The 132,960-nt window shown below is 48.1% G+C and overlaps 39 protein-coding genes across 39 annotated transcripts in view; 21 read left to right on the top strand and 18 right to left on the bottom strand.

Annotated features, from left to right (window-relative positions):
- Nucleotides 1–516, top strand: part of EDB91DRAFT_1254273 (uncharacterized protein) — a gene marked incomplete at both ends in the record, with an annotated part of 2,493 nt that extends 1,977 nt beyond the window's left edge. The window contains one exon of the mRNA XM_041323787.1: nt 1–516. This exon is cut by the window's left edge and continues 183 nt beyond it. Coding sequence (XP_041171453.1) covers nt 1–516 — 516 coding nt within the window.
- Nucleotides 517–4,463: 3,947 nt separating this feature from the next.
- On the bottom strand, nt 4,464–5,523 carry EDB91DRAFT_1086732 (uncharacterized protein; the record flags this gene model as incomplete). The annotated part of the gene is made up of 3 exons (XM_041316100.1): nt 4,464–5,114; nt 5,162–5,278; nt 5,329–5,523. 3 exons carry the CDS (start codon nt 5,521–5,523, stop codon nt 4,464–4,466), a joined length of 963 nt encoding a protein of 320 aa, XP_041171452.1.
- Nucleotides 5,524–5,949: 426 nt separating this feature from the next.
- EDB91DRAFT_1086731 (uncharacterized protein) lies at nt 5,950–6,941 on the bottom strand (the record flags this gene model as incomplete). Its single annotated transcript, XM_041316099.1, has 4 exons — nt 5,950–6,453; nt 6,506–6,618; nt 6,662–6,704; nt 6,789–6,941. The coding sequence occupies 4 exons, from the start codon at nt 6,939–6,941 to the stop codon at nt 5,950–5,952; spliced, it is 813 nt and encodes a 270-aa protein (XP_041171451.1).
- A 1,391-nt stretch (nt 6,942–8,332) lies between these two features.
- Nucleotides 8,333–8,843, top strand: EDB91DRAFT_1061530 (uncharacterized protein; the record flags this gene model as incomplete). Its single annotated transcript, XM_041314453.1, has 2 exons — nt 8,333–8,513; nt 8,569–8,843. 2 exons carry the CDS (start codon nt 8,333–8,335, stop codon nt 8,841–8,843), a joined length of 456 nt encoding a protein of 151 aa, XP_041171450.1.
- A 209-nt stretch (nt 8,844–9,052) lies between these two features.
- On the top strand, nt 9,053–9,871 carry EDB91DRAFT_1254268 (uncharacterized protein; the record flags this gene model as incomplete). The annotated part of the gene is made up of 3 exons (XM_041323786.1): nt 9,053–9,280; nt 9,327–9,623; nt 9,671–9,871. 3 exons carry the CDS (start codon nt 9,053–9,055, stop codon nt 9,869–9,871), a joined length of 726 nt encoding a protein of 241 aa, XP_041171449.1.
- Nucleotides 9,872–12,097: 2,226 nt separating this feature from the next.
- On the bottom strand, nt 12,098–12,693 carry EDB91DRAFT_1086728 (uncharacterized protein; the record flags this gene model as incomplete). Its single annotated transcript, XM_041316098.1, has 3 exons — nt 12,098–12,268; nt 12,321–12,491; nt 12,547–12,693. The coding sequence occupies 3 exons, from the start codon at nt 12,691–12,693 to the stop codon at nt 12,098–12,100; spliced, it is 489 nt and encodes a 162-aa protein (XP_041171448.1).
- Nucleotides 12,694–14,371: 1,678 nt separating this feature from the next.
- Nucleotides 14,372–15,206, top strand: EDB91DRAFT_1086727 (uncharacterized protein; the record flags this gene model as incomplete). Its single annotated transcript, XM_041316097.1, has 3 exons — nt 14,372–14,490; nt 14,541–14,751; nt 14,778–15,206. 3 exons carry the CDS (start codon nt 14,372–14,374, stop codon nt 15,204–15,206), a joined length of 759 nt encoding a protein of 252 aa, XP_041171447.1.
- A 6,196-nt stretch (nt 15,207–21,402) lies between these two features.
- Nucleotides 21,403–22,730, bottom strand: EDB91DRAFT_1086726 (uncharacterized protein; the record flags this gene model as incomplete). Its single annotated transcript, XM_041316096.1, has 7 exons — nt 21,403–21,472; nt 21,521–21,702; nt 21,750–21,810; nt 21,852–22,081; nt 22,496–22,510; nt 22,534–22,663; nt 22,693–22,730. 7 exons carry the CDS (start codon nt 22,728–22,730, stop codon nt 21,403–21,405), a joined length of 726 nt encoding a protein of 241 aa, XP_041171446.1.
- Nucleotides 22,731–29,772: 7,042 nt separating this feature from the next.
- On the top strand, nt 29,773–30,407 carry EDB91DRAFT_1166084 (uncharacterized protein). Its single transcript, XM_041319979.1, has 3 exons — nt 29,773–30,100; nt 30,153–30,207; nt 30,272–30,407. Exons 1-3 carry the CDS (start codon nt 29,946–29,948, stop codon nt 30,338–30,340), a joined length of 279 nt encoding a protein of 92 aa, XP_041171445.1. The 5' UTR covers nt 29,773–29,945; the 3' UTR covers nt 30,341–30,407.
- An 81-nt stretch (nt 30,408–30,488) lies between these two features.
- EDB91DRAFT_1263628 (uncharacterized protein) lies at nt 30,489–30,994 on the top strand (the record flags this gene model as incomplete). Its single annotated transcript, XM_041324460.1, has 3 exons — nt 30,489–30,612; nt 30,664–30,835; nt 30,883–30,994. Coding segments are annotated over 3 exons (408 nt in total), but the record flags the coding sequence as incomplete, so codon positions are not given.
- Nucleotides 30,995–31,213: 219 nt separating this feature from the next.
- Nucleotides 31,214–31,876, top strand: EDB91DRAFT_58680 (uncharacterized protein). The gene is made up of 4 exons (XM_041327793.1): nt 31,214–31,422; nt 31,472–31,517; nt 31,578–31,725; nt 31,784–31,876. The coding sequence occupies exons 1-3, from the start codon at nt 31,274–31,276 to the stop codon at nt 31,635–31,637; spliced, it is 255 nt and encodes an 84-aa protein (XP_041171443.1). The 5' UTR covers nt 31,214–31,273; the 3' UTR covers nt 31,638–31,725; nt 31,784–31,876.
- A 1,784-nt stretch (nt 31,877–33,660) lies between these two features.
- EDB91DRAFT_1166062 (uncharacterized protein) lies at nt 33,661–34,461 on the top strand. Its single transcript, XM_041319978.1, has 4 exons — nt 33,661–33,738; nt 33,790–34,102; nt 34,155–34,203; nt 34,264–34,461. The coding sequence occupies exons 2-4, from the start codon at nt 33,954–33,956 to the stop codon at nt 34,339–34,341; spliced, it is 276 nt and encodes a 91-aa protein (XP_041171442.1). The 5' UTR covers nt 33,661–33,738; nt 33,790–33,953; the 3' UTR covers nt 34,342–34,461.
- Nucleotides 34,462–35,044: 583 nt separating this feature from the next.
- On the bottom strand, nt 35,045–35,416 carry EDB91DRAFT_58568 (uncharacterized protein). The gene has a single exon (XM_041327788.1). The coding sequence runs from the start codon at nt 35,299–35,301 to the stop codon at nt 35,077–35,079; it is 225 nt and encodes a 74-aa protein (XP_041171441.1). The 5' UTR covers nt 35,302–35,416; the 3' UTR covers nt 35,045–35,076.
- A 2,753-nt stretch (nt 35,417–38,169) lies between these two features.
- On the bottom strand, nt 38,170–42,145 carry EDB91DRAFT_1239630 (uncharacterized protein; the record flags this gene model as incomplete). The annotated part of the gene is made up of 14 exons (XM_041321883.1): nt 38,170–38,336; nt 38,945–39,451; nt 39,508–39,681; nt 39,734–40,190; nt 40,246–40,342; nt 40,392–40,567; nt 40,593–40,752; nt 40,810–40,861; nt 40,893–41,047; nt 41,178–41,290; nt 41,344–41,489; nt 41,517–41,566; nt 41,592–41,873; nt 41,970–42,145. The coding sequence occupies 14 exons, from the start codon at nt 42,143–42,145 to the stop codon at nt 38,170–38,172; spliced, it is 2,712 nt and encodes a 903-aa protein (XP_041171440.1).
- A 1,216-nt stretch (nt 42,146–43,361) lies between these two features.
- On the top strand, nt 43,362–43,934 carry EDB91DRAFT_1254261 (uncharacterized protein; the record flags this gene model as incomplete). The annotated part of the gene is made up of 1 exon (XM_041323785.1): nt 43,362–43,934. The coding sequence occupies one exon, from the start codon at nt 43,362–43,364 to the stop codon at nt 43,932–43,934; it is 573 nt and encodes a 190-aa protein (XP_041171439.1).
- Nucleotides 43,935–59,130: 15,196 nt separating this feature from the next.
- Nucleotides 59,131–59,683, top strand: EDB91DRAFT_1086721 (uncharacterized protein; the record flags this gene model as incomplete). The annotated part of the gene is made up of 3 exons (XM_041316095.1): nt 59,131–59,412; nt 59,462–59,566; nt 59,594–59,683. 3 exons carry the CDS (start codon nt 59,131–59,133, stop codon nt 59,681–59,683), a joined length of 477 nt encoding a protein of 158 aa, XP_041171438.1.
- Nucleotides 59,684–61,065: 1,382 nt separating this feature from the next.
- EDB91DRAFT_1254255 (uncharacterized protein) lies at nt 61,066–62,132 on the top strand (the record flags this gene model as incomplete). The annotated part of the gene is made up of 3 exons (XM_041323784.1): nt 61,066–61,260; nt 61,318–61,434; nt 61,482–62,132. The coding sequence occupies 3 exons, from the start codon at nt 61,066–61,068 to the stop codon at nt 62,130–62,132; spliced, it is 963 nt and encodes a 320-aa protein (XP_041171437.1).
- A 3,185-nt stretch (nt 62,133–65,317) lies between these two features.
- Nucleotides 65,318–65,711, bottom strand: EDB91DRAFT_1254254 (uncharacterized protein; the record flags this gene model as incomplete). Its single annotated transcript, XM_041323783.1, has 2 exons — nt 65,318–65,507; nt 65,575–65,711. 2 exons carry the CDS (start codon nt 65,709–65,711, stop codon nt 65,318–65,320), a joined length of 327 nt encoding a protein of 108 aa, XP_041171436.1.
- A 697-nt stretch (nt 65,712–66,408) lies between these two features.
- On the bottom strand, nt 66,409–67,143 carry EDB91DRAFT_1086719 (uncharacterized protein; the record flags this gene model as incomplete). The annotated part of the gene is made up of 3 exons (XM_041316094.1): nt 66,409–66,618; nt 66,667–66,792; nt 66,829–67,143. The coding sequence occupies 3 exons, from the start codon at nt 67,141–67,143 to the stop codon at nt 66,409–66,411; spliced, it is 651 nt and encodes a 216-aa protein (XP_041171435.1).
- Nucleotides 67,144–67,992: 849 nt separating this feature from the next.
- Nucleotides 67,993–70,404, top strand: EDB91DRAFT_1166050 (uncharacterized protein; the record flags this gene model as incomplete). Its single annotated transcript, XM_041319977.1, has 3 exons — nt 67,993–68,258; nt 68,322–69,390; nt 69,441–70,404. Coding segments are annotated over exons 1-3 (1,850 nt in total), but the record flags the coding sequence as incomplete, so codon positions are not given.
- A 1,740-nt stretch (nt 70,405–72,144) lies between these two features.
- EDB91DRAFT_1350493 (uncharacterized protein) lies at nt 72,145–73,579 on the bottom strand. The gene is made up of 3 exons (XM_041326069.1): nt 73,014–73,579; nt 72,453–72,957; nt 72,145–72,398 (listed from the first exon to the last, which is right to left on the bottom strand). Exons 1-3 carry the CDS (start codon nt 73,206–73,208, stop codon nt 72,319–72,321), a joined length of 780 nt encoding a protein of 259 aa, XP_041171433.1. The 5' UTR covers nt 73,209–73,579; the 3' UTR covers nt 72,145–72,318.
- Nucleotides 73,580–73,869: 290 nt separating this feature from the next.
- Nucleotides 73,870–74,727, top strand: EDB91DRAFT_1263606 (uncharacterized protein; the record flags this gene model as incomplete). The annotated part of the gene is made up of 3 exons (XM_041324459.1): nt 73,870–73,956; nt 74,024–74,149; nt 74,206–74,727. 3 exons carry the CDS (start codon nt 73,870–73,872, stop codon nt 74,725–74,727), a joined length of 735 nt encoding a protein of 244 aa, XP_041171432.1.
- A 1,165-nt stretch (nt 74,728–75,892) lies between these two features.
- EDB91DRAFT_1254249 (uncharacterized protein) lies at nt 75,893–77,299 on the top strand (the record flags this gene model as incomplete). The annotated part of the gene is made up of 6 exons (XM_041323782.1): nt 75,893–76,135; nt 76,192–76,198; nt 76,230–76,388; nt 76,447–76,502; nt 76,554–77,002; nt 77,053–77,299. 6 exons carry the CDS (start codon nt 75,893–75,895, stop codon nt 77,297–77,299), a joined length of 1,161 nt encoding a protein of 386 aa, XP_041171431.1.
- Nucleotides 77,271–78,265, bottom strand: EDB91DRAFT_58173 (putative ubiquitin-like modifier). The gene is made up of 5 exons (XM_041327775.1): nt 77,978–78,265; nt 77,788–77,924; nt 77,678–77,740; nt 77,591–77,628; nt 77,271–77,536 (listed from the first exon to the last, which is right to left on the bottom strand). Exons 1-5 carry the CDS (start codon nt 78,105–78,107, stop codon nt 77,515–77,517), a joined length of 390 nt encoding a protein of 129 aa, XP_041171430.1. The 5' UTR covers nt 78,108–78,265; the 3' UTR covers nt 77,271–77,514.
- An 11,221-nt stretch (nt 78,266–89,486) lies between these two features.
- Nucleotides 89,487–90,498, bottom strand: EDB91DRAFT_1086713 (uncharacterized protein; the record flags this gene model as incomplete). Its single annotated transcript, XM_041316093.1, has 5 exons — nt 89,487–89,526; nt 89,597–89,854; nt 89,911–89,941; nt 89,990–90,031; nt 90,060–90,498. The coding sequence occupies 5 exons, from the start codon at nt 90,496–90,498 to the stop codon at nt 89,487–89,489; spliced, it is 810 nt and encodes a 269-aa protein (XP_041171429.1).
- A 938-nt stretch (nt 90,499–91,436) lies between these two features.
- EDB91DRAFT_1239627 (casein kinase 1 epsilon) lies at nt 91,437–92,682 on the bottom strand (the record flags this gene model as incomplete). The annotated part of the gene is made up of 6 exons (XM_041321882.1): nt 91,437–91,465; nt 91,699–91,895; nt 91,974–92,227; nt 92,279–92,312; nt 92,475–92,550; nt 92,613–92,682. The coding sequence occupies 6 exons, from the start codon at nt 92,680–92,682 to the stop codon at nt 91,437–91,439; spliced, it is 660 nt and encodes a 219-aa protein (XP_041171428.1).
- Nucleotides 92,683–98,788: 6,106 nt separating this feature from the next.
- EDB91DRAFT_57947 (uncharacterized protein) lies at nt 98,789–99,426 on the top strand. The gene has a single exon (XM_041327772.1). It carries the CDS (start codon nt 98,969–98,971, stop codon nt 99,320–99,322), a length of 354 nt encoding a protein of 117 aa, XP_041171427.1. The 5' UTR covers nt 98,789–98,968; the 3' UTR covers nt 99,323–99,426.
- A 319-nt stretch (nt 99,427–99,745) lies between these two features.
- Nucleotides 99,746–102,348, top strand: EDB91DRAFT_57941 (GLE1-like protein-domain-containing protein). The gene is made up of 7 exons (XM_041327771.1): nt 99,746–100,236; nt 100,288–100,449; nt 100,502–100,634; nt 100,687–101,211; nt 101,262–101,393; nt 101,443–101,962; nt 102,015–102,348. Exons 1-7 carry the CDS (start codon nt 100,190–100,192, stop codon nt 102,221–102,223), a joined length of 1,728 nt encoding a protein of 575 aa, XP_041171426.1. The 5' UTR covers nt 99,746–100,189; the 3' UTR covers nt 102,224–102,348.
- A 2,208-nt stretch (nt 102,349–104,556) lies between these two features.
- Nucleotides 104,557–106,026, top strand: EDB91DRAFT_1330927 (uncharacterized protein; the record flags this gene model as incomplete). The annotated part of the gene is made up of 6 exons (XM_041325373.1): nt 104,557–104,608; nt 104,711–105,096; nt 105,151–105,318; nt 105,426–105,496; nt 105,540–105,782; nt 105,804–106,026. 6 exons carry the CDS (start codon nt 104,557–104,559, stop codon nt 106,024–106,026), a joined length of 1,143 nt encoding a protein of 380 aa, XP_041171425.1.
- A 1,802-nt stretch (nt 106,027–107,828) lies between these two features.
- Nucleotides 107,829–108,501, bottom strand: EDB91DRAFT_1350486 (uncharacterized protein). Its single transcript, XM_041326068.1, has 4 exons — nt 108,368–108,501; nt 108,246–108,305; nt 108,129–108,196; nt 107,829–108,071 (listed from the first exon to the last, which is right to left on the bottom strand). The coding sequence occupies exons 1-4, from the start codon at nt 108,408–108,410 to the stop codon at nt 108,051–108,053; spliced, it is 192 nt and encodes a 63-aa protein (XP_041171424.1). The 5' UTR covers nt 108,411–108,501; the 3' UTR covers nt 107,829–108,050.
- Nucleotides 108,502–109,073: 572 nt separating this feature from the next.
- Nucleotides 109,074–110,033, top strand: EDB91DRAFT_1165933 (uncharacterized protein). The gene is made up of 5 exons (XM_041319976.1): nt 109,074–109,145; nt 109,262–109,430; nt 109,483–109,493; nt 109,549–109,740; nt 109,794–110,033. The coding sequence occupies exons 1-5, from the start codon at nt 109,143–109,145 to the stop codon at nt 109,818–109,820; spliced, it is 402 nt and encodes a 133-aa protein (XP_041171423.1). The 5' UTR covers nt 109,074–109,142; the 3' UTR covers nt 109,821–110,033.
- Nucleotides 110,034–110,047: 14 nt separating this feature from the next.
- Nucleotides 110,048–112,774, top strand: EDB91DRAFT_57778 (uncharacterized protein). Its single transcript, XM_041327769.1, has 9 exons — nt 110,048–110,306; nt 110,357–110,400; nt 110,458–110,861; nt 110,912–110,922; nt 110,981–111,121; nt 111,175–111,267; nt 111,318–111,937; nt 111,987–111,999; nt 112,049–112,774. The coding sequence occupies exons 1-9, from the start codon at nt 110,236–110,238 to the stop codon at nt 112,383–112,385; spliced, it is 1,734 nt and encodes a 577-aa protein (XP_041171422.1). The 5' UTR covers nt 110,048–110,235; the 3' UTR covers nt 112,386–112,774.
- Nucleotides 112,775–113,105: 331 nt separating this feature from the next.
- Nucleotides 113,106–113,989, bottom strand: EDB91DRAFT_57624 (uncharacterized protein). The gene is made up of 2 exons (XM_041327760.1): nt 113,725–113,989; nt 113,106–113,673 (listed from the first exon to the last, which is right to left on the bottom strand). Exons 1-2 carry the CDS (start codon nt 113,884–113,886, stop codon nt 113,122–113,124), a joined length of 714 nt encoding a protein of 237 aa, XP_041171421.1. The 5' UTR covers nt 113,887–113,989; the 3' UTR covers nt 113,106–113,121.
- A 1,360-nt stretch (nt 113,990–115,349) lies between these two features.
- On the top strand, nt 115,350–116,057 carry EDB91DRAFT_1165921 (uncharacterized protein). Its single transcript, XM_041319975.1, has one exon. The coding sequence runs from the start codon at nt 115,552–115,554 to the stop codon at nt 115,987–115,989; it is 438 nt and encodes a 145-aa protein (XP_041171420.1). The 5' UTR covers nt 115,350–115,551; the 3' UTR covers nt 115,990–116,057.
- Nucleotides 116,058–118,521: 2,464 nt separating this feature from the next.
- On the top strand, nt 118,522–118,816 carry EDB91DRAFT_1061537 (uncharacterized protein; the record flags this gene model as incomplete). Its single annotated transcript, XM_041314454.1, has 2 exons — nt 118,522–118,609; nt 118,662–118,816. 2 exons carry the CDS (start codon nt 118,522–118,524, stop codon nt 118,814–118,816), a joined length of 243 nt encoding a protein of 80 aa, XP_041171419.1.
- A 2,001-nt stretch (nt 118,817–120,817) lies between these two features.
- EDB91DRAFT_57473 (uncharacterized protein) lies at nt 120,818–122,171 on the bottom strand. The gene has a single exon (XM_041327751.1). It carries the CDS (start codon nt 121,913–121,915, stop codon nt 121,094–121,096), a length of 822 nt encoding a protein of 273 aa, XP_041171418.1. The 5' UTR covers nt 121,916–122,171; the 3' UTR covers nt 120,818–121,093.
- Nucleotides 122,172–122,331: 160 nt separating this feature from the next.
- EDB91DRAFT_1263598 (P-loop containing nucleoside triphosphate hydrolase protein) lies at nt 122,332–125,387 on the bottom strand (the record flags this gene model as incomplete). The annotated part of the gene is given in 9 exon segments (XM_041324458.1): nt 122,332–122,672; nt 122,724–123,283; nt 123,339–123,409; nt 123,429–123,611; nt 123,687–123,770; nt 123,814–123,948; nt 124,024–124,202; nt 124,255–124,809; nt 125,291–125,387. The coding sequence occupies 9 exon segments, from the start codon at nt 125,385–125,387 to the stop codon at nt 122,332–122,334; spliced, it is 2,205 nt and encodes a 734-aa protein (XP_041171417.1).
- Nucleotides 125,388–125,585: 198 nt separating this feature from the next.
- EDB91DRAFT_1165874 (uncharacterized protein) lies at nt 125,586–126,485 on the bottom strand (the record flags this gene model as incomplete). Its single annotated transcript, XM_041319974.1, has 1 exon — nt 125,586–126,485. A coding segment is annotated over exon 1 (241 nt), but the record flags the coding sequence as incomplete, so codon positions are not given.
- Nucleotides 126,486–127,107: 622 nt separating this feature from the next.
- Nucleotides 127,108–131,575, bottom strand: EDB91DRAFT_1239622 (uncharacterized protein; the record flags this gene model as incomplete). The annotated part of the gene is made up of 13 exons (XM_041321881.1): nt 127,108–127,338; nt 127,474–127,587; nt 127,610–127,937; nt 128,232–128,398; nt 128,440–128,562; nt 128,591–128,718; nt 128,818–128,858; nt 128,881–129,308; nt 129,363–129,515; nt 129,568–129,677; nt 129,733–129,865; nt 129,907–130,703; nt 130,783–131,575. 13 exons carry the CDS (start codon nt 131,573–131,575, stop codon nt 127,108–127,110), a joined length of 3,546 nt encoding a protein of 1,181 aa, XP_041171415.1.
- Between the last annotated feature and the right edge of the window lie 1,385 nt (nt 131,576–132,960).

Raw genomic sequence — 132,960 nt, 5'->3', positions numbered from 1 at the left:
GGCCTTGGACTCCTCATTCGTGAGTGTTGCCGCGCTCAGGAGTATGAAGCAGATGAGGCTGGAGATGATGTGCCTCAATATTTGGGCGACTCCATCCTTGGCTTCGAGGTGGGGGACAAGGTTGAAGAGGCCATTATCAGAATCCAGGTGAAGGTGGACACAATGCTGCCAGATGGTAATGAGAAGCAGATGACAGTGGGGGAAGAAGTTCACATAAGGCATCTGGAGAACAAAAGGCAGGTGAAAGAGAGGAGGGAGGCAGAGCAGGCAAAGGTGGCTGAGGAAAAGAGGGTGGCTGAGGAGAAGAGGGTTGCTGAGGCATCTCAGATGACTGATCAGAGGGCTGCCACATCAAAGAAGGCAAGCAGTACTAACACTGGAGGAAAAGGGAAGGGTAAATGCCCAGCAACAGATGTGGATGATTCAGTCATGAAAAAGGTGAAGACATCTGCTCCTCCTGATCCTCCTCGTTGCTCTACCAGAGACAGAGCAGCTTCAAAGAAGTTTAAGAACTGAGACATCATCATTAGCACAATACCTTAGAATCCCCTTCTTGCAGTTTGTTGTCAGATACACTTGAATTTTCATGTCTTTTTGAGTAACATTGATGTTAGCACTGACAATACTTTAGCAGGATGCATAGATGGAATGACCGACCCACTGATACCTTATTGGACTATTGGCCAGCCAGTCTGTGCAGCATGTAGGCCATGGCCGGCCGACCTACTGGTATTATATTGGCCTAGTGGGCCAGCTGCCCTATACGGGATGTAGAACAGGGGCGGCCGCCCCACTGAACACTTTTTGGGCCTTTGGGCCACCCAGTTTATGCAGTATGTAGGACATGGCCGGCCGGGCTACTGATAAAATATTGGCCCATTGGGCCAGTCAGTCCATGCAGTATGTGAAGCATGGGCGGCCGGCCTATCAATAACATATTGGCCCATTGGGCCAGTCAGTCTGTGCAGTATGTGAGGCATGGGCGGCCGGCCTATCAATAACATATTGGCCCATTGGGCCAGCCAGTCTGTGCAGTATGTAGGCCATGGGCGGCTGGCCTATCAATAACATATTGGCTCATTAAGCCAGCTTCCCTAGTCACCTGTAAGGAGTATATGTAGACTGTATTTTTATTTTTTATTCAGTCACCATTTATATTATCCCATATGAGATAAGGAGTGTAGGTAGACCTCAATATTTATGCAGGCTGTCCTAAATGCTCTAATATCAAATGAGATTCCATACAGGAGTAGGTCTAGCCAACCTCACTCATGTAACAAAAGATATATCTCATGGGATAGATGTAGGACCCCTGCAGGTTCATGCCTCATATAGAAAATGATATTTCTATGCTACTTATTTTAGTCACCATTTATACTATCCCATACGAGATAAGGAGTGTAAGTAGACTGTATTTTTGTTTTTTGTTCAGTCACCATTTATATTATCCCATATGAGATATATGTTTTATTACATGAGTGAGGTTGGCTAGACCTACTCCTGTATGGAATCTCATTTGATATTAGAGCATTTAGGACAGCCTGCATAAATATTGAGGGTGCAGGTTGGCCAGATCTACTTCAATATTCTGGTTTGACCTATATAAGTAGCATAGAAATATCATTCTCTATATGAGGCATGAACCTGCAGGGGTCCTACATCATCAGCAAAAGATATATTTTCTATATGGAGCATTGGCCTGTAAGGGTTCTGCATCACCAGCATATACAGGGAGTGTAGAGATATTATGATTTGGATGAGGCATCGGCCTGCAAGGGTCTGCATCACTGGCCTACACAGATACTGCAGAGATATCATGATCTGGCTGAGGCATCGGCCTGCAAGGGTCTGCATCACCAGCCTACACAGATACTGCAGAGATATCATGATCTGGCTGAGGCATCGGCCTGCAAGGGTCTGCATCACCAGCCTACACAGATACTGCAGAGATATCATTCTGTATGTAGGACACTGGCCTGCAAGGGTTCTGCATGACCGGCCTATACAGGCAGTGCAGAGATATCATTCTGTATATAGGACACCAGCCTGCACAGGTTCTGCATGGCCGGCCTATACAGGCAGTGCATTGGCCGGCCGGTGTCCTGTACACCTGGTTTTGCAGGTCAATGTACATGTCCTATCAACAGGTTATGCAGTACCATAAGACTGAAAGGTGTGCCTTCGGTACATAGACCCTTACTTCCGGATCACCTGTCATATCCCATACCTCCGGATCCAGAATTCCGGATCTACTCCATTAAAGTCTGGTTCTCCATCCTGCTATTCCGCCCAGCGCTCCGCCTTCATCTCTGCACTCACCCCTAACTCCTTTTAGATTAGCTATTGCTCCAGTCACCGGTTATGTCCTTTCCGCTATGCTTATTGATCTGTCCATTCCTACTTCATTTCCAACTTTACTGCTTTGATCTGTTACACTTACTAATAGACTTTCCACATGCTTTGTACATAGCCCTTACCTTTGCTGACTGATTTACTTACATGTTACCTACAGTATATAAACCCCTGTAATACTCTGGAACTCCTCAGTTCAAATATCATCTTAGTTCTGCTCATTCCTGCAATCTCCAGACTTGAGTCTCACCTCTTGTCCACCTCCAAGTCTTAGGGGTTAAACCTTAGGACTAATTCTCCGGCTCTACCTTAGGGTAGTCTAACCTCTGTTCAGTTTCTACTCTGGACTTCCATAGTAGCCTTACTCCGTCCCTGCATAAAACCTTCCAGAGTTCTGCCGAATTCCACCAACACTAAGTCCTCCAGAACTCCCCGGACTTCCGTCAGACTTCCCCTCTGTCCCCCGGAAATTAAAGGGCATGTACTCAGGTAAGGGGTGCAGTGCATGAGCTGAAGCCGAAGCCCTTTGAGTAACCTCTCCCTTGAGCACGACCTTAACAGTATATTCGAACTCACACCTTACCAAGTATACTAATGTCTGAGAATTACTTCTCCATCAGGTTTAAACTCCTGTCCCTCATAAACTACGATTTTTCCTCCGACCCTTCCATTATTGTTTAGGATCCTTCATCCTTACAAAATTTCCATTCCAATAAAACTCCGTATTCCTATGTCCAATCCTTCTGGCCTGATTTCCTGATCATAACTATCCTACTCCAGAACACTACATAATTATCTCTGGGTTCCTATTATATCTGATTTCTCCGCTGCTTCATACTGGCAAGTCACCTCCGGAATGTCTTGACATTCAATTCCCTTTGGATTCTCCTAGTACCACTCAGGAATACCACCTGCTCTCCTGCCACGATCCGTTGATTGATAGGGTATAGAGCAGACACCTTTTTCCGGGTTTTACCACTGGAAATGCCATTGACCTCCGACTGTCCGAAAGTCCTGCTTCACTGCGGAACCCCTGTCTCCTGGACTAGCCATGTCCTCCTCCACCGGTTTATGTCCTGGATTCACACTAGATAAACTAGTCCATGTACATGAGCAAGCCTCTCATATATGTGCACTGGTTTATCACCCATCCTCTTCCAACTCCCAAGTCAAGTTACCCCACTTCATCTATATACCTATACTCCTCCACTCCGATTACTCCTCCTCTGATTTCCGCCCCGCTTCGCCTCCTCCGCTCCTATTCCTCCTCTGCTCCGCCGCCTCCTGGAAAGTCTTCCATCAGGAGGGAACTCCATCTTGCTTCTCCATATACTCCTGGATCGTCCTCTGTTACTATGGACAGGGTTGGAACACCTCCTATGGAACAGCTGTATTATTGGACATTGAACGTCCCCTGTATGGACACCACGACTTCATGGGATGTCTGTAATCGTCTACACTCCTTGAACAGAACATCAAAAAAGTGGACCATGGACTGAGTGAAAAGAATGTACCAGACTCATCCTGGGACCCTGCCCTCCCCATGTTCAACATCTCAATGTCACCTTCACCGCTTCCAGGAGTAACCCACTCCAGGAAAACCAGTTGGAGGTATTCTAATGGTGCTTAAAGAACTACAAAGGCAGCAACACCAAGGACCATGCCAAGTCCAGTGTCAACTAGATCTTCTGAGAGTGTCATTAAAAGAAGATGAAGTCGCAATTTGCTGAAAAAAGTTCATTTGGTTGGTTTCAAAGCCACTGGTAGGATCACATGACCTCTCCTCTTTTCCCCATCTGTCCTTGCTCTCCATACAAATCCGACATCACTGATATCCGCTCTGCCCAAATTCTATCGCCCACTTCCTCCTACCTCCACTCTGCTTGTCTGTCATACTGAAACTCCACCCTCCGATACCAGTTACTCCGTCCTACCAAGGACTCTGGAATGGAGTTCCGAACCTTGCGTTCACCGGCAGAACCAGACTTCCATTCATTTCTCCACCGGTACCTCTGAAAACTCGATTTCAAAAGCAAGTGAAACAGCCTATTTCAACGTGTATACAACTATGTACATAAAGGTCTGGATAGGAGAACGGGAATTAGCTACACTTAGGCCTCCATCTCCACCTCTTCCTCCGGCTCTGTTCCCGGCTCCAGCTGAGCCCCTGTCTCTTCTCCATCCAGCCCCTTCTCTGCTTCACTCTCCGATTCTTCATCCGGCTTCTCTGCATCACTGCCAGAAGAGCTGGTAGTAAGCTCGGTCACCTCCACCGCTCCCGTCCCAATCTCTCCCCTTTTCCCAAGAACCTCCCGTTTCTTTCCCCGACCCAAAAAGCCCCTCTCCAGTGCGATTCTGGTCACGCGGAGGATCTCCCGGATTTCCGCTCGGACCTCGTTCCTCTCCTCCTTCTGCTCCACCCGTTGTAGTTCCAGCTGTTCGGCGAGATGGGTGATGGCTGTCGCAAGGGCCCCCAGCTTCGTGTTCGTCTCCGCCTGCACCAGGACCATGTTGTTAGCGGCCTTGACCCACTCCTGGTCATCGACCTCCATAATGGACTCCTCCTCCCCATACACCCTCCTCCTCCGGGAAGGCCTACCCACATCTTCCTCCATCCTTTCACTGGACTCCGCTGCCCGTTCCCATGTCCTTTTCCGACTCTTTGCCAGTACGGCCGGTTGCGAATCATCCCCGTCGACTTTACAAGAGGCCTTTAGGCCCGCGCACTGGTCACAGGCCTTTGCCTTGGCCCTGCCTCTGCTCTGTTCTGGTCAATCACTGGCGCAATGGAAATGACAAAAGTACTTACTTTGGATTTCGCCTGGGCCTCCTGCACCAGCGCCCATGTACATGCCTGGCTGGTGGCCTCACACTGCTGGCACATGACCACTGGAGGAGCAGCCTCCGAGACCCCCAATCTCCGCGCCTACCATAGACATCAGTATCACACAAGTACCAGATAGAAAGGAAACTCACCTCCGCCGCCTTGCGTGCTTCCTCCGCTAACCTTGCCCTCTCCACCGCCACAGCAATTCTTGCCTCCTCCGCCCTCTTGGCCTGCTCTGCTGCCTCTGCGGCCTTTCTCTCCTCCACTATCCTCACCGCGGCTATCAACTCCTTCAATTCCACCGTGGTCATACCGGCAAAGTCAAATTCGCGGGGAGCAGACATATTCAGTGAAGAAAAAAGTTAGAAAAAACCCTGCCCTTCCTACACTCTTATAGTAGTAATCCGTCACCATGGAAACTCCGCTCTGTACCCCGCAATCCACTCCAGTCCAAACTTCATTGTCTCCATCTGCCTCGCAGCACAATTTCCCCACCTCGCGCTGTGGACTTTGTTCCACATGCCTTGGTTCCACTGGCAACATCCGTCTACCATTTCCCCAACATCTGGGAATTTGTCTAGGACCTCAGGGGTTCGGTCCTAATGGGGGGATATTGTCACACCGTGCTCAACCAATCAACCTCATACCCTGACCTCCAGACTTCCGTATCTCCGAACACCTCCGACTACCGAACAAAATCAGCAACAAGTTACATTTTACAAAAAAATGAGCACATATGTACAACCGGATACGAAGGAGTACAGGACTATCTAGAGGTCATCAGTCTCCATATCTCCGCCAGAGACCCCAGCACCGCTCCCACCCTCCACCTCCACCTCCGTTTCCTCTGGTTCTTCCGCCGCCTCCACGTGAAAGCCGTTCCTCGCCGCCTCCAGGAATAAGGCTTGGAAAGCCCTCTGCTCCTCCATGAACCTATCCATGGCCGCTCTGCTCCCCTCCGCCACAGCGATACTCCGCTCCAGAAGTCCATTGGTCCGTGCCAATGCCGCCACTATGTTGTTGGCAGTGGCCACCCAGGCCTGGTCGTCGTACTCCGTCCATCTGCCCTCCTCCGCGATCACGGTCTGGGGATTGGAAATCACCTCCACGTCGTCGTCCATCTCCACCAGGCTCTGCTGACGCTTCTTCCCCTTTGCCCGGGGAGATGGGGTCCCCTCCGCTCGCTCCCGCTTCTTCCCCTTGTCGATACTAACTGGCGGAACGCCGCTGGAGCACTGCGCCTTCAGCTGAAGGCACACGTCGCAATTCTGGATCTACCAGACCACCTATTAGAGTACTCTGGAGAAAGAACCAAAGCATGCTTACCCTGTTGGACCTAGACGCCTGAGTCCAGGTACAGTCCCCTCTTATGCTCCACACAGGAGCTGCAAGATTTCTCCGGACCTTCGGAGTTGCTGGACTGACTAGTAACCTGATATCTGGATAAGTACCAACAAACATTCAACAAGCTATCTAACTTACCATCGACACCCCCATGCGCCCCAATGACGCCGACTCCAGTACCCTTCTCCGCGTCTCCTCAATGTCCCTCTGTTTCTGCTCCTCCTCGCGTTTCCGTTCCGCCGCTGCTCTCCGTTTTTTCCTCCACCTTGATCTTCTTCTCCTCCCTCTGTCTGCGCTCCTCCTCTTCCTCCAGATGAACGGCCTCCTGTAGGCGAGCGAACTCCGCCGCCATTTCCACCTGCCTTTCTTCCATGGCCTGTTTGGCGGACTTCTTGACGCCTTCAGGTTTGTTGGGCATGATAAACTGTATAAGAGAGTAGAAGGAGGGAAAAACAGTTTTTTTCTGTCTCCAAAGACCTCTGGCACATTTCTACCATCACTGCAGAAACTCCAATGCCTCATGCTCCTAACCGATGATCCAGACCCCCAGCCTTGTGGGCTCGGCCCTAAGGGGGGGATACTGTCATATCCCATACCTCTGGATCCGGAATTCCAGATCTACTCCATTAAAGTCCGGTTCTCCGTCCTGCTATTCCGCCCAGTGCTCTGCCTTCATCTCCGCACTCACCCCTAACTCCTTTTAGATTAGCTATTGCTCCGGTCACCAGTTATGTCCTTTCTGCTATGCTTATTGATCCGTCCATTCCTACTTCATTTCCGACTTTACTGCTTTGATCTGTTACACTTACTAATAGACTTTCCACATGCTTTGTACATAGCCCTTACCTTTGCTGACTGATTTACTTACATGATAACTACAGTATATAAACCCTGTAATACTCCGGAACTCCTCAGTTTGAATATCATCTTAGTTCTGCTCATTCCTGCAATCTCCGGACTTGAGTCTCACCTCTTGTCCACCTCCAAGTCTCAGGCGTTAAACCTTAGGACTACTTCTCCAGCTCTACCTTAGGGTAGTCTAACCTCTGTTCAGTTTCTACTCTGGACTTCCGTAGTACCTTTACTCCGTCCCCACATAAAACCTTCCAGAGTTCTGCCGAACTCCACCGACACTAAGTCCTCTGGAACTCCCTGGACTTCCGTCGGACTTCCCCTCTGTCCCCCGGAAATTAAAGGGCACATACTCGGGTAAGGGGCGCAGCGCACGAGCTGAAGCCGAAGCCCTTTGAGGTAACCTCTCCCTTGAGCACAACCTTAACATCACCGGTAAATCCTCTTACCACCCTATCACTGATCTGATGCGTACATATTGATATCCACTCCAACTTATGTCTTCGCCTGTGTAAAGTACTTACAAATTATATCCTTGGTACATAGCTTTACAGATTGACGATCCTGATGACTTGAACGTAGACATTCTCGATGATCTCAATGATGACTTGGCAGACTTCACCGAGACATCTGACACATGGGCGAACTCCACAGAGCTCACTGTCATCCCCATTGCCATCCAACCTCGGGTAGTGATGAGTCGATATGCAGGACGCTGCATGGGCACGAGGATCTCATTCCACTGGAGATTGTCTCTTCATGAAGGGCAGGCCGGATGACTCCCTTCACACCTCCGAATTTCACTTGTGGCACAAAGGTGCATTCTGTTCCGAACAACAGTTAGGCAAGCCAAATACCCCCACGGACCTGAAAACTCGAGCTTGGTCCCAGGTGACGTCCGTGCAGCAGGCAGTGTCCCTCCATGCCAGTATATATATGAAGATGAGGAAGCAAATGATGCAACTTGAGCCGGGGGAAGACCAGCTTCAGAAATACAAACCCCTGCTTCGGGAGCAGCTCAAAATCAGCACTGCCATTGGCGATCCAAATGCCCGAGGTCAGCGAAACGAGTCCCTCGCTTGGTTCTGGTCAGTCGAAGTCGACCTGGAGGGTCCTGATCACTTGTGGAATGAGGAATGTGAGTTCTGGCATGCTTGACATATCCTGTGCTCAGCTGACGGACCCTTCCGAAGTTTACCGAGTGCATTGGCTTTGGGCAAAGGCCCTACGGGATCGATGGAAGGAAGAAATGATGTTGGTCCAATTGGAGATGGATTGGACATGTAACCTTTTCTTGTGGAAAGCAACCCAATGGGGTGACAGGATGCGCGAATCATTGGTGAAAAACCTTCCAGGTCATGCATGCTACTCGGGAAGGCAATCCCAAATGTATTCATTGCTGGCACAGGATGCCCAGGCAGCATTTCAAGACCAGAAGAGCGGGTTTATAGAGGCTCGAGATGAATGAATTTTTTTTGCCGAAGATATGAAACAGCTACATCGACCCAAACATTTTAGTCCCGGGAATTGGCCGGGTCGACCGATGATGGAGTTTGCCCAGATCCAAAAATGTCGGAGTTTGAAAAATTTTATCCATCAACCTGTGGCTCATATCTTCACCTCCGAACCAACTGCCATTGTGATTGTCATTTCCAGCTTCATAATACTGCATTAACCATGTCTGTATCACATACTCCTCCTACATCCCCTTCTGATTATCAGAATTCCAGCGATGGGTTCCGACCCCTCACACTCACTCCGGCAGATCTTGCAGCTACAATGTCGATGGCTGTATCTCGCATCCAAGCATCCATCTCTCAATATCAGATGGAGGCTACCCACACCGAGGAGCCTTCTGCTGCTTGGATCATGCACTTTAAAGCCGGGCTGCAATGGGAGATAGCTGTAAGAGACTGATGACTGTGGTGGTCAATGCTGACATTTCCAACAGACTTTTGTGACTCCCCTCCTGCAGTACTCAGCTGCAAGGAACATCATTTTGGTTGTTCCGAGCCCGGTCACTCATATTCTTCGGTTGATTCCCGAGCTCACCTGGAACATGGTTCCGGACGACATCTTTTCATCCCACCTGTGCGAGTTCCATGATGTTGCAGATCTGGGGGATCCCTCCCGGATTGTATCAACCTATGGAACTCAATGGTGGACCGGACCAACTGCAATCCCGAAGGAATTATGGGCATGGGATCAGGTATTCGCCAATTGTGTCTGTCACTACCAGCATTGGCTAGTAAGACTTTTACCGAATTTCCTTGAATGGTTACTGATCCTTTCTAGTCTGGCGTTGAGGACGAACATCTTGTTGTTCCCGAGCAGGTGGCTGAAAGCTCGGTTGCATCACTGAAGGCACTGAGGTGGATGAGAGAACACCTCCTGACAGTGATTGAGTATCAACAAGATGGCATCCGTGAAAAGATGGCCGAGATTCAGATGTACACAGCCATCCTAACCAAATTGAAGCCAAGGGGACCAGAGTAGTTCTAGTCCTTCAGTTCAGAATGTTGAAGTCTAAATTCTGTACATGATGTAATAAGTACTGAAAATTAAACACTGACTTCCAAATATATGACCTATTGCTATATGCCGAGTCCCGCATACCCAATGTCGAGTATTGAGAGCCAGATATCTTGAGTCCCGAATGTTGAGTCCCGAACATCGAGTCCCAAATATCAAGACTGGAATATCGAGACCTGAAGCCCGAAGGCCAAGATTCAGATTCGAGACTCGAGACTCAAGACTCGACACAAATCTCAATACTCAATGCTCAAAACTTGACGCAAACATTTTTACGAGTTTTGAGTTTTGAGTCCCCACTATCGAGTATCGAGTGCCGACTACCGAGTCTTGAAACCCAAGTCCCGACTATCGAGTCCCGAAGCCCGAAACCCGATGCCCGATGCCCGTGTATGGAGTCCCAACCATTGAGTATCGAGTGCCAAACATCGAGTCCCGAACATCGAGTCCTGACCGGTACTCGGTACTTGGGTGTCGGGTGTTGGGTGTCAGTACTCAGATTTATGCGAGTTTTGGGTTTCGAGTTTCGAGATTCGAGTCGAGTACCAACACCCGACACCCAACACCCGACACCCGAGATTCGGGTACTCGGTACTCGGTACTCGGTACTCGGTGATTCGAGTCTCGGGATTCGAAACTCAGATTTATGCGAGTTTTGAGTTTCAAGATTTGAGTTTCTTGATTCGAGTTTCGAGTTTCGAATCGAGTACTGACACCCAACACCCACAACACCCGACACCCGAGTACTGACACCCGAGATTCGGTACTCGGTACTCGGTACTCGGGTGTTGGGTGTTGGGTGTCGGTACTCAGATTTATGCGAGTTTCAAGTTTCTTGATTCGAGTTTCGAGTTTCGAATCGAGTACCGGGACACCCAACACCCAACACCCGACACCCGACACCCAAGTACCGAGTACCGACACCTGAGATTTGGTACTCCGGTACTTGGTACTCAGTGATTCGTGTGTTCGAGTTTCGAGTTTCAAGTCGAGTACCAACACCTGACACCTGAGTACCGACACCCGACACCCGAGATTCGGTACTCAGTACTCGGTGATTCGTGTGTATCATCGGTACTCGGGTGTCGGGTGTCGGTACTCGATTCGAACTCGAAACTCGAATCAAGAAACTCGAAACTCGCATAAATCTGAGTACCGACACCCAACACCCGACACCCAAGTACCGAGTACCGAGTACCGAATCTCGGGTGTTGGTACTTGGGTGTCGGGTGTCGGTACTTAATGAAATACAATTTTGGGAGTTGTCTTCTTGAATCACCGAGTACCGGGTTTCGGGTTGCGGTACTCGGCACTCGGTACTCGGTGATTCAAGAAGACAACTCCCAAAATTGTATTTCATTAAATGTGTATTTTCTTGACTCAAAAATCGAAACTCGAAACTCGTTAAAATGCATGAGTGTCATTGTTTTGAGTCTCGAATGTCGTCCTTCGGGTTTTGGGTCTCGATATTCGGGACTCAATGGTCGGGATTCGGGCTTTGGGACTCGATGTTCGGGTTTTGTTATTTGGGACTCGATGGTTGGGCTTCAGGTCTCGGGTCTCGATATTTGGGACTTGATCGTCAGGCTTCGGGTCTTGATATTCAGGACTCGATCATCGGGACTCGTTGGTTGGGCCGAGTACCGCAACCCGAAACCCGGTACTCGGTAGTCGGTGAAATGTGTACAATAACACTTTCAAGTATCCTGCAATATCGAGTCCCGACTATCGAGACCTGAAACCCGAAACCCGAATTACAAGTATGGAGTGCCTGATATCTAATATCATGTATTTGAAGGTGGGTACTAACACGTGTAACTACCTTTTCTACTTCTTCCAATCCAACCTTGCCCATCCACACGACGGAATCCCGGCATAAATATGAACAGCATCCCTCATATACCATGCCCAGGCAATCCAATCCACTTCCACTGCATGAACCCCGTGTCTGACAATCCTTCCCGAAAAAGCAATCATACACCCCGGATCGTACCTGAACTCCAGCTGAAGGCTTGGCATACTCATCCGAGCATTAGAATAATTCCCCACGCTAGTGAGAATATCGAAGCATTTGGGAATTGATGAATGGTCTCGATGATTTGGGGTTTCCCGATTGCAAATCACGGAGAGGCTGTTAAACACAGTTGCCCAGTACTGGAGAGTCTCTGACATCTTCAGCAGTTGCTTGCTTCATGCTTTTTCTTCGAGGCTCGCAAAGGCTCGCAACCCTGCCCAGTACTGCTCAGGATGCATAACCCTGAGTGCCGCTGTTGCAATGGCTGCTGGCCTCGCAATGGCCTTCAGGATATCCTCCAAGGATGCTCCATTCAATGATGCAGAAACCGCCGGGTCTACCTGATTCTGGGGGATTCGTGAGCTTAACTACCTAGATCGCCATCTCATCAGATCCTACCTTGTGCCCCTGCTGAAACCACGCCGGAGATAAATTAATGCATCCGGGAGTTAGGACATCATTTTGCGACCTTGGTGTGAACCACTTTTGATTAGTACGCCAATTCCCATCGAGCTTTACGCTTTTTTCGAGTATCAGAGCGAGCAAATCCGAGGCCGCCCAAATTTCCTTCTGTAGGAACCATTTGATGTTCAATATCCATCCAGTAACAATATATATAACACACCTGGGTGGCATCGGTCAGGGCGTCATGGAGGTACCATGCGATGATGGCACTGGATGCATCAAGAATTGTCGCAGGTATGTCGATCAACTTTGTGCCCTCATGGCCTAGGAGGACACCTCTTGAGCAACCTCGCCTCTCTCTCTTCATTATGCCCTGTGTCCTTCGGGGAGATCAATTTGCTATATCTTGCAATATCGATCAGGCATCTGAACTGTGATGAAGCAATTTGACTGATCAAACTGAATTTTCCGAATCTGCAGGAAGACTCACTGGGATTTTTATATGCCTTTATGAGCCGATCAACCAATTGATCACAAGCCATCACCAGATCAGTGTCTAGGTTCGGAGAAGGTATAACTGGGTCTCCTCCTGTCTTCTCTGCATTGAATTTCTGTTCGGTATATTCACATGCCACATGAGTGACAGTCAGGGCCCAAGTGCGCAAGAGGGTTATTTCATCATCAGAAGTGGAAGAAACATCCATGATTGAATTGATCTTGTGAGATCAGAAGCTGAATCCTGGATGTCCGCACTTTGGTGTTAAAGGGGTGGAGATAGAGAGGATCAGATAAGAGAGCCTTGGATGATCTTAGCTTTCAAAGTTCTATTATCTATTATCAATTGCTCAATGAAATACCAGATGATTGGAAGTCTGTTAGATATCTGATATTCGTTTGTCGAGACCCGGGCATCGGATCTCGGTACACTTCACTCAATTTTCAATACCCGGGAGTCCATGGTCGGAACTCAAGTCTCGAATCTCGGGCTTCGGGTTTTGGGTCTCGATGGTCAGGGACTTGATGTTCAGGACTCGTGTTTTGGGACTCCATAGTCGGGACTCCATAGTTGGGACTTGATGTTCGGGACCCGAAACTCGCAAAAATATATGAGTTCCAAGTTTTGAGTTTTGAGTTTTGTTTTGTTTCGAGTCTCGATGTTCGGGACTCGATAGTTGGGACTCAATACTCGATAATTGGGATTCAATAGTCGGGGCTCGGATCTCAGGTACACCACTCGATTTTCGGTAGTCGGAACTTGGCATTTGGCATTTGGTAGGCTTGGATGATGTTGGCTTTCAAAGATCTATTATCATCCATTGCTCAATGAAATACCAGATGATTGGAAGTGTGATGGATATCACATATTCGTTTGTCGAGACCCAGGTCTCGGAACTCAGTACACTTCACTCGAGTTTCCACTTCACCCCTTTGCAAGGCTCCGTGCCATACTGCAAGACCTTCCTCTTCTATCTAAAAGCTTTGATGAACAGGGCCTGGAACACGAGTTTCCACTTCACCCCTTTGCAAATCTCCAGTGCCATACGACATCATTAGATGACTTTGAATTATTACCTCCTTTGATTTGGATGATATACAACTACCTGAGCTCCATCATGTCTACAATTATCATTCTCCTGGGCCCACCCGTCTATATTATATACCCCCACGTCGGCCTACCCATCTATGCAATATACGACTACCTTCGGCCCACCCATATATATAATAAATATTTACCGCTCCCTCAGCCCACCCGTATATATAATAAATATTTCACCACTCCCTCGGCCCACCCGTCTACAAAATAATACCAATATGTCGGCCCACCCATCTACAAAATAATCTTAATTCGTCGGCCCACCTGTCTAACATGATATATATCTGGGCCCACCCGTCTATGTGATAACAAGCACCCTTGACATACCCGGCTATTTGATACACATCTACCTTGGTAAACCCATCTACATAATATCCAACTACCTCAGGCCCATCCATCTATTGAATATTCATGTCCATTGGCCCACTCATCCACTCTAAATATTCCCTACATGGGCCCACCCGTCTCCATCAGGAATAATAACACTCCCGGCCCATCCGTCATAGTCGAGGATATATCTACCTTCGGCCCATGGTCCACTGGCCCGTATCATACAGGGATATTATGCACGTCCGTTCACTCGTATAATACGGAGATATATTACTGCAATATGTGGCTAGACAGGAACACCTAGAAGAGGCTCGTCAGCAAGCAGAAGAGGATGACGCCCAAAGGCAACAAGGCCTCAGAGACGAAGAAGAAGCAGCACACATCGAGGACAGGAAAAAGAACAAGAATAAGTATGTGCCCCTCAAGCGCATCAAGATTCAACCGACCCTACCATCCTCCCGGCCCAGTATGCCATCAGAAGGCTCAAAGCCAGCGATTACTGTGAGCTACACTACTTCACCAACAAGGGACTCGATGACGCTACGGCTTCAGCCCTAGTTGCAGAGCCTGATGCTCTTGTTATGCTCCCAGCAGCAGATGGAATCCACTCATGGGTTCCTGCCGCGGCAGTCAAAGATCCCAAAGCTCCCCCAGTCACTAAGGACGAGCACCTCACCTGGGAAGAATTCAATGAAGCTGCTCCGCGCATCATTGTTTTCATGAAGATGCACGACTGGCCCGACGACAGGGTCAACATGCATATTCAATTCTGGACGACCATTCAAGGCCATCGTTGGCGCCACTCACTGGATCTACTCCAACAGAAAGCTTTGCTACTCTACCAGTCGCAACAACGACGCTGTTGGCACCTCACAATAGGTACCATGCAAGGCTGGAGTTTAGAGGAAAATCAACCAAGACCTGTTGTTCGAAGCGAGGGAGTTTTTATTCAATGAGAAGCGGGACAAGGATACAGCAATCGCTATCCAGGTCAGTCGTATTTAACCAAACATATTCAGGTGTCCCTTTGCTCATCACAACCTTGTGCATCGCACCTGCTCACACCCTTTCCCCCCTCATGCTTTCTCTGTCCCTTGAAAACCTTCGTCTGTCAGCCAATCATGCGCCAACAAACAACCCCCCCCTCCCTTTCGGAATTCATCACGAATCCGAACCCCCCCCCCCCCCTGGGTTATCGCAACCTGTCATCAATGGCCAATCATGTGCCTTGCTATCACACTCGTCGTCAACCCTCGCACCATGCAACCCAACATGACGTGCTCCTACAGCAAGTGGCAGTGGCATTCATTGCCAGTAGCACTAATACGTTACGCCCTCAACTCGCTGCACCAACGCAGCATGCACAGAACTCACAGAAGCGTGCAGTGCAGTTCGATGAGGATTCTGGGGGCAGCAACAAGAAGGTATGCACCACTCGTGCTCCTCTTGCATCTGGCCCCCTACCTTGCTGTGCAGTGTGCCTCGGACGCAACCTGCACAGAACCATTGAGTGCACGGCTCCCCAAATGTGGGACAAGCAGCATGAGACTTTCACAGAGCGGATCTGCAAAGGTCTGTGGACCAAAGACGGAAAGCAACTCTGTACTGCCTGGCAGCGCGAAGAAGGCTGCACAGTACCTCGACATGACGCTCGGCACATCTGTTCCGGGTGTGGTGCTACGTCACATGGAGCTCAGAAATGCCCTCGAGCACAGAAAGCAGAATCTGCTAACACCATATAAAGTAGATGCATGGACTCGTGAACTTAGAAATCTTGGACTCCTTAATCGTTTCTCTAAGATACCCGAAGGTCTCCGTACCGGTTTCAAAATAGATTTTCCGCCTGTATCCATTGTACAAACCCCACCTAATAGACCCTCAATTGTCGAATTCGATGCTGAGTTTCGTGCTATCATCCAAAAAGAGATTGACAAAGGAAGATACATTGGCCCCTTCAAAGCTAACACTCTAGAAAACTTAATAGGACCTTTCCAGTCTTCCCCTCTGTCCATCATACCAAAACCTGGAAAACCAGGGAAATTCTGTATCATCCAAAACTTCTTGTTCCCGCATTCCCCAAGCACACTTTTCCCTAATCCTTCAGTAAATTCATGCATAGACACCAACAATTTTCCAACCACTTGGGGGAAATTCTCATTAATATACCAATTAATATCTACTCTTCCCCCAGGGTCAGAAGCAGCCACTCGTGACATAGCGGAAGCTTATCGAACAGTCCCACTACACCCATCTCAATGGCCAGCAAGCATTGTTCGTATTTCGGACACTCAGTTCTTTGTAGACACCTGCACAGCTTTCGGTGCCACTCCGTCAGCAGGAGCTTATGGACATTTAGCAGACGTGGGCACAGAAATATTTCATCACCGAGGAATCGGGCCTCTCGACAAATGGGTAGACGACCATATATTTTTCAGGATAAGGTGAGTGGCCCTCGAAAGCTACAACAATGTTAGAGCAACCTGGAACGAAGAATTTGCCAAGACCGGACTAAGACAGTCAGGAGGGAGGCTATGGTTTGGAGAACACTGCCCCATCAAAAGAAGAATGGAAGAATCTAGCGAAGATTGTTCGAAGCCTTTAATCGACCTATCACAACGCTCGCCGAGATCGGCGCACGATGCTTTATTCACATTTTGCTTTCAAGACTTAGACGACTTATCAGACATGCTAGGCATCATATGGGAATGACTAAAGGATCAAATTTTCGGTTCATCCACTATGTACATAGGCTTCACATGGAATCTACAGCTAATGACAGTGGCCTTAAGTCCCGCCAAAGTAGATAAGTACCTCGCAGCCATTCACAAATGGAGGAAAAGGCACGCTGCACGTCCTCCAAGACATACGAGAATTATACAGCAAACTTCTCCATGCATCTTCCGCAGCACCTCGAGGACGAGCTTACCTCACAAGCCTCGAAGATATGCTTTTGACCAATGGAGCTAAACCTTTCCTACCACACAGAGCGGGAAAATCCATAAGCAAAGATTTAGACTGGTGGTCTGACCTACTTCAATCAGGAGGAGTAGTGTGAAGCATATATCCCACATCCCAACCCCAGAATCCCCTCGCCTTCTCAGACGTGAACTCCGGCATTGGAATAGGAATTGTCATTGGCAAGTCCTGGAGAGTGTGGAGATTAATCCCGGGTTGGCAGACACTAAATGGTAAATGAGACATTGGATGGGCCGAAGCTATTGGCTTCGAGCTACTTATCTATGCCATTGCTGCTTTACCAAGCGTTAGCGAAAGTGTCCTCGTCCACGGAGACAATACAGGAGTCATCGAAGGTTGGTGGAAGCACAGACACCGCAACAAGGCCGTCAACGGAGTTTTTTGGAGGATCCATGACTTCCTACACCATCTACCCAACCGTCTCGACATTGTCACAACCTACGTTCCAAGTGAATTCAACCCAGCTGACGACCCGTCCAGAGGCATACTTGGACCCGCCCACCTTCTTCTCCCTCCCATTGATGTTCCCACTGAACTTAGCCCATTCATCATCAATGCAACTCTCCCACTCTCCACCACCGAGTTATGGCTACTGCACGATGGGAAATACACCATTCCCGCAGCTAAGCTCATCAATCGCGCCCTCCTTAGACAACAAGCAGCTGAACACAACAAGTCACGACAAGCAGAAGAAGAGGAACTCATCAACTGCGCTCTCCAAGACGACGCAGAATGACTACAGGAAACGCACTCATTTCAGCATACCTTTATCCGAACACCCTGTACTAACACCCACACCCCAAAGCTACAGACCAAGCCTCACCCCACACCCATCCCATCTTCGCCCACACTGCCTCGCACGCGAACGTCTCAGACTGTGGATCCCCGCAGGAAGCAGTAACAGACAGCTAGCTGCCGCAACAGAAACACCCAACTCTCACAAGGTTTCAGATGAGCAGCTAGACCTGCATATTAGAAGTAATGGGCGCCACATGGGCCCAATCAACAAAGGAGACTTACGGAGCAGGTCTATTGGTGTTCCACGTGTACTGCGACCTCAATCACATAGAAGAAGACAAGCATTGCCCTGTCAGCCCCAACCTCCTCCTCGAATTCTTATCCAGCTGTGCAGGAGCTTATTCCGGCTCCGCAATTACCAATTTCACAGCCGGCATCAAAGCCTGGCACTTACTCCACAGGCAGAGGGTGGTTAGTACAACCAGACGAGCTCAAAACCATGCTAGGAGGAGCAACTATCCTAGCTCCCTCAACCACTAAACGCCTTAAGAGACAACCCTTCACTCCCAAGTTCATCACCGACATATGCAATCACCTTGACTTAAACAAACCTCTCGATGCAGCGGTTTTTGCCTGCATGACCACGACATTTTACTGTATAGTGAGGCTAGGAGAGTTTACAGTTAGGACAGTCAAAACTTTCAACTCAAAAAAGCACATATCAAGAGCAGGGATGGTTGAATCAACTGACCGCAACAGTCTACCAGTCACAAGCTTCGCTCTCCCTAGCACAAAGTCATCCCAAGTAGCAGGAGAGGTTGCATACTGGGCAGCCCAAGATGGCCCCACTGACCCCAAAACCGCCATGGCCAACCACATTCAAATCAACGCAGCTAAACCCGAGGATCATCTATTCATGTGGAAGCACAAGAAAGGCCTACAGCCTCTGTCAAAGTCAGAGTTCACAAAGAGAGTATTGCTAGCAGCATCAGCAGCAGGACTCCCAGACCTCAAGGGTCACGGTCTACAAATTGGAGGAACTTTAGAGTACCTCTTGCACAGAGTGCCATTCAACGTCGTCAAGACAATGGGAAGATGGTCAAGCGAAGGATTTACCTTGTACCTTCGAGACCATGCCAAAATCATTGCACCATACATCCAGTCTTCACCCGCTCTCGAACCCTTCACGCAGTACACCATGCCACCAGTGCGTTAGTCCTCCACTCGAAGTGAGTACAACTCCTTCATCCCAGGGCATCAAGCTTCGCTGTATGCGTCGTAGTCCTCCTAACATTCAGGAACACAGCTCACATTGATTCCTAGGTTCGGATCCTGGTTTCAGGCCGGAAAAGCCCTGCAGGCTTTCGCCCAAACACTCAACAACCTTGCCTCATCGTTTTCTTGCACGATTTCCCTCCTTCCGCCTCTGTTAGTTATCATTGTTGAGCGTCGTTAGCACTCAAGCCCTCACAATACATTTTGTTCTCTCAGTCACATCGCATTGCAGCGCATAGAAAGACCTCCTGCAGTGATCCAGTGGGTCGAAATGAGGGTGAACACCATTTTTGGCACATATAAGGTGTCACGAAGGGTAACAGTGGTGTGTTCTTTACCATTTGGTAACTCTATCTTGACACCTCAACTCCTAGAGTCTTTGTTGCAAATCTATCTGGATAAGTTCGGTTTTGCCCTTGTAAATCTTGCAGACCTTTTCCCATATGGTGGAAGTGCTATTGAGCTTCTGAACTCAAAGTAGGAGACAATCTGTGATGGTGCTAAGGATCTGTTGCTTTACCAGTGAGTCTTTCTGATGATATTCATCTATCTTCTTATCTAACTCATCCAACTCAATCTGCGTAGGCAACGAGCCATCAGGCTTCTTCTTGACCTTTGTCTTAGGATCTATTAAGGTCATGCTCAAGGGGAGGAGAACTCAAAGGGCTTGGCTTCAACTTGTGCACTGTGCCCCTTACCTGAGTACATGCCCTTAATTTCCAAGAGGTAGGAGGAAAGTCGAATGGAAGTCTGGGTAAGTCTGGAGGTCAGATGCCAGGGGAGTTCGGCAGAACTCTGGAGATTCAAGAGGAACTAGAGTAAGGCTACTATGGAAAAGTCCAGAGTAGAAATGGAACAGAGGTAAACTACCCTAAGGTAGAGCTGGAGATATAGTCTAAGGAATAAATCCAAAGACTTGGAGGTGGACAAGAGGTAAGACTCAAGTCTAGAGGAACAGGAATGAGCAGGAACTAAGATGATATTTGAACTGAGGAGGTACAGAGTTTTACAGGGGTTTATATACTGTAGGTATCAAGTAAGTAATCTGTCAGCACAGTGAAAAGCTATGTATGAGGCATGTGGAAAGTATATTAGTAAGTATACAACGGATCAAAGAAATGAAGTCGGAAATGAATGCAGAGAGACAGATCAGTAAGCAAGGTGGAAAAGATTAGGACTGGTAGCCAGAGAGCAATGATCTAAAAGGAGATAGGTGTAGATCCAGAGATGAAACTGGAGCGCTGGACAGAATTTTAGGACAGAAGTCTGGGTCTAACAAGTGAGGATCCAGAGTTCCAGGTCTGGAAATATGGGATATGACAGGATTGATCACATATGGTATGGGTTTCTTGGCTCGACTGTCAGTATAGTGCATCAAGCCTCTAGCCCCTATTGCTGTTAATGTTCTTTCCTTATAGGTTATCCAATTAGAGCCATCTTTGGCTAGCTTTGGGATGTTGAACAGTGATGATAAGATAGGGAGTGCAGTATCCATTGCAGTCAAGTCAGGGCTCATAACCTAAAGTGATTTTAGGTGAGTGGCGGATGAGGAGAGAGCTAGAACAAATATATTATCTCAGTCTCAGGAAATGGACTCAATGTAAGTGTAGTAATATACCTAGCACAAATATATTCTATGGGTATGGTTAGCTCTGATGTGATAATGAAAATGGGGGACTGAGATGCTCATTTGTATGACATGTAGCTTTAAGGTAGTTAGCATAGCGATAGGTAATATATCACTTCATCTTCCATTGTGCCTTTGGGTAGCACTCGCAATGTCCATCAGTAAATTACCAGGCTCTGTCTAGATCTGTCCGGATCTGTACAGTGCGCCATACACACATCTTAGTCCCTACTAGCTAGTTCACCACAGTAGAACTTTCTCTATCAGTCTCTGCACAGACACTCACAGACCTGCTCAGTGAGGTTTTGAATATCATCATTCTTCTCTGTTTGTCTGTACAGATCTGTCCATGTTCATGCAGGTACTCACAAACCACTCAGAAGGTGGCTTACTCAACTCAGATACAGTAGCAAACAAATGATGGTATATTCAATCAGTGGGAAACATGATACTAGTAAATGACGAGCAAAGAGACAAATACAAATATGTGAGGATATGATGTGATGATTTGCACTACAAAAATGCTGCCAGAGAACTCAATCAGGCTGGACACGTGGGTGGTGATGTTTCGACGTGTCAATGCCATCAGGTTTGGTTGCCTCTACCCTGGATAAATTCATTAGGGCTGAATGCAATGCAAAAAATATTCCTGACCATCCAACCTTGGCCCATTCATGAAGCTGCTGCACCAGCTTTGGACTGTGATATGGGTCTTTCATGACATCATTGAGTAGCCTGAGCATTGAATGGAAAATGGACTCATACTCCTTGGAAGTGAACTTTGAATAACATTTGCCATTACCATCTTTCTTGAGGCCCTGGAAGACACAATGAAACTGAAATAATGTGTCAGAACATTGACACATCAATATCGAGGACATACTGCTGTGCAAACAAGAGCTAAGCATTTTAATGGCACCTCCTTCTGGAAAATGGCTGGTCGCCTACAAGCAATGCAATAAGATCCAGTATAGAAGAATATAACGATACCCTCAAGAAGTGCAGGGTGTGCAAAATTCCTGGTTTCCCCAATTTGTCTAGTCCACAGTGCAGGAATCTACCACTGTCCAGTAATTCTGCAGTGGCAGCTTCAACCCAAGCTGCACACTCTTGGACCAGAATGTCAGCTGGCGGGGAAAGAGCATATGCCAAAGGTGTGATAGAGATGGCAATTTTCTTCAGATCAGAGCACCAGGTTGCCAAGTCATTGTACAGCTAGAAAATAAAATAAAATATGAGGAGACTGAGGTTGGCTCATATGACAAGTGATGGAGGTATGGTCCTTGAATTCTTGTCCACACAATGGGCAATGGGCTGGCGCCATGGTGCTGATATTGATATTTGACTCACAGACTTAGTATGAAAAAGCAAAGTCGATCTGAATTTGGCATTTTCCACATGTACATTGAGTTCTCATGTTATCCTCATCGCCCAAGTTTGATATCACTACTTTATGATCACTGTCAGTGCTTGCTTTCTGCTCTGATGACTCTACCTGCCATTCTCAATCCATCAATGAATGCAATGGGGCAGCACCTCACAGTATACATGACCTATATGAAGTTCTTGAAGCTATCAATGCAATTGTGAGTCCTTTTCATCTATCATTTCTGCCATTCTTCATCACACCTTATATGCAATGGCCTGAAGCCCACAAACAAACTGACTCTAAAGCAAACATTGTGCTTGATCTCATAAGAGCCAAGGGTGATGTTTTCCTGGCTCAGAAGGCACTTGCAGATTGTGTTATATGGGAAAATAAGGTGTTGGCGAGCCTGCTCAAAGTTTATGCAGCAGCTGCCGAGAAGAACGTAAATGAAACAGACATTGGGCTGGGATGTATGAGATCATCTTCAAAGATCATGGTTGGTCCCACCACCCTCCCAATTCTCCATTATGAGGACAAGGTCAATTGAGTTCGTGTGGTGCGTGTATGTGTTCTCTTGCAATACTGTTGATTCTGATGCTTCAGGCATGAAAGGCTCACATGGGCAGCACTGTATAATAGTTCTTGATTTATTTGGGGTTTTGCATTGTCATTTTGTGTTTATGCTGTCCCCATCCATGTAGTATTGATTATATGTTGTATGTGAGGCTTATAATAGCCTCGAGTCAAACATTTTCTACTAGTATGCAATCAATTTTTGTTCCACTTTCGTTCAAGTCAGTTTGAGTTGGGCTCTGAGTATCAAATGATGGTAAAATTTGAGTGCTGAGTTGTACTGCCAGGCTAGTAATTTATGCCACTACTTGAAATACAATACTTATACTTAAGGTGCAGTAGGAACCTTGTTGATTGTGGGTCTTGTTAAACTGTATGACTATTAACTGTGAGCCTGCACGAACTGTGGAGTCCTGTGGTATGCTGTCACAAGACCCCAAGTGTGTGACCTCTGTGAGAAAGTTGGTATTTACTGATGTCTCACTCTGGTGTCTCACCTTCGGCCTTCAATCCAGACTCCAACATAATACTCATTTGCTCACACCAGCTGGACTAATTTTACATATAATCCTACTACCATCATTAATTTAGGATTTATATTACACTACACTAGTATTCCTACGTCCACCAGCCAGTCATCGGATGGCATGAATTCTACACCGTTTTTGCATGTCTGGAGCCTCAGTTCTACATACAGAAATGACTGAACTATGTGTTAGTGCAGCTCATTGTTCTTGGTTGACATTCTAGTGATTATATCAGGGTAGTAACAGCCAGTTGGAAAAAGGGAATATGCATCGTCTGGACACAGTACCTGCACAGGAACATTGCATAATCTGATGTGAGGAGGTGGGGGAGATGAGACACCCAATGGGAGGAACAATGTTCATCTGCAGATAGCCAGGTGTGTACACCAGTACATCATCATATGTCATGAGACATCAAATAGTTGCATCTTACATTAGCCAGTTACAGCAAATGATTAGTGAATCTGATAGTAGGCTGAGGAGGAGTGTGAGACTGACTGTAGGGAAGATTCCTCAATTGACAATGTTTGGCCAATGTGACATTTAATACAGTTGTGTTGTAGCGATCAAGACAACATTCCAGGGTGTACTACAAGAGGGGGTATTGTTAAGACCATGCTCAGGGGTGAGACGGAGTTTGAGGGGCTTGGCTTCAGCTCGTATGCTGTGCCCCTTACCCGAGTACATGCCCCTAATTTTGGATTGTAGTCCGACTCGAGTTCTACAAGCTCCAACAGGACGTCAGAGTGGAGGTCCTCCAAAGGAGGACAGACAGACTACTAGATAAGCACGGGAACGTCGGGCAGAGATTGGTCCACCTACAGGGGAGAGTTGGAGGGCTACTGCAGTCGGAGGTAACAGTAGGAACAGAGCGGAGGAGACTGCTCGGATGAAGTCCAATGCAGGTTGGTAATGCGGAGGAGAGAGGTACAAGAGTTTAACCACACGTCCGACGCATGGGAAAGGTGGTGGAGGCACGGGAAGTTGGACAAGCAGAGAAGGTGGCCACCCTACAGGGGAGAGTTGGAGGGCTACTGCAGTCGGAGGTAACAGTAGGAACAGAGCGGAGGAGACTGCTCGGATGAAGTCCAATGCAGGTTAGTAATGCGGAGGAGAGAGGTACAAGAGTTTTAACCACACGTCCGACGCATGGGAAAGGTGGTGGAGGCACGGGAAGTTGGACAAGCAGAGAAGGTGGCCGACCTAGGGAGTCAATCCCCTAGGCCAGCAAACAGGAGTTGACTTGGGTTAAGCCTAAGTCAAAGGACAGAAGAGCAGGGCTTAGGAAAGGTAATATTCAGACTAAAGATCTACAGACAGATGTACATATGTTTATATACTCTAAGTAAGTTGGCATAGCATAGCAGAAGGCTATGTGCTGAGTCTACAGAATTACTAGAAGGATGACTGAGACATACAAGAAAGGGCTCGGAGAACAGTATGTACGCGACAGATCAGTAATCACTCCAGTATAGGAATTACCAGTGATCCAAAAGGAAGAACTATGATACTAAATGGAGATAGGACCAGTTGAGTGGTACCTAGTGTAGGAGTGGACTGGTGAGGCGGTCGGGCAGACTAATAGTCGGGTGAGGTGATACGAGAGAAACTGGAGGAACCAAGTGGGTCAGAAAAGCGGAGATGGTGGAGGGAGTAGGATTGGTCAGACCAATGGAGCAGAGGAGTGGAGGAGCGGAGCTCCAGATAGGGTCGGAGGGTAGGGATATGGTGTCAGAGGAAATAGGGGTAGTGTTGGAGGAGCGGAGCAGAGTCGGGCGGAGGTAGCAGGGCTAGTCCTGATGAGATGCACTTCGTGCATTGTCGGAGATGGAGGGATGGAGCGGACAGGGAAACAGGGGGTCGGACCAATAGTAGGGACGTCTATGAACAGTGTTGGGAGTGGTTGAATTGGGTATATGACAGGTATACTATGTGATGGTGAGATGGTCAAAAGTAGTGAGAGGTACACATAAACCAAGAATGAGCCATTGTGACATGCCCACCACCCAGTTGTCCTCGTCAATGCAACATCTACTATCAACTTTCATCAACTTTTGTCTGATGTTCCTTTCACCTTTAACTTGGTCCCACCACCCAGTTGTCCTCGTCAATGCAACATCTACTATCAACTTTCATCAACTTTTGTCTGATGTTCCTCTCACCTTTGACTTGGTGAGTTTCATTCCTGGTATCTGTAAACCCATGCCATCATCAGACTAAAAGTGGAGCAACTCTAGCTAGGGTCTTACAGCTACTTTCATATTGATAGACCAGAATCCATTTTTGTTCATTCACCGCTTTATTTACTTGTGGAGCTGGACAAACAAAAGGGTCTCACCTATTACGATACTTGGTCAGGCAAAATACCCCCAAATGGCGCTGGACTGTGCAACTTTCTCACTCGACACTCTTTTCAGACACCATCCTCACCATGGCTGGAAACCACCGTCACATTCCAGCAACCATAAAGCAACAATGGATTACTATGTCTGCCCAAATGTCAACCAGGGCCATAGCACAAGTCACTAACACAAGCCACCAAACTATCAACCAAGTTCTTTGGCTCTCTCGTCTCACAGGCTCTGTTGTCAGAAGGCCCTTGGAAAGTGGACGTCTGTTAGAGACTGTGCTCGGACGGAGAAGCAGAGGGGTCGGGGCTTGGCTTCAGCTCTTGTGCTGCACCCTTAGCTGAGTACATGCCCTGAATTTGGAGCGGGTATGACAATGTCCAATGATAGGACGGGCAGACCGCTTTGGTCTGCTTTGTGGGTTGGGAGGTAAGTGCTACTGGCGGTAATCCAACTAGAAGCAGAGCGGGGGAGGTGGAGGAAGTTTATTGGGACAGAAGGGAGTAAGGGGATTGATTGATGGGGTCGGAGAGGTAAGAGTGAATACTTAGAGCATGGCTCTAAGTCGGAGTGGAAGGTTGGAGGTGACAACAAGGTAAACTTGTGTCCAGAGAGGGAGCAAAGTCCTACAGAGAATTCCCACTAGTAGAGACAGCGGGAAGACCAGTAATATTAAGACTGGAGAGTAGCTAAGTACATGGTATGTTTATATACTTCTATGTAGGAGGCAGTGACTAGTAGTCCTTAGTATGAGGCTATGTACTAAGTATACAATTTGTAAGTGAACACAGGTGAAAAACATAAGTTGGAGCGGATATCAATATGTACGTGTCGGATCAGTTAGATGAGCAGTTATGGGAAGTACTAGTGATCCGGGAAGTAAGTACTATGTGTCAATGGAGAAAGTATATACCTAAAAGGGGAAAGGGGTTCCAGTGGAGTGGAAATGATGTGGAGGGTAACCGACGAGGCGGTTGAGCAGAACCATAGGAGCGGATGCGGGAGCCAACTGCGAAAGTGTGAGGTCAGTGTTAAGGTTGTGCTCAAGGGGGAGGTTACTCAAAGGGCTTCGGCTTCAGCTCGTGCGCTGCGCCCTTTACCCGAGTATGTGCCCTTAATTTCCAAGGGGCAGAGGGGAAGTCCAGAGGTCAGACATTGGGGGAGTTCGGTGGAACTCCAGAAGACTATGTGGGAACAGAGTAAGACTATTATGGACAAGTCCGGAGTAGAAACAGAACAGAGGTTAGACCTACCCTAAGGTAGAGACAGAGATTTAGTCCTAAGGTTTAACCCCTAAGACTCGGAGGTGGACAAGAGATGAGACTCAAGTCCAGAGAAGCAGGAATGAGCAGAACTAAGATGATATTTGAACTGAGGAGTTCCGGAGTATTACAGGAGTTTATATACTGTAGGTATCATGTAAGTAAGTCAGTCAGCAAAGTAAGGGCTATGTACGAAGTATGTGGAAAGTCTATTAGTAAGTGTATACGGATCAAAGCAGTGAGGTCGGAAATGAAGTACAAACGGACGGATCAGTAAGCATAGTGGAAAGGATATAACTGGTAGCTGGAGCAATAGCTATTCTAAAAGGAGCTAGGGGTGAGTGCGGAGACGAAGGTGAAGCGCTGGGCAGAATAACAGGATGGAGAACCAGACTTTAGTGGTGGAGATCCGGAGGTATGGGATATGACAGTCAGGCAGAGCGGATATTAATATTGTCGGAGCAGTCGGATCAGGTATATGACAATGTCCTCATCTGCTCACTGCAATAGATGTATCAGTAAGTAAAATAGGTCAATATAATGTTCAATAATTTGCCCTGACCTTCTCAGTACCTGTTGTCATGTATTGAGCGTACTCCAGACATCTTCTTGTCAGAATTGCAACATGCGCTACATGAGGCAAGAGGGGTTGAAGTCTCTGGGATAACTATCAAATGAGGGGAACAGTATCAGTCGGATCATTCTGACATCATTGAAGTCAAACATTTGAGAAGACGAGAAAGCCGTTGTGCTAATAACCCAGCCGCTAGCCCTGAGCAGAGCATGTTGAAACCTGCGAGTACTAATGCTGAACTCATGCTGGCATGATCAGTAACAGAGACAATGTTAAACATACCATGATGAGTTGGTGATAAATAGTCATACCAGCAGTGAGGTCAGATTCAGTGTCAAATGAGCAGTATACTGTCAGGCAACCCTGTCATATTGATGCATTAAATCCTTACAATTGTAACACTATTTTGATGCATGAACACTACAATTCTAATGCCACTGTTTGATGCATTAATATTGTACATAATGCATCAGGCCTTTAGAATGATGCATGATGCACCCACACCGCATTTTGAGGCACCTACTGTGGGAATTACCCCACAACACCAAAAACATCACCCCATTTGGTCATTCTCCACAATATCAATTATCCCCAACCCCCTGAAGGGCCCTACATCAAAATATATAGCATAATGGTAAAGTAGGGAAAAACACCAAAAGTGCGAAAAATGCGATCTTGGAAGTTTTAGCCTGTATAGAAGGTTCCTGTAGGTATCCTGATGTACAGACCTGGTGGAAATACTCTAAATATACTTAGGAATGATCCCTATATACTCCTGCAGCTGTGTTCCTGCAGGAAAATGTTTCCCAGAGGATGAACCACCAGGAGAGGGTGGGTACACAGCATCACAAGGTCTTGTCCTGTGTCCCTGAGCTCCTGATACATTGTTTCTATGTTAGAGTAGATGTTGGGGACGGTATTACTAAGTCCGTATACCTGGAGATACACAAATGCGAACCTATTTTATGTTTTTATGTATATATGCTATATATTTTGATGTAGGGCCCTTCAGGGGGTCAAATAAGCGGTGTAATATGTTGATATATACTCCTAAATATGTTCCAATAGTGCTAGAACACTCTCCTATCAAAGGGGGGGGAAATGCGAATGTGTTTTTTACCCTACCCTGTACTGGGAAGGGCCTATAGGAGGCATTGGAGCAATAGTTAGCACAAAAAGCGGTCTATTATGTTCTATTACACACATATATACTAAAATACTACTTCTATGCAATGTATAGCTAATTGTGGTGTAGTGGTGAAGCTGTAGTGAGGGGGTTGGGGATAATTGATATTGTGGAGAATGACCAAATGGGGTGATGTTTTTAGTGTTGTGGGGTAATTCCCACAGTAGGTGCCTCAAAATGCGGTGTGGGTGCATCATGCATCATGCATCAAACAATGGCATTAGAATTGTAGCGTTCATGCATCAAAATAGTGTTACAATTGTAAGGATTAATGCATAAATATGACAGGAACCTGTGATACTGTATCATAGAAATTGCGCAGTCCAGTACCATTCTGGGGTATTTCGCCGGACCAAGTATCGTAATAGGCGGGACCCTTTTGTTTGTTCAGCTCCACAAGTAAACAAAAGCGGTGAATGAACAAAAATGGATTCTGGTCTATCGATATGAAAGTAGCTGTAAACCCTGGTACACCTGATGACACATCGCTGCATATTTCCTGAAAGTCGGTCCAATCTCTCCACTCGCCTTGATGCAGTGATCACTGATAAGGCAAGTGCTTTTTCTTACGAATTCCATATTTTCAACGTCTTTGTCGTGTACTTCTTGGGATCAGCTTACTCTGGCTCTCTGATGCAACCCTCCTGGCCTGTATGCCATCCATCCTACTCCGAGGTCTTGGTAACCACGCCCAATCGATAGCCATTCTTCAGCCTAGTACATCTTGCCGCCTCGGGAGAAAGCCGTGTCCACGGTCCGCGTCGGCCTAATCTATCATCACGCCTTCCGTCTTGTTGACCGCGAATTGTCTTATGGAAGACCAAACTCAAAACATTGCGCAGGAGTTTTCGCATCTACGGGGCGTGCCGTGCTGACCTTCATCGATTCAAGGATGATCATATTCCGGAGAGTGTCATTTAGGAAGTCGCGACGTCCGATGAACGTGCACATCTGACGAGCAACGCGGCGAAGCCAAGACCTCCCAGGAACCGGAGATTCATTAGTGCCCCGCGACCCCATCGTGCTTTACGTCTCCTTTTCAGTACTTGCCACATCTTCTCATGAGGTTCACAGTTCTTCTCAAATCTACGGAGATTATCATGCATTTTGGCTCAACTGTTTTCGCCAAAAGTAGGGCATCCGAGCAACGCCTTTCAATACGTTCACACAGGAAGTTTCAGCCTATAAAACACCTGCCTGCTGCTATGGTTTTGCCTCATTCCCTCCCAGAAACTCCATCATGCTTACTTCCCGTTCCATCATTTTTGCGCTGCTAATCTTCATCGCTGGCGCCAATGCGTGTCCACAGTGCCCACTTACAGTCGAGTGGGCAGGTGGTTTCATGAAGCGGGAGAATATCCTCCCAGGGCCAGTAGCCCATACCACATTGTGTCTGTGCGTCGTACCCACACGTCTTCATTGAACAAAGTAACTGATAGGCTGGGAGTTACATCGATATTAAGAATAGCGTCTCACCAGGGGTGGAGTGTGTGTATGAGACCGTAAGTGCTTTCTGGATGTTGTGTAGCTCATTGTTCTCGGTTGACATGCTAGCGATCATACCAGGCCACCGGCAAGTTGACAAAAAAGCTTGGGCATTGTCCGGCTACAGTACCTGTGAAGGCAAACTGCTGAATGTGATGTGAAGAGGTGGGGGAGACGAGATACCCAGGAGGAGCAATGTTTATCTGCAGACAGCCGGCTGTACGACAGTACTTCGATCATTGTACGAGAATTGCCAAATACTTAGTTGCATCCCTTATTAGAATCCCCCCAGTACTTACTAAGGTCATTCACTGGCCTATTGTACACGTCCAAAGCCGCGGCTTTCAGGCTAAGCCGGGTCGGCACATCAAGGCTCATTTTAGGTCAGACTACTGCGGTATTTGATTCCGGGCAGTGGGGGTGTCGGTAGAATCATTGTCTTCCTTCTTTCAAGGTCTGACCAACCCTCCTAGCCTCTATGACATCCATCCTACGCCGAGGTCTTGGTAACAACACCCGAGCGATAGCCATTCTTCAGCCTGGTACTCCTTTCCACCCCATATCCTCAGCAGAAAGACCCTGCACGCCCGCGGTCCGCGTTGGCGTTCTTTATGATCCTGTTCATGCCTTCCGTGTTGTTAATCAGTGGCCTTCTGCGCAAGACCAAACCTTAAAACTCAAATGTTGCGCAGGAGGTTCGATATCTATGGCGGCCGTGCGGAGCTTGATCGATCCAAGGATGGTCTTATTACGCAGAGTGTTGTTTGGGAAGTCACAACGTCTGATGAACGTGCCCATTCCTGACAAGTAATGCGAAGCCGAGGCCGCCCAGGAACCGGAGATTCATTCGTGCCCTACGACCCCATCGTGCCGTACATCTCCCTTTGAGCACTTGTCACATCAACTTCTCCTAACATTCACAGTTCTTCTCAGTCTGCGTAGATTATCATGTGTTTCGGCTCAATTGTTTTCGCCTAAAGTAGGGCATCCGAGCCACGCCTTTACGTTCACACTGGAAGCTTCAGCCTATAAATACCTGCCTGCTACTATGACTTTGCCTCATTCCCTTGCACAAACTGCATCATGTTTATTTCCTGCTGCATCCTGTTTACGCTGCTCAGCTTCCTCGCTGGCGCCAATGCGTGTGTAAAATGCCCAACCACAATCATGATCGGCGGTAGTCCCGTGGAATTACGAAGGACCTTCCCATACAAAAAGTTCACATATTGCTCGTGCGCCACACCCACACATCTTCATTGAACAAAGTCACTGATAAGTTAGCAGTTACAGTACCGTATTGACATCAGTGGAGTGTGCGTATAACACCGTAAGTGCCTTCTGGATATTGTGCAGTTCATCGTTTTCGGTTGACATGCTAGCGCATCAGGAGAGTGGCCGCCTTATACTAGTAGATGGGCCGCCTTGTCCGTTTACAGCATCTTGTTGAACGTGACGTGAAGAGGTGGGGGAGACGAGACACCCAACAGGAGGAGCAATGTTCGCCTGCAGGCAGTTGGGTGTATGCCAGTACTTAGGTCGCTAGCTGTTACGAGCAATCCCAAATACATACTAATCACATCTCGCCTTGGTCAGTCGCATCTTCCCAACCCCCCATTAGAATACCCCCAGTACTTACTAGAATCGTCCCGAAAACCATCCTATCAAATGTCATGGCAATAAATCAACTTAATCAGGTTATCATCAGTGATGCAACTTCAGGTGGTGACTCGTGAGTATCCGTCTCCAAGCTTCAAGTCCCACAGACGAAGCGACTTGTCATCAGAACTTATGTTCTACACAAGATCGAGGCACGAGAATGTACGTAGAATTCGGAGGTCTACTCCGGTGACTTAGTAAGTTTTGTAGCTTGTCTTTCTTGCTTCGTACCTGTACTCGCAAGTTTTTTTTGACTTCATTTCTACTTCACGCTCGTTTCGTGACCATGATCATTCGTTGTGTTTTCTGACTGCAAAAAAATACCAACGCATAGACCGTCACCATATGGGAAAAACTGCTACAGCGCGTATGGCGTCTGTATGATCTTTGAACTCTCGATCGGGCGTGGTGCTTGGAATGAGCTTCGACATTTTACTGGAGGTTGAACACGGTTGAGGTGGGCTTAGATGGAGGGATTGTAAGTGTCTTGCTCTTAGCTACAGAGGTCCGTGTACTATGCGTTTTATGCTGCTTCAGGACATCAACCTGCCTCGTTTTTTATAGACGCCCAGGACATTAGAGGCCGTTCGCCTCCACACCTCCATTACGTTTTATCTCACACTTTATGGCGGTATCTTTTGAGGGCGCACGACCTTCCTTCCAGCGTTCTGCTCATCGCGCATTCAATCTTGACTTTCGGCAACTCTAGGAACTGGTTTCAGTCTTTCTCATCTGCCACCCCTCTCCCAAATCCGTCTCCATTGGAATTCTGCACCCATACAAGCATTTAGCGGTGCAATCCGGTCAACTTGGCGAGCTCTCACCGTAGTCGAAGCTATGCGGAGAATAGCTGGGGGAGCTTAGCAAAGCAGAGGTCTGGCGAGACTCTAGTATTCATGAAGACGACTGATGAACACAAGGTACGACCATTAACATGAAATTTGCGCATCGATGTTTCTTTTTCTAATACTACCCTCTGGATGAGTTCATTGCCCATCACCCAGCTATACTCGTCGATGCAACATGAACTATCAATTTTTTTCTGACATTCCTCTCACCTGTGACCTCACTTGACTTGGTGAGTTTCGTTGCCGGCGTCTCTAAACACATGCCGCTGACTGACAATCGTCAAACTATGTAAGTTAGGACACTAAGGAGATCCTGGAGCGACCGCCAAACCCTGGTATATTTTATGGCACGTTCGCTGAATGTTTCCTGAGAAGCAGGTCCAATCTCCCCACACGCTTTGATGCAGTGATGAAGAAAGTATTTGTCTATCTTACGGATTCCATATTCTCGAAGTTTTTCTTATCGCGAGCTTCTCGGAATCAGCCTGCTCTGGCGCTCTGATACAACCCTCCTGGTATCCATGACATCCATCCTATGTCGAGGTCTTGGTAACCACACTCAAGCGGTAGCCATCTTCAGCCTGATACCCATTGCCGCCCCATATCCTCGGCAGAAAGTCCCGGCACGTCCATAGTCGACATCGGGCTTATTTATGATCCTGCTCGTTCCTTCCGTGACGGTGGAATGGTGCCTACTGGAAAGAGCCTCGGACCCAGAAACACATCCAGAGGATAATGGTGGTGAATGGATGACTGAACCTATGCTACGAACATGCCTAATGTACCTGTCTACGAGGACATCGGAGCCCAGGAAAGACCCCTGCCAGACCCTACCAACACAACGGTAAGCCAGGCCTCTGTTTTGCAGTTATGAAGTTGTCCGGACGGCGCAGACGGCCCTGCATGACCACATTTTTTTCACAATTTCCGCCAAATCACGGAGCGACTTTTTAACAGTGCTATAAACATTGATTCAAGGATGGTCATATTACGGAGAGCGTCGTTCACAACGTCCGATGAACGTGCACACATCTGCATCGTGCCGTACATCTCCCTTTGAGTGCTTGCCACATTAACTTCTCATGAGGTTTACAGTTCTTCTCGAGTCTGCAGAGATTATCATGCATTCTGGCTCAATGTTTTCGCCTAAAGTATGGCATCCCGAGCAACGCCTTTACGTTCATTCTGGAAGTCTCGGCCTATAAAATACCTGCCTGCTACTACTATGGCTTTACCTCATTTCCTTCCACAAATTCATCATGTTTGCTTCCCACTCCATCATGTTTGCGCTGCTCGGCTTCCTCGCTGGCGCCAACGCATGTATAGACTGCCCAGCAGCAATAAAAATCAACGGTAATGTTGTGAAACTACAAGGGACCACCCCATACGGCACGCTCACACATTGCTTGTGCGTCGTACCCACACATTTTTATTGAGCGAAGTCACTGATAGGCTGGCAGTTACCTCGACAACAATACCGGATTGTCAGCATCATGTACGTATTACACTGTAAGTGCTTTCTGGATATTGTACAGCTCCTTGTTCTCGGTTGACATGCTAGCGCATCAGGCGAATGGCCGCCTTGAAACCGGGGCGTCGACTTGTCCACGTACAGTAACTGTGAAGGATCGCGCCTGCCGGCCGTGATGCGAAGAGGTTGGGGAGACGAGACACCCAACAGGAGGAGCAGTGTTTGTCTGCAGACAGCCGGGTGTATGCCAGTGCTTAGATCACCATCTGTTACGAGAATTGCCAAATAGTCGCGTCCAATACCTTCAGTACTGCAATAAGGCCAGTACAGGGAATTATTATCAGTAGTTTCCAGTACTGCGCTGCGATGGCTCATGACTGCATGATCATCTCCCAATGTCTCATCTCTCGCATTCATCCCTGTCTCTCGTTTCAACACATTATGTATCCACCAGCGTTGAAACGGTCAATATCATTAGTAGAGTGACTCACCGACATATTAGTGGGACTCAGAGTAGTTTTTGGGACGCTCGCTAAAGTTCGCTAAAGTTCGCTAGAGTCTTACAGAACTCCCATAGAGCTACAAGGATCAGCCACCAACACACTCGGCACACATCGGCATGATGGCGGACTTAGAAACGACACTTGTGTATTTGCGAGGCTTGCATGCGCTACATCAGTAAAACGCACAGTTGCTTACCTTACTTATTTTTAACTTTTCTCATGCAATAAGCAGAAATAAGCAAGGGTGAAAATAAGTAGATGGCCAGTTGAAAAAGGCCACTCGTCGTCTGAATTTCTACTTTTATTTCACTTGTTTTACTTTTTGCAATTTCTCATTCAATAACAAGTACACTAAAAGCAGGTGGGAAAGCAAAAGAAGGGGAACCGTCCGAGTGAAAAATGCAGGAATCAAGGAGGCAACATACTAGGATCTGACATAGTAAATGTAGCTAGAGAGCAGGTGGAGGTACCAGCAGAATGAACGATTGTGAACAATTTCAACAAGTGCGAATGACTCCGAACGAGCGCAAACAAGAACAAGTACGTGAACAAGTGCAAATGAGTGTGAATGAGCGCAAACGAATGGATGTAAATGAGGAGGATAGCGGGAGGGCTAGAGATTGGCACGAACATCTGGATTTAGTTATAAAATCAAAATAATCGAAAAAAACTTACCAATTGTGCGAGCTGAACGAGTGCGAATGAACGCAAACGAATGGATGCAGATGAGGATAGCAGGAGGGCTAGAGATTGGTGCGAACATTTCCAAACGAGTGCAAACGAGTGCGAAAGGGCGCAAACGAATGGATGCAGATGAGGAGGATAGCAGGAGGGCTAGAGATTGGTGCGAACATTTCCGAACAAGTGCAAACAAGTGCGAAAGAGTGCAAACGAATGGATGCAGATGAGGATAGCAGCAGGTCTAGAGATTGGTGCGAACATTTAGACTTAGTTATAAAATCAAAATAATCGAAAAAAACTTAACAATCGTGCAAGGTGCCAGGTACAGAATAGGAGCACACATACAGAACGAGACATTCAATGACGTGCAGACGAGAATTTGACCAAAGTACCAGAACAAGAGTGACCAAGTCTGAAATGGCCGGTCTGGGTGCAAAGATGAGTCTGAAACGGCCGGTCTCGCACCTCAATAAGTGACTGAGTGAGAACAGCAAGCGAGACAATGAGTCAGGCAAGAGATCATCCTAGAATAGTTTTGTTTAAATATAAACAAGATTAGAATTTAAAAAAATCACTGCGCACCTTGAAAGCTTGATATATAGTAGCTAGTGCATGAAGCAATCATCAATGAGAGCAAAGGCAGAGAAACTGCGCTCGAAACTTTTCAAATCAAAAGTCACATGATACAAACAAACACGCACAAATGTTGGACTTGTAAAATTTCGATTGTTGCCCACTACACAGTATCATGATCGCGCTAGAATTTCAGGTGTCAAGTTTCTTGATTCCAGCAGTCAACCGGCATTACCAGACTGATGATCCCTTTAGCAAATTCTACATTGACAAATATACTGATAATAACACCTTTGGAATCTCGTCCTAAACTCTTGATTATATATACATTGTACTACTTATTCTTCTTAATTTGATTTTTCTCCATTTTCACTTGTTTGCCTTAATTTGCTTTCAGTAGTAAGGAAACAAAGTACGAAAAGCAAGAAGTCAGCTGGTCTAAACTTGTCATGACGGAATTTGAAGGCACATTAAGGAACATAAGGCCGGAAAAGGAAAAGGCTGTTTTACTGATGTACAAAGTTCCGAGGGTGTGTTTGATAGTGAATGGGTGTGTAGCAAATAGGAATAGGGACAACATAGCTAGCAAATCAATGTACTCCATCAGGAAAACCACCGGCTGCTTTTTTGACTTATTTTACTTAATGTCACTTAATTTCTGAGGGACGAAACTTAGAACATCGCTTTTTACACTTAATAGACTTTCTGAAAAGTGAATTCAGGGAGTGCTCAATTCACAAGTCGCGACCATTCAAAAAGCGGCAAAAGTTGTATTCAGTCTAATAAGTACTACAGAAAAGTGAATTCAGGGAGTGCTCAAATTCACAAGTTGTGACCATTCAAAAAGCGGCAAAAGTTCAAGTTGTATTCAGTCTAATAGTAAGTACTACACGAGCCTCATCTGGGTTCTGTTTTCGGGGGGTGTCAGTGCTGAGTTCTGGCTGGATCATTCATTGGCAGGGTTCCTAGTAGTGGTATGCGTGCTTGCGGTTCGTGGTGATCCAGAAGGACCGCACTATGGGAAAGCGGCGGTGCTCGTTGTCTGAAAAAAGAAATTGTTTGGAAACACTGATAATCAAGTTGCAAGTACGAATAATAGTACAAGTTCAGACCATCCACTCACCTATAAACCTATACATTGCGAACTTGATTGTGACTAAGATGGGCCCTCAGGATGCTGTCAGTGGCCCGCGCGTTGCGTAGATTGCGGATCACTGACACGTTCAATAGATATTGGTCCAAATTCTGACTCTTTTGCCACCAACAAAACCACAGATCTATCGCGGACTGAGGGCGAAGGTGGTCTGTTGTGGCGGATCAGGCTAGATGTGCCAGCAGATGTGGAGGATCAGCCAAATGTGCGAGCAGATGAGGCGGTTGGGCAAGGTGTAGCGAGGGTGGGGTTATGGAGGAGGCTAAGAGGGTTTTTGAGCCATTGGAATCGAGTGTTGCTCGAACGTATCCATGGCACGGCGTAATCCTCTGAGCTGCCGCAGACTGGACAAGGTATGAGGGTATATCTCATGTACAACAAATTGGGGATTTACCTTTTCACGTTAGAACGTGTTGCCAGGCATCGTGAAATGACTCGGCTTGCTGTATAAATTAGCGCTATATGAAAATGTGAACGTCTGACAGTCGACGATGAGAGTGATCTTGACTGAGGGCGTTCTCGACAATAAGACAGGGCGCGCATAAGATTCGGAGCTGCAAACTACAGCAGGCGCGCAATATCCCTTATAGAGGGCACAGTGGACAAATCTGGCGGGTGTAACAAGGCCGCACAGGTGCAGATCATATTCTTTGGGATGTGGGTGGATACCACCCTGTTCAGATCATATTCTTCGGGATGGTGGGTGGGTACCACTGCATGGTGGATTAGGGGAGCGGATGGACAGATCTGGCGAGTATAACAAGGCCACCCCTGTTCAGATCATATTCTTCAGGATGGTGGGTGGGTACCACTGCATGGTAGATTAGGGGAGTGGATGGACAGATCTGGTGAGTATAACAAGGCCGCCCCTGTTTGGATCATATTCTTTGGGATGGTGGGTGGGTACCACTGCATAGGGGATGCATGGGTGGATGAGGGGGCACAAACAAATCTGGCAAGCGTAACAAGGTCGCACCTGTGCGGATCATATTCTTCTGTGAGGTGGTAAATGAGTACCGCTGTGTGACAGCGTCAAAAGAGTGTCTGTAGTTGGCCTTTGAGTACTTATTTGAGTCTGAGTCAAACAGTCCTACCTAAGATGCGATCTTGAATGCATGATGATCTGCAAACTTGTTTATATAGAATGCTCGGAAAGCATCATAGGAGTCATAGTGTTTGAGGTTCTGTGGGATGGCATGTGTTCCGTAGATTGGGATGAGGTGCGCGGCGTGATAAATATAATCAATGTGAATGATTCCAACTGATGGAGAATGGTCAGTATCATATGAAGGTGTCATATCCCGTACCTCCAGATCTGGAATTCTGAATCTACTTCATTAAAGTCCAGTCCTCCATCTTACTATTCCGCCCGGTGCTCCGCCTTCATCTCCGCACTCACCCCTAACTCCTTTTAGATTAGCTATTGCTCCGGTTACCGGGTATGTCCTATTCCGCTATGCTTACTGATCCGTCCATTCTTACTTCATTTCCAACTTCACTGCTTTGATCCGTTATACTTAGTAATAGACTTTCCACATGCTTCGTACATAGCTCTTACCTTTGCTGACTGATTTACTTACATGATACCCACAGTATATAAACCCCTGTAATACTCTGGAACTTCTCAGTTTGAATATCATCTTAGTTCTGCTCATTCCTGCAATCTCCGGACTTGAGTCTCACCCCTTGTCCACCTCTGAGTCTTAGGGGTTAAACCTTAGGACTACTTCTCTGGTTCTACCTTAGGGTAGTCTAACCTCTGTTCTGTTTCTACTCCGGACTTCCGTAGTAGCCTTACTCTGCCCCCATATAGTCTTCCGGAGTTCCACCGAACTCCACTGACACTAAGTCCTCCGGAATTCCCCGGACTTCCGTCGGACTTCCCCTCTGTCCCCCGGAAATTAAGGGCATGTACTATCCACATCCCAGTGTCCTCGTCGGGTCTATCATCATTGGCTTTGTTGAACCAATGCACCACAGCACATGGGTATGAAACTGCTTCAAACGTCAAGGAGAAAAAACACATCACGCATGCTATGTCCATCCCCCTCATCCCTTCGACACCTGCATCTGTGTTCACAAACACACAGTCATATTGCGGTGCCTTGTTTCTCCAAAGAGGACAAGCATGAATATGCTCCCGGCGCATGCCACCAATCCTGCTGCGGTCGCTAGGTGCATAGAACATCAAAGACGCGGAGTTGAAGACTTGAATTTTGCCATCGATTCGAGGACAACTTGCAAGTGGGACTTCAGAGGGAGACCGCTGGTCATCTGGGTTGACTTGTTCGAATAGGAATTGGTGGAGGAGGTTGTAGAGATGGGGGATAGTGAGTTCTGCAGATAAGTCAGGTACAGTTCGTGCACGTGTGCGTTCTGCGCAATGTTGAAAATAAAATAAGGTCTTCGCAGTCGAATATGAGCTGGCTTACGGGGTGTTTTTGCCAACTGAACATGGGCCTGCACCAGTGTTGGGCCATCGATAATTTCACCCTCTTCATTGTCGCCCTGTATAGTGACGTCGAGGTCAGGGAGTGGCAGAATGCTATTCTCATTGGGTTGGTCGGGCTGGTCAGTATTAGGCTCTGTATTTAACTGCAACCACTCTAGTATATATTTTAAGTGAATAATAAAGATGATAGCACTAAAGAAACTCACTTAATGCTCGAAGCGTTTCCAACAGACAGGTGCCATTCAGCATCCCGCGGCTCTTGAAATCAACACATGAGGCTGCAAGTTTATCAAGGCACTGGTTTGTCACCAGCATTTGACCAAGGGCTTTGTAGCGACTCGAGCACCTCCATGGTTCCTTTACGGCTTTAATGTGCTTTGTCTTGGTGATCGAGGAACAAAGACCATTGGGTGCGCCAAACTGTCGGATAAGGAGGATGTAATGGGAACAAGAGTGTTGTCGAGGGAGGGAGAATGTGAGAACGACACCCATGGACTCAAAGATCTTCCTGTAATGATGGAATCGGTTGAGAGCGTCCTGGATTTGAACCAGTATGGATTCCATGATGATATTATGCCATACGAGATAGCAGAATTCAAGAAATGCACGAAATGTGCAGACCACATCCGTTGGGACGTGACCTTCAATGGCAGGTAGATAAACCTGAACTGTTGTTAGTCTGGCAGTCACAATGTCCTAGAAATAATGTTGAATATACCTTCATAAGCGCTTTCGAATCATCGCCGGTCCATTGTTTGAATCCTCGACCTTGTGGAAAACGTCGAAGACCTGAGAATGAAGCAACCGCAGCGATTCTTCCATGACATGAGCTTTGAAACATCGAATTTAGACAAAAGGACGTACCTTCGATCTATATCGTCTTGGATTTTCTCTGCTCCTTTCTTTCCGTGCACATGGTGCAGATATTTTCCAACCCACTCAACTAAATGATCCTTGAAGGTCCCCTTGATCAATTGATGTAGGAGGTCCGGCGCGATAAGTTTGTGAATATCAGCTCGAGGGAAGTCATTTGTAAATGGCTAGGAGGAATTAAATACTATGAACTGCAGTTCTATGAGAAGATGCATGACTTATGATGAGGTCGTTTATGATCCCATACTCGTCCCACAGATCAGTAGATGTTACTTCTTCAATGAGTGCTTCTGTATGGTCACGATTGCGACACAACGACTTGGAGTCCAAACTTTTGCGGTGTGACATACACCTGTATATTAACAATGGTAAGGCGGAAGGTACATTACAATTACTACTAGGAACATACCTTGGACACCAAGAGCGCACTATACATGCTAATAGAACCTGCTCTTCATAATCTGCAATATATGGCCCAAGCCCATAGATTACACTGCCGATAGTGCCCGTCACCAAAGTGCACAACCTCTGGTTTGGTCATGCCAGGTCTTAGGTTCGCAAGAATCTTCGAGATAGACGAATGAAAGAGTTGCTGGCGATATTTCCGATATTTTGGGCAGGAGGCATGCTCCTTCATAGCTGCTCCACTGTAGTTAGCACAGAACAATAGTAGTAGGATGAAGATTACTTTTTGGCATAGCTAGGAAGCCAATGATGGCAACAGCATCATGATGTGCACGCCAGACATTATTATGAACATTCCCGATTTATACATACAGCGGATAGTAATCGTTGGCGCCAGTTGCCACTGAAACTGTCGTCTTTTCGCTTCCGAGTATAACCAGAACAAAGGTTGAGCCAGTTGTATCTGGATCTTTGGAAATAATATCCTACCAAAGATTGTCAGCGTGTATAGCCACATAAAACAAGAAAAGAGAAATACTGCTTGGTTCCAGGCCCAGTTGCAGGACATGAAGTCCTGCCATTGGCGTTCATTGCTGTCAGTCGAGAACTCACGGTAGGGCTGGTAGTCCATCTCCGTGGCATAGTCTGGGTTTGCCAACATGTTCTGAATGACCTCATGGGGGTCTCAATACCAAACATCATGAGATTGACCCATCCACGGTGGTACATTGTGTTCCGGCTTCTCCCCCGTGTACTGGACCCTGAAAGATTGCCATTTGACATCACCCACCAGGTGTACTGTTAATGGTTTTATGTAAATCATGGCAGTCCACAAACGGCGGCTTGTCGTTATGTTTCAGGAGGGTTGCAGCCCAAAGATCCAATAAGACGTTGATGTCCCCGGCAGACATCTGGTTGCACATGTACAGGAATTCGGCAGTCTCGAATTCGACATGATCCCAGTATGGAGTCCAGTCATCAGGCGATTTGCTTGGAGGTGGCATTGGGGATGCTCCTGTCTTCAAGGAATTGACCTGTCGCATCACAAGGATGAGCTTGTGTAAATACCTGTGTTAATTGCAACTAGCTGGAAAAGGACCAAGAAATGTACCATTTAGTTTCGGGTGATAGTTGTGGTATAATGTATCACCCGGCCCCACAAACTGTGTGTCCAGATTATCAGGCTCATTGAGAGCCTGACCCACGTCAAATAAGCCTGCGGAGAAGTCATCATGTCCTGCAAGGAAGTCATTGTGTGGTTCTTTGGGCTCGTCTTTCGACTGTAGCAGTATGCAAGATGCTGGTGGTAGGAGCTGATATGAATGTTGGGTGTGAAGCATTCCAGTGCTTTTTGTGCCCTGCCTGAGTCTTGAAGTAGCGGTCACATTTTAAGTACCCACATGGAATCTGAAGGGCACTGTGGTCCCTGCGAGCAGCCTTGGGCATCCTATGGTAGCCAAGTTGAAGAGCTGGTCGAGAACACGTGATAACACTAAGTTCAACAGTACTGTGTAACAAAGTCCGATTAGTGTGTGTACACCAGTCGGTACTTGTTTGGGAGCTTATGAGTTTTTCCAACTTCCAAGCCCGCCTTTCTCGCTCCAGCAAAAGTTTTGCCCTTCATCTAACTTCTGTTAGGTACCGTGCTGGCTCGAGAGGCAGAGGGGTCGGCGCTTGGCTTCAGCTCTTGCGCTGCGCCCTTAGCCAAGTATGTGCCCCAAATTTGGAGTGGGTCCGACATTGTCTGACGATAGGACAAATGGACCACTTTGGTCTGCTTGAGGGTCAGAAAGTAAGAGCTGCTAGCGGCAGGGCCGACTAGGAGCGGAGTGGAGAAGACGGGGGTTGATGCAGAGGGTGGATAGGAGCAGTGGGAATGTTTGGCAGAGGCGGAGAAGGCAGGGGGATGATGCAGAGGGACAAGGGAGAATATTGGATAGGGGTGGAGTATATGGAAAAGACTTAGAGCTCAGCTCTAAGTTGGAGCGGGGGATCGGAGGGTCGGAGGTGACGACAAGTTGAAACTTGTGTCCAGAGGAGGCAAGGTCCTACTGAGAATTCTCACAAGGTGTAACTGCGAGAAGACAAGTAATATTAAGACTAAGGAAAAATATCTAAGTACAGGATATGTTATATACTTCTATGTGAGGCAGTGATCAGGATAACTATGTAGTAAAGCTATGTACCAAGGATATAGTTTGTAAGTACTTTACATAGGTGAAGACATAAGTCGGAGCGGATATCAATATGTACGCGTCGGATCAGTGATCGGGCGGTAATAGGAATTACCGGTGATCCGGAAGTAAGAGTCTATGTACCTGAAGGGGAAAGTATATGTCTAAAAGGGGAAAGGGGTCCAGTTGAATGGAGAGGTTTATGGAAGGGGACCGGTTGAGTGGTTGAGTGGAAGTGTAGGGCGGAATGCGGGTTTTGTGATAGAGCGGAGCGGAGGATGGATGGGGCGGAGGGGGTCGGAAAGTGGGGTGGATATCAGTATTGGAGCGGTCGGATCTGGTATATGACAACTTCCCAAGTCATAAACTCATCTCCTCAGTCATGTCTACCCAAAACGCTCCCCGTTGCACCCGTCCATCAAATGCAACCACTCGGCCTGGCCAGATAGTGCTTGACGCAAAGATCAAGAGGTGTACCAAGGCACAAAAGGCCACCGCCAACCTTACCCTCAAGGAAGCGCAGGAAGCACAGGAAGCACAGGTCCAAAAAGGGTTGGAGCGCTTAGCTGGTATGCAAAATGAGATGGAGAAAGCGCAGGAAGAATTACTCAACAAAAAGGTGATCCCTGTTCGGCCCAAGCCAAGGGCTTGTAAGGCGACTAAACCTGTAGTAAGGAGTGGTGATGATCATACTGACAACATGATGGAGGCTGATGAGGCAAACGACCTCCAGGAGGCTGTCGAGACTGTGGAGGCTGTTGAGAACATGGAGGATGGAACCACAGGAGCAAAAAAGAGGAAGGTAACAAAGAAAGGCAGAAAGCTGCTGATAAAGGACACTATCAGTAACATGCAAAAGAAGATCAACGAAGCACCATCAAAATTGGAAAGTGACACTGATAACGCCAATAACGTGGCACGTGTATCTGATGGGAAAGATACACCAGCACCATAAGGCTTCCTTTCTCTCACCATCTGATGTTACTTCTCACTGAATCAACATTGTATTTCCTCAATCTCACTTCCAGTTTCAATGCTACCACTCAGAAATTCGCATTGGGTGGCTGGGTGACCAATTGGATTTCAGGTGTCAAGCCCGGAAAATCAGAACCCATGTCCCGCACATCCAGCATTTCATTTTCAACTCAAGCGCCTCCAACATCAATTTTCTCACAAGGCACTGCCTCCACTGCAGCAACTTCGGATGCACAGGTCCCCATTCACAAGCCTGTGGTTCCTGTTGCAGAAGCCCTCATTGGCGACTTTGCAGATGATATCGATGATACGTTGGAGTGCGAGGCCACTATTGTGCAAGGCAAGGGGAAATTGAAGGTGATCAGCTACTGTTTGATCATTGGTATCCGCGTGCTAATTATTTGCTTTGCAGGTGGCCTCGATATTCGAAGATAACGTGGACTTTGATGAGCCTAATGCTCTGGTAGGGTATGAGCCGGATGATGATTCTGTGACTTCATTTACAGAACAGGAATGGTACTCGCAGGGGCCTCAGGCTCCATTCACGCAGATTGACAATCACAGGACCCTCAAGCGGAAAGCTAGCATGGATGACGTCTTAGATGAAGAACAGGAATGGGGCTCACAGGGGCCTCAGGCTCCATTCACGCAGATCGACAATCACAGGACCCTCAAGCGGAAAGCTAGCATGGATGACGTCTTAAATGATGATGAGGAGTCTATGGTTTCTGACTGGTCCATGGATATCGAAGGCCCCAATTTTGAAGACACATTCGAGCCCGAGCCTGAGCCTGAGCCTGAGCCTCCAGTGGTAGTGAAGAAGGAGAAAGATCCACGCATGACATTTTCAGTAAGGACACTGAATATAATCACACTCACTCTGACACTCATACAGACATCGGTATCGGTTGTGACTTCTGTCGCTGATGTCATATACCTGATTCGACCGCTCCGATACTAATATCCGCTCCACTTTCCGACCCCTCCGCCCCATTCATCCTCCGCTCCGTCCTATCACAAGTCCACATTCTGCCCTACGCTTCCACTCAACCACTCAACCGGTCCCCTTCCATAAACCTCTCCATTCAACTGGACCCCTTTCCCCTTTTAGACATATACTTTCCCCTTCGGTACATAGACTCTTACTTCCGGATCACCGGTAATTCCTATTACCGCTCAATCACTGATCCAACGCGTACATATTGATATCCACCCCTGACTTATGTCTTTCCTATGTAAAGTACTTACAAATGATATCCTTGGTACATAGCTTTACTACATAGTTATCCTGGTCACTGCCTCATACATAGAAGTATATAACATATCATGTACTTAGATATTTTCCCTTAGTCTTAATATTACTTGTCTTCTCGCAGTTACTACTTGTGAGAATTCTCAGTAGGACCTTGCCTCCTCTGGACACAAGTTTCAACTTGTCGTCACCTCTGACCCTCCGATCCCTCTGCTCCGACTTAGAGCCGTGCTCTAAGTCTCTTCCATATACTCCGCCCCTATCCAATATTCTCCCTTGCCCCTCTGCATCATCCCCCGCCTTCTTTGCCTCTGCCAAACATCCCCCCTGCTCCTATCCACCCTCCGCACCAACCCCCATCTTCTCCGCTCTGCTCCTAGTCAGCCCACCGCTAGCAGCTCTTACTCCCTGACACTCAAAGTGGATCAAAGCGGTCCATTCGTCCTATCGTCAGACAATGTCAGACCCGCTCCAAATTCAGGGCATGTACTTGGCTAAGGGCGCAGCGCAAGAGCTGAAGCCAAGCCCCGACCCCTCTGCCTCTTGAGCTGGCACAGTACCTAACAGCTGACAGCAAACCACCTGCTCCCAAAAAAATCAAGGTCGGGGCACCCGCTGCATGTGCCCATGGCACTCCTGCCATCAAACACCAGCTCAACGTGGACACTGTACCAGAGAACATGAAACCTCGTAGCACATATCATAACATTGATTTACCTGCCATGATGCAGGTAGATCAATGCTGGGCAAAGAAATATCTTCCTACCATCATGTTATGGGCCGGAAGTTATGAAGACCTCTGGACTATCCCAGACAATATTCTTCTCCTTCATGCGCAGCTAATTTTTAATGCAGTATACAAGGAGCTCAACATCACTATTGTTCATGGTGGTGTGATTCATTCCCTCATAAGTTCACTATTTTATATCGAGCTTTACTGACTGTACTCATAATTAGACTGTGCAGCGAATTTCTGAATGGCGCAGCAACTTCGGCTCGATGGGCCTGGTCATTATTGTGGACTTTTTGTCACGAAACTCTGACTCCAATTCTGTTCAACTTGCCGCTTACCTTCTCGCAGACTATGCATTCCTATTCGAGGACCCTGACAAGCCAAGTCCCCTCACAACATACTGTTCTCCCTTCATATTACAGCTGTTGGGCACAGCACATCTTAACACCATCAGTGGGTATGTTGAGGTTCCTGACCTCGACACACATGCACTTGCGACAGGCACCACCAAGATGTCAGGCGTTATTGCTATCTGTGCTGCAGCTGTAAGTTTGATTTTACGATGGTTCAATGCACATTTATTGTTTTTTTAGATCGAGCTGCGCCCTGGGAATGTTCGCAAACAAGAATTTGAAAGCCAAAGATATCTTGGCGTCCAGTGCGAGAGGCAAACTTGTCATCAAACTACCGAAAGTCCTCAACAAGGTCACCAGGAAGATGACCAATGCCCTGTTTTTGTTTTCAGCGGCTCGCTGGGCCAAAGTCACCACATCATTCATCAAATCTATCTCAAGCAAGCCTGCTGGGTATGTAGAGACCACAGTACAGATGGCGCATGCTTGTACTGCCTTAAACGACGCCATCAAATCACCGCAGGACTTGCTTAACGATGATGAGTCAGGACGATGAGCGTGCTATGCTTTGTAAGTACTTGTCATTCCGGTTTCATCCAACTGACATTCATCATTGTAGGATGTTGTCTCTTCTACACTGCTGGTGGAATCCCGCTGTTGTATCATCATTTTTGCCGCCGTTTTTTCCCCCACATGTCCGCCGTTTTTCCTGTACCCCCAGCTGGCTCTCGACTTTTTATATTAGAGAGTCTCCTTAATTTTATGCTTTTTCGTGTATGCCCCCTTTTTTATGAAAGGCTTGTGCCGCTTTATCTGGTTTTTTAAGTGAAATAAGTGTGAAATAAGCGAAAATTCAGAGATGGAGTGGGCTTAATTAAGTGGTTCACACTTTTTCACTCAATGACTTGATGGTACTTTTCATGTCATTAAGTGACAAATTAAGTTAGAAAAGGAACCGGTGGTTTTCCTGATGTCCATACCTGAACCCACTAAATCAAAAGAAATGCCGGAAAAAAAGAAGTCTAGCAAAGTGATAAGGAGTCCTCAAATGAAAGGAGTGGGGAAGTGCAAAGTGAAAGTGGGGAGGGGGTGGAGCATGCAAGGATGAGTAAGAAGAATGTCAATTTGAGGGGGCTGGGGGTTGAGCGCCAGGGGAACACCCAAGCTGGAGGCGCTGGGTGTCATACTGCTGAGCAAGCTGAGCACCAGCAACATAGCCGCTGTACTTAGCGCCAGAAGAGGACTGACATACTGAGCGCCAGAAGAAGACTGAGCACTGGGGGAGCGGGCTGAGCACCAGCAACATGGCCGCTGTACTGAGCGCTAGGAGAGGACTGAGCGCTGGGGGAGTGGGCTGAGCACCAGTGACATGGCCACTGTACTGAGCGCTAGAAGAGGACTGAACATTCCTTGAACTTGAACGAGTGCTCCCTGCTGGATGTACAAGTGAAAATAGTTTTGATGTGTGATCTGATCTGGGTTGTGACAAGGTGGTGTTGGGTGAAGTAGAGTCAAAGTGAGGGTACTGGGGGAAAGGCACTGAGCAGTTAAGCCCGGCTGAGATCCGTTAAAAGATTGCACCGGCAGCCTGATAAGGCTGTGGGGTGATGATTAGGGCAAAGGGTGGTAAGGTGCCAGAGGTGTACACACCTTGTGTCCATATCCATCGACAGCTTCCTGAATTTGTAGTCGGTGTTGCATGTGAGGTGCCAGGGTGAGATCTGAGTCTTCAAGGATGCCTACCACGGTCATTTGAGGGATGAAACAAAAGGTCTGGAACAACCTGGAAATTCAATCTCCGCCCTAATTTACATCGTAATCAGTTACATGTGCAGCGGGAGATAGGGGAATTGATCCCCCTCGACCTTCACCATGCCTCGTCCATCCAGGCGGACAGATATGTTGCATGAAATTGACCAGGCTGCACTCTCACTAGCTAGGGCTGCATATCAGCATGCCTTGGTACAAGATGACGAATCTATGAACTCCATCTCAAGCTCTTCAGATTTGAAATCAGATCTCAGCGACTCTTTCATGAACATTGTGATTACCCCTCCTTCGCCTCTTTCCCCATTCTTCTCTGATGACTCAAATAGTGACTTTTCGGACTCTGACTCATCTGGAGATGAAGCTGATCATCTTACTGCCCATTATGACCAGGATTCGAGACTCCATTGAGGCTCTCTGGGACGAGGTAGAAAGAGCACGTGTACTCTACAGGCCTGATGAACCTCCCCTATGAGCCCCACAGCTGCACCTTCTTGTTCATTTTGAGGAACACCATCCTCACTTATTTCGGCAAAAATTACGCATCGACCCAGAAATCTTTGATGACATCCTGGATCTAATCTCTGACCATCCCATTTTTCACAACAACTCACACAACTCTCAGCTTCCCATTGCTATACAACTTGCTATTTTTCTTAACTGTGCTGGCCACTACAGTAACGCCATATCTCTGGAGGATGTGGCTCAATGGGTGGGTGTTAGTGTTGGATCAGTTGTTAATTGCACTAATTGTGTAATGGTTGCCCTGCTTGATCAGCATGATGCATTCATGGGCTTTCCTCCACCTGATTCACAGGATTTCCAGCTTGCTTGGGATTTTGTTGGGAAGACAGTTTGCCCTGAGTGGCAGAATGGGATTCTAGCTGTTGATGGGACAACAATTAATCTGTATGAAAAACCTGGTTTTCATGGCGAGGTTTTTTATGATAGGAAATTAAGATATTCCCTTGGCTGTCAAGTAAGCTTTGTCTTTCTTTGTCTATGATTCAAAAATTTAATTTAATTCTAGGCAGCTATTATGCCTCACAATCTTCTTATAGTCGATGATTATTCTCTTGGTCACCCTGGAAGTGTCCATGATGCATATGCTTTCAGATCCACCCGTCTCTATCGAGAACATGACACCCTTCTTCCAGATGACCACTGGGTCTGGGCAGACAGTGCTTATCCAGTGGAGACATGGTGTATCCCCCCCTTCAAGAAGCCCTGCAATGGAAGTCTGACAAAGAATCAGAGGTCATTTGATTATCACCTTTCTATGGTTTGTTCTTCCCCTTCCCCCTTCCCCCTCCCCCCTCCCCCTCCCCACTCCAATTTTTAATGCAGTGTTTTCTAATTTTAAATTTATTTAGGTCCATGTATGAGTTGAACACGCATTTGCTGCTCTGAAAGGGCGGTTTCAATCCCTTTGAGAGCTTCAACAGAATATTAATTCTGCAGATGACCTTCAACTGGCTATCTGTTGGATTCAATGCTGCCTCATACTCCATAACATGATTATTTGGTTTGAAGAATACCATGGGACGAAAAGTTCAACAAAATGGGCTTGTAAAGAGGCCAAGGGTTTTATGCAACAAGATGTTGAGGGTAATGGATCAGACAACAATGGAGTGTATGATGGCACTCCAGGTCAGACTTGTCGTGCAAGGTTGATGGATCTCTTATTTGACAGCCCCAACTCAAATGCAAGGCATAGACAAGGATAGGCAACTTAGGACTTACATAGAACCTTTCACACAATTTCATTCACAAGGCAAACATAGTTCATTAGCAATGGAGTCTATGAGAATATCAGCAGAAGACAACAAAGATGTACAGGTAACACAGTATGAAACATATGTAGTAGCGTGATAGTAGCATGATAGTCAGCATCGCGATGAGAACAATCATAACAATGAGATACAGCAGCAACTAGCAACCAGCAGCAAGCAACATGCACACCATTAAGACCCATCTGCACCACCAGCATTGGTAAGTCGACAGTACTCAATCTTAAGACATAACATTGCTGCCTCCTCATTGTGTGCTTCCTTCATTGCGTTGTGTGCACTGACCTCTGCTTCACGTAGACAAATCTTCATAGCCATTGCCTCCTGAGCACGCTGATGGACGGCGACAGCTTCCATGCACTCCTGCATGCGCTGTTCATGGAGGAACTGATGCTCCTTATCTTTATGAGCAAGGTTCAGCTTGGCCATGTAGCGGTCGTTCTTGAGCTCATAGCGGGATGACCTGTCCGACTGCATACTCTCAATTTCGTCATGGATCCCCTCAACTCGCTCTTGAAGTTCTGACCGCTGCTTCTTCACTTGCTTACCTTTCTTGGATGATGATGCTTGTGATGTGGGCATTGTTGACACTGGCGCTGATGACAACGACATGGGTGTGGACCACCGCGAAGAGCCCGCAGAAGTAGTACGGCATCCAATAGGAAGAGGGGACTTGAGTGACCCAGTGCTTGTGCGTCTCATTGGATTGGTCGGTCCAAAGGCAGAGCGACTGTCATACAACGAAGTCACCGCTTTGTCAGGATAACTAAAAAATTGCGGTGGGGGAGTGATAGGAGGCAACGGAAATGATGGAGGGAGCTGCCGTTTGGTTCTAGTAATTTTGGGCCTGGGCGGGCTGTCCAGGCTCACAGCATTCGCATTCTGCTCACTGTAATCCCGTGTCGTGTGACTGTCCAATTTGTAGCCACCGAAGTCCATCCCCCCATCATCAAGATTGCTGCCGTCGTCATCATCAAGAGATGGATCGATGACATTGGGGGGAGGCGCAAATTGAGAGTGGGGAGGCACGCTGTAAGGGGGATGTGTACTCTGGGGGGATGGAGCGCCATAGTAAAACCGGGGGGGCTGATTGTTGAATTGAGGGGGCTGAGCACCAAACTGGGGGGGTTGAGGGTCATAGTAAAACTGAGGGGGAAGAGCGCCAAACTGAAGGGGCTGAGCACCAGCAACATGGCTGCTGTACTGAGTGCCAGGGGGAGCGGTGTGGGTACAACAAGTTCAGCAGAGAGAAATCAATCTACTACACAGTTGGGTCTTTGCTGCCTACTGCCTCACTTGAGAGCAAGCACGTTCGACCCTTAAGGGGATTGCTACTGGGGAGTACTAGTCTGTCTAAACGACCCTAATCAACCCTACCGCAAGTAGGATGAGGATCCGCAAAAATGCGGAACAAGCAGAACAAGTGGAACTCACATGGAACAAGTGGAACCTGAGCGGAACTCAAGCGGAATGGAAAGGAATGAAATGGAACTCAAACGGATAAAGCGCGGAACATACTGATTTGTCAGAACTCGCAGGCAAAGTCGAAGGAAGTATATCACGAGGTTAGATTGATAGTGGGCATATGTCAAAGCAGTCCTCTAGTAAGGTGAAGGGAAAGTGGGAAGGTAAAAGATGGGATTCCATAAAATACCCCCAAGCCCTGAGTACCACTACTTACAGGGAAGATTATTTTCAAGGTACACTGAGGTACAGGTAGTAAGTTCTCAGGAAGCGGAAGTGAAGGCAGGCAGTGCACATGGGTGCAATACTCCGGAATAGGGGTCCATGCCATAAGGGCATGTGTCAGTGTGATCCAGGTAACGTTAGAAGCAACGGGAAGAGAGATACAGCGTACCAATGGATCTGGAAGGATGGGGACAGGACATGCGAAGGTTGTCCGAAAATGCACAGGAATATCAGATAGTGCGGGCAGGTTCCGAAGGATGCGTGGGAATGCAGAACCTGTCGGATGATGCGCGGGAAACGCGGAACATGCGGAATATGCAGAACTGATGTGAGATGATGCGGAAAGGACGGGGTTTTACACCTACAGTGGGGGAATTCCCCACAGTGGGCTGAGCGCCAGTGACATAGCCGCCGTACTGAGTGCCAGAAGAAGCCTGAGGACTGGGGGGAGTGGGCTGAGCGCCAGCGACATGGCCGCCATACTGAGCGCTGGGGGGAGTGGGCTGAGCGCCAGCGACATGGCTGCCGTACTGACCGCCGGGGGGAGCGGGCTGAGCACTAGTGACATGGCCGCCATACTGAGCGCTGGAAGAAGACTGAGCGCTGGGGGGAGTGGGCCGAGCACTGGCAACATGGCTGCCATGCTAAGTGCTAGAAGAGGAATGAGCATTCCTTGAACTTGAACGAGTGCTCCCCGCTGGATGTAGGAGTGAAAAGAATTTTGATGCGTGATCTGATCCAGGTTGTGACAAGGTGACATTGAGTGATAATGCTGGGTTTGTCCCTCTGATGGAAGCTATGCCATCGTACCAGGGAAAATCGTCCAAGATTTGCGCTTTGAATTTTATCAGCTAAATTGTTAAATAAGTATTTTATTTAAAATACGCACCTTGCAAGTTTATAGCGGCATTATCATCGAGTGGCATGACACCAGCACCCGTCACATGTAGTTTATTGTACCATTCACAATACTTTTTCTTGAGACTTTGAAGGGAATATGATCAGCATATATACAGATGGATAGGAGATCTCTTACCTCATGATGTGATTATTTGTTGAGTCACGAAATCTCTCTGGCACGTTTGTATATATGGGCGCATATTCTGGATCACACTCAAAGACATACTTTGTGATTACACTGCAAACCGAAAGCTTGTCTTTACCCGAGAGGCGATCACCATCAGGATGGGCCTTCCCATCATTGAAGAACAAGAGGTGGGAGTCAGCAGGGTGAGTACAGAGGTACTCAACAACCTTGTCGGTGCACTTTGGATCAGCATTCCATTGGATACGAAGTTCCTTGCCAGCACTAGTACTGGCAGTACTGGCAGTATTACCACCTTGCAAGCCGCCGTTCTTGGCTTTTACGTGGGTAACAGCTCGTTGGGTGTGGTCCATGATGTTCAGGTCCTTTCAAAAGAGTCTCTGCAAGGCCTTGAGGCGTGCAGAACAACGATGAGGTGGTGGTCGAGTAGCAGGCATGTTTTTCGAAGTCCACCATGATGCCAAGGTGTGCCGCATGTCTCGTGTGTGTGTTGGTGGCTGATCCTTGCAGCTCTATTGGGGTTAGTAGAACTCTAGCAAACTTTAGCAAACTTTAGTGAGCGTCCCAAAAACTACTCTGAGTCCCACTATTATAAGTTGACACTGGCTCCGACTCATCACATGCTAAAAATGGAACAGACTTAAATCTGAGTTCACCCATCAACACTGTATGATGGCCGTATACGTTCATAGCTGTATGGTCTGTGACGGGTAATTTCAATCCATCAACCAGATACAGTGGGTGGGAGGGTGCAGATGAAACGGTATGGTAATGGTTGCCATATAACAGCCCCATATTTATGCCTCATACGGGCTACGGCGAACAGTCCTACAGTTGCATCCTCTGTTACTGTCCTTGGCTGAACTTCAAGGATACCGTCACCCACACTCTCCAGCAACAACTGAATGGTTTCATCGCCTCCAGTTCTTACTTGTCTCCACATCACCTCTCTGTCTCTGCAGATTCTTGTTGTGCACCTTTGGTGCTGTCTCGCTCTATCTGGCAGACTCATGCGCAGGATCCTCTGTTTGATAGCTCACCTGTCAAGCGCAGTGACTGATGTACCACTATCAACAATTGTCCTGCTGGCTTCACTTCAGCTCTTGCAGGACCTGCGCTCTCCTCCCTGCTTTCCATGGACTTGTTTCATCGATCTGCCTGAGTCATACATGACGGGTTTATGGAAGTTATAGCAGTTGTGCTGATGGCTCAACAACTCAATCCTAATGTGCCTCCGCCAGTCAGTACAGATCACAAGAATGCAGTGTATCTGTTAGACGATGTGCTGCCGAATGCACTACTTCATGTTTGGTCAACATTGCCAGCACGGATCATTGGCTTGTGATGTTCCTTGAGCCTGTCACTCCAGTTCCAGACGCACACCAGGGAGATAACACCGGTTGCTAGCATAATACTCGATCCTTGCAGCTTGACACACGAGAGGTATGGCATCACCGTTTTGGAGATTCGTCACACCTCTGTCATGTGTTCTCGCAATGCCCGGTCTTCAAGGTTATCAGTTGTCCTCATCAATAGCAGTTGTGCGACGAAATTTACGTGTTCCTTGTGGGTGAAACTATACCTACCATGGAGGTCTGACGTCAGCCTTATGTATGACCCTGTTTGTGCCTTCCATGATGGTAGTCAGGCCTCTGTTTTGCAGACATAAAGCTGTCAGGATGACGGAGACGCATGACTACAATTCTTCATAATTTCCAACTGGCAAAATTACAGAGCGACTTTCTAGCACTGTTATAGACGGTCAATAATTCAACACCCGTTTATAAACACTGACCTTTCAACCATACCCTAGGAAGTTCCATCTTGTTGACCATGAACCATTTGCGGAAGACCAAAACTAAAATGTGGTGCAGGAGTCTACTGGGCGGCCATGTTGAGCCTCATCAATTCAATGATGGTCATGTTACAGAGAGTGTTGTTTGGGAAGTCTTGACATTCAATGAATGTGCACATATCTGACGGACCAATGTGAAGTCGAGGCCGCCCAGGAACTGGAGACCCATCTGTGCCCCACGGCCCCATTGTGCTGTACAGAGTCTGCAGAGATTATCATGCATTCTGGCTCAACCGTTCTTGCCTAAAATAGGGCATCCGAGCAATGGCTTTACATTCACACAGGAAGTTTCAGCCTATAGGCATCAGGGAAAGTGCATGTTACTTAAGCTTACCTTAAACAGACTTAACTTGCACTTTAGCAACTTTGCAAAAAGGGATCTACTTTGCAAAAATTCAAACTTTAACATATTCAGAAAAAAATTGTTGAGATATATTAACATGCATGTTTTATTATAGTTCACACCAAAAAAAATGAGATATGCCAAGTGAATGATGCATGAGAGTGCAAACAGTTTTGAGCAAAGTTGATTAAGCTGATTAAGTAGAGTGCACTTTTCCTGATGCTATAGCACCTACATACTACTATGGCTATGCCTCATTCCCTTCCACAAATTCCGTCATTTTTACTTCCCACTCCATCATATTTATTCTGCTCAGCTTCCTTGCTGGCGCCAATGCATGTGTACAATGCCCCACAGTGGAGATCAATGGTGGTCCTATGAAACTACACAAGAGCAGCCCAGCCAGCAAGCTCACATATTGCTGGTGCATTGCACCCAATCTTCATCAAACAAAGACACTGATATGCTGGCAGTGTCCACAGTGACAATGGTGAATCATCATCAATTTCCTGTGTGTACCTCAGCATAAGTGCATTCTGGATATTGTGCAGCTCATTTTTCTAGGTCAACATGCTAATGATGGCATCAGGAGAACGGCCAGTTTAGAGGTGGGTATGTGTATTGTCCGACTGCAGCAACTGTGAAGGATCACTGCTCAACGTGATGCTAAGAGGTGGGGAAGACTGTTAAGGTCATGCTCAAGGGAAAGGTGACTCAAAGGGCTTGGCTTCAGCTCATGCGCTGTGCCCCTTACCCGAGTACGTGCCCTTAATTTCCAAGAGGCAGAGGGGAAGTCTGACAGAAGTCTGGGTAAGTCTGGGGGTAGACACAGGGGGAGTTCGGTGGAACTCCGGAAGGCTTAGGAGCAAATAGAGTAAGACTACTTTGGACAAGTCCAGAGTAGAAACAGAACAAAGATAGACTACCCTAAGGTAGAGCCAGAGATATAGTCTTAAGGATTAACCCTAAGACTCGGAGGTGGACAGGAGATCAGACTCAAGTCTGGAGAAGCAGGAATGAGCAGAACTAAGATGATATTCGAACTAAGGAGTACCAGAGCTTTACAGGAGTTTATATACTGTAGGTATCATGTAAGTAATCAGTCAGCAAAGTAAAAGCTATGCCCAAAGCATATGGAAAGTCTATTAGTAAGTGTATAACAGATCAAAGCAATGAAGTTGGAAATGAAGTACAAACAGACGGATCAGTAAGCAAAGTGGAAAGGTATACAACCGGTAGCCAGAGAACAGTTATTCTAAAAGGAGATAGGAGTGAGTCCAGAGATGAAAGCGGAGCGCTGGATGGAGAATAGGATGGAGAACCAAACTTTCACAGGGAAGGATCCGGAGTTCCAGGTCCGGAGGTATGGGATATGACAGTATCCCCCTTTTAGGGCCGAGCCCTTGAGGCTTAAATGACTCATAACTCGGCGAGAGGACCGGATTTACTCGGATAAGCAGAGTGGAAGCCTGAGACGAGTTCCGACGCATTTCCGAGTTCTGTGGTGAGAAGCCAGGAAGTTTCTTTGTCTGTGCCTTCATAACCAGTCCAATGTACCAGGTACAGGAGTTGGCAATGTCGCCTTCGGCGGTCGAGTTTGAAGTCCAGGATTTCGGAGATCTCATACTCTGGTTCTCCATCAACTTCAACTGCAGGTGGGGGTGGCTGGATACAATTAGGGATGGTGTTCGGAGTGGCGGGCTCCAACTGTGAGACGTGGAATACAGGGTGTATGGAACACATGGAGTTCGGGAGGTGGATGGTGAAGGAATGGGTACTGGGATGGGAAATGATGTCAAAAGGGCCTAGGTTCTTTTCTGATAATTTCTTGGAAGGCCGGGTGGAACAGAAATATTTTGCTTTAATGAATACTTGGTCCCCAACCTTGAAGTCTGGAGCGGACCTTTGTCTGGCATCAGCAGGGCCCTGGTAATGTTCTTGGGTGTGGGACATTTCTTCCCAGAGGAATTGGTGAAGCTCATCTAGGTCTATGGCAAAATCCCGCGTGTGGGCAGAGGAGAGGTCTCGTTCTGGGTGTATGGAAATGTTGGGATGGTATCCCTTATTGGCAAAAAACGGTGATACTCCAGTGGTAGCGCTTGGATCATTGTTGTATGTGAACTCTGCTAAAGGAAGGAGTTCAGACCAGTTATCCTGTTGATAATTGCAGTAGATCTGGAGATACTGCTCTAGGTTTGGTTGGCATCCTCAGTCTGGCCATCACCCTCCAGATGGTATCCAGAGGTGAAGTGGAGTATCATGTCTAATGCTTTTCTGAGAAATCAGAAGAAGTGGGATACCAATTCCATGCCTCAGTTGGAGGTGATGTGGGATGGAACTCCATGTTTAGAGAAGACGTGGAGCAGGAAAAGTTGGGTGAGGTCTAGAGAGGTGATGGTGTCATGTGTCAGGACGAATATTGCCTGCTTGGACAGACAATCTATGATGATGAGGATTGCTGTGAAGCCAGAGGAGACTGAGAGTTGTTATATGAAGTCCATGGAGATGGAATTCCATGGCTTTCCAGGAATAGGGAGTTGTTTGGGCAATCTGTAGGGCTTGTGTGTTGGGACTTTGGCTCGGGTGCAAGTAGTGCAGGACTTAACATAGTCCTTGACATAGGTGCATATTCTGGGCCAGGTGTATTTGCGCTGGATGAGTTCCAATGTCTGGTTTTGACTGAAGTGGCCAGATAGAGGATGGTCATGAGTATTTCGGAGGATGCGGAGGTGGAGGTCATTGGTTTGCGGGACATATATACAGTTGTCACAGTGGAGGAGTCCATTGTCATCTACTGTCCATCTTGGATCTGAAGGTTCCAGCAGATGATTGGAGGTGATGGGGTCAGTAGGGAGGGTGGTCAAAATATCTTTTTGGAGGCTTTCAATATCCATGACCACAGCTGCTCATAGTACCAGAGTAGCTAGAGTTGATGCTCATAGGGATGAAGCGAGCTGTTCCATGGTGAATACCGGTCGGAGGTTATGAGGGTTAACTCAAGTGTAGTCCTTATCCCCCTCTTTGGGATAGACGTCCCAGCATCTAGTGAGGGAGTCCAGTTTAGCTCCAAGTTTTCTGGGACAGAAGCGGATGATAAGGTTGAAATGATGGAGGAATTCCAACCATCATGCCTGATGGCACGAGAGGAGTTTGGTAGTGGCAAAGTACTCAAGTTTTTGTGGTCCGTGACTACGTCAATAGGTTGGGAGGAGCCTTCTAGGTAGTGTCGCCAGGTCCGGAAAGCTTCATAGATGGCCAGGAGTTCCTTGTCATGGGTATTGTAGTTGAGTTCCAGAGCTGTAAGTGTTCTGGAGTAGAATGCCACCGGATGAAGTTCCGAGTCCAGACAGATAATGGATAAAATTCTGGCAATAGCATAGTCAGAGGCATCTGTTTCTACAACAATGGGAACATCTGGCATCCAATGTGTCAACACCAGAGCTGTGGTGAAAGCCTCCTTGAGTGTCCTTGTGAGCAAGGCGAGTGAGTGTTAAGGTCGTGCTTAAGGGGGAGGTTACTCAAAGGGCTTCGGCTTCAGCTCATGCGCTGCACCCCTTACCTGAGTACGTGTCCTTAATTTCCAAGGGGCAGAGGGGAAGTCCAATGGAAGTCCAGGGAAGTCTGGAGGTCAGACGTTGGGGGAGTTTGGCAGAACTCCGGAAGACTATGAGGGAATGGAGTAAGGCTACTATGGACAAGTCTGGAGTAGAAACAGAACAGAGGTTAGACTACCCTAAGGTAGAGCCGGAGATTCAGTCCTAAGGTTTAACCCTAAGACTCGGAGGTAGACAAGAGATGAGACTCAAGTCTGGAGATGCAGGAATGAGCAGAACTAAGATGATATTCGAACTGAGGAGTTCCGGAATATTACAGGAGTTTATATACTGTAGGTATCATGTAAGTAAATCAGTCAGCAAAGGTAAGGGCTATGTACGAAGCATGTGGAAAGTCTATTAGTAAGTGTATAACGGATCAAAGCAGTGAAGTTGGAAATGAAGTAAGAATGGACGGATCAGTAAGCATAGCAGAAAAGGACATAACTGGTAGCCAGAGCAATAGCTATTCTAAAAGGAGATAGGGGTGAGTCTGGAGATGAGAGCAGAGTGCCAGGCGAAATAACAGGATGGAGAACCAGACTTTAGTGGAGGGGTTCCAGAGTTCCAGATCCAGAGGTACGGGATATGACAGTATCCCCCCCTTAGGGCCAAGCCCATGAGGCCAAGGGTCTGGATTGTCGGTTAGGAGCATGAGGCATTGGAGTTTCTGCAGAGATGGTAAAAAATGTGCCGGAGGTTTTTGAAACAGGAAACAATGTTTTTTCTGTCGCCCTTCTCTCTATACAGCTCATCATGCCCAACAAACCTGAAGGCGTCAAGAAGTCCACCAAGCAGGCCATGGAAGAAAGGCAGGCGGAAATGGCAGCAGAGGTCGCTCGCTTACAGGAGGCTGTTCGCCTGGAGGAAGAAGAGGAGCGCAAATGGAGGGAGGAGGAGAAAAAGATCAAGGCAGAGGAGAAACGGAGGGCGGCAGCAGAGTGGAAACGCGAGGAGGAGCAGAAACAGAGGGACATTGCAGAGACGTGGAGGAGAGTACTGGAGTCAGCGTCATTGGGGTGTGCAGGGATGTCGACGGTAAGTTCAATAGTTCGTCGGTTGTCGTCGGTACTTATTTTGGCATTAGGTTACTCATCAATCTAGTACCTCCAAGGGTCCGGAGAAATCCTGTAGCTCCTGCATAGAGTGGTGGAGGGACTGTACTTGGACTCAGGCGTCTAGGTCCAACAGGGTAAGCATGCTTTGGTTCTTTCTCCAGGGTATTCTAATAGATGGTCCAGTAGATCTGGAATTGCGACGTGTGCCGCCAGCTGAAGGCGCAGTGCTATGGCGGTGTTCCGCCAGTTAGTGTCGACAAGGGGAAGAAACGGGAGTGCGTGGAAGGTACCCCATCTCCTCGGCAAAGGGAAAGAAGTGTCAGTGGAGCCCGGCGGGGATGGAGGACAATGTGGAGTTGATCTCCAATCCCCAGACTGTGATCGTGGAGGTGTCACGAATTCCTAACACGAATCATTTTTCATTCCTCAATTTTCCTTTGGCTATGTCCCATACCCGAACCGGTCACGTGACACCACTACCTTTCACATTATCACACCATCATCATGCCACAGTTTCACATTTCACCAGTCACATCTCCAATCGAATCCCCTACGCCCAGGGCTAGAACCATATGTCTTCCTATCACTTAATCTCCGTCTCTGACATCATTGCTTATATATTACGACGTCATACTACGTCATACGCAGTATCGTACGATTCTTTCTCATTGGCTGATTATTTACAGACTCAGATAACTCCGACTCAATGTTATGTATATAGGAAGGGTAGTTAGTAAAGTTTCTCTTTAGACTTAACCTCTTCGTTCCTACCCAGTGTAGACTCAGACGTTCACTCTCAATAACATCTCTTTGCTTTATCCTTGACGAGTCCTAGTGGTTGTGTTAAGCCTTTACCATTCGGTGAACGCTGATCATAACAGGAGGAGGGCGGATGGACAGAGTACAATGACCAGGCCTGGGTGGCTGCTGCCAACAACATAGTGGCAGTGTTGGCCCAGACCAATGGACTTCTGGAGTGAAGTATCACAGCAGCAGAGGGGAGCCGAGCGGCCATGGATAGGTTTGTGGAGGAGCAGAGGGCTTTCCAAGCCTTATTCCTGGAAGGGATGAGGAATGGCTTTCGCGCGGAGGCGGCGGAGGAACCAGAGGAAAGGGAGGAGGAGGTGGAGGGTGGGAGCAGTGCTGGGATCTCCGGCGGAGATATGGAGACTGATGACCTCTAGATAGTCCTGTAATCCTTCGTGTCCGGTTGTACATATATGCTCATCTTTGTACAATGTAACTTGTTTTTGATTTTGTTCGGTAGTTGGAGGTGTTTGGAGATATGGAGGTCCGGAGGTTGGGGTTTTGAGGTTGATTGGTCGTGCACGGTGTGACAATATCCCCCCATTAGGACCGAACCCCTGAGGTCCTAGACAAATTCTCGGATTTCGGGGAAAATGGGAGACAGATGTTGCCAGTGGAACCAAGGCATGTGGAATGAAGTCCACAGCGCGAGGCAGAGAAGTTGTGCTGTGAGGCAGATGGAGACAATGAAGTTCGGACTGGAGTGGATTGATGGGCACAGAGTGGAGTTTCCATGGTGACAGGTTGCTACTATAAGAGTGCAGGGAAGGCGGGGTTTTTTCTACAGAAACTTTTTTCTTTTCTAGTATCTTTTCATATTTTAACAATGTCCGCCCCTCAACACTTCGACTTTGCCGGTATGACTACTGCGAAATGGCAGGAGCTGATGGCTGCAGTGAGGATAGCGGAGGAGGAAAAGGCCGCCGAGGCAGCTGAGCGGGCCAAGAAGGTGGAAGAGGCAAGAGTTGCTGTGGCGGCGGAGAGAGCAAAGTTAGCGGAGGAAGCGCGCAAGGCAGGGGAGGTAAGTTTTTCTTTCTTCTGGCACTGGGTGATACTGATTTCTATGGTTTGTTGGTAGGCACAGACATTGGAAGTCTCGGAGGTCGCTCCTCTAGCAGTCGTGTGCCAGCGGTGTGAGGCCACTGGCCGGACATGTACGTGGGCACTGGTGCAGGAGGCCCTGGCAAAATCCAAAGTAAGTTCCTTTGTTATTTCCGTTGCGCCGGTGGTTGACCGGAACAGAGCGAAGGCAGGGCCAAGGCTAAGGCCTGCGACCAATGCGCGGGCCTGAAGGCCTCCTGTAAGGTCAGTGGAGAGGAGATGCAACTGGCCGCTCTGGCAAGGAGCCGGAAATGGACAAGGGAGAGGGCGACGGAGTCCAGGGAAGCAGTGGATGAGGGCGCGGGCAGGCCTTCACGGCAGAGGAGGGTGTACGGAGAGGAGGAGTTGATTATGGAGGTAGATGACCAAGAGTGGGTCAAGGCGACCAACCATATGGTCTTGGTGCAGGCAGAGATGAACATGCAGCTGGGGGCCTTGGCGACGGCCATTACGCGTCTAGCGGAGCAGATGGAGCTGCAGTGGGCGGAGCAGAAAGAAGAGAGGGACGGGGCCTGGGTGGAAGTCTGGGAGATTCTTCACGTGACCGGGGTCATGCTGGAGAAGGGCTTCTCGGGCTGGGGAAGGAACCTCAAGGAGGCCCTTGGGAAGAAGGTGGAGGTTGGGGTGGGGGCAGTGGAGGTACTAGAGCTCACCAGCTCTTCCAGTAGCGACACAGAGAAGCCGGAGGAAGAGACAGAAAGTGAAGCGGAGAAAGGCACAGATGAGGAGGAGTCAGAGTCTCAGCCAGAGCCGGAACCTGAGCTGGAGGAAGAGGCGGAGATGGAAGCCTGAGCTTTTTAGCTATTTTCCATCTTATCCATGTACATATCCATATAAACTCTGAAACTGTTTGTCCGCCGATCGGAGATTAGTACGTGGAGGTAATGGCGGAGGTTTGAACAGAAGTCTGGGTTGTGCCCATGGATGCAGGGTTCGGAACTCCATTCCGGAGTTCTTTGGTAGGACGGAGTAATGGGTTAATCGGATATCGGAGTGTGGGGTGCTAAATCACGTGATGGAATAGTTGGACTTTAGCCAAAAGTAATGAACTTGTTTCGTAAAACTTCACGACTTTCCATTCCTTCTGATGGATTTCTTAGACACCCTTTCTTCTGCATGGCCTGGCTTCTTCTTTGGCCTCGTCACATATTTGTTCATGAGGATACCATACGAATTCCTCCTAACGAAATTCTTGTCATGGTGGTTCTTTCTCAGTAACGATGGGAACGACATGGAGATGTTGGAAATGGGGAGGAGGGTCTCTTCAGACGACTTTGGTATGTTCTTGGTGTTCAGAACATGATACGTCATTACTGATTTTCTTGGGATGTTCCTCCAGGTGTTACACAAAGTCCCTTCTAGCAAATTTGTTATGGAGGATATGGAGATATTGTAAATCTTTGTCCATAGGAGACGTCCCAGAATCTGTCCATAGTAACAGAGGACGATCCGGAGTAAATGGAGGAGCAAGATGGAGTTCCCTCCTGATGGAAGATTTTCCAGGAGGCAGCGGAGCAGAGGAGGAATAGGAGTAGAGGTGGAGGAGAAGCAGGGTGGAAATTGGAGGAGGAGTAATCAGAGCAGAGGAGTATATGTACATAGATGATGTGGGGTAACTTAACTTGGGAGTTGGAAGAGGATGGGTGATAAACCGTGCGCACATACGAGAGGCTTGCTCATGTATATGGAATAGTTTATTTAGTGTGATCCACACATAAACCGGTGGAGAAGAACATGGCTAGTCCAGAGACAGGGGTTCCACAGCAAAGTGGACTTTGTTGGACGTCGGAGGCCAATGGCATTTCCAGTGGTAAAACCCGGAAAAGGTGTCTGCTCTATACCCTATTGATCAATGGATCATGGTGGGAGAGCAAGCGATATTCCTGAGTGGTACTAGGAGAATCCAAGGGAGTTGAATGTCGAGACATTCTGGAGGTGACTTGCCAGTCTGGAGCAGTGGAGAAATCAGATATAGTGGAAATCGGAGATAATTATGTAGCATTCTGGAGTAGGATAGCTATGATCAGGAAATCAGGCCAGAAGGATTGGACAAAGGAATATGGAGTTTTATCAGAACAGAGATTTCGTGAGGTAAGGATGAGGAATTCTAAACGATAATGGAAGGGTCGGAGGAAAAATCATAGTTTATGAGGGACAGGAGTTTAAACCTGGTGGAGAAGTGATTCTCGGACATTAGTATACTCGGTAAGGTGTGAGTTCAAATATACTGTTAAGGTCATGCTCAAGGGGGAGGTTACTCAAAGGGCTTTGGCTTCAGCTCGTGCGCTGTGCCCCTTACCCGAGTATGTGCCCTTAATTTCCGAGGGGCAGAGGGAAAGTCCGGGGAAGTCTGGAGGTCAGACATCAGGGGAGTTTGGCGGAACTCTGGAAGACTATGAGGGAACAGAGTAAGGCTACCACAGACAAGTCCAGAGTAGAAACAGAATAGAGTTTAGACTACCCTAAGGTAGAGTCAGGGATTCAGTCCTAAGGTTTAACCCTAAGACTCGGAGGTAGACAAGAGATGAGACTCAAGTCCGGAGATGCAGAAATGAGCAGAACTAAGATGATATTCGAACTGAGGAGTTCTGGAGTATTTACAGGAGTTTATATACTGTAGGTATCATGTAAGTAAATCAGTCAGCAAAGGTAAGGGCTATGTACGAAGCATGTGGAAAGTCTATTAGTAAGTGTATAATGGATCAAAGCAGTGAAGTTGGAAATGAAGTAAGAATGGATGGATCGGTAAGCATAGCAGAAAAGGGCATAACTGGTAGCCGGAGCAATAGCTATTCTAAAAGGAGATAGGGGTGAGTCCAGAGATGAGAGCAGAGCGCTGGGCGAAATAACAGGATGGAGAACCAGACTTTAGTGGAGGGGTTCCAGAGTTCCGGATCCGGAGGTACAGGATATGACACCTTCAAACAAATCGCCTCACAGCACCTCAGTGTTCTCCCATCATTGCACTGTCTCACCAATGGTTGGGTTGGCTGTGTGATCCGCCACAGTTGGTTTCATCAGCACTTAGGTAAGCAGCAATCTCATCAGTGTCTGACCGAGCTAAAGCTCGGCCCCAGCCCAACCACTGTTGGAGTGACCTCTCTGTTAAGGTAGGCCTCATCAATTCCAGCACCTTATGTAAACCCTAACCCTAACCCTAACTTGCAGCCAAATCTCTGGTGAAAATTTTTCACAACTCTGAGGACTGCCATTTCGGAGACCAGAGACCTTAGGTATTGCTCAAAAGGGTTTTATAATCCATACATATCATGTATCTATGCCTAGACCGATCCTAATGTTTTTTTGAGCTCTTCAACAATGTCAGGAGGCAAGGTACAATGTCCATGGTACTTCCGATTCACCCATGCAGCCTGTGCATCGGTAAGGCCTTGTGAATATGCTGATATGAAACGGGCTGATCAATTGGCATAACTATAGTACATAGTAAAATGTCAGTGTCAAAGAGCTTGTGAGTTGAATGACTTACCGTTTGATCTGGAGAAGGGGAACATCATCGAGACATGCAATGACATTGCGCTCCATCTGCTCTATATCACAGGTCCGTTGACTCGAGCGATACCGGAATTTAACTGGCACCCCAGTATTTTCCTTATAAAATTCAACTCACAGTGAAATTTCGGATAGAAGTCACAGATATGACCTCGAGAAGTGATGTACTCTTCAAGCTGGGACTTGTGAGAAACAAAGTCTGGCTGGCAGAACAGAATGCAGCCAGGCAACAGCAGTCTGTGTGTCCTGGCACACACTTAAATCCTGGACACTCGGCATTGCATCCAGCCTCAGGCCAGAGCCCCTGCTCGCGAATAATAACCTCCATTCCTTTGAACCTATCCTGGCATTGTTGGGTGCTCCAGAGGGAAGTAGAAGTCCTGCGGGAGATCTCCAAATGAGCCACTGTGCATTTTTGGCCCATCCTTTGTATGTGTCCAGCCTGCCTTTGATCATTTTGGCATTTTTCATGCAGACACCACATCAGGCGCACACTTTTGATGACTAGGTGCATTATCAAACATAAATAAACCTGTAGCAAAACCATTGGTTTTGCGTTCAAATATATCTATTGCCCATTCAACCTGGACAAGCAAGTCTTCAGCCGAAAAATAGCCATCTTGATTTTTGCCAGCTTTGAAGATAATGCAAGCCTCCCTGTCGGTAATAGGTCACAGGCTTATCAGTACTAAAAGTTGAACAGGATTTCAAATGAATGACATACTCCTCATCATCCTTCAACCTTCCCCAGTCGAGTGTCACCATATCCGAAATCATCAAGGATGGCCCCTCTCCCTTCTGCTCTGGTGTTGCCTTATCACTAGAATGATTACCAGCGGTTTTTTCATCAATCATTGGCATAGAATGTTGATTCATCATGTGTCACAAGAACAAGGCGGAAACAGGACCCTTGAGCAACAGGGAATCCAGATGGACTTGGAAGGACATTGCCATCATTATCGTATGTTACCATGTGCTTCTCATATTCTTTCCAGCGCTGCAAAAATTCCTCGTGGTACTTCACTACATCCTCCCGCTCATGACCGTCAATATACATCCCATTCTGTTTCTTCCCATATCGCCAATCCAACTTGTGCATCCATCTTTGTGCAGTGGCCAGTGAGATCCCTGGTCTTCTTTGAACCAAGCCTTCCTTGGACTTCTGGTCTCACAATATAGTCGACAATATCTTGTGTGCATATGTAGCCATGCTTTGCAACTTCCATAAGATGAAGTTGAATGCCTTGAGCAAAATCTTCATCCTCAAGGATGGAGTTCGAATAGTGGCCATAGTGATGAAGAGGGAGTATTTGATGGCGGAGAAAATTATGAATCTAAGTGTGTATATTGCGGGCATGGCTCAATCCCTTGCCGTGAGATTTTGAGACCAGTAATGAAGCCTCACGCCATGAATATGACAGTTCAGGATCAAGATACAGGTTGAGGGCACCCATCATGGCAGAAATACAGGCCCGGAAAATCACATCAAGCTGTTTATCTTTTGCTTGGACAGTCAGTTTTGCCCACACACGTCGCAGTGTGGGAAAGTCCTTGTAACTCAGTGTGTGAGTGTAATGTCCGTGAGTGTCTCTTGACCATCATCACGGGGGCGCTGTCCATTCCGGAGATCTCGTAGCATCTCCTCAATTTGGTTTTGCTGCTTGGCAGTGATTGCTTTTGGTAGGAATTCCCCCTCTGACTTGCTGGGTTCACTCGAGTCTGATTCCTCTTCCTCTTCTTGCAGATTTATTGCACTCTTTACAGAGCCCTATAAGATTTTGAGGTTTGTCACCCTGATTCAATTTTATTTACTCACCATTACAGACACAGACTCAACAGAAGCTGTTGCAACCACTGACACAGTCTGACTGACTCGGAGGTTTGTCTTCTGTGCAACAAGCCAGTTGCTAATAAATGCTTGATAGCCCTCATTTGCAATTTTCTTCCGTTTCGCAGAAAATCGTCAGTGGCTGCATACAGAGTTGCCAGTGTAAGTCTTTGGCTGTTTGCTTCCCTTTGCTTTTGCTCTCTCTGCTTCTGTGGCTGCCTCCTGAGCCATTGATAATACATTGATGAAGGTGAGCAATGCTGCATCATCCTTGATATCAGCTTCTTCATCTTCACTCACTTCCGAGCCCTTGGTTTCCGTGTCATTATGGTCATCAAGATTTGGAGGAGTGTAATCTGCATCCTCGGAGTTAGAAATATCTTCAACAGTTGCCTTCAGGGATTTTTTTCCAGCTCTGGAGAGATTTGCAAGATGTGCCCGGACAGCTTTGGACTTGTTCCCCATTTTAATACCAGTAGCAGGGGTTTTTGAGGTATTTCTGAGGCCCATCCATCCTCACCTCAGCATGTCACGTGTTCAATTATATAAGCGGCCAAATACTTCGAGGAGGATTTCTCAAGAAAATTTCTCGCTGTTCCAGCACATGGAAATGATATTCCAAGTTATTTTACACTTTTGATGTTTTTGACTTATTTCTCCATGAATTCTGATCCAAAACTTAAAATTCTTCCTGGGCCTTCAAGAGGAGCTTTATAAGACACCGTTCCAGGAATTATATTCAGTGCAGATTGGTTTCTGTGGATGCTATTTGATGATGTAGAACAGCTCAACCTTGCTTACTTAAGAGGTGTCGGATCCGGATGAGGCCTACCTTACTATCTGTTCCCGTACACTCGGCACCCCCAGAAGTCGGCAGGTCACACATTTTAGCGGGAAAATGTGACACTTTTGTTTCAATTGGTCACATGCAGTCACACAAAACCCTGCGAAAAAGTGTGACTGCCGACTTCTGGGGGTGCCGAGTGTACGGGAACAGATAGTATGCGATGGACAAAGCTGGACGATGTTTACAAATGTTATCTTCCAGCCACTGCTGAGAGTGAGGGGAATAAGGTTATGCTGGGTTTGAAATTTTCTTGTATCGTGTGACATATCAAACCCTCAGATCTCGCCCCTCTACACTCGAAGGAGTGGTGGGAAGGAGCCTGGGTGTATGCCAATACTTAGAACACCACCTGTTACGAGATTTGCCAAATAGTCGCGTCTTGCCTTGGCCACTACCTTCGCGACTGATCACGTGAGACTAAAATCAATACTAGTCATTTGGGTGACACTTTGACTTTAACTGCCACTTGATCCTGAGATGCACGCTGCCAGCACGTTTCCTTGAGCCACACTACAGCTCCTTCCAAACTTTTTATCATCCTTATATTTTCATTTTCTCTTCTGTTTGTCTCTTGACGATATACTACGATATACTACAAGCTGTCTCAATTTCCATTAATCACCATATTTCATGTCCACGATCCACTCCAGCTCGGAAACGACAGCCAATTCGCCAACTCCGATCAGTCCTTTCTCAACTTATTCAGCTGCTATCAGTGACGCAACCTCAGATGGTGAGTAACAGCCTTCTATTCCATTTTAGTGAAGCTCGATCTGATGAGATTTGTGGGCGTCAGAATCACCCGACCTCGGGGCTTTCACCACTGTCTTTAGGGCCCTCAACCACCTTCAGCCATTCGTTCCTAGAGGGGCTGCCTATGATATTCACACAGAACTTGATACTCCCAACTCTACCGACCCCGGTCCCCTCTCTTCGCTTCCGACTGACTCAGAAGTCATCGAAGGCTCTACGGTATGGAACCAGAGCATGCTAGCGGCCTATCTCGCATCCTCGAACTCCTCGCACACACGTTCTACCTTGACCGGCTTGACCGCAAGTCCACGTCTTATGAATCCTGACGACAACAATAACAACAATGACGCTGATGATTCTGGAGAGGAGACGGAGGGTGAACCTCAACCGCTCACGTTCACGACGCCTAGTCGATCGCATTCTCATCACTCGGACGCAGATCTGAGTCATGATCATTCCTTTTCGGAGGGCGATATTGAATTGGGCGACCAACCTAGTCTTGGCAACCTCGGTGGCGCGTTTTCTTTCCTCGCGGCAGAGCGTGCTAGGCTTGCTGCCCGTGACCGTGGCGCGTGCAAAGATAGCTCCACGAGCGATGGCGCGTGGAGAAATGAGGTGGACCCTCGCCGTACGAGAAAACGGCGAAGGAAGAAGGCGAAAGTGGTTCATATCATGCAGCGAGAACGAGAGAATGTGGAGCAGGAGAGTACGAGCCATACCACGGGAACTAGCACAATACTGGACGCATCTGGGACGACTGAGGTAGTTGCTATCTCCCACCCAGATCCGGAACCCGACACGGAAGGCTTGTCGTCTTCTGGGGATAACGCTGTTGCCACCGTTCCGTCGACGCCTGCTCACAAGCCATCATTAAATAAGCTGCGGCACAGTCGTTCCACCCCATCATTGCATCTATCACAGATACCCGCAAACCCTCAAATCCTCAAGCTACGTTGCCTTGCCCATAAGTTACGACTCAAGTTCCCGGAGGACTACGAACGCGTCACTGCCTTGCTCACGCAGGACTTTAGCGGCGGCGATTCTGACTTTTCGGACCCTAGGGGTCCAGCCCCGCGACCTAGAGATTCTTTGATTCATGTTTTTGTTGATCAGTGAGACTTTTTGTCATTGTATATCTATATGTGCTGACGTATTATTTCAGCTCGAATATTCTCATTGGATTCTTAACCTACGCTCGCCGTCACACCTCTCACTCGAGTCGGAAACGACGTCTTTCCCATGCAGCCCTCGCCCTGCTTCTCGAACGCGGACGCCCCATCACACGGCGTTGCCTAGTCACTTCCTCTCCACTATATCAGCCAATGGATGCAGCAGAACAACTTGGATATGAAGTCCGCGTTTTTGCCCGTGTGCCAGACAGTGGATCCGGTCAAGACCGTCGTCCACCAAGTTCGAACGCCAACGCAGAGTCATGGCGCAAAGGACACGCACGAGGGTCATCAGACTCCGACAAAGGCACAGGCTTGACTGCGTCTGGCAGTGTGAACCTCCGCAACGCTCGCGTCCGCTACCGAGAGCAGGGCGTAGACGAGCTGTTGCAGCTGAAGCTGCATCAGGCCATCGCGGACGCGGACGTACCACGTCCAGGTGCAACGATAGTGCTAGCGACTGGTGACGGGAACGTTGGGCAGTTCAGCGACGAGGGGTTCCTTGGTCCTGTGCGAACTGCGCTGAAGAAGGGGTGGCGCGTGGAGCTGTATGCATGGGAGGAAGGTTTGAGCCGTGCGTGGAGGAGGGAGTTTGGGGAGGGTACGCCTTGGAAGGATAGGTTTCGGATTATCAAGATGGAGGATTTTGGGGAGGATTTATTGGAGGTTGAATAGGGGGTGAGTCTCGCGTGTGTGTTTTATGGGTGTATGTTTTTTATTGTTATGCGCGTTGTTGTGATGGGCTATTTTGGATGGTAGGCTTTATACTGGCCTAGGGTGGCTTGTTTTTTTTATCGCTGTGTATCTGCATCATAAATTTGCATCTCAAGCTGTTAGGCCTTTAGGCCTTAGGAGTTACTAGTTATGTAGAACATGAAATATGTTATCGTGTATGTATCTAGCTATAACTAGCGTCCAGCATGAATATTGCAATCTTGACTCTTCTCCGTACGCTAATAGAAAATGACCTACGGCTTAGATGCAGGTCAGTATCTCTCAACCACCTTGTTGCAACGTATCGCGAATGCAACCCTCGAGCTCTTAATGTTTCCGGTTCCTCCGACTGAACCCAGTGTCCTCCCTGGAACTCCACCATCTTCAGACCACCCTTAGCGTATTTCTCCATCTGTGGTATGGCGTACTTATGAATGCATACATTGTCTTTCCTCGCCACCGCGAAGAACGCGGTTTCCTGATAAACTGATGTTCTTCTGGTATCTCTATCACCGCAGAACGAGATCAGGTACTACGATATGGAGCAACGAGCTGAATTTCGCACCATCCATAATGTGGGAATTGACGCCTGTGAGCACGCTCCGACAAGTGTGAGTGGTGCTACATTACTCGGAACTATTAGCCCTTCATACTGCATTTTCTATGCGTCATACAGATATAACTCTAGGGTAAATCAAAAGAAAACCAATCCCAAAGAGCCAACAATCAAAATCCCGGTTAGACAGCCCAAAACTGCAGTTTCAGCTATCGAACAGCTTAATGACGAATCACAAATCGTAGAACTCTTGTGCATCAAACGAACCTTCAACGGCACATGCTGCAAGATAGTCGTCTGCCGTCATGGCAGCACATAGCGAATAGCGGTCTCCTCAAACAAATACATCACTAAGCTGTGCACGTTGTCCATAGGGTGCTCGTCCGTAACGCTACGCGTAAGTACGCTCGTTCTTGCTAGTTTCACCGAGGACGACAAACTCCGAGCCATCGCCGACGAAGTCGTTCTGAAGACTATCTTTGAACGCCTGTCGACGGACATCATCACGTTCAGACGCAATCTTCTGAAGCATTTTGCGAGAGAGGCCAGCTTGATTGAGATTGCGCGATAAGGATGATAAGCTGATGATGATGTCGTGTTCGACGCCAAGCCACGTGCAAGCTTCATCGAGGAAGAGGTCTGAATCTTCGGCATAGAGGTCTTCGATCGCTGTTATGAGTGCTCGCGTGATTATTCGTGTGCGGCCGACGAGTGGAGAAGGGGCATGTCAATACTGTAGAGTTACGACCGTAGCTTCGCGCCCTTTCGGGTGTGACCATGTCACACTTAGCTTCGCAGCTTCGTAGGCCCTTGTGACGTGTGACCTATCCAAGTTAGCTTCGCCCCGACTGACTCGGGTTTGCAACCCGACTCGGTGCAACAATCTTCTCTCTTCCTTTTGGTGGTGATATGGACCAAAAGATCCTCGCACCGTTGCCTTGGGCCCTCCGCTATGGGCACATTTAGAATGGATAAAAGGATGGTCAGCTGCATTCCATGTGAGTCAGAGGTTGCAGGAAATACTCAGGCCGCTGAGGCCTCGAACACAGGTGAGGGAGAGGACAGCGCAGATGCATAGCCAATACCCTATATAAGGATTTTTGGTCGCACTGCTAAGTTAGTGCTAACTAGTCTGTAGCGATTTTGTTGGCGATTTTTCCTGTTTTACCGCTTGTCACAAAATAGCTTCGCTCCCCAAAATTTAGTGTGACCGTCACATCAAATAGGTTCGATTCGCTGTGGGGTGGGACGCGTGACGAAGTTACGGTCGTAACTCACTGCGGAAACGAGTTTTTTACACCAACCGTAATCCGAGGGAGACAATGTGTATAACACGACTGTAAACGTACCTAGCTCGTAATCAGACGTAAATCCGACATGTCGCAAATTTTGCTCGCTCGGTCTGAAGCAACAGATGTAAACAGACGCTTTTCCAACTTCACCAACACACTTTTTCGGACCTCCGTTTATTCTCTTCAGATACCTGCTATTCCACCACTATCCAGCCCAGTAAATTCAACTTCTCGATGTCTGCTTAGGGTAGACTTGAAGCAAGGTGAGTTTTTCGAAAATTTCGCTAAGTCCGTAACTCGAGCGCTATGTCAAATACTATCAGGCTCGAGTTGCCAGCTCATGTACAAGCTTTTACTTTTACCTTCGAAACGATGCGTCCGGGACCCACAGTGAGTACTAAGTGTATTTCTACGAGGCCACTACCATTAATCATTCTTTTGTAGAACGAGCTCCTTATCGGTGTGCTGTGCGTGTTCGGTCAGTCGTTTGACCTCTGTGACAAGATATGCAACGGTCTCATTCAAATTTGGCGACTGCTCAAGTGCCCCATTTCGCCTATTCACGTTCTGGTTCACGTGCGGAAGGTGAGTGGCAGGCTGTCGACCCATTGAATATAGCATCATAGCTTGATACTCCTCGCTTCCAGGAACAACAGATGGTGCCCGCGAAGATGCCTCACTACCCGAGTCTCCTGCGAAATGACGGTATGGTGTTTCGCCTCGAGAGGATGTACTATTTGAGCTGAAATTCTGTGGCACGCTACCAGCTCGCATGGACCAGACGGGTGTCTGGTGTGCACCGAAAAAAGGATACGGGGATGGCTGACGCATATCGGGTGAGTGCTGCGGACTGGTGGAACGAAGCCTGTTGTTTAAATGATCTTGGTACATAGGTCCCCCAGCGAATGCGCCGCTGGTGTTGTGGTCACCGTGCTGTCCATTGCCTGACTGAATCGCATCCAGTAAGTCGCTTGACTTTTAGTGGGCGATCTACAAGCTCTTACCATCTCAAATTGAGGTACATTACCACTGAAGTATGGATCGTGTTGAGGCGGCTGATACGACACTTTCCCGGCGACCTGGGGTATATTATATTGAGGATATGCTTCTCCTGCCCCTACCAGTGCTGGCTGCTGAGAATCAGGAGCGGGAGCACCACTCGGGCGTCTCTGAGTCTGTTGGCCTTGGAACCCATACATTCTGGCGTGCAAGGTGGTGGGGGATATCAAGGACCGGGGAGCATATGTGGGGACCTAGCAGGACGAGTTCTTTGATACGGCACATGTCTATTCAGAATAGAAGCGGATCCGTTTATGCATAAATCCAGACATAAAGTAGACGTGCGGATCCTTATAACCTGGTCTGATACCGAGTTGGTTTAGATACTAAGGCAACAAACCCTATCCCTGCAAATCCCTAATATTCAGAGTCGGTTTTAGTTCTCAAACGAGTACCTTTTTCGATCTAGACGGGTAGGAATATGCTTGTTTGGCATTGTCCGTTTACATTCCGTTTACAGCCTCTAAACATACATAATTCCGATCCGTTCTAAATCTCGTTTCCGCAGTGACTGGTCACTGCGGAAACGAGATTTAGAACGGATCGGAATTATGTATGTTTAGAGGCTGTAAACGGAATGTAAACGGACAATGCCAAACAAGCATATTCCTACCCGTCTAGATCGAAAAAGGTACTCGTTTGAGAACTAAAACCGACTCTGAATATTAGGGATTTGCAGGGATAGGGTTTGTTGCCTTAGTATCTAAACCAACTCGGTATCAGACCAGGTTATAAGGATCCGCACGTCTACTTTATGTCTGGATTTATGCATAAACGGATCCGCTTCTATTCTGAATAGACATGTGCCGTATCAAAGAACTCGTCCTGCTAGGTCCCCACATATGCTCCCCGGTCCTTGATATCCCCCACCACCTTGCACGCCAGAATGTATGGGTTCCAAGGCCAACAGACTCAGAGACGCCCGAGTGGTGCTCCCGCTCCTGATTCTCAGCAGCCAGCACTGGTAGGGGCAGGAGAAGCATATCCTCAATATAATATACCCCAGGTCGCCGGGAAAGTGTCGTATCAGCCGCCTCAACACGATCCATACTTCAGTGGTAATGTACCTCAATTTGAGATGGTAAGAGCTTGTAGATCGCCCACTAAAAGTCAAGCGACTTACTGGATGCGATTCAGTCAGGCAATGGACAGCACGGTGACCACAACACCAGCGGCGCATTCGCTGGGGGACCTATGTACCAAGATCATTTAAACAACAGGCTTCGTTCCACCAGTCCGCAGCACTCACCCGATATGCGTCAGCCATCCCCGTATCCTTTTTTCGGTGCACACCAGACACCCGTCTGGTCCATGCGAGCTGGTAGCGTGCCACAGAATTTCAGCTCAAATAGTACATCCTCTCGAGGCGAAACACCATACCGTCATTTCGCAGGAGACTCGGGTAGTGAGGCATCTTCGCGGGCACCATCTGTTGTTCCTGGAAGCGAGGAGTATCAAGCTATGATGCTATATTCAATGGGTCGACAGCCTGCCACTCACCTTCCGCACGTGAACCAGAACGTGAATAGGCGAAATGGGGCACTTGAGCAGTCGCCAAATTTGAATGAGACCGTTGCATATCTTGTCACAGAGGTCAAACGACTGACCGAACACGCACAGCACACCGATAAGGAGCTCGTTCTACAAAAGAATGATTAATGGTAGTGGCCTCGTAGAAATACACTTAGTACTCACTGTGGGTCCCGGACGCATCGTTTCGAAGGTAAAAGTAAAAGCTTGTACATGAGCTGGCAACTCGAGCCTGATAGTATTTGACATAGCGCTCGAGTTACGGACTTAGCGAAATTTTCGAAAAACTCACCTTGCTTCAAGTCTACCCTAAGCAGACATCGAGAAGTTGAATTTACTGGGCTGGATAGTGGTGGAATAGCAGGTATCTGAAGAGAATAAACGGAGGTCCGAAAAAGTGTGTTGGTGAAGTTGGAAAAGCGTCTGTTTACATCTGTTGCTTCAGACCGAGCGAGCAAAATTTGCGACATGTCGGATTTACGTCTGATTACGAGCTAGGTACGTTTACAGTCGTGTTATACACATTGTCTCCCTCGGATTACGGTTGGTGTAAAAAACTCGTTTCCGCAGTGAGTAGTGCCGAGTTCTTCAAAGATCTTTCGCCAGCTGGCCCGAGAAACACCGAGCACCTCACAGATATCCTTGAGCTCTAACCCTGATCCCAGAGGCTAAGTGCACATTCTTTCATATCTTTGCTTATTCTTCTGTTAAGCATGTCGTATAGGCGATGGAACAAGGTAAAAGTTCGTCATTTTCGATATCTGCTGGCGTCAAACGTCGTTCGAATGGTTTACAGGGAGATTTCCTTTTTTGTCACGCGCGCCCAAAAATGTCATTAATTTCGCACACAGCTGTAAAGATGCAAGGTAGTGTATATAATCAAAGACCTACTTGCTATCCCGGAAGATATTTTGATTGGTGAATTCTATTGTGCTTGAAGCTTGAGCAAGCTTGATTCGAAGCGGAACAAGAATAGAATTTCTTGAACGGCAATCGTGAAAGTTTTGTGTCATTACGTAACGTTGGGTGTTGGTTACCGCTATCCGGGCAAGACCTGCCAGATTCTACTACTAGTAGCTCTCCTGAATCTGCCAACAAAACGCCCCCAACAGTTCCGCCCACGATACTAGATAAGGGAGACTCGCGGCGCCCGCTTCGGACCCGCTTAGAGAAGTTCTGATACTACTAGTAAGTATGTGGCTCGTGGACTCTGGAGCTATTAATATTCTTGACACCCATAAGATGCAGCATCGAAGAATGCACTTAGGAAGGTGCGACAGGTTGAGCTTCCACTATGATCTCTCGCGCTCGCAGGGCCTTGATATCGCTCGTTTTTACACCTTGGGTCTCAGCGGCTCCTGCTATGCAACTCTCGGAGCTGTCCCAAGTCGAGTCGCTTCCCGCGATATGCAACTTCGATTTGAGCACGATTCAGCATGACCTGTGCACACTCGTGCACGATCTAGCGAAAGTCGTGGAAGATGAAGCTACTTTGACCTCGCCTTATAGCAATAGCATTGATCTCGGCGAGCACTTGGTGAGGGTGCTTATCATGTGCACAAAGTCGATGTGCATTACTCATAAACTTCGCAGGGGAAGAGTAAGTGCGGTGTTCATCTAATATGTCTTAGTGTCGAGTACGAGTTTGTTTCTCGAAGACGAGAAATTCCCAGCCAATGCAGAACGCCTGCAGACGATGTCTGATACTCCGATTGCTGGCCGAAGGCCCAGCCATGATCTTACGTCGGACGCCGGGCGACTCATAGTCATTGATCATAATATTCGATCTCGTGAGTAGATTTGTGACTAATTCTGAAAGTGTTCGCGATCCTGAAGGTCACCTTTCAGCCGATGTCGGGGGTCTTGTGATAAACTTTGTATTTCTGCCTAGAACGCACACGGATGTGAGTGTCTTCAGTCCGTGTTGTTGACGATACGCAGAACGTACTTGGCAGGAACTCGATTTCGTGCATGTCAGTGGTTGTGCTCGCCGCTTGACATGGGAGTCACTTCATGCATGTGATCAAGAGCTTGTGGAGTCTTGGAAGATAGTAGCTTCAGATAACGGTCGTCCGAAACGATATGAACTCCTGCAAGAGGAAGGGCTGCTCGGGGGCAAAACCAAACGGAAAAGGAATGTGGACACCGATAAGAACAGCACCATTTTCAAGAATGGAGAGAGCGACGCAAGCGAGACGGACAACGAACACTCAGGAGACGGGCGCACGGGTCGTAACGTCGATACGGGCAGTGACGAAGGAAATGAAAACGAAGGTAATGATGAGAAGTCGGGTAACAGCAGCCCAGATGAGAATCCTACCGACGAACAAGATGGCGAACAGAAGTTTATTCCACCACCAGATCGCAACTCGTGGTCACCAACAACTATCCTACTTGTGACTAGGTGAGTGTCAATGCTACCGACCATTCACAGAACTGAACAATCCACGCAAGTTCTATCCTGATCGTTGCAACAAGGTTGTTGTATGCCCGATTGCGGGGACTGGTCAGGTCATACCTGAAGCCAAATCGCTTTCGCGTTGGTGAGACTATGCTCTTGCGCTGGGCACATGAAGATATGGCCTTTGATGACGAGGAAGAGGATACCATGGTCAACGGGATTGTTGCCACAGGCGAGGAAATTCCATTGAAGCCTAGTCCTAGAAAGAATTTCGTCATCCAGTATGGTAGCGCACAATGATAAGCATGTGCAGGGGGAAAGTATAAATAGAGTATTTATCGTGCATGTCGACGATGTATGTCATTCTAATCTTCGATAAGATTGGTGCATGGCCCTCGAAGAGAAGTAGCGAAACGAAGAATTCGTATTAAACCGTGGCGAGTGTATGGTTGGGTGGTGACACAATTGTGCGCAAAACAAAAGAAAATACAAGACATCGCTCATCGGCAAGAGCGTTACCCCCATGCAGCCGTCGTGCTGAAGTATACAGTCGTATCAACGCATCATGCACGCAAATATCGAGAAACTAACCTGTAGTTGACTATCAGATGTCCTTCCGTAGCGAACGACTTCAACAGCAATCAGGAGACGTTCCCTGACAAGAGCTAGGCACGTTACCTTGTACAAATTAGACACTGTATCGTCTGGAGCGGGAGAAAATGCGAGGTTGATATATGTGAACTAGGACGAGGTTAGCTCGACCACAGAGAAAGGCTATCAATCCTAACCAGTGGATCCCCGGCTTTCCAGCTCAGCTCTTTCCTCAAAAACTGTATGACTGCCTGGAAACGGTTGGAGGCAGTAATCTTATAGAAGTTCTGCCTCATAATCGGTGCATTACCGACTGCCTTGAAGCGAACCACCACTGCATACTAGGTGTGTTGCAGATATAGACGCGCTGATCGAACCGATGCTGACCTTTGGATGGATCCTTCTTCTTGTAAGTGTCCAATGCTTGGAGAGCTTCGGTTGCAGTCTCAGACGCATCGCCTGGTGTCCATGGAAGGATAGCTTGCCGACCAGAGTCATCTGGGCTACCTGAAGCCATCGCGTTGTACGCGTGAGCAGGCAGAATGTTACACTAGGATGTCCAAATGGTAGAGTTTCAACCCATGACTATGCAAGGTGTCCACAAAAGGCAACTCCGCGGCCCGCAAACCTATCTACTTGCACGACTGCGGCACTCCCACATGGACTCGAGAGGCACTGCCAGTAGCTCCCCTTTCAGATCCTGCGAATACTTATCCCTTTCTCCGGAATGCCGTCGCAGGTGCGTTGATCCTGTCATCGATTTTAATGCTGAACGAAGGGTATAGATTTTTGCTTTTAATCTTCCCAGTTTCTCATAGGACGGAAGCGTTTAGCTAACGAAGGAGAGCTGTCGAGTGGGGTGACAACCCGAGCCCAGTCGTAAGATTATCGGATCCGTCGTGAATTCCGCGCTGTGGGATGGTGAGGTATTTTGAAGGAGGAGTATCAAAAAGTTTACCATGGCATCGATAGGCTGATGTCCGGGATGATTGTAAGTACTTGTCATCACCTGGGGAGTATTCTAATAGAGGGTTGGCATGATGCAACTGGCAGAGGCAAGAAAAGACTATTTGGCAATTCTCATAACAGATGGTGTCTAAGTACTGGCATACACCCGACGATCTGCAGATGCGCATTGCTCCTCCTGGTGGGTGTCTCGTCACCCCCACCTCTTCACATCACGTTCGGCAGTGATCCTTCATAGTTGCTGTACGCGGACAAGACTCATGCCCATCTGGAAACTTCACGTTTTCCTAATGCCATCGCTAGCACGTCAACCGAGAACAATGAGGGGCACAATATCCAGAAAGCACTTACGGTGTAATAATTACAGGACATTACTGAGTCATCGCTAGTCTCGCCCCCATAACTAATCTGGAGATTGTAACTACCGGCCTGTCAGTTACTTTGTTCAATGAAGACGTGTGGGTGTGACGCACGTGCACAATGTGAGCTGCTTTACTGGGTAGGTATAGTATAGGTTCATGACACTACCATCGACCTTCACTGTGGCTGGGCACTGTACACACGCATTGGCACCAGCGAGGAAGCTGAGCAGCGCAAAGATGATGAAGTGTGAAGTAAACATGATGGAGTTTGTGGAAGGGAATGCAAAGCCATAGGGGTAGGCAGGTGTTTTATAGGCTGAAACTTCCAGTGCGAACATAAAGGCGTTGCTAGCTTGCTACTGAGATGCCCTACGTCAGGCGAGAAAAGTTGAGCCAGAATGCGTGATCATCTCCGCAGACTCGGGGGGAACTATGAACGTCATGACGATGGGGTCGTGAAGAACGAATGAATCCCCGGTTCCTGGGAGGTCCTGGCTTCGCGTTGCTCGTCAGATACATATGTGCACACCCATCGGACGTTGTGACTTCTTAAACAACGCTCTCCGTAATATGACCATCCTTGAATCGACGAAGCTCATCATGGCCACCCCATAAATGCCAAAACTCATGCGCAACGTTTGAGTTTTGGGACATGAATACCTTAGAAACATCAGTGTCGCAACTGCAACAAAGATGCGGTGGCTAGGTTGTCCAATGTACTTCAGGTTTCACGGTCTCTTGAAGCGTAGATGGACATCCCGAATCGCAGGATTGCCGTGACACAAGGGAGATAAAGACGGGGTTCCTGACGTTTTCGAGGAACACTTTGAGCTACCACTGTCTTTGAAAAAGTAGACATGGAGCCTACATTGAAACTCTGTGCAATAGTTTTCGTCAGTAACAGGCTTCAAAAGTCAACGCCAGTAGACCATCAAGCTGATTTCATTTTCGTTGTGCTACTGACAATAAAAACGCGGGCCATCATAGTTGTGACCCGTGTGGTAAAACAATCGTAGTGACAGTCGGTCAATAATTGAACGCAGGGCTCGCATAGCTTCGGCTGCGGTGAGAGCTCGCCAGGGTTAGTAGAATGTAAATCATTAGCGACCGTATTGAACCCGCTACTTGTACGGTGCAGAATCCCGATGGAGCTTGTAACAGATGGTTCCAGGAGTTAGCGAAACTGCGGACTGAATCGAGCGACAAGCAGAGCGCTGGAAAAAAAGGTAACGCCACAAAGCGCGGGACAAAATGCGCCTTGAAAGGCGGAAAGTCCGGAGAGTCCTCGGTTGCAGAATTGGTAGCACTTTACGCGGGACGCGAGGCCATTCGGCTGCATTGTGCATCCGATGCACGCGCACCTCAGGAGTTGTATGGATGCCCAAAGTGATACCGCGGGCTAAATACATTCCAGTTTCATGAGAATGTGACCAGGGCAATGATGTACTCGATGTGAGTCATGTGACCACTCGGACAGGTTACAATGTAAAGTGTCGGAGTAGTAGCTCGACCACTTGACAAGAGGAGCAGGATAGATAGCGATCGTGACGTTCGATGGGCCTTAAGCACTAGCAGACAGATTCCGGGGGACTGGCTGCACCATATACTAATTTGAAGCGAAGTGACGAATTTTGAAAGCCGTGGGGATACAAGCTGGAGCCATTGGGAAAGGCACACGAGGGCTATATTGTCGAGGAAGGCACGGATTAAGATGGAGTGGCATCGCAGCTGCATGGGTGATGGCATTGGCAGTAAGGTGTGACGTGGTTGCGAGGCTTTCACTCTCGTTGAGTTGATCGCTCGCTTTCCATAACAACTTGAACGTGTCCCGAGCCCAGTCCAAAGATTCTCGGGTCCATCATTAATTCCACATGGTGAGGTATAAGCCTATAAGGTATTGTGAGATTCAAAGGAGCATCAAAAACAGCACTGTTTACCATGCCATTGATAGGCTGATTTGCGGGATGATTGAAGTACTAATTATCACCCATTTTAATAGGGGGACTGAATGATGCAACTGCGAGACAAGACTATTTGACAATTCTCCTAACAGTTAGGTGTCTCGTTTCTCCCACCTCTTCACATCACGTTGAGCAGTGATCCTTCACAGTTGCTGTATGTGGACAAGACTCATACCCATCTACAAACTTGCCGTTATCCTGATGCAATCGCTAGCATGTCAACCCAGAACAATGAATAACAACCAGAAAGCACTTACGGTGTGATAGTGACAGAATACTGTTCCCTCACTACTCTCGCCATCGTAACTGCTGGCATATCAGTTGCTTTGCTCAATGAGGATTTGTGAGTGCGACGCACATGCAAACTGTGAGGTGGTGTTGTGGGATGGTATCGTATAGTTTCACCATGGCACCGTCGCCGACCTTCAATGTGGCTGAGCACTGTATACACGCATTGGCGCCAGCGAGGAAGCTGAGCAGCGCAAACATGATGGAGCGGGAAGTAAACATGATGGAGCTTGTGGAGGGAATGAGGCGAAGCCATAGTACCAGGCAGGTGTTTTGTAGGTTGAAACTTCCAATGTGAGCGTAAAGGCGAGGCTCGCTTTGCTGCTCAGATACCCTACTTTAGGCAAAAATAGTTGAGCCAGAATACATGATAACCTCCGCAAACTCGAGATGAACCGTGAACGTCGTCTGATGTGGCAAGTACTCGAAGGGAGATTAGTGCGGTACGATGGGGTCGTGGGGCACGAATGAATCTCCGGTTCCCAGGCCTTGGCTTCGCACTGCTCGTCAGATATGTGCACGTTCATCGGACATCGTGACTTGCCAAACAACACACTCCGTAATATGACTATTCTTGAATCGATGACGCTCGCCTCATGGATGCCCAAACTCCTGAGCAACGTTTGGGTTTTGATCTTCCGCAGAAGGTTCGTAGTGAACAAGGAACTTCGCAGGGTACGGTTGACAAGTCAATATTTGTAATCCTTCTTAAATATTCCGGTTATTATTGCAATTTACAAATATAATGAAACTCACCTAAAAAGAAAAAAGTTTCAAACGAGTGTGGCTGAGTAGTACTCTAAGTAGTACCCGACGCGCGTTACACAACAACATTCAACTGAGTATATGCGCGACTATGAGTCAACTCGGGTCCGACGATGATACTCGCGACGACGCTAGAGTCCATGGCAATGGTTTCAATGAAAATGGTATGTTTTTATCGCAGTACTGAACAGTGAACACCAGGGACCTTATGTTGTCATTATAGAACCTTTGGAGAGCGCATATAACAATGGCAAGGGTATCGCAGTCTCCGTGACATTTACCCCACTTCTACCACCTCCAGCAACTGGAGAAAAACGCCGCAAGAATGCTAAATCACCACCCATAAACCGTGCCTTCTTCATCCACGAAGATTCAACCCTCCGCGACCTTCTCGATACAACATTCGAACACTATGACGTCTCCGAGAAAATGATGTACGGTATTGGGAATTGATCAGGTCTTCTCTCGGCTACCAACTTCACGATCACGTACACAATCCTTCGCATGAACTATAAGAATATTGTTCTCGCAAACCTCAGTGATTTCGACACAATCATGGAGGAAGTCAAAGAACACCGGTCACCAGCCTTCAAATTGACTATCATCGAGACCAAGGTATGTATTTTGGGTGTTTGTATGTGATTTGCAGTAAGCTAAATACATGGTAGTATGATGATGGCAAGAAGCTGAAGAAGATGAAGAGCTGAAGCCGAACCTGCGGGTAAGAGGGTGAGATATATGTGTTTCGATTGTCTTCTTGTCACTCATGTTGCGAAGGCTGCAACAGGACCAACTGACGAGGAGATAGAGCAAAACGAGGCAATTGCAAATCTGACTCGTCAGTATACCTGCGAAGACCGAGCATGTGGTTTCCGTATCTGCTGGCCAGCTCCACCAGACGCCAAACACGTCAACCTGACACCATTACATCTCAACACGTGGGCTGCTGCGATGGTCTGCGTGATGTTCTGAAGTATGTAATCTGCATGTGTCACTAACAGGGTTATTACACAATAGGTTGGTCCGAACAAGCAGCCAGGTGTCGACTTAGACAATCCGCCAAACACGAAGATTTTTGATGTTACATACGCAGACCCGACTGATATTGCTACTCTCTCACGTCGACGTCTCAATACAGTTACCCAAACCCAATCCTCCGCACCAAGTATTGTCATCAACAATGACTTCAAGGATATTGTGGGCCTCCTGCATGGCAAACGTGGACCCGATCATGCTGCCAACATCCCACAGCCTGCTGCTCTTCATCCGAAGTTGAGTTTGATTGATTTTTGTGAACGCTTCAACCTATCGCTATGGCTACGTGAGAAGTTGGACAACATTGACATGACAGGCCCACACTGTCTTCGGTTCCTTCAGAATGCTGACTTGCTTGGTGCTGGACTGTCTCTTGGTGAGCTTGCAGATATTTGCGATGCCGAGGAACGGTGGATGCTTGATGCTTAGTTTGTATGGCTCCGAGCTTTCAAAGTGTATTTTTCGGCTGCAGTATTCACAGACACCCATTCATAATATTATGCTACTGTATTGTAACAATGCTATGGTCAAGCAAGATAACCCGAGTGACTGAAAGAAGCCCCAAGTCATCTCGGGTGTTATGACAGAACATGCAGTGTACAGCTCATAGTAAGGAGCCTTAGGCCCATAGAACCCTAACCCTTGGCGACGGAGATGTGACTTGATTGCGGAGAATGCTTGCTCAATAGGATTGAGATCCGGGGAATATGGTGGTAAGTATTCAATGCGACACCCTGACAAAATAGTGAGACAACTCCGTATCACAAGCTTTATTATACTGACCATAAGCATGAACAAGCTCTTCGATTTCCTCCGCATGGTGAATACGAGCATTGTCCATAACCAACACACTCCGTGGCCCTGGAAATGGAGTCAGTGATAGGAAGCTAATAATAACAGGTTACTGATACATCACAACGACACTGACAGTTTGAAAACGAACCACATCATTTTGCAAAAAATCGAATGAAAGTCTTGCGATTGAATGATCCTTCAACAACTTTTGCAGCAATGATGCCCTCATCAAGAGCCAATCCTGCTACCATTGAAAACCGACGTTTCCGAACAAATGGTTGATGCTGCTCAGCACGTGCACCTCGCGGAGCACGTCCCCAGCGACGCGAGTATGTACGGTCATCTTTTGAAACTTCATCCAAACAGAGTAATGAAGCTGGCGAGTATTGCGAGACACGACGAACAAAGTCTGCGCGACATAGAGAGTCACGTTCAGCTGCAATCTTCTCAATGTGCTTGAGATTGATGCCAGCACGCTCAAAAGATCAGTGAATGGTGGATAGTGATGTCTGTAGAAACCGGCCATCCTGAAGTCTCAGCTGGTATTCATCGAGGAATAGGGTGGGGTTATGGCGAGCAAGCCGAATGAGGAACTGGATATCATGCTGGGTGAAAGTACGAGGCCTGCCCCTGCCAATTGCCTGAATTTTGGCTACACTGCCAGTGGCTCGTTTACGATGTTGTGTGCGGTAGATGGTTGACTTTGAGATCTGTGTGATGGAGAGGATTTCTTTGGTTGCATATCCTTTGTTCGCCATTCGCAATGCAGCATCTTTGAGGTCGTCGCTGATCTGTCTATTGCCCATCGTGGAGAAGAGTAATGTGTAACTCACGAGATGCTGGCTGAGGCTGTACGCTGCTGTATGCCACACGCAACAGGTGACCAATTCCGAAAATATATATTTTTACACATTCGAACAGTGTCATTGTTTATGAAAATCGCAATAATACATCACTTGAAATTAAACTTTACAGACCCAACAAATCAACGATATCGTTCGTTCAAACGACCGACTTCCTACGCCGCTCTGTCCTCACTAGCAAAAGCCATCCTTCTTCAAGCCGAAACAGAGGTCACCGCTGAAAAGCGGGTGGGTGCCGTCAGCGATTCCTTCCACGGACTCGGACGGTACTGCATGGAAAGGCGAGGAGCGCACCAAGGCTATGGGATACCGGACGAATGAAGGCCAGAGGGAGAGCTTATCTGAACACGTTATGCGCGTATCAGGGATGATGCGTGTTTATTTCCTGATTCTGGCTGTGCCTGTACCGCAGCCATTGGAAAAGATGTCCCAGTTACCACGTTTCTTGGCGTATTGATCTTGACAAGATCATTACATCTAGTCTTTCTCGTGGTGTCAGTGATGTGCTTTTCTACGGACACATTTCCCCAGGCTTACACACGCTACCTAACAGGTGTGCCATGATCTTGTTCTCCTGCTTGTTTTTGTGCGTCGTCTAATGTTCGCGTGATTGTCACGATCATATCTTTCATATGGAACGCACAATACTGATATTTGACGGTAAGTTCCCTGTCACCAGGATTGACTTTGATGGTTCAATAATGATTTTCCCAGTCTCCAGTCCAATCGACTTCAATCGCTTGGAGTCCTAGCAGGTCTTAGCACCAAAGGCACAGCGTGAGCGCTACACCTGGACTCACATCCTGTAGGTGTTGCTTAAAATTTACGTCAAAATGCGCGTGTTTCAAGAACACGGCCGCGCGCGGCGAACAATCAGACTCAGCTCTGCAGCCTGGAGTCCGTTCGGGGGCACCGAAGGGTTTCGACAATTGTTTCAGATCAATGAGATGGTCGTATGAATCACCAGGACGTAACAGTGGCGGCGTGGCTCCATAACATAGTTGCTACCTCCGAGTCTGACTGCATCATACGATACCATTTATTTGCCAGTACATGCTGCCAATGTGAGACGTCAATGTATAAGATCTAGATTCCCTGGGAACATCGGCAGGTGGAATTAGATGGACATTTGCGTCTGACGCTGTGCGGTGTGCGGTGTCGGGCTGTGAAGTTGGCGTGACGCTTCAAATGCTATGGTGCGCATCACTTAGTGACCACTACTTTTGTACAGCGGCCAAATTGGTTGGTCGAGCGCTGATAACCCTAACCCTAGCAGTAGTGTTGCCGCGGTTCTCGGTTATAGCCGGCTAAAGCTGTAGCCGGAGCTATTGTTAGCCAAGCCTCATAGCTGGTTATAGATATGTAATGTATGGCGCGGCCCGGCTAATGTAGCCGCAGTTATCTGTTTTCAGCCAGCTCAAGCCGACTTTAAAATTAGATTAGACACATGATAGCAAACAGAGGACGATCTTGGTGGCAGAGCCATGCGTATGTGTGTTGATCAATGGGACCAAGTACAGCTAGCTTCCCGTGTGCTACTGAAGATGCTGAAAGTGTCCATGGGTTGGGTGAAAGTATGTAAGGAGCGGATGTCAATATCAGAAGGGTGGCGATTGTGCCCGAGGAGTACTAAGTGCAGATATGAGTGCAAAAAAAGGAAGATACTTGATCGCAATGACCTCTCCATCCATCTGCTTGTTTGAGTGCTGTGTATATGAGGGATTTATCGGACGGATGAGATGCGATCCATGACAGATGGTATCCAACAGGGGTTTGAGTGAGGAGATCAAGTGTTGGAGATCCTGTCGATGGTGTTGGATCAAAGGATAACATGTGAATCAAGTCAGTGTATGAAGCAACAAGGGAGGTGAATGCACATATGTAAAGAGATAGATCCTTGATAGAAGGGTTTGATATTTGATGGACTATGGGATTTTATGTACTGTGTTGGCCATTTGGTCGTCCTCTGCATCGAAATCATCTCCTAGGATCTCATCCAAGGGAAGTTCAATAGTTGGACGAAAGATGCTAAAGCCAGTAGTGCAGCCACCGCTGATGCCTTTACAGTAGCTCATAGGGTTTGTGAGGGTGGGCAGGAGCATGAGCGTTTGACGGCTTGTTGATGGATGAGGTCGGTGGAAGTGTTCTGTTTGAAGTCTGGTGTGGTAGATGGTTGACCGTAAGCGATGTTGTACCCTATACTGGAGTTGAAGAGAACGGGGTCTTGAGGGACTGTGATGATTGTGCGACGGAGGCTTGAGAGTGTTACTGTCAAGATGTCTTGTCCATTGATGAGGATATGACCTTGTCCAGGTTGGAGGTCATAGAAATGATAGAGGAGGCGCAAAATTTCTCAGTGTGCACGGGGCTTTGGTTGATCGTGCAGTATATGCCACTGAGGTTCGAGAGAGGGAAAGAAAACACTGACATGAAACAGATGAAGCACCCTGGGGCAGGGACAGGCCTGGAACAATTCCCTTAGCATCTGTACGCCATCATCGAGATTGAAACCAGCTGCAAGGGAGAAGTCAAGAAGATGCGTTTGAGAGAAGAAATGAGTTAATGATTGAAATTAAGCTATCAATGAACATAAGTCCAGAAGAACGTAAGATACCAGCAGGTAAACAAAAAATGATGAAAAACAAGAGAGAAAAGTCATTATGGTATTTCATAGACGGTGGTGGCATCCTCAACATCGTCACACTCCTGGTCTGCGATAACTTTGAGAAGTGTCTTGTGTGAGCTACTGCCACCTGAAACTCTACTAATGTTAAGTGTTGAAAGCTTGTCAGTCTCTGTGTCACGTAGTAGTTCGTATTCCATGTCCCATTGTGATGCAGCCCATCCTTTGGTGAAGTTGAGTCTCTCTTTTTTCAGGAAGAACTTGACAATTTGTAGCGCCTCCATCAGCACTGGGCTGAGGTGGTTACACTTCTGTGTGTTGGTCTCACTGCTTGATGAAAACATGCACTCGCAGGGGATGGCAGATGCCTGTATCGGGAGATAGTCCAAAGCAATTGCATAGGCAGTTGGAAACATGGTGTGAGAGGCCTGGTTAACAATTCATAGTCAGTAATGAAAGGTCTAACACGAGGAGATAGAAAGATCTTACGGTCCAAAATGAGAGAATATTTGTTCCATTGGGGCTGTGAGTAGCGGTGCTATAAGCATTGAACTCCTGAATGACCGTTTGGGTGCCTTCATCACAACATGACGGTGAGTCCACCTTAGGAAGTCCATAGAGGCATGACCCTAGTGTGTGTGACTGTCGCTGTACTGCTTGTATGGTTGGTGCAGAGTTGGAAGCCTGGGTCCCCCTCTTGGTATGCATCTGCATAACGCATTAGTTCAATGTGCGCTGCTATTAGCGAAAGACATACAAGGTTAATGATAAAGTTCTTGGCATTCTGAGTCCGCTGTTTGTCCCAATGATGTTCCATCCATGACATCCGTGAAGCAGGATTGACGACTATAGAGGGACCGACGACTCAGTGATGAGAACCAAACTCTCGTCAGAATACACAGGACTAACACATGGAGGCTGCGTAAGCATTGGTGGCACCCATCTGATCATCATATTTATCTGCCCACAGCAAACCTATGTTAATCAGAGGTGCGAAGTGTGGAAATTTCTTCGCTATGTGATCCCACCGCTGAATTAATCATTCAAAGGTTGGAACCGCACCACTGAGCGTAGGAGTACTTTCGCTCAACATGGCCTGTTGAGCAGCATGTGGTACCTAAATCGCACAGTAAGATGGATCATATATTTCAAACGCATTAGCACTGACCTCTAAAATCACCTCGAAATCCTGTAGAAAGTGCCACTCCATGGGAGTTAATTTCTTGTCAGCGATCAGGTGTTGATTCGGGTTTGCAAAGAACAAGTCCACGGCCTTGTCACTATTAGTCCACGACAGATGATTGGTGTAGTGAAGGTTTGCTTACCTGGCGAAGGGTTTGCAAACGATTCAGCATGATGTAGACCGAGTCCCAACGTGTTGGCTCGTCAAGAAGCAGTTGCACAACAGGCAGCTTGGTAGGTTGACCTGCGTGGTCTAGGAACCATTTGTTCTTGTTACCTGTGAGAATGGTGACTTCGAAACTGTCCCGATGCTGGTTTGATATGCGGCTTGTGTGCACGAGCACTCTGGCTCGATCAAGGGCTTTAGCATGCAGGGCTTGGACATACACTGTCTTGCTGATGGTCTGAACACCAACTACCCATGACTTGTCCATGTCCGAAAAGTCAGCGGTATGGTACTCGTCAATGATATGTTTGACGCATATGTTGATTATATGGGGGAAGCACAGAATTTGGTGCTCAACAGGATCAAACTCTATCCCACGTTCCTGCAGTAGGTGTGAGTACTCTTGCATAGACATGTGATTATTGCCGGTATTATCCAAAGTAAAATGACTGGACTAAGCGAATTCAGAGCATGCTATGCAGTACAACTAAAACACTCACTTTCTCAGTTACTTCGGCACAATTGAGGAGGCCCAATATCAATCGCCCTAAGCAGTCTCCCGTGTGACTCCCCGGTGTGTGATTGAAAGCTATCAATGCTGCCTTCAAAATAAGCATGGAACTTTGCTCATCTTTGGCAATCCAGTGGGTGGTGATGGCCATGAATGGGCGGAGGTTAGAGTCCAACCATAGATCAGATGTAAATGAGATCTTTCCCTATGCCATCTGGAAGATTTAAGATATTTTGCGCGACCCTTGAGAACTGTACACTTACCGCGAGGTCCCTTTTCAGGACCTCAAAGTACTTGTTAAAAGCCTCAAGGATTAACTCCTGAAATTTTGTGCGATGGCAGATGTCGCTATCATTTAACTCAGGTTGCAGAAGACAAATCAAACGTTGAAATTTGGGACATTCCACAATGTTGATTGCCTGAAGGCGTTATTAAGAATAGCGCATAGGAAGTGAACAGTAACCCACCTGATCGTCTGCCACAACAAACCTCACAAGCTGTTGATGCATCTCGTCAACAGTGAAGTTGGGTATCTCATCCTTCAGAGAACCTGACTGCTTGGTTCCAAGCAGTATGTCATCACGATTAGGGATGTCTCCAAGTGAATCCATTGTGCAAGACAGATCCCTGAGCCTTTCATGTATCGTCATGACCGTCCATCCTTGCTCAAGAAGAGCGTTTAGAGGCTTGATCTGTATGGGCCAACCATGGCACCCTGCCTCCTCCAAGTAAAGGATGGTATGATGGCTATATACATGAAAACGAGGACCTGTATTGCTTGTTGTACTGCTATACGACGTGACCTTGTATGTTGTGTCAAGTTCATATAGTTGTCTGGCGAAAGATGTAAGAGAAAAAAAGAACAGCAGGTATGATACTCACTCGCAAAGTATGCAAACATTACGCCCAGTAGTTGGATGCAGTCTGTAAAAGAAATGAACATCATCAGCACCTTTAGCCTTTCTTGTGAGACCACCGGTAGCCAAGAGATCAGTTTGTGTGGGATATGGGCTGTTAATGACCGTCTGAAGCGGGCTAGGGACTGTGGGAGCCATAACTCTAGGCGCAGGTGGGTGATCCTCTTCCTCTTCATCATCATCAGAGATATCGTCAAGATTGAAGATTTCCCCTTCATCAGCCATAGGTTGAGCATGACTGGGGTCAGCGTGGATTGAAGCATTATTCTGATATCTGCGAGGGAGCTGGCGATTTTGACGAGGTTTCATAAGTGTATTTGCAATTGAACCAACAGCAGTGGGGATGGGAACAGCGGGGATGGGAACAGCAAGGATGGGAACAGTGGGGATGGGAACAGCAGGGATGGGAATGGCGGGGATTGGGACAGCAGCAGGCATGGCAGTAGCTGGCTGTGCATGCCGGCGACCTGGCATGTTGGTAGTAGACTGGTGGTGATGATCTAAGGACAAAATCAAGTGTTTATATAAACCTTCGTCAGACACTGAAAATGCCGATTTGAACTAAAGCTAACCTTAATCCACGGGGTTGAAAGTTACTCCATCGATAGAGTGGGAGGCCTATGAAAAGGACAGGCTTGTGATTAGTTGAATCGATCAAGTAAAATAAAATTTACCTCACCATTAAGCAAAAGGGCAGTATCATATTTAATGGAATATCCCCCATGCGGCATCCAATGAAGTCATCCAGTGAAAGGGCAGCAACACGTTTGATGGAAAGTCCCCTGGTAGGCGTGCGATGAGGGATCTTGGAGTCTGTTGATAAATGTTCAGTGACTAGTCATTGATCAACATCAACATTACCTTGCACTATGGTCTGTGGGGCTGAATCACTAGCTATATGTTAGATTTGATGAGCTTTGAGGGTAGGATGTTCAGTGATGACTCTGATGAGTCCCTTGCAAGTTGCAAATTCCCATCATGGCATGGACTGAAGTAAAATATTACTACTGCCAATTTTCATGCTGCAAGGCAGATACCACATGAATCCTGTCATATGATACCCTACCTCGATTGATGATCTTACTCTTAGCCTCAAAATTTCTTCTTGCATCTGAGTCCTTAATGCCGCATGGTTGATACACGCGCACTTGTATGTTATGTCGTGCACTGTCAGTAGGTTGTATCGCACACTCAACACGTGTATTGCACACTCGACAGTTGTATCGCGTAGTTTATCAAAGTGGCATTTGGAGCATCATACAAGTACTGCATCGATAGGACATGGTACAGTGTGGTTTGCTGTAGCATACAAAACAATGTAATTGATACAATGTGCGGGCATACAGAATGGTAGTAGGACATAATGTACAATCCAACAGGGTGCAGAACAGCATGGTATATGTGGGATACTGTTAGCGAGAAGATATGTACAAGTATATGACTACACATATTTAACAGTGTCATGATTTATCTAGCACATTGCAGTGAGCTGTTACGCAGGCATAAACTTCCAAAAAAACAAGCCTCAGTTCATGAGTATGAAGCTGAAAGGGAGCACTTACACACAAGTTGATTAACGAAGAGGTGTTGCTTTCAGCGGAGATGAAGGCACTGCCTTAGCCACACTGTGTTCATCGGAGAATGCAGGGGCATGTACAACAGGATCAGACTCACTGAAATCCAGCAAGTATGAAGCTGGTATAGGTAAGGTAGCATGAAGATCATGGAGTAATGAGCGAAGGTAGTTGTAATCAGGATCCTGTGAGAATGCAAGGGAGCGTGTGTAAATGAGAAGACTTGCAAACCCAACAGGGATTCCATGACATAAAACTTCAATGGTAGTGTTTACTTTGCGTTCCAGCATGGTTGAGCTGGAGAGCTTCTCATGGTCATCGGTTAATCATGGAAGAGATCCACGCAAGAGATATATCAGTGTATATATCAGTGACTCAATATTATCACGACGACCCGTCTCAACTCTCAAATGACTGTTGATCGAGGCGAACGCAGGGGTACCAGTGAGATTTTGGCCTTGGCGAAATGGCACATGGGTTCTAGTTGAAGTGCTGCAGTACTCCTTTGCAATACCAAAGTCAACAATGAAGGCGGTGTGCCTCAAATCGTTGAGACCTACCAATATATTCTGCAGTTTAATATCACTGTGCACAAAATTGTGCGAGTGGATATATTTGAGACATGAGAGCTAGAAAGATGGTGTCAGTTCTTTGCAACAACACATTGTAAAGCAACTTACTAGTTGGTCTCCTAGATTCACAACATTGCAAAGGCTGAACTGTCAATTGCGTGCAATGAAGAAATCATGTAATGACAGCCCAAGGAGGTTGAGAACCAAAGCATAGTAGGTCGACTCTCTACCAAACCACAAGGCGCGGGGGATCCCAACTCCACCTGCAAGTCATTTTAAAATGTTGTATTCATGCTGCAAAGACGAGTGGTTGATGGTGGGTTCAAGTTTAATAGCAACTGAATCATCCTTTAAGAAGTTTTGTGCGTGGTACACAACAGCTAAGCACGGGTCATATGTTGAATGTGAATCAATATATCATCACCAGGAGAGAATCACATACCGTATGTGCCCAAACCCAGAACATCTCCAAGCCTGAATCTGCCATCAACGCAGGTAGGGACTTTGTTCATAGTACAAATTACTGTAGAAGCTCAATAGAGAACATCTAACCAACAAAAGAGGGAATGAGGAAAGGTCTTACCACGTGTTACTAGCTGGCTTGTGCCGGCTTTAACCAGCTCAAGCTGTGGTTCATACATTCCTGGCTTTAGCTGGTTTGCGTGGCTGGCCAACGCTGCAAACCAGTCCACATGGCAAATCAGCGGCTCGGCTCACCAGAATCGCCAAACTACCGGCGCATCGGTAAATGCCGAACCTGAGCAGACCCAAACCGAACCGCGGCATTACTACCTAGCAGTAAGGTACCTCCTAGCGACGTCAAAAAAACTTCATGAGACCAAAGCCTTTGATATATTAATTTGAGACACTTCAAACTAAGCTAGAATATACATGTTTTTGTGTGACGAAAGACTCCTCAGAACTCCGTCAAAGTCTGAACCCTCAGTGACTGACAATCGTGAACAGATTTGCTCCAATAAAAAATCCGTCTTACAGTTTTGTTCCCCCCATCAAACTGAGCACTTTTGTAAGAGGAAAAAGCAATCCGATTTTTTTTGAAGGTGGTGGGAAACTTGTACAAAAGTGGTGGTGACTAAGTGATGTGCACCATATAATGTGAGGACTTAAGAACACTCGTACAGTAACGTCATCGGCCAAACAGGGGTTCTCATCGAGTGCAGCGGAACCTTGCGTGAACGCAGTGCAAGAAACCGCCATTGTCATGAAGGTGTGCAATATCACACAGCTTGTTAGAGTCTTCACAGTGATATGCATTTTAGGAGTTTTACAACCGATCAAGAAGGATTGTGAGAGAAAGTCAGCCGGGACAGCGGGATACTCATGTCGGTGTTGTAGACCGACAGTGTATTGACGAGTAACATCTACATGTAAAATCCAATTGACCTTCGTGCACAGCAGATCAATGCTACTCAAGCATGTCTAGATACAGATCGCGAACTGCGTTACAAAGGGATATTATTTCACACAGGTACTGTGAAGGTATGAATGAAAACGCTTCAGGGGACCCGTCCTTCGACAAGAATACAGCTACAATATCTCTAGCGTCTTGACTTCCATCATGTCACCAACAGCAGTCAAGTCCTTGACTTGCGCGATGATATGGTTATCGGAAGCAATCCTCTTGTACTCCCCGCCACGCTGCTGCGCTAGCAAAAGTGCGCTGAAAGGCTGTCCCAGACGAACGATCAACCTCAACTCTCGTGAGTGAGACTCCGAATCAGCTGGCTCATTGTCTCCAGGAGACCAGATGAACTGATCATCTGACAGAGACTCAGGCTCCTGCCAGTTTTCCATGCTCTGCGTCTTGTCAGCAGAGTCAGGCAGCTCGATGTCATATCGGTTCCACGGACGGACGAACAAGAATGGCTGCCGACTAGAACTTGCCCGCGAGAGCTGAATTAAGTCATCTTCTGTGGTGATTGATAGGTCGTTAAGCCCGCGTGCCTTGACAGCATAAGTGAAACACTTCTGCGAGCCTTGACCACGCCTCTGTCTGAGTGCTGTGATGGGGAATGCAATGCAAGGCAATTGCAGCCTGCGGTCCGCAAAACGAGGAGGGTTCAGATTGGCAAGCCGGGTATACAGTGTCAAAGCCTGGTCTACGACAGTGGGATTTCGCAGCGACGAGACCGATGTCTGAATGTGATGTTCAGACAAAGATGCTGACGTGCATGGCAGAGCTTTGTATGAGGAAATCTCGGCTGGCAGACAGCTATTGAATTCGGATGATTTTCCGACCCAGTCTAGGGCAGTGATGTCGCCCGACTGAGCGATGATCGCTTGCAAGAGTCGCCCGAGCGCATTCTGCCTCGCCTCGCCATAGATGACCGGTAGGTGGACGCCGAAAATGCCAAACAATGAATATGCGATGTCTTCCTGCAACGTCGTGGCGCGCGTCGACGCCCATCGCAGTTTCTCGCGTGCGCCTGTCATGCCTGGACGGAACGCGACCAGTGCCTCTGCATCTATGCCTGTTGAATCCTCCAGCTCCTTCATGATAGTGACCGAATCTTTGTGGTTGGGAGAGCAGTCGTTGAGATACAAGGTCCAGTCCTGTTGATAGAAGAGAATGACAGTTGGAGCGAGGAACTCCTGAACAGTCCACCCTCGCATATTCCAAGCGCTCTTTGCGAGTGCGCCTGACTGCGCTGAGGGCGGAACATCCGAAAGGTAGACGATCGTAAGATCCGACTGACGATACCAAATAAACATCGAGTTCACCGATCGTTGGAGCTCCGCATTGTTGTCCTGGTCGATGCAGCATGTATCACTCCATGCCCATCGATGCCCCGCATCACGAGCGATCTCGCAGAACTTCTGCAACTTCACAACGGTTCCGACTGGATCCAAGTCATACACGGTTTTGGCCCGAATGTCGTGTAGCAGCGGCTCCTTGCTGCCCCATCTATGCGATAACATGGCGCGACTGAAATACTTTGCAACCGCTTTTTGGATGGGCTCCATTTGGACAGGCATGTGCATAACCGACGAAGAAAAAATCTCTTTGTATTCTGTGCTGTCCAGGAAGGCGTTTATCTGGGCCTCTCGATCACATATACGCCCAGTGGAGGTGTTGATTAGACGCAGCGGAGCATTTTCCAGTTGAACGTCAATGGCGCGTCGGATAATGCCTTCAACATCAGATGGACTAACATACTGCTGACGCAGCTCTGTGGAAAGTGTTCATGATTTTCACGTTGGCGCATGAGAGATTGGGGCTTACCTCGTGCCTGTGCGCCAGGCACATCATCTGACTTCAAGAGCATGGTTTTCAAGGCCTCGATCGCTTCGTCATAACGTTGAGCCTTGTGAAGGGCTGCATGCTTCAGTTCGTACCCCAGATAAGAAGGATCGAGTTCGATGACCTATGCACAGTATGAGAACAATCGCTAGACAAATGAAAGACATTATCCGCACCTTTTCCGCGTCGAAAATGGCCTCTACATAGAGGTCCCGTTCTAAGTTTGCCTTGCTGCGGTGCGCAAACAGGGACCCGCATGAGGAGTCAACCGCAATTCCCGCTGAATATAACTCAATAGCCGCCTCGTAATTGCTTGCAGTAACAGCTTCATCTCCCTTTGCGAGACAGCGCGCAGTACAAGTTTCCTTGAAAGCTAAACGTCCTCGGAGTAAATGTTGATGTTCGTTCGAGGCCCAAAGCACCCACCAGTAAACCATGCGAGGTAGCTATCCTTCACATCTTCGTCAGTCATACACATAGTGTGTTGGTGAGATTCGACCGCTTCGATCACTCGATCGGCGCGAAGGAGTGCATCGCACCGCCTTTGGTTGGCACTTTGCCATAATGAATCCAAGTCCCAGCCGAAGAGCTGTACAGCGCAAATCATTAAAAGTGTCCTGTGGGCTTCACAGTGACGTACCACTGTGAATACCTTCAATGTAGGTTCAAAGGGCATTCGGCGAGAGGACACGTCGGTTATACTAGGCATGACATCATTCAGTCGATCGGCGGCTTCGCTGTACCGCCCGTCATCGAAAGCTATTATTGCAAGCTGCACGCATAGATACGACTGAGGAGTGGGTTCGAAAGTGAGAAAACTCGTGAGGCATGACGTAAAGCTCACATTGACAACACTGCACGGAAGTGCATTCAAGGGACGACAAGCGGTGGCGAGGTCTTGAACTCGCCGCATCGCCTCATCGTGGCGACCGGCATTGAAAAGTACAACAGCCTGGACAAGATGGCATCAAAGTATTAGTACGACAGACAGACTCTGAGATAGCGACAAGAGTACCTTGATCAATAGTAAAAGACCGACGGTGATTGGGTCGCGATTCGAAAATACGAACGCGAGATCAAATGCTTCTGTCGCGTCCCAGAGCTGCTCCTTGGCGCAGAGTGCGATGGCCTTGGAAATGTAGCCCAATAACGAGGGCCGGATAGCAATGGACTGCGTCAAGAAGCAGAGTCAGCACCAACAGCGTCATGATACGCAGAGCATCTGACCTTGACTGAGTCTTGAAGGGCCTTGTCCCACTCTGAGTTTCGCGCCCTTACAACAGAGCGATTGGCATAGGAGTGGTGGTTGTTACCATCTGCATGGATCTCTTGTGACAGCAGGTCTTCAGTAATATGCAGATCCCCAGTGATGCATGAATTGCGGACGGTCTTGTTTATAGCAAGGATCTGCACAAAGAAAGTTCATGTTGTGTTATGAGCAGAGGCATCGAAGGAAGAAGCTCACATCAAACAACGAGATATTGTCTTCACTGCCAGAGGCTTGGTGAGTTTCAGAGGGATGATTGCTTGGACTGTCGTGATCGCCGGTGGGCTCGTGTTCGTTCTTGTCACTGTGCACCGGCAGCTGTTTGTCATGTGAATAAATAGAAAAGCGGAACAAGAATGGGAAACAGCATACGTGCGTGTCACTACGATAAGGGAACTGCTGTACTTCCTCATCATCTTTAATCGATTCGTCTACATTGTCTTCCTCGTTGGCAGATGAGTCGTGGTTGTTATCATCTGCGTCGGCCTCCTGGGACAGGAGGTCTTCAGCGGTATGCGGGTGCTTAGCAATGCATGCATTGGGTAGCGTCGTATATATAAGAGGGATCTGCATGAAGCAAGTTCATGTTCCGTGATAAGGATATAAATTGAAGGCAGCTCACGTCAAATAATGAAGGGTTGTCATCACTACCAGACGCTTGTTGCGAAGAATAGTCACTTGCACCGTCGTCATTGCCAGAGAGCTCGTCGTCGGTGTCATGACAGCGCGGCTGTGTGCCGCCGCCGAAAGCAATATGAATGAAGAGACAGACTAAAAATAATGGGTGATAGCATACCTGCGTGTCACTGAGACCAAGGAGTTGCTGTCGACGTGCTCCTTCATCGACCTTTGTCCTTTGTCCCGCCTTATGTTGCTCAAGTATCTCCTTGATAGACCAGAGCAGCACATTTCCGCTAAAATCTCCACTGACAAGCAGTTCTCCATTGGGAGAAATCGCGACAGACCTAAAGCTCCTGGTGTGTTTGAGTGGATGACCTATGTGTTGGTGTGTCTTTGTGCTCCACAGCCGCACAGTCTTGTCATCCGAGGCAGTGGCAATGAAGGAGCCGGCAGACGAGATGGCGAGCGAGAAGATGGAGTCAGTGTGACCGGTGCAAGGTTGACCGATCTGGTGTCCATTGGACGAATTCCAGAACTCGACTTTGCTGTCAGATGATGCAGAGACAAGTCGCTGGCCGTCAGGCGACCACACAACACTTTGAACCCAACTGTAGTGAGCGTCGAACTTGAGAAGAAGCTCGGCGTTATCGGTGCGCCAAACCCGGATGTCACCTTTTGATCCAGAGGCTAATTTTAGCCCATCTGGGCTGAATGTGACACTGCACACCGAATCACGATGACCCTTGAGTGTTGCGAGGACAGCGCCGGTCTCTGCATTCCATACAACAACCGTGCAATCCTTTGACCCGCTGGCGAGTTTCTTGCCATCGGGTGAGAAGCACACAGACCACACCGTGCCTGTATGCTTCACCAGCGGTTCGATTACTTTCTGCTTGCTCTCGACGTCCCAGATGATGATGGTTTTATCATCTCCACCGCTCGCAATTCGCATGTCGTCTGGTGATACGGCCACAGAATTCACCTTGCCCTTGTGTCCCTTGAATGGCCCTCCTACCAATGCTCCTGTCTCCAAGTCCCAGATGCGCAGGGTTGTATCATATGAACCAGTGACGACCCGTCGACCATCTTTGAAGAATTCGACTGCTGCCACGTTCTGCGTATGCCCTTTCATCATCCGCATTGGTGCCAGTTGCCCTTCCGTTGTCTGCGCCGGCGTCAGCTCCCGTCTCAGAGTGAGATCCGCATCTCTTCCTGCATCAGGCACCCTTGACATCTCGCGTTGACCTAGACAGAGATATAGACGGTCAGCAGCATTTGAAGTTGACGAGGACCGTACCTTTAGGATATCCTTGCATTGGGGGTCTGGTGGTGGTGAGTAGTGTTGGACTTCTGCCCATGACCCAACTCATGTAGGCGCTTATCCAGGGTTCTTCCGTGTCACGCTACCACGGCGTGGATTTCATTTGGCTTCTTCCACCATCACTGCCCCCTTTATGAACGCCCGTCATGTATCAATATCCCCTCCATTCTGTGCACGAACTCGCATGCATCTGGTACTACCATATACTACAGTCTACCCTTCTGCAGTCATATATTTCCTCCACTCGATCATCTTTCATCATCCTTTGTAAGTTATAACGCACCCTACTTCGCCACAGAACCTATATAGAACGATCGCTCGGCGCTCATGTCCGATCGCTTCTGGTTATCGATGGAATATTACAGATTCGTTGATGGGCGTGCGTGGTGTGTACTGATTTACTTGCTTCTCCGCGCGATAACGGTCCGTACCACCCTAGCCACATCAATATCATCTCCGCTACTAACGCCATATTTCATGTGGACAGTTTTCCCCTCTCTGTCAATGCTTCTTTCGACGGTGCTTGATCGACACCTAGAACCGTCATCAGCAACTGCATTCAACGCAAATGCGCATCGCAAGCAACTCATAGGAAATATCGTTGTTGCTCTTGATCCTTCTATTGCAGTCGTAAGCAGAGTTTCAAATTATCTGTCTCGGGTGATGTTTCATAGATTGTAAACCTCTTCCGTTATCTTGGGATTCTCTTGCTATTCTACCCCACGTCTTACCCCAGTTATTTCGCGGTAAATTCCAGGCAGGACGCACCAGTCATAACCTAAAATCTGGTTATCTCTAGCCAGTCCACCATTCCACTTGTAATGAGCAGCTGAACAGGTAAGATTTATAGTTATTACCTCACCTCCAACCCGGGCAGAGCTTGAGTGAAATGCATTTGCCCATCAAGATCCCGGATGTGGTGGAAAAATGGATTCCCCTCCCAACCAACCCCCAACTCTCCCTTTCATATGGACCAGGGTTAGCGGCAGGATCAGCGTCGCTTGAATGTGCTTTTATCACTAACCTGGTGGGATCTTTGTTCGTTCTTCGCCATGATAGGCGAAAAACATCCCGCAGGTAGTAAATAACATCCTGCGTGATATGAGGTCAAGAACACGGCGGCGTAATTGAATCGAATTTTTGGGAGTTGGTGCAGTAGCCACACTGAACAGCACTGATAACGAGGAGGGGATCATAGACGAAATGCTCCTCGTATTCTATACTATTCTAGACCGTCGTATTGGGATACTCCGTAGGATTGTCATAAGGGATAGTAGACAACATATCTGATGTGGGCGTTTCGAGTAGGTTATATATTAACTAGAATTTTATCCCGAAATGGAAGGAAATCGCATCGAAGAACTGTCAGCAGTAGCTTGAGTCAAGCTTGAGCGTATCCCCAGTCAGCTTTCAAATTTGGCTCTTATCGAGCCCCGTACATCCATACGACAGCCATCGTATCACCTATCTGACTGTACTTTTATAAAAAGTTGCAGGAATCAATCGCTGTGTGGCACCTATCTGCGCTGCAGAGTCCGACTTTCACTCATGCGTTACGGACTGCCACGCTCACCTTCACCATCTCCTGTACGGAGGTACGTGCACAGTGTATGATTTAGCGAACCAAGCCGACCCAGTACCAACAGATCATCTCGCAGACGCAACTCTACTTTCGGTCTCCCATCAGATTCTGAAAGCGATTTCGAGGAGCCACCAACAGATTCAGACTCAGAATTATCATCCCCCAGCTCCCTTTCATCAGACTCGTTCTGCTATGCGTCTGAAAAAGAAGTCCCTCCTCCTCCTCCGTGCGTGTGTTATTATTATCTGTGCTCACGCTCGCTCACATTGCTTTTGCAGCCGCCCTAAGCGCGAACCGCGCAGTCCAGCTGAACAGCGTCACGTAGAGGAAACTGTGGCTGCCATACGTTTACGCACGCGACACCATGATCCCTATGAAGAATGGGAGAAACAGACGCGCAAAGATGCATTTGTGCGTGGTCATATCTATCTACGCTAGTACCCCCTGACAGTCCTCTCAATAGCACACAGCGCGCAGAGCACAGGTTCAGACGCGTTTAGAGACGCAAGGTCGGCGCGCCCAGCGCAACGTGCAGGAGCTGCAATCGTTAGCAGCCACCCACGCACAGCAGGTCGCGGAAGTGCAGAAGCAACTTGCAGCATTACAGGTCAGGCAGCAGGCGGACGTTAATACGCTCGTAAACAGCTGGAAGGAACAAGATAAGAAGTTCCGTGATAGGATAGAGGGCGTCATACGGGTTGAAGAGGAGCGACTGCGCGCCAGACTCGAAGCTGAGCGCAGAGCCCGGGAAGAGGTCGAGAGAAAACGGAAGGAGGAGGAAGAAAGACGAAAAGTAGAGGAAGAGACGAAGCGGCTAGAAGAGGAAAGGGCACAAAGGCAGCGAGAGGCAGAAGCGGCTGCGAAACGGCAAGAAGAGGAGAAGGAGCGCTTGCGCAGGGAGAAGCTGGATGCTGAGGAACAGGGCAGGGCACAATTAGGAATGTCCTTGGCCGAAGAGGACTGGGTGTATGCCCGTGAAACTCTCAAGGTGCAGCGGCTGCTTCTTACGGCGTACTGCAATACTAATACCTTATTCAGAATTTAAAAGCCGGGGCAATGAAGAGAGTCAAGGAGGACAAGCAACTCAAATCCCAATGGAGCGCCATTCGCCGACAGATAACACCAAAGATCGGGCAACTTACACATGACATCGACTCCGTCATGCGGATAGTAAGTTCATTTCCGCTATTAATACATCACCTGAAATTAAACTTTACAGACCCAACAAATCAACGATATCGTTCGTCCAAACGAACGACTTCCTCTCGACATCTACTTCGCCGCTCTGTCCTCACTAGCAAAAGCCATCCTTCTTCAAGCCGAAACAGAGGTCACCGCCGAAAAGCGGAGCGCTATACCCCTGGCCATGGTTGCCGCGAGACTGCTAGGCACGCTGGAAGGTTTTCCGGACATCTTCTTCGCGAAGCTCGTACAACGGTCCGGTGGGTGGCCTGTGCCGTCAGCGATTCCTTCCACGGACTCGGACGGTACTGCGTGGAAAGGCGAGGAGCGCACCAAGGCTATGGGATACCGGACGAATGAAGGCCAGAGGGAGAACTTATCTGAACACGTTATGCGCGTATCAGGGATGATGCGTGTTTATTTCCTGATTCTGGCTGCGCCTGTACCGCAGCCATTGGAAAAGATGTTCCAGTTACCACGTTTCTGGACGTATTTCGCTAGGATGATTGGCGATGAGAGATTGTTGGAGACGGCAGTCGCCGCAGAGGTCCTTCACTGTGCGTTTTTTGTGATCGGGTGCTAACCGGGGTCTCACTCGTAAAATTCCAGCTGCACTTGATGTTGGAGGCATGGAAGCGAAATTCATATGGGGTAACCAGTGGGTGAAGATGCTGGAGTTGCTTTACGAGGGCGCAACGACAGGTATTGGTGGAGCAGCAGGGAAGCTGGTCGGTGGCCAAACCCCTGAGGGAAAGGCGGCACGCGTACGAGTACAACTTCAGATAGAACGCATCATGCAGGCCACGAGCTTGCGATGAGGCTTGCAGGGATTCTCTCCGCCCAATCACCCATCTATTCGTTCACAACTATCGATATTTTGGAAGCGCATGCATTCATGTACAATAGCATCAGCCTATACATAGCATTTCAGCCACTATCCTTGTCGTGACCCGGAGATGAAACGTGAGTGGGGTCAGAGATTAGGTTTCATCATGTGGTGCGTATGTATTGGTGCACGATGATGGTGCCCCACTGTTGCGAAATTAGGTCGCACCTAGACCTGGAGATGAACATAAAGTTAACTTTCGGCCTATCTATATGCGATAGGCGCTCCCTAAAGGCTGGGGGATGCCCTGTGCGGCGTTCGCGACAGAGGTCAGCCTCGATAGAACACTTGGGACCCACCGGTAGATGCCTTATCATTGACAAGAAGAGTGGTGAAACGCTCAGCTCATCGCATCGTGTTCAGATGGCTTCGGAGAAAATGTGGCTTCAAAGAGGGGCTCCCAAGACGGCTTAATCAGGAGATGTACATCGGAGTGGAAAGCAAACCCCGTAGAGGTCAGCCTCGATACAACACGTGCGACCGCCAATAGGTGCCATGTCACCCTAATCACTGACAAGAAGAGGGGTGAAACGCTCAGCTCATTACATCGTGTTCGGATGGCTTCGGAGAAAATGTGGCTTCGAAGAGGGACTCCCAAGACGGTTTAATCAAGAGATAGGCATCGGAGTGGAAAGCAAAACTCGGTGATATGCGATCTCGCCCACATTCGTCGAGTATTGTGATAAGCGCACACCAACGACGCTCGGGCTGCGCCGATGGCGCTTTGTCGAGAAAACCAGTCGAAGCAGCGTAGGCTGGATTCGCCAGGCACTGTAGAGCATTACAAGCGTTCCGGGCGATCTGTGTGCGGGTACGCACTTAACTGATTCTCCGAATCGATATCGGATCAGTGTGCCTGATACCCGCGTTAGAGCTGTTCAAACAGCGAGTTCTTGTGTTTCAGCGTCAAGAATATCTTCTTGGCAACACCGGGCCGTGTGGAAAATAGGCCGTCGTATGACTCCTGGCCTACGGGAATGGCACGTCTTGCAGTCCTGCCACAGCTCCAAGATCAGATTGTGATAACTTTAAAACATGATTCATAGATGACAGCATGGCCTAGGGCGTGTCCGAAGAAGAGCTTTCTATCCGCTATCGAATCCGATAATCGATGGTTAGCAAGAAAGGAAACATACCGCGAGTAAAACATGTGTGCAGAGGGTTATTCCGTCCTATTCTTTCGTGGTGATTATCAGTCATTTTTTTTGGCCTGTTGATGATTTGTACGACAAACCTGTGGATCCGGTATGTCAATGTTACCGAGAGATATCTGGAATTCGACTTCCGATGACGGAGGATGGCCTTGTGAGATGACCAAATGTGGGTATCTTTGGTTTTTTGCTGAGTGGTTTGGACATTATCTTGCTCCGTCCGAGGCCAGGAGCCGCTGTGGGGCGTTCCTGTTGAGCAGCAAGCGCAGTGAACGGTGGTAAGAAATGGACAACCGAATTAGGCGAAACCACCCATATTAGTCTCAAACGATATCGATTGATGAATTCGGTCACTCCTGGGAGGCCGGAGTGTGGGTAATTGTCCCGCCTCTGTCTAATGTGAGAGCTGCGGTTGACCGCAGGAGACATATGCATGTGGATAGAATATATACCATCAACCAGGAGACCTAGATGGCGGGTGAATCCCGCCGTGGCGGGAACACGTGTTTCGCACACCAGGAAGGTGATACCTAAAATGGGCAAATAGTGTGAGACATGGTTCAACGGTTCCGACTGGTATTTTTGCCAATACTCAGGCGTCTCTTAACATAGAAAGGCTGTAAGTTCCATCGGCAAGCTGCGTATGATAGCCTCGGCTGGCCATTTGGTCGAGTCATGCTTTCAAAGCCACCAGGACAAAGGGTGATATACCCTAAGCCCTAACCCTAAATTAGAACTTAGTACATTGCATATGTAATGGGAATGGAAGAAACCTTAACTTAATATTATTCGAATAATCGTATTTGAGATCCTGATAGAAAAACCTAGATCATGAGGGGGTCCTCTAGAAAATGACATAGAACTTCACAGATGCAGCTTACAGATCAAATGAAAATATTATGAAGACGGCGTGTTTTGTGATTCTGGATGACAAGGAAATACGATTTGTTTGGTCAGCCCATGCGTGCAGTGCATTGTTTGGCTACTTTTGTAAATTGCCGTCATTCAGAGATTTTTCTCTTCATGCTATTTATCCACCACCAGGTCAAGCGGTATCCCTTGTCAATAGCTTTCTAACTAGCAAACCTGGCAAGGGTTTCATCGTCTTGACCTCATGCTCACGCTAAATCCTGGTTCGGTCTGCGACGTCTGCGCAGAAGAGTACGGTCCCGCACTGTGTTCCTCATTCTATCCCTTGCGGTGAGCTCAAAACTTTCGATGATGTGGGAATTTTTTTTGACTCGACTCTTAAATCTTTCTATCCCTAGGTCACGTCCTCTGCTCAAGTTGCTGCCATAAAATCGTAGAAAAGACATTGCCTCGCCTCCAACCTGTCTGTCCTTTCTGTCGGGATCATTTCACCAGTGATGATGTGCGTTTAATCCGCATCGACTTTTCATCAAGCGGATGGGCCACTACTCGGCGGCGAGGTGGTCTCACTGAGGCTCTTGATATTGCTGACCGCTCCTCCGCACGACGGGAAGATCGTTTTCCCCTCGTCGAGCCGGGCTTCTCGCGTACTCGCGCAGAAGCTCGCAGGTTGGAGGATAAAGTGGCCAAGGTGGCTGCTAAAAAATGCTCCGTGGAAGAGGTTTCGACTCTACACAACGAGCTACAAGACTGGTTGACTCATGATGAGAAATCTCACGACCAGGTATTTTTTTTCTTAGTGTCCAATGTTTGCGGTTCCGCTAACTTTTGGGTACAGCTTTCTTCTTTATCCTTGAGTGCTGCGCTGCTCAGGGCAATTTTGATGAATCACTTCGCTCATTCGGAAGCTACGAAAATGGCAAAGGGAGTCGAGGCCACCCTAAAAGGGAAGCTTGACGACATGGAATTAACTGTCGGCAAGCTAGAAGCCGATCTAAAGCAGTACGTCACCTTCCATCTATATACTTTGCTTGGCTGACTCCTCTTCTAGACAAGTACGTTATTTGTAAGGGCCGTTATGCACGCTGCTTACCGTGATTCTGTTTCTTATAGCAAGCCCTTCATACCCAAAAAGTACAAGAATGCCAAGCTCTTCGAGCAGAGCTTAGCCGTTACACTCTTAAGTCCGCTTCATCAGTCGCCTGCATCGTCACCTGCCCGCCCCAGCACCGCCGCTCCAACCGGATTGAGCGAGCGTCGCCAATCAGTTTCTTCGTCGTCGACATCCGCGTACAATGTACCAGCCATGCCCTCCATGCTCTCGCGCTTCGCAGCTACTCATTCTCGAAGCGCCTCCACTTCTGTGTCAGGAGGGTCAAGACCAACGACCCCCGCACGCATGACGGCGCCATCGATTAGGTCTGAGACTCCGATGCAAGCGCCGATGACGTCGTCTCGCTTAAGTTCTACGTCACCCATCCCACCATCGAGGCCGCGAACCATCTCCGTCTCCGCGACATCACCTCAAAAAATAACTCGTTCGCGCTCCGATGAGCAGGAGAGAGAGCGAGAACGGATTCACGAACGTTGGATGCCATCGCCAAACGTGGCATACAGCCCCCCCACAGGCAAAACTATCAACTATCCACCCTATTTTGGTTCGACTCCAGCTCCCGGTCGTGCCCGCGCCTCGTTCTCAACAAACGCTGCTTAAAAACTTTCCATTTCTTTTTGGATTTGTCGTTGCTTGATTTTCAGTCTAGCGGTCCCAGGACTACTACTCTACTTTGTCTCATATTGCTATCTGTCGCCTAGTTCTCGTATCCATCTGTCTCATCTCTTCTTTCCTGTTACTCTCTCGCATCTTTCTCATCTGCATCTCTCATCATTCACGCTGCTCCTTATACTAATGTTTTATTTCTTTGTATCCTATTTTTTCTCTTTCTTGACCTCATTTGGCTTTAGCAGGATTTCTCAGCCAAACCCCTGTTTCGTTCCGTGTTACTTATTCCCTTTGAACTTTTCATCCATTAATAAGGAGCGCGTTTTTATGTGCGTTTGATTGCACAGCATATTCCTGTAGCATTGCGTTCTTTCCTCTTTCCTGCTTTCACTGTCACTAGCGTTCCTTGCTGTCGCTTGTCCTTTTTCATCCTTTCCATTCCTCTCCGCCCCGCTTCCATTCCTCTGTCTCGTTTCCATTCCATCCGCTTCCCATCGATTCCCGAACTAATCTGTTGAACTTACACCCTTCCTCCTCCGTATCCCCCTCTCACCCTTCTATCCCAGCCGATGTGCTTTCTGATCTACCGTTTCGCTATCAGTTACTTGCTTTTCATGACCAGTTTGCGGATTTTAGTTTCCGCGGACTCCTTTACGGATTTTGATGATTCTCAGTACTTACACAGTAGTACATGATTTTGTGATGTTTTACATAGACGAATGATGACTCGATCTCATTCATTCCGCCGTTGATTTAATATTGCGACTCCATATCGTCGTTGAAGATTTCTGCGCTCTATTCTAGAGTTCTTTCGAGTTGGATCTGAAACTCAAAACGCTTCATTGCGGATAGTTCGAGGAATTGGTCATCTAAGCGCTGCCGCTGCTTCAGTATTTCAACTCTCTCAACGTAAACTTGGGCTTGTGCAGGGCTAAGTCCATGGCCATAATCACATGCCGTTGATTGTACTGACTTCAAGGTATGAACGCCGCGTATCTTGGACTCTACTTCGCCATTGACAAATACTTTTGTCTGCTTCGTGAGTCGAACTTTCTGATGCTTATAATTATCATTCTACGGCCGATCCGCGCATACTGGGTTTCTGCACCATTCCAGGGCGCGAACATTTGCTTTCGAGTCCCTGAACTCTGTAAGGTTATATCTGCTGCAGCGTGTTGTACACGCCGCCTTCCTGAACAGGCCGACCCGATAAAACGAGGCTATGATGTTTGCGCATCATCGGCTCTAACTACACACGGTCTCACACAAGAGCCACCTTTCCAGCTTATTTTCTCGCCGGATATTACACAAGATTTTCAGGGTACCGTAAGCGTGGCGACCTGCAACGTTGCAAACACATGTGGTTTGTAGAAGGGTGGTTAAACCTTTGTTCACCGCAGATCGAATCCTTCTTTTATTCCTTCCACTGCTGGCATTAAGCGTTATCGTACTCCGCTCCGCCGCGTATCGTGCATGCACAGCTTAGCCTGAATACGCTTTGTGACGTGAATGACATTCATCCCTACAACGCGATTGTTGGAAGGTAGGGGGACGTAACTTGATATCGATCAATTGGCGAGCGATTCCTTCAATGTGGGTTTCGTTGATCGTCGATCAGCCTGAACGCAAGGCCTGCACATCGTTCCATGAACATGCACAGGGGTCATTGACGTCCTTCGACTCCTTCGATTTACAGTGCCTTGACGAAGCGTCGATGTCGTTGAAAACGACGAACTCTGAATCTTGAGACGTCTAATAATATTGCGAGTTTGCTTCTATCAGTTGCTGTGTATCGAATATTTTTGGCCCGAATGTTTTATTGATAGTATAGGGTATGCTTAAACGGGACATGGAGCCTGCCGTGCTGGTCGTATCAAGTCGTATCGCAATCACCGCCAGCTCATAACACGAGTTGCCAGTTATCAAGGCTAAATCATCCGATATATCGTTTGCTACAGCTTATTTATACAACAACGGGAAAGTTAAACATGATATATTATAGTCCAGCAAGTAGTTCAGCGGTGACCAGGAGGGACCTGATATCGGGAACATGATGAGAACATGTGCAGATAACAAATACAACCGATACTTACGCTCAAGCCCAATGCAGCTGAGATGCTATTGTATTCTGCGGTCGTGGGGGTCGCAGTGCCCGCGCAAACTGTGTGTCATCAGTGATTAGATCGAGGAACGGCAGTATTTCAACGTACTTTGGGACATGCGGGCCTGGTCACTGCCAGTCGCGGCAGCGAGCTGCTGTGCATTCATGCCTGATCAGGGGGCATACTGTTATCAGCATGCAGTGATCGAGTATGTACAATGACATGCGCACCCGAGTTGGCGAGAGCGGTGGAGAAGGCGTTGCAGACAGTCATAGTGAATGGGTTGATGTAGATGTGGGTTGCAGGATAAGAGACCCTGATACCCGTTTGATGGGTTTATATACCGCACAGGTGACAGGTGACTGATTAATCCATGATGAACTATTGGGGACTTGTTTTGGGCAGGTGACCGGGTAGCCCTGCCAAGAAGAGGGTCTAGTTTATCTGATAAGATTTATACAGACGCCCCAGGATTGAATGCATCGAATTGAAGTGCATGTTGCCAACTCGCAGACAGAAGGCGTGGTTTGACAGGATAGGGCAGTATGAGATACTTATCGTAAGTCTGCAAGCATTGATCAGGATCGCAATGTATCGCGATTCATTGGGCTAGTATAAAAGCGCAGATGCTCCGCGTGTGATAAGAGCATGGAAATACGATGTGCACGGATCTGGAGCTCATACACATTTATGGGTAGCGGCCAGAGTACTCTCACCCACTAAGTTTACAGTGGATTTGGAGGAAGTTTGATACTGGAGTGTATCACCCGGCCGTTCAAATCTTATCGCGATCTGAAAAGGCATATTCAACGCGAATATATACAAACTTCTAGCACGAAGGGAAGTGGTAATACTTTGAACTTGGAGAAACGAAAATTGGATTATGTAAGGTTAGATGCTATTTTTGTTTGTTCGTGTTTACACAGTTCCCCACAGCCGCAAACCTTGCTTCAGATACTTCGACCTCAAGGACCGTATCGCTGAATATACCTCAAGCCCGTCAAAATGGTGCGTATATCGTCTTGTACATTGTTCTATGGTGTTTTACGCCGTTCATTTCAATGTCGTTTCGCGATTTTGGCCTGTTGTTGAGGTGGATTGCAAGCTCACTTTTGGATGCATAGCCGCCGAAGAAAGTCAAGGTCGCCAAAGAAGAAAACACTGTTTCGCTCGGTCCTCAGGTTGCCGAGGGAGAGCTAGTTTTCGGTGTCGCACACATTTATGCCTCTTTCAACGATACCTTCGTCCATGTCACCGATCTTTCGGGCAAGGAGACCATCTCTCGTGTCACGGGTACGGTGATTTGCCATCCTGACATAGATCTTTGCTTCATGATTATGCATAGGTGGCATGAAAGTGAAGGCTGACCGTGATGAATCGTCCCCATACGCCTGCCATGTTGGCTGCTCAGGATGTTGCTACGCGATGCCGCGAGGTCGGCATTACCGCCCTCCACATTAAGCTCCGTGCAACCGGTGGTACTGGCACTAAGACCCCTGGTCCTGGTGCACAGAGCGCCCTCCGTGCTCTTGCTCGCGCTGGCATGCGCATTGGACGTATCGAGGACGTTACACCTGTTCCTACCGACTCCACCAGGCGCAAGGTATGCACTATCTCTCAAATCATAAGGGATCTTTCTTATTAATCTCCTGACAGGGTGGTCGTCGTGGTCGTCGTCTATGATCTTCGTATTTTCGTTCTTGCTATGAGATTCCCGAAGAGCTAAAAATTAATACGCATGTACTTGGGGTTACAAATGATATGTCGCCGTTCGACGCGCATCAGGTTCCTGCCTGCCCCGCGGTCGTTCCCCTGTTTGTGTCTCTAGTATTGTGCTGTCAACAACCTTTGTGCTTTGCATCGAGTCGTGAAGTATGAAAAACACGTGAGACTGGACCGGTACCGACAATGTTTGAAACCCTGATGTTCAATTACTTTACATGTAAGTAACAGCCTCGTTGCTTTTAATTCCTTGTACACTTGTTGCACACACTACGTACCATACCTCCTCGGCCTGAAGTCATCGAATGCAAGGAGTGGCCAGCAATGCAGCTCATGCTTGTAGTATCGATTTTTGCGCAAGGTCTCGGACTGGACCATGTCTGGGTTCTACTCTGAGGTCTGTGTCACCGGAGGCGAGAATATGCCGCGAGACGGACCTGTGATCATGTACGTCTACCCTTCATCTTGTAGCAGACCTATTGTCATGCGTCGTTCAGTGCCGCGACCCATCATAACGAAATTATCGATATAGCTGCGTTATGTGAGCTCTTTTAACTGAATCCCCATGTTACGGCTCACTTAAACAGTGGTATCGTAGCGGCGACGATCCCATATCGTCGTAGGGTATGCTACTGGGCCAAGTCCTCTCTCTTCAAGAATCCCGTATCCGGTGTCCTGCTCACTTCCTCAGGAAGCATCCCTGTCTACCGTAACCCCAACAGCTTCTCATCGTCGAATCCTCTGAACAGCAGCAGCAGCAGCGCTTCGCAAGCAGACCTGTTTCGTCACACCTCCGCTGCTCTTGTAGCTGGCGAGGTAATCGGTGTATTCCCTGAGGGAACGTCGTACACGGAGCCCGGAATCGTGCAAGTGAAGGACGGCGCAGCGTGGGCTGCGGTGGAGTACGCTAAAGTCATAAATATGTCCGGGAAGGAAGGCAAGGAGTTGGTCATTGTCCCTGCGGCGATAGTCTATACGGATAAATCCAAGTATCAGAGCAGGGTGAGTTTTTTTCGGCATTTTTGTCTGATCTGATCGAATATGGGTTGTAGGTCTGTGTCAGGTAGGTACTGGGGTCTATTGTCGAGCAATTTGACTGATCAGGACCTTGAACTAATCAGATACGGAAAACCAATAGTAGTTAGCGAATACGCAGCAAAACTGGATCCGGAGAGTGCTGAGAGCACACGTTCTGTGGTCAAAGAGATCACTGCTGTGATCGAGTCAGAGCTCAGGCACTTGACTGTGAATGCTCCTGACTGGTGTGTTCTATCCTATCATGAAACTGACGGTTTTATCATATCGCATGATTCAGGAAAACATTGCATGCGGCTTGTGCAGCAAGGAAGGTGTCTTGGAAGAACGAGGATCGCATCGCACTTCATAGCTTTGTGGATACCACTCAAAGGTGAGTTGAACGCCTCTTGTACAGTCTCCCGAAGTTTTGATGACTGCAAGGTTTGTCAAGACCTTTTCGCCAAGAAGTGAATCAATGGAAGTACGGAAGGCCGTTTTGAATAGATACCTAGCGCTTCTGCACTTCACCGACACTTCTCATTCAACGCTGGAAGACCTCTACCCTTCTGTTAAGCACGATGAAGACTTTCCTATGCAACCCCTTCTTTGGCCGTCTCGTATACGCGCTGGTGCCACACTCCTGTCGCAACTGTGCATTATCATGTTCCATCCCCGTGCCCTCCTCTTCTTCCCGGTATTCCTGGTTCACGTTCCGGGGTATATTACCGGCTGGCTCGCCGCACGGATGCTGACAATACCGAATGAAGAAGAGACTAAGGCTCAGTTCAAAGCTATATTTGGAGGTCTGGGATTTGCCTTGTCCTATGGTTTGCTCACGCGAGCGTGCGTGAAGCTTGCCGTGAATTTCACCTGTCCAGTCCATTTCCCAATTCGCAACGGAAATCTTACTGTTTTCATCGATAAAATTTTACAGGCGTTCTCGACGCTGTGCAGCTGCCTCACCGCAAGACAGGGGTCGTTGAAGAGTTCGCTTAGTATTCTCGCCGCAGCAGTTGGGATGACTTGGTCCCTTTGGAAGTGGCACAATGCCCTTGTGTATGGCAAGTCGATAAAGCTTTTAAAACTTTCTGATGCTCATTTCGCGAGTAGTGAACTACAGGCAGTGGGTGATGTGACTTGAAACTGTGGTCGTGGAGCTGACATTCACACAGATGGAAGCGCTTCCTGACTGCCTTGAGGGTTTTTACGGGCCTCTTGCTCCCTCCATCTTTTGATCTACCAGCTGATCAACTTCCAGCATATTCAACGCCACCGCTTCCGGCAGAGAACCCATATATCAAACGACACGTCGTCGAGGACTCGCCCAGAAACAGTACTCCCATTGGCGAGGTAGGACGCACGGTGACTCAATCTTCTTTCCAGAATGCCGAGCACATGAGCCCTGGTGTACAAGGTCCATCAATCCCCGCGAGGAAACTCATACGACACCTATTCCTCGCTCGTTCTGCGGCCTACCGTGCACTTCGGTCTTCGGATGAACGGGGGTGAAGCAAAGAAAAGGCGATGTTCATGGATTTTAATACGTTTAGCGTTTAGTAATTTTTGTTCGTCTAATTTATTTGCCTTGACGGGACTCCATGGAACGTTGGACCGGGCACGGACTGCAAGGGGAAACCCCAGGCCAAGCCTGTCAGGTGGGAGGTGGCGGCTCTATCTGTCGAGAGGACAGACTACGACATGCGGAGGACTATCGACGACCAGGACCCACGGCACCTCGTGTTAGACCTTCCTGCTACAACGGTCACCCTACAAATTGGAAGCATAGTGTTGAAGATTATAACGAGTGTAATTGGTATGCTTTACCAGTAAATTGTGTTCGTTGTCGTGGTCCCGACGCCAGGCACGGGCGACTCAAACACCTATGACTTACTTCACGGACCTTAGTTGTTTCTTGCTTCTTTCCGAGTCATGAGGCTATTATTCGTGTCAACTACAAGGGTGGGATTTCATAGGGCCATCAAGGGAAAGAGGGGTGAAACATTTACCACCTCGTACGCGCCTTTGAAGATCACGATGCGAACCAATCAATGGCTTGACGCCGTGACGTTGAAGCGAGAGGAAGTTAGCTGCAATTTTGCCGAACCATTGGATGTTATCATCCGAGCCCCAAATCATGCAATGCCTATGATAAGGGGCGCGCGCCCGACCTGGCCACGTACCCCGCTGTATCTGGATAGCACATGTTCTACGTGAACGTTGCGTGGCATAGTACATGCTATCAGATTTAGTAAATACCAGGTAGGAGCCGGTACTTGACAACCTTTGCCCAATTCTCCCACTCGTCTTTGAAGATCGACTTCACCATCTCATCCTCATGACCAATCCTAAGCACGAGGCTTGTTATAGCAATTATTCTCTGCGCTAGCAATGCCAACATAATCGCTTTCAGTCCAAAGATATTTAAAACGCCTGAGCGTCTCAAAAACGAGGACCACGATCCGTGCAAGATAAACATGCCGATGGACAACACGACTGCTCCCAAGTAGGATGGATGGCGTACGACTGAGTATGGACCAGTGGTGACAAGTTTGTGCCCTTTGCGGACACTGAGCTCGAATGTGAAAAATCGGCCGAGGGTGCGGAAACACCACCAGCGGAGTAATCCCCCCACGGCCATGAGTGCGGCGCCGGAAATAAGATGTGAGTTAATGGGCATGTCTTGAATCGTTCGAAGCAGACCGACTGTCTCTTGCATCCCACTGGGAAGAGTGGTGGGGTCTACCACGCGGGAGGCAATGACAGCGACTTCTGTGAAAGCGACAGCCCATGAAAGTGCCTGGAGCATCGTTCCATCAAAGAGGATCATGAACAATTAACGAACAGCTACCTTTGCGAGCGGGAGCCCGTATTTGGTATCTTGCATGAGAATCCACTCAATAGAGCTGTAGTGAACAATATCATAGCTGGTAGGGGTATTGGGAGGTGTGCCAGCTACGTGCAAGGCGAGAGGGGATGAGAGAATGAGTGGTATTTTGAGGAGGGATTCCATTTTCGTGAAGAAAGCTTCGCCTGGTCGACTGCTTTTATCCGTGAATGGATTGCGTCGTGTAGTCAAGGGTGGAGGCTGGGGTAGTCGATCCAGCACAATCCACGTGCAGACTGGGAATCGTGTGATTCAAAAGTACCTGTGGGTAGGATGTGCTCCTTTGAACAGAGACTGATGGAGTTAATTACCGACTAGCACCGTACTCTGAACACTCACTTTGCTTCCTACCATCATCAAACATATGGGATTAAGACCTATTTGTGTTTTCTGTTGTGTGTCTGTTTTGTTTTGGAAGAATAGACGACTGCTCTCCCATTGGTACACTTATACGAACATCTCGAAATCAGCACAATGAAATTGCGCGTCGGTGATGCATATAAGCCCGGCTGCCCGGGCGCATTGTTAGGGTACACCACGTATCCCGCCGGAATGCAGAACGATATATAAGCGGTGCGGCCACTTATCATTTGATTCCGGTTGAGTATGAAGGATAAAAGAACGGGAATATGCTTTCAGGCATAAAATATGGTATGGCGAATGAACTCACAGTGACCGGGAAGGTAAGGGAACGCGTGAAGGACACCTGAGGAGTGGTAAGCTTCTTTGGAAAAGATACAGGTTCCTACGTAGATTGTGCTCTGTCCTGCCTCGCTGGCAGGCAGATGAAGGGAAGAATTTCTCTCGCATATGCATCTCCAATCTCCTCTCGCACATCTGAGGCGTCAGATCCCGCATTGATAGTCCCGTTATTAGGTCTACTACTCCTGCTTCCATGACAGTGCTTTCATGATAGTAATCGTTGTGATGCTTAGTAGTCATTGTGGTGCCTGTACGAGTGTAGTGGTGTGCGGTCCTAGGCCCTCAGATCTCAGGAGTTGCTACTAGTCATCAGTAGCACTACGTGGTCAAGCAATCAAATTCGTTTACCAATACATGTGCGTTGTAAAGTCAACTCACGCTAACGCAACGCCAACGTGTCCAACTACACTAGTGACCAGCCCATCAACGATATTGCGGGTTTGCAGGAGCTTGGAAAACTCTGCCGCTGGGAATCTGGATGGCAGCGGCACAGGAGTTGACTATAGGGTCGACAGATAAGGGAGGATATCGGCGGTAGAGACAAGACCACCAATGCGAGATAGAACGAGTAGTATGTTTCTGCTTGATTCGTAGAAATGAAAATACATCGGATGACGGACAGAACTTCCCAGTCATGTATCGTAGCACTAGTGCCAGTGATGAAGGTGTGGTAGCGTCGAACTTGTCCAAGGATTCGAACTTGGTAGCCGTTGAAGGTGAGTAAGGTGTAACAGTAAAGCATCATAGGAGCGAGGTATACAAGCACTGATCGAAGAGACTGCTGTCGTTTGTCAAGTCGTTGAAACACTAAAAGTGTCCACCAGGAGGAGTGATGCGATTCCGAAAATAGAAACCATGTTACGATTGCAATGACGTTGGGTTGGACACCGCAAACCCTATGATCTCATGAAGTTATCCTCCAAATATTTGTTGTCCTAACATGCCTTCGTCGTCGTCGTCGTCGTCGTCATGGTGCTCGTCATCAAAAACAACGGTGTGCTGCGAACTACTTGAGCGACCGCCTCATCTCCATCTGCTTACGGCCTACAGCGTTCGAAACCTTGTTCTGCCCCTTCCTACGCAGTAATTATGTTGCTCGCTATTTTTTTTCACTCATTGGTTCCACCCTCGACAACACCTTTTTCATCACACCCCTCACCTACCGCCACTTCTTCAGTGTCATCCAATTTCCTATCACTTCCTTGCAAGATCCTCGTGGTCACTCCCGCACCTCGCTATTCTTACCTTCTCTCTTCCCATTATTTTCCGCTTGCCCTCGCCGTCTCTGGTGTATCTCGTTCCGTCCACGCAGTGCTTACTGGCCCTCGTGCGCGTCGTCGCACCGACGCTGGTGTTGCCATCCGTGAAGACTCCCTCATGGAAATTTGGGATGGTCTAGAGCAATGCTGGGAGGACTCCGAGTCTCTCCGCCGTGGAGTAGGCGGCATTAGCACTGTGGGCGGCGGCCTTCCATTGCGGTCAGCGTATCAAGATTTGCGTGAGACCCCCTCAATGACACGTTCCTAGGCAGCCAACACAGGCGCTACATCCCCAGCGCAGTCATCGTGAGAGAGTCAACGTTTCTAGACAATGCCATTAATGTTTATCCCCGCGATCCCCGGCCAGCACTAGTCTGCTTTCCGTCACAGTATCTCCACAGAAGGGTAGGCGTATTGTTAATCTAGTTTTTTCAGGATACGCCTCAGTCCCCTTAGCCCCTTCACGTTCACTTTTCCTACATTCTCCCTCCACCATATCGTTTGTCAATTGTAGTAGGCCCTCCCTCAGCCTTTTAAGTGCAGATTCAGTGTCGAACATCCTCGTCGTCCGAGTATGCACGAGTCTATTTCAGTGTCCCAGTGGGGTACCCCTGCAGCTTCCAGGCGGGCTCTACTCATTCATGGTGACATGTACTCTTCTGCCGGTGCCTACGTCTCCCGCAATATCGGCTCTGCCGGTGCCGCATCGTCGAACTCGAACTTCCAATTGTCTGATCTTTTGTGTATCTATCTACTTGTTCCAGTCATTTGTGGTTGTGTTTATTTTCACTGTACACACAGCTGGTTGCTCTTACACTGGCGAGAGAATTCAAATGAATTTATATAGGGAAAAACAGTGAACAGTGTGCTATAGTACTACACGTTGAAGTTCTGCATGGATAGGATGAGGCGCCTGCTAGCGCCGCCTCACGAAGCGCGCTCGTTCATTGAAGGAGACCGGCAGCCCAGTTGGGACTGTCCATTAGCGCTGGTTTTGGGCTCGAAGTGCAGACTTCCCAGTGGGCAAAGCAGCGGCAATGTTTTATGGGTGGAGGTGGCGCGGAAGAGTGGGCAATGGGCGGACTCTTTCTCTTACAGTAACACATCGGGGGTTTCAACATTTTGCCTCTTGCAGGATTTTAATCAGAAGCAGATCTAGACCTGGCTAAAGCATTCCAGACCTAGCCTAGAGCGTTCCAGAGCACCTTTCGAATGTAATTTCACTGGCGGCAAAATGTGGTAAAATGTCAGTTTCCCCGCTGTGTAAGCAGTCGTCCGCACGGCAAATCGTATTTGGTCAGGCTTGTTCGTTCGTCCATTTTTGTACCTTGTCACCCGTCACATGTCACATTGCTTATTATGATCGTCTACTTAGATTACAATCTATGCGGAAAACTCAAGTAGTACATCGTCAAGCTATTCACAGCAGCAGACGGATACATCGACATCCCTCATTCGAACTGTCTGTTGGGTTGTGGGCTCAGATTGCTCACTACTTCAGGTCAGTCAATGGTTCAGCCCTGCATATGGTTTTCGCTGTCCTGCACACTAGGTTATGCTCCGCAGGCTCATCGGAGCCAGATATCAATGGCAAACAGGTCAGCGGGTCATTTTTATATTACACCATTGCTCGCTTGACTTTATGCTATGTTCGAAGTGGTCTGGTAGAGGTCAAATAATACAACATGCTACACAGGATTCTACGGGCCTTTTTGGCACCTGCAAGACGGGCCCAGGTCTCCCCTCGCCGACCTTCGGACCACTAGTTACGGTGCCCGGGTCGGGTCGGTAAGTTCCTAGTTCGATGATCATGAATTGCTGGATTTTTTCGCCATGAAAGATGGTGCTCTCAATCCGCCTCATTTCTATATCTCGCAAGAGGAAATAGACAGTGCTCGCCGTGCTTGTGGACACCTTGCCCAAACAGTTAGCCAGCCAACAGCTGCTGGAAATACCGAGAACCGCTACCCACGGATGAAAGTCTGCTGCTGAACACATGTGCGACCAATCGGAGCCCATCCACCCCGTTGTTGATTGGTGTCATCATCAACACTGGATTCGTCGAGCCACAGAAAGCATTCCATTGGTATGTCTCCATATTGAGCCTGCCAAGTTGCCCGAACTATCTCATCCCTCTCTATAGCCTCCTTTGCTACCTGCTTGTGTGTGAGTGCAAGTCTCCGAAGTGCTCGTGGTATAGTTGCAATCAAAACATCAACATCACGAACATCTTTAAGGTGCTGTATCTCATCTAAATATAGACCCGGATTGGCTTCAAGTATGGAATAGATGTAGTTCATGTCGTCCAGTTCAAGACTACGAGGCCGTGCATTCTGACGAACGAATGGATTGGTGGTTTGACCAAAGTCGCGATGCAAGCGCAATATATCATAAATGGTCCGTTCGGAACAACCTGCTAGCTCGGCGATCTCTCGTGCATTCTTTCCCTGCTCATAGCGCCATACTATGATGTGTTCCCTGGACTGTGGGCGAGGTGGGGAGCCATGGTGTGACAGGTCACTGATCTGTTCCCCAAATGGACGAACAAGCCTGACCACACGTTTTGCTGTGCGGACGACTGCGGTTTTTTATGCAAAGCACTGTAACTAAATCCCATGGATGGAGTACGTGATCGCGGATTGTGCGAAACTGCGCTGACCCGAAAAGCTTAATGTTGACACTCCGACAGTTTACATTTTGAAACTCAGTATCACCACAACTTATAAGTTGGGCACGCCTCTTTGGTTCCAACTATATCATCCAGTCGAGTTATTACCATCGACCACCGTTTATTCACAAGATGAACTTGAAATCTATTGTCGTCCTCCTTACTGCTGTTGCCGCCCCTGCAGTTGCAGGTCCCCTTGGGTATGCCATCTGTCAGACAGGTGAGGTCAACGAGCATGCCATTGTGCACGGCTGACTCAAATTCTTGACCAGGATGCAATAGTCTCGCTGTCGCTTGTTATGGGGCTGCCGGATTTACAATGGGAGTGGCCCTCCCTGCAGTGCCTGCTGTTCTCGTTTCATGTAATGTAGGCCTGGGAACATGTATGGCGGCTTGTGCCGTAGTCGCGCTTTCACCCACTCTCTGAGCGAGTCTAAGCATGAATATGGCAAGAAGAACGCATGTCCCTCTTGGTGATGGACCAATGCCCGTCCCTTCCGTAAGTGTTCGTTCTTGTCTCGTGCATTGGCCTTTTCTCAGCCATGTTCTGCAATTTCGCAGTGTCATACATAATTGTTTTTCATGAACTGTGTATACTAGCCCATTGATATCCCACTTTTATTTTCCACAAGTGCCGTTCCTGTTCTCTGAAAAGAAAAGTGATCCCACCCCGATTGCTGCTTCATCGCATACCTCCTACACTGCACGAAGCTATTGTCGCGTTCGCCGCTCTGGTTCTCCTTCAGCACTTGAGGCGCCCTTCCTCGCTCACTTTTTCCGTATCAGATACAATCTAACACCATCTCCACCACAGCAACCTGCACATAGCGAAGAGATGACGAAGAGTGAGAGAAAGCAATATTAAACAAAAACTGAAGGTGCGAGAGGGAGAAGTGCCAAGGGAAGGAAGATATGTACTGCTCGGTGATGCCACCAACATCATTTACAGCTCTTTGCATAATGCGGTGTTTGAATTATTGTTGTTCGTATTTGGTTTGTGTGGCGGCACTGGGATGTAGACTCTTACACCAGTGATCGGCCGGTCAACCTTGACCTCTTGAACTTTTACTGGGTCAAGGCGTTGAACCAAAGGTTTAGAGTAGTCAAAGACGAGTCCAGAGGTCAACGCGTGACCTCGGATGTATTACCAAGGGCTTAGCTACATAATACTACAATAAATAATTCAAAAGTAATTCAGATATTGATAGAGGCCATTGCGAGTGGCGACTAGTCCAATTCACGCGTCCTCAGCAGTCCGGAATGCCAAACTCTTCAGAGGTCTGGTCCGAATGGCACAAGGGACCCAAGGTCAATAGTACTTACCATTCAGCATGGTGTATGAGCTGCATTCGTCCAGCAGCCAACCAGATCATGACCATTGAGGTCAATCACTTCAGTATTGGCAGCACACAACATCCACCGCGAGAAATTGACACTAGTATAATCAATGACCGTGAGTGAGCTGCAGCGAGAAAGCAAGCCGTTTGGATGCCGAGAAAGTTCAGAAGCAGACTCTTCTCAAACTCGACACAACTATAAACGCACATTTGACGAAATGGAAGAGAACTCAACCTCGACTGATACCATCCCAACCCCCGATGACGCACCCACATTCACTCCGATCGCGAACGAACTTATTCAGGACACCATGGATGAGAACTCAATAGTACCCGCCTCTGCAGCCCACAATCACTCCGCCGAGTTCAACACTCAGGCTCCACGTCATCCTTTGCTTCTCAAGAACCTCTTTAATTTTCCGTCGGCCACAACATCCACCTCCTTGACTGTCACCAAACTCTTGCATTTCTGGAAGTCATCTGAAGAAGGCTTTCACCAAGAGATTGTTTTTCACGATCATCTTTTCGAGTTAGAGAATTCTGCAGCTGATACTTAGTTCCATCTTTTTCTCGTATTTTACCATACAATTTCAATGTTCAACTTGCTAAGTCTACTTATCCGCAGTTACTTAATCTAATTCACATCACATGAAAGTCACGCATTGACTTTTACCAGTCAAGGTTTAATGTTCAATACCAGGTCAACCGCCTTGACTGAACCGTCCAGACGGGTCCGGCCGATCACTGCTGCCGATGGTTTGGAGTCTGCACAAAATTCAGAGTATATTTTCACTGAAATTTCAGTTAAAAAAAGGAACTTTCAGCACCTCCATTTCAGCATCTTATGCTGTGAATGTCAGGGCATTACAATCTGATTTCGCATACTGAATCTCACTGGATTCACTACCCACAGTGCAAGTGGGACTTGTACTATTTGCTATAGGTACTACTAGTAACATGAATCATTGACATGTTATCTATTTTTTGACGGACAAAACCCCCGGATATAATTGATTGATCGCTTTCAGTGTGCTTTGGTGTTTGATAGTAAATATACCTCAGGCTATTGAACACAGAAAACACTATTACAGCATCAAGTTAACAGTGACGTATATAGTAATCCACGACTATACAGCACATCGCAACATATGTATGTTTGTCCAACACAGGGCATCGCGGCAATGAACAATAAACGATGATTGGAAAACCAGCGTCTACAGGAGCGCAAAAAACATGGCAAAGAGGCGTGAGGAAACCCCAAGTTCAGAAAAGCAGTGAACGTTGACATGGATCCTTTGCGGGGGAGTCATGTCTCAGAGTCGTAAATCAAAGTTGGATGTTGTACGCAGAAGTAGGGGAGCTGAGAGTCAGAAAAATGATAGCCACCCGGGCAATACTTGTTTGATCCATTGGTAGCCTTGTGTGCTCTCTTCTTTGCGTTTCTTCCTCTCTTGCTCCTGAGTGTGTGCAGCAGCAGCAGCTCTCTCCCTTGCTGCCTTCGCCTCTGCTTCTTGGCGTCGGACTGTTTCTTGCTGGCGCCAGAGTGTTTCGTGCTGGCACGAGAGTTGTTCTTGCACAGCCTGGTCTCGTGCCTTCTGAGTCTGTTCAGCAAGTGCTTCGCGTTTCTTCCTCTCTTCCTCCTGACGCATTCGAACGAGTGAAGCAGCAGCTCTCTCCCTTGCTGCCTGCATCTCTGCCTCTCGACGTCGGACCGCTTCCTGCTGGCATCTAAGTTGTTCTTGCTCAGCCTGGTCGCGTGCCCTCTGATTCTGCTCAGCAAGGGCCCGAGCTGCGGCCTCCACAGCTCGCTGCCTTGCAGCAGCTCTACTCGATTCAGCCTCACGCCTCTTTACCTCCTCAATTGCGTTCCAGTTGAGCTTCCAGCGCTGCAGCTCTATCTGCCTCCATCTGCCTCCGGAAAGCATCGCCGAATCCTGAGTCACACTGAACATCATTGATAGACCTGAGGCTGGTTGCTTTGAGTTAGTAACCGCTTCGCTTTGCCTGGCTGATCCGGAATCGGTGGCACACTGCCTTGGGAGTATGAGATGGAGGAAGTTGTGGGGTTTGTCGACCTGGATGCTGAAGCAAAACAGGGAAGCGTCGGCGTGCACCTGCGCATTTGCAGCTGCCTTCTGTGCATGGGCTCTGGCCACCTTCGATATCCTTAGTTTTCTGTTGCAGGACATTTGCCCGCTGCCGTGCAACCTGGGCGTCAGCTATCGCATCTGTTTCCGCCTTAAGCTTGGCATCTAGCTCAGCCATGCGTAAGTCGTGCTCCAACTGCTCCTGTTCACGTTGTATCAAACGTTCCATCTCCTCCTCTTCTAGCTTCTGCTTCAGCTCGAGTTCGCGTTGTCGCTTCTCCTCCGCACATTCGGCTTCTTTAGTACAGTCAGGACAAGGGTCTGGCTTCAACTGACAACATTTCCACTTCAGCTTGTGGCGATTAGCAGTACATATGCTGGAGTACGGGTGTTGACAAGGCATTTGCGAATGATCCGAGATCTGATGACATTTTAGCGGGCAACGATGGATGCCGCAGTTCAGCATGGTGTCGCTGGAGACATTGTGAGTAGGAACAATGTTTATCGATTCTGAATTCTTACCATATCTCTGTGCATCCGCCATCTGGACAAAGAGTATCAAATTCAGACGCAGATTTCATGAGCACCGTTCGATCTGGGTGATGTTCACATTTGATCGGGAAACCTTTGTACATGTAGCCGCCTTGTTTGATGAGCTCGAAGAATTTTCCCCAGAGCTCCTTACCCCTCCGAGCATTCACAAAGGTCTGTGAGTTCCCGATCAGGATGAATCCATTTCGAGCCCGGGAGATGAGCACGTTCAGACGTTCAGGGGAGTTCATGAAACCGATGTCGTTGGACTCATTAGACCTTGTCAGACTAGCGATGACAATATCACTCTCTTCGCCCTGATAGTTGTCTGTTCAAACAACGTTAGATGCTAGCTATAACTCGAGTGGCAGAAACATACCTATAGTGGCAAGCCTGATGCACTTCTTGGACGTATTGTCAGTTGGGGACATAAGTCCAGCGCGGATGAGATTGTGTGAGTTGAGGTCATTGAGCACAGGGTCATTGTCCCTCTTCAGAACATCTCGAAGTGTTGAGAGCTGCCCAAGATACGGTGTGAAAACGACCAGCTTGTCCGTCCCATAGCCTTGCTGGGCGAGATAGTGTACGATCTTCCACACCATTTTGACTTCATAGGTGTTCTGTTTCGACGAGGCCCCATCGCCTGGGTCGGAAATACGAGGGTCGTTATCCTCGGGATGAGTGTGGTCAATGAAGAAGATGTTGTTCTGGATACCGCGAATGTCATCACGGCCCTGGGTCTTGGCAGCATTGGTGAGGTCGGGGTATGTGAGTTTCCTGATGAACGCTGAGATCTCCGGACGCATACGATGTTGGGCTGTCAGGGTTTGATGAGGGAAGCCCATAAGAACCAGGCGTTCAAAGAGTGATCTGTTGAGTTCAAAGCCGTCGCCCTTTTCAACAGCCAGCTTGTAGTTGTTGACTTTGGGACGTAATTGCCTGTGGAGAGTCAACTTCAGTGCGATGTCCCAAAAATTGCCAATGACTTGCGTACTTGTTGTCGCTGATGAGAATCATCTGGCTTGTATTCTCGCCCATGGCAGTAAGGACGTGACTTTCAAGAATCTTCACCAGCCTCCTCAACGAGAAGGATATCAGGTTTCGCCGCACGAATGTCTTTTGCCAACTTGGCTGCTCCAGTCGTCGTACATGCAATGATTCTCTTCCCCATGAGGGTCGCCACAGTGGCTTCCCCAAATTTGCATGTCAGTTGATCTTGGCACTCGTTGTAACTCTTGCGAATTTCCTCGAGGATTGAATTGCATATCTACGACCTCCATTTCTCCATCATGCTCTGGTGAGCGTCCACAGGAATCTTCCAGATATCAGCCGCCTCATGTACATTGAGCTCGTCTTTGAACTGCCCAGCGTTAGATCCTCCAGACCATCTAGAGATGAGTTCCTCCGAGGAGACTGCTTTGCCACCCTTGCCGACACGAAGTCATTCCTGAATCGTCATATTCAGGGACGTGGAATGCATCAAAGTATTTCGAGTCCTCCATCTCGACGTACGTGAGGACGTCCTTGAATGCCATCTTCGAGGCTATGAACCTGTCCATGGCGTCCTCTAGATTGTTGCAGTGAACACTCGACGCCCTCTTCAGCTTGTTGATGATAGCCCAATCAGCTTTGGATCAGATGAAACGCTCTTTATTCCCCGCAATGCCAAGATGGGCGACCTGCGCGTTTGCTCTGCTGCCAAGACGGATCATGTTAGTCTCCAGGATACCGATCTTCATGAGATCTTCTAGGAATTGATCCAGGGCATGGTTCATGTAGCAGACTACAAGAATCTTCTGTTCGGTGTGATTGTGGATAGCCTTTGCAAGCAGCGCGCCAATGAATGACTTCCCGGTTCCTGTGGCATGTCAGCAAAATGGATATGCATAGGCGGTCGATATTAACACTACCTGGAGGGCCCTGGATGAGGGAAAGCCTCTGCATGAGTCCTGCCAGAAGTGATGCCGCCTGAGACTTATCAAGCACGATACTAGATGAAGTCCCCAGGAGCCGCTGCAAATTCACAGAGGGATTTATAGCGAGTGGTCGCGTGACCTGAGTCGCAGTCACCGAAGCGCCGCCAATGAGGTTCCCGTCCTTCCAGAACAGGAGCTCCTCTGAAAGCGGAATGAACTGCGTGTTTTGCAGAGCCTTCAAGACTGGCTCAAAGGCAAAAATTGCAGTGTCGATCTGAATGAGCCGAATGGTATCCGATGACTGCAGCTGAAGGAGAGTCTTTGCGATGCTAGCCTCCCCTTCCAGCTGAAGCACAATAACAGGTGGCTTCTGCGCAAGCAGTGCCTCCACGCGGTGAACACTTGCGAGACTGATGATTTGATTTCCTGAAAGTACGCAAACAAGAGACTGATGTTTGAGAATTCTGACGCCCGTAGGATCCTTTTCGAGATAAGACTTGCGCTTCTTTTCGGAAAGATCCTTTATTGACTTGAAATCGTCTCGGCATTCTGGGCTGCTCGATTCATGAGAAACAAGCTACATGGTGTGGGTCGTGAGTACTTGAGTACTTGAGTGTTGAGAGCAAAATTGCAGGCGCTCGTGGTTAGGGCCTATATAGGGCCACACGGATGCCATGAACCTATACAGTAAGAGTAAGTAGCTAACATTACGTATGAGGCACCCAACTTGTAAGTATACCAGGCTGTCCGTGTTCTCTTATCTGTTTAGACCAAGTTTAGACTACAACTACTCGCCGGCTATAGCCAGTGACTGGGGCCACACGTAGACCAGACTGCCCAAGAAATGAACGATAGGTGAACCCCGCAAATCTAAGTAGTACTTACATGATCTACGTCTCCGAGTCGATGATATCTCAATTAGATTTAGATTTAACAGGTACTTACAGTGGTGAACCCGTCACAAGAGGATTCTCCTACAACGGCAATTGCCTTCGGAACTTGTGCTAGTAATGCACCAAACCCGCTCTACTCTGCTGGTCTGACCAGCTCCATCTCAATTGCGATGCGGTCTTATTATCCCCCGCAACCTCCACAAATCCAGCGTGGCCCAGCACCAACAAAACCATATGGTATGAGTTTTGGATCACATCAGAGTGTCTTGGCGATAAACTCCCGGGGTCGCATCAACTTCATTGATTTTGCTTTGGTAAGGTTGAGTCGTGTTGGGAACCAAATTCTGAAGCACTTGGAAAGGTGCCCTTGAACTGTTTGTGTCGAATCTTGAATAGCTCGACGATGAAGAATTGGATGATGGCACAAAAACCGTCTTGGATTGCAGGTAGCAGGTAAGTCTGGTTATTCCACCGCATCTCGATGGTGAATTCTTCTGGAGGGTCGACAGCCAGCGAGTCCTCCTACGATTCCTCCCATGTTAGCTGAGTCGATAAAGAGCAAAAAGTCGTAGAAACACTCGGTTTGAGGGACAAGTGTTCAAAGAGCTCGTGTTATGTCACCGCTGTAGTTATGTACACAGGTGGCATACGCTGTGAGCGGTGCGGTGCCTGGAGGCTTCGATGTCACTAGCAAAATGCGGCTGAGGTCCACATGGATGACATGAGATCCGCGTCGCTTGAAACATCGAAGATCTGGGCTACTAGTCACTTTACCCTTCTGTACCAACTTCTTGACTGACACGAGTGTCTTTGGTGAACTGTCCCGATTTATCGATCTGACAATGATGTGCATGAGCGAGCCCTCAGGAAGATATTCTAAAAAAATACCATAGCAGTTTATGACATCCTTCAATTGAACCATAACCGCACCCTAGACTGCGCAAATGAGCGACATCTTGGACCAGAGCCTTGAGCAGCCTCGGTCCTTCGACGGCGCTCGTGCTGCTTTCGAACATCGCAGAGGGATGATGAGAAGAGATCTGGAGGGCGAGCCATCAAAGGTGGAATTGATCCGCCTCATGGTCAAAATATCGGTGATAACCTTTCCGCATGTTGGGCAAGCTATGTGTTCAATATGCTGAGGTGGAGGGTACCGATGCCAAGTTTCAGTTGTTAACTGGTCAGGAGTGTCGGAGCATCAACTTGAATATGAGTTGGGACATCGACTTTGCATGAGCGGAGTGTAGTTTTGTTTCCCGGTGTGCTGATCAACACTATTTGTACTATCGATATTGCGGACTCCTGCATGTCGAGTCGTTGACATCAATGAGCAAGTTGATGCAATAATTGTCACGTGTCACATCTCTAGGCCTTGTTGCCATCAAGGGCCTGCCTTTTGAGACCGTCTGAGTACTCGAAGATCTAGCCCTTCTACGAGTAGAATTCTCTTACACCCACCACCTCGTAGGCAATCAATGGAACCCCAATACTGTGCACACGCTCCCTGTCATTGTCAAAGGCGCTCAGAAGCTCAATTCCGAGAGCATGAAGTATTATATGTGCACTTGCGTGCAGCGGTTCGGCATTCCATAGGAGCACTGGTTTGCGTCGCCCGAGAAGAGGGGAACAGTGGAATGTATTGCGGGCTGCATCCAATACTGTGGATGAATGGTATGCAAAGAGCAGCGGTCAATTTATATTTCGAATTCACTCAGTCTTTGGCGTTCGACAAGTAAATCTACCTCAGGATATTGAATACAGAACTTTGAAATACGTATACCACAGCATCTGCAAGAGCGCAAAAACATGGCAAAGAGATGTAAGAAAATGAGTTCGGAAGAATGCCAGCTAGCGTTGACTTCCAAACCAACTGGAAATTCTGCGGTGTAGTCATGTATGAACATGCTCAACATGGTCGTGTCTCGTTAATCAAACCTGGATGATGTGCGCAGAACTAGCACAGCTGGGAGTCGGAAATAAAATGATAGCCACCCGCACAATGGTACCCTGATGCTTGTTTGATCCATGCATAGCCTTGTATGCAGACGCCGAGGTTCCTCAACTTCTGCTGTATTCTCACTTCTTCGTGTTTCTTCCTCTCTTGCTCCTGATGCATTCGGACGAGTGTGGCAGCAGCTCTCTCCATTGCTGCCTGCATCTCTGCCTCTCGACGTTGAATCACTTCCTGCTGGCGCATGAGTTATTCTTGCTCAGCCTGGTCTCGTGCCCTCTGAATCTGCTCAGCAAGAGCCCGAGCTGCAGCCTCTGCAGCTCGCTGCATTGCAGCAGCACTACTCAATTCAGCCTCACGCCTCTTTACCTCCTCAATTGCTTTCCTTTGAGCCTCCAGCGCTGCAGCTTTATCTGCCTCCAATCGCCTCCAGATAGCATCGGCGATTCCTGGGTCACGCTGAACACCATTGGCAGACCGAGGCTGGGTGTTTTGAGTTGGTAACTGCTTCGCTTTCCCTTGCTGATCTGGAGTCAGGTGGGGCACTGCTTTGGGATCCTGAAATAGAGGGAGGAGGCAGACTTCCAGAACTGGACGGTGCAGGCGACCCCTGTTGGAAATTTTTGGGCGGCTTCGGGCAACGAGGAGTGGATTTCGGAGTGATCTTTGCAGCGGACAACGGAGCAGACGGCGGCAGCGGCGGGTTTTTTTTGCTGGATGATGCACTACCTTGTGAAGGTGGCTTATTAGGTGGGTGGGATCTGCTGGGTGTAGAGGGACGGCCCTGATGGCGGAGGAGGCTTCGGCGGCGCCCGCTTGGATGAAGAGCTGTTCTGAGAAGGTGGCTTAGGTGGCTGGGATTTATTGGTTGCGGAAGAAGACCCTGATTGGGAAGGGGGTGGAGGAGGAGCGGAATTGCTGGAAGATGCCATCGGTGGTATACTTGATGGGGGTGAAGTGGCTATGCGTGGAATATTGAGCTGCTGGCGTTGCTGATTGAGCAGATCCTTCATGACGGCTATTGCCTCATCTGCGGTGAGCGACAGGTGCACTTCCAGGAGTATTTGCCAAAGCATTGAATGCAGTGATGGGTGAGCCTCTGGGCAATGGTCTTGACATCTCAGGACGTTCCCCCAGTTGGACAAGCGTGACATTCGGTCGATGATATCTCCATCTCGGAGTAAGCAGAAGAAGAGGTGTCGGCTAGCTCGGACAGGATGATCTGCGTCTTCTGTAATTCCTTGTCGAGTACTTGAAGACACTTAGCCGCCGTCATGTTGGTCAGAGTGATTTCCTCCGAGAAACGACTGGCGAAGGCCAGGATTGACGCTCAACAGAGCAGTTCATTTCTTTCTCGTAGCCTGCAAAAACGATGACCATCTTGTTCATGAACTTCTCGTTGGTCATGAGGCCGACGACCTCATCAATGGCTTCTTGCGCAAAGTGCCCGTTACTAAGCTGGTATGCTTCGTCCACTGAAAAGCACTTTTCCCAGGGCCTTCTCGAAAAGTTTCTTCGTCTTTGGACCGGTGTGACCTACGTACTGCCCCACAAGGTCGGAGGCTGAGCACTCGATCAGGTCGGATGAAGAAAGGAATCCCATGTCATAATACACTTGACCAAACTTCCTCGCAATGGTCAGTTTTCCCAGTGCCTACAGATAAGTGGATCCCTTCATGAATATTCCGCTCCGGATCAGAAATCGCTATATACCTGGAGGTCCTTTGAAAATGAAACTCGTTGGGATTTGTTTGCTGCATATCCACACCAGAGGACTTCATCGCACGAGCAATTTTCTGATAGTCGCCTAGTTTTTTCACGATGTCGTCGCAACCAACAAGATCCTCGAAGAGTTTCGTGAGATTAGCTGCAGCGTTGCGATCACATTCCCAATCCGGGTCAAAATCCTCAGGCTCGAAGATCACGTCGGAACGTTGATCAGGAGGCACTGACGCTTGACGCTTTTGGTAGCGGGCTTTAGCCAGACCGAGCATGTTCTCTACCTCGCCGGCATTTCCAAAGTTAGGACGGTTCTTCGCTCTGTTCAGAAGATCGCTGGCAACCTGTTTCGCTGAGTCTGTGGCTCCGAGGTCCTGATCCTTCAGCTTGAAGTCCAAGATCTCCCGAAGTTGGGACTCAGTGAAGTCCTCGAAGGTGAATGCGTTTTCAATGGCAAATCTGCGAGCGAGCCCGGGGTTCACGTTCTGAGTAGACATATCAGAGTTTGCTTGGTAATTCGAGTGAATATTCGAGCGTACCTGGAACATCTCTTCCATCTGTTCTTTGTATCCCAATAGCAAAACACAGCGATATTCTCCGGGTACGCTTTGAATCTCCGCGACCAAGGTATCAATTACGGTCGTTTTAAACGAGTCCTGGTGTCCAGAGTTTTTGCTGTACAGCATGTACGCCTGACAAATAAGGTCAATATTATTACTGGCTAATAAGTCTGGGATTGCGTACCTCATCTATAACTAGAACTTTACCAACGGTACTGTCCAAGATAGCTTTGGTGCTCTTCTCCGTATGGCCAAGGTACGCGCCCACAAAATCAGACGGATTCTTGACCACGACTGACGAAATTTCAGCAGTCAATGGGCAGCCAACAACACAAGCATGAATTATCACCTTCGCCGTTGCTCAAAAGCCCTAGTTCTGTGAGTATCTGTCCGTAGAGTTTCGCAACTGTCGTTTTGCCGGTTCCCGGTGAGCCAAGAAAGACGCGGTTCAGAGACATCGCAAGGGGCTCTTTCTCTTGAAGCTCTCGATGATAGTTCGTGTCGACGATGTCGAAGAAATTACGGACAGAGTCTTGTCTTTCACGGAATCGAGACCTATCATTTTCTGTAGCTTCTCCCAAGGAGCGCATTGCGGAAGGACCTGGGATGGGTCAGGACCGATGAAGTCCTCTTTGAAGATAAAAAAATCGTCAGTGGGCCATCCCTGTTTACGTTCGTTCTGAAGTCGTTCAGCTAGTCTCTGGGCGACCCTGGAAAACATGTTCTGTAATGCCCGAGCATTTCCGAAGCCCTCGCGACCGCGACCGCGTCCAAGTCGACGCACTGCAATTCGAGCATATAAGCCCCTGATGCCGTCTTCCACCTTCATCTGGCCTGAATATTGTTTCTCCACAAGCGCTTCCAGCATCGTCAGAAGCTCCACGTCAGTATAGTCTGCGAACTTGAGGGAGTACGGAACACGACTCGGAAGGCCAGGGTTGTGTTCGAAGAACTTCTCCATCTGCTTGCTGTATCCCGCGAGAATGAAGACCAGAGTACCCACTTGGTTCTCCATCTCGGCGAGAAGAAAGTCCAACACCTGACCTCCTGTGTGCTGGTGTTCGCTAACAAGTTGGTATGCTTCGTCGATGAAGATAGCGCCTCCTCCCACCATCATGGCATCTGCGATGAGCTTTTTGGCTCCAGCTACCCCGTCATGTGCCAAGCTTGCACCCGTCGTTTCAAGGAAGGCATCGCCTGGGAGAACTTGAACTGATTCGAGAAATGGCGCATACAACCTTGCGACTGTGGTTTTTCCTGGAGGAATGTGAGCGATCCGGACGCTAAAACATCGAAGAGTACTCACCAGTTCCTGGGTTACTGAGCAAAACAAGATTGAGGCGCTCCTTGTTCACGGGGACGCCTTGTCATTTCATCAAGTCAATATGGCCCTTGATACGGAGTACTTGTGCTTTCACTTCCTCAAGCCCTGTCAACTCCATGATACCGTCGATGGCGCTATTTTTTTCGCCATTGACTTGCTTCTGGTACAACCAATCCTGGTGGGCAGGCGACGTGGGTGCTGCATTGTTCGATGACGTCGAGGAAGGTCCACTTTGTTGAGACTTCGATTGCTGGGAATTCGTCTGTGAAGTCGAAGATTTTGTGCTTGGCTGCGGACTCGGCGATGACGACGGAGGAGTAGGATTTGGCGGAGGAACGTTTGACTGCGGATTGGATGGAGGTGCGGAAGGTGCGGAAGGTGTGGGGTGTGTCCTGGATGACAAGGCAGAATGGGCAGCGTTGGCGTGTGCCTGTGCATTTACAGCCGCCTTCTGTGCGTTGGCTCTAGCTGCCTCGATATCCTTGATTTTCTGTTGGTAGACATTGGCTCGCTGCTGCGCAACCTGGGCGTCAGCTATCGCATCCATTTCCGCCTTGAACTTGGCATCCAGCTCAGCCATGCGTAAGTCGTGCTCCAACTGCTCCTGTTCACGTTGTATCAGACGTTGCAGTTCCTCCTCCGCTAGTTTCTGCTTCAGCTCGAGTTCGCGTTTTCGCTTCTCCTCTGCACGTTTGGCTTCTTTGGTACAGTCAGGACAAGGATCCGGCTTCGACTGAAAACATTTCCACTTCAGCTTGTGGCGATCGGCATCACACATGCCGGAATACGGGTGTTGACAAGGCATTTGCGAATGGTCCGAGATCTGATGGCATTTTAGCGGGCAAGGATGGATGCCGCAGCTCAACATCATGTCGCTAGAGACAGTGTGAGTAGGAACGACATTAACTGATTTTGAAATTCTCACCATATCTCTGTGCATCCACCATCGGGACAAACAGTATCAAATTCAGATGCAGATTTGATGAGGACCTTTCGGTTTGGGTGCCGTTCGCATTTGATCGGGAAGCCTTCGTACAGGTAGCCGCCTTGTTTGACGAGCTCGAAGAACTTTCCCCAGAGCTCCTTACCCCTCCGAGCATTCACAAAGGTCTGCGAGTTCCCGATCAGGATGAATCCATTTCAAGCCCAGGAGATGAGCACGTTCAGACGTTCAGGGGAGTTCATGAAACCGATGTCGTTGGACTCATTAGACCTTGTCAGACTAGCGATGACAATATCACTCTCTTCGCCCTGATAGTTGTCTGTTCAAACAACGTTAGATGCTAGCTATAACTCGAGTGGCAGAAACATACCTATGGTGGCAAGCCTGATGCGCCTCTTGGACGTATTGTCAGCTGCGGACATAAGTCCAGCGCGGATGAGATCGTGCTAGTCGAGGTCATTGTGTTACAGCTGTGTTTACTTACTTCTTTTTCCCTTGATCCACGCTTACTACACATGTCTCTTATCATGCTATATTTAGTTCAGTATTACTCAGACGCCTCATTGCTTACGCATGTGCTTGAGCCCCTTCAGTGAATTCACCCGTCTCAGACGGGCAGCCGGGCGTGACAATGTACCAATAGAGACGGGCCACCCGGTGCCGGCCCATGGCAATAATTGTACCGTGTTAGACGAGTGGGCCGAGGGGGTGGAGTGTCCAAGGCAAACGGATGGGCTGGGTGTATATAGTATAGATGGTAGTATAGCAATGTACTATATAGGAAATTATGAATAGTAGTAGTGAATCCAGTGTGTGATAGATGAGTGGGCCAGAGGAATGGAGTGCAATATAGACGAGTGGGCCGGGGAACTGGGGTGTGATGGAGACGAGTGGGCCGGTAAATGAGGTGCAATGGAGACGAGTGGGCCGGTACATAAGGTGCAATGAAGACGAGGGGGCCGGAGAATAGGGTGCAATTGAGACGAGTGGGCCGGTATAGCAGGTGCAATGGAGACGGGTGGGCCGGTATAGCAGGTGCAATGGAGATGGGTGGGCTGGTAAATATGGTGCAATTAAGACGAGTGGGCCGGTATAGCAGGTGCAATGGAGACGGGTGGGCCGGTATAGCAGGTGCAATGGAGACGGGTGGGCTGGTAAAGGAGGTGCAATGAGGACGAGTCGGCCGGTGTTATTGGGTGCAATGAAGACGAGTCGGCCGGTGATATGGGGTGCAATGAAGACGAGCGGGCCGGTGATATGGGGTGCAATGAAGACAGGTGGGCCGGCATTATAGGGCGCAATGGAGATGG

This window comes from Suillus paluster (assembly GCF_016628075.1).
Source record: "Suillus paluster strain FC165 chromosome Unknown EDB91scaffold_103, whole genome shotgun sequence".
Classification (NCBI taxonomy): domain Eukaryota; kingdom Fungi; phylum Basidiomycota; class Agaricomycetes; order Boletales; family Suillaceae; genus Suillus; species Suillus paluster.
This window is presented reverse-complemented; position numbering and strand designations above follow the sequence as displayed.

What these genes read in the sequence shown, in the direction of transcription:
- EDB91DRAFT_57778 (XM_041327769.1), top strand. Translation starts at nt 110,236, where the DNA reads ATGTCTGGGTTCTACTCTGAGGTCTGTGTCACCGGAGGCGAGAATATG. An exon ending in CGAGACGGACCTGTGATCAT is followed by an intron (nt 110,307 to 110,356) that starts GTACGTCTACCC and finishes TGCGTCGTTCAG; the next exon opens with TGCCGCGACCCATCATAACG. An exon ending in TTTGTGGATACCACTCAAAG is followed by an intron (nt 111,268 to 111,317) that starts GTGAGTTGAACG and finishes GATGACTGCAAG; the next exon opens with GTTTGTCAAGACCTTTTCGC.
- EDB91DRAFT_1165921 (XM_041319975.1), top strand. Translation starts at nt 115,552, where the DNA reads ATGTTGCTCGCTATTTTTTTTCACTCATTGGTTCCACCCTCGACAACA.
- EDB91DRAFT_1350486 (XM_041326068.1), bottom strand. Translation starts at nt 108,410, where the DNA reads ATGACTGTCTGCAACGCCTTCTCCACCGCTCTCGCCAACTCGG. An exon ending in CACCGCTCTCGCCAACTCGG is followed by an intron (nt 108,306 to 108,367) that starts GTGCGCATGTCA and finishes CCCCCTGATCAG; the next exon opens with GCATGAATGCACAGCAGCTC. An exon ending in CAGCTGCATTGGGCTTGAGC is followed by an intron (nt 108,072 to 108,128) that starts GTAAGTATCGGT and finishes TCCCGATATCAG; the next exon opens with GTCCCTCCTGGTCACCGCTG.
- EDB91DRAFT_57624 (XM_041327760.1), bottom strand. Translation starts at nt 113,886, where the DNA reads ATGGAATCCCTCCTCAAAATACCACTCATTCTCTCATCCCCTCTCGCC. An exon ending in ACGGGCTCCCGCTCGCAAAG is followed by an intron (nt 113,674 to 113,724) that starts GTAGCTGTTCGT and finishes ACGATGCTCCAG; the next exon opens with GCACTTTCATGGGCTGTCGC.
- EDB91DRAFT_1165933 (XM_041319976.1), top strand. An exon ending in CCGACTCCACCAGGCGCAAG is followed by an intron (nt 109,741 to 109,793) that starts GTATGCACTATC and finishes ATCTCCTGACAG; the next exon opens with GGTGGTCGTCGTGGTCGTCG.
- EDB91DRAFT_57473 (XM_041327751.1), bottom strand. Translation starts at nt 121,915, where the DNA reads ATGTCCTGCAACAGAAAACTAAGGATATCGAAGGTGGCCAGAGCCCAT.
- EDB91DRAFT_57947 (XM_041327772.1), top strand. Translation starts at nt 98,969, where the DNA reads ATGTCCGATCGCTTCTGGTTATCGATGGAATATTACAGATTCGTTGAT.
- EDB91DRAFT_58173 (XM_041327775.1), bottom strand. Translation starts at nt 78,107, where the DNA reads ATGGCTTCAGGTAGCCCAGATGACTCTGGTCGGCAAGCTATCCTTCCA. An exon ending in GGAAAGCCGGGGATCCACTG is followed by an intron (nt 77,741 to 77,787) that starts GTTAGGATTGAT and finishes ACCTCGTCCTAG; the next exon opens with TTCACATATATCAACCTCGC. An exon ending in CAGTGTCTAATTTGTACAAG is followed by an intron (nt 77,629 to 77,677) that starts GTAACGTGCCTA and finishes TTGCTGTTGAAG; the next exon opens with TCGTTCGCTACGGAAGGACA.
- EDB91DRAFT_58680 (XM_041327793.1), top strand. Translation starts at nt 31,274, where the DNA reads ATGTTTATTTCCTGCTGCATCCTGTTTACGCTGCTCAGCTTCCTCGCT. An exon ending in AAAAAGTTCACATATTGCTC is followed by an intron (nt 31,423 to 31,471) that starts GTGCGCCACACC and finishes CTGATAAGTTAG; the next exon opens with CAGTTACAGTACCGTATTGA. An exon ending in TGGAGTGTGCGTATAACACC is followed by an intron (nt 31,518 to 31,577) that starts GTAAGTGCCTTC and finishes CTAGCGCATCAG; the next exon opens with GAGAGTGGCCGCCTTATACT.
- EDB91DRAFT_57941 (XM_041327771.1), top strand. Translation starts at nt 100,190, where the DNA reads ATGCGTTACGGACTGCCACGCTCACCTTCACCATCTCCTGTACGGAG. An exon ending in TCACCATCTCCTGTACGGAG is followed by an intron (nt 100,237 to 100,287) that starts GTACGTGCACAG and finishes CAGTACCAACAG; the next exon opens with ATCATCTCGCAGACGCAACT. An exon ending in CGCCGCAGAGGTCCTTCACT is followed by an intron (nt 101,963 to 102,014) that starts GTGCGTTTTTTG and finishes GTAAAATTCCAG; the next exon opens with CTGCACTTGATGTTGGAGGC.
- EDB91DRAFT_1166062 (XM_041319978.1), top strand. Translation starts at nt 33,954, where the DNA reads ATGTTTGCTTCCCACTCCATCATGTTTGCGCTGCTCGGCTTCCTCGCT. An exon ending in GGCACGCTCACACATTGCTT is followed by an intron (nt 34,103 to 34,154) that starts GTGCGTCGTACC and finishes ATAGGCTGGCAG; the next exon opens with TTACCTCGACAACAATACCG. An exon ending in CATCATGTACGTATTACACT is followed by an intron (nt 34,204 to 34,263) that starts GTAAGTGCTTTC and finishes CTAGCGCATCAG; the next exon opens with GCGAATGGCCGCCTTGAAAC.
- EDB91DRAFT_1166084 (XM_041319979.1), top strand. Translation starts at nt 29,946, where the DNA reads ATGCTTACTTCCCGTTCCATCATTTTTGCGCTGCTAATCTTCATCGCT. An exon ending in GCCCATACCACATTGTGTCT is followed by an intron (nt 30,101 to 30,152) that starts GTGCGTCGTACC and finishes ATAGGCTGGGAG; the next exon opens with TTACATCGATATTAAGAATA. An exon ending in TGGAGTGTGTGTATGAGACC is followed by an intron (nt 30,208 to 30,271) that starts GTAAGTGCTTTC and finishes CGATCATACCAG; the next exon opens with GCCACCGGCAAGTTGACAAA.
- EDB91DRAFT_58568 (XM_041327788.1), bottom strand. Translation starts at nt 35,301, where the DNA reads ATGTTCGTGCCAATCTCTAGCCCTCCCGCTATCCTCCTCATTTACATC.
- EDB91DRAFT_1350493 (XM_041326069.1), bottom strand. Translation starts at nt 73,208, where the DNA reads ATGTATGGGTTCCAAGGCCAACAGACTCAGAGACGCCCGAGTGGTGCT. An exon ending in ATGTACCTCAATTTGAGATG is followed by an intron (nt 72,958 to 73,013) that starts GTAAGAGCTTGT and finishes GATGCGATTCAG; the next exon opens with TCAGGCAATGGACAGCACGG. An exon ending in CACCGATAAGGAGCTCGTTC is followed by an intron (nt 72,399 to 72,452) that starts TACAAAAGAATG and finishes TTAGTACTCACT; the next exon opens with GTGGGTCCCGGACGCATCGT.